General features: G+C 35.1%; 1 protein-coding gene, 1 long non-coding RNA gene and 1 other non-coding gene across 27 annotated transcripts; 1 reads left to right on the plus strand and 2 right to left on the minus strand.

Annotated features, from left to right (window-relative positions):
• Window positions 1–5,542: 5,542 nt before the first annotated feature.
• On the minus strand, window positions 5,543–46,211 carry RNPC3 (RNA binding region (RNP1, RRM) containing 3). 10 transcript variants are annotated; one of them, XR_013159249.1, is made up of 21 exons: window positions 45,901–46,208; window positions 44,167–44,214; window positions 41,561–41,679; window positions 40,592–40,675; window positions 39,415–39,526; window positions 38,605–38,673; window positions 37,354–37,496; window positions 35,331–35,456; window positions 27,814–27,965; window positions 25,160–25,321; window positions 24,069–24,163; window positions 23,920–23,978; window positions 21,836–21,968; window positions 21,059–21,128; window positions 19,914–19,957; window positions 19,268–19,353; window positions 18,438–18,514; window positions 16,874–17,002; window positions 15,983–16,116; window positions 10,350–10,591; window positions 5,547–5,824 (listed from the first exon to the last, which is right to left on the minus strand). XR_013159249.1 is itself a non-coding variant. In XM_077120082.1 (15 exons), the coding sequence occupies exons 1-14, from the start codon at window positions 46,090–46,092 to the stop codon at window positions 21,069–21,071; spliced, it is 1,554 nt and encodes a 517-aa protein (XP_076976197.1). In that variant the 5' UTR covers window positions 46,093–46,208; the 3' UTR covers window positions 17,009–18,514; window positions 21,059–21,068. The 10 variants fall into 10 exon arrangements, 3 of the variants coding, with proteins under 3 accessions (XP_076976197.1, XP_076976198.1, XP_076976195.1); XR_013159244.1 differs by having other exon boundaries at window positions 5,543–5,824; window positions 19,268–19,957; XR_013159245.1 differs by lacking the exon at window positions 16,874–17,002 and having other exon boundaries at window positions 5,545–5,824; window positions 19,268–19,957.
• LOC143649946 (uncharacterized) lies at window positions 45,626–96,615 on the plus strand. 16 transcript variants are annotated; one of them, XR_013159262.1, is made up of 10 exons: window positions 45,626–46,346; window positions 52,305–52,361; window positions 53,446–53,521; window positions 54,578–54,712; window positions 60,093–60,289; window positions 61,877–61,936; window positions 62,656–62,729; window positions 77,942–78,205; window positions 79,623–79,678; window positions 96,309–96,615. It is a non-coding gene; the product is annotated as an uncharacterized LOC143649946 (long non-coding RNA). The 16 variants fall into 16 exon arrangements; XR_013159255.1 differs by lacking the exon at window positions 54,578–54,712 and adding an exon at window positions 47,166–47,386 and having other exon boundaries at window positions 45,630–46,346; window positions 52,305–52,399; XR_013159258.1 differs by lacking the exon at window positions 54,578–54,712 and adding an exon at window positions 47,166–47,386 and having other exon boundaries at window positions 45,631–46,346.
• On the minus strand, window positions 79,025–79,159 carry LOC143651097 (small nucleolar RNA SNORA70). Its single transcript, XR_013159835.1, has one exon. It is a non-coding gene; the product is annotated as a small nucleolar RNA SNORA70 (small nucleolar RNA).
• Window positions 96,616–132,939: the final 36,324 nt, after the last annotated feature.

The raw sequence follows: 132,939 nt of genomic DNA on the forward strand, positions 1-132,939 counted from the left end.
AATCAGAAAAATCTAATATTGAATCCAAGCTTTGCTAAATTTAGAGAAAACATTAAATTTTATGGATTTTATTTAAATCCTCATTTAGAAAAATGGGATAAATTATTGTTGATAAAGATGATAAAAATTACAATAGTGATTGTTGCTATGTGACTTAACCATGCATGCATGAGCATGCATTATCATTCTAACTCCACTCTCACACACACAAATCCTGCAAGGCAAGATAGAATTATGATTATGCTCATTTTTAAAATGAGGAAACGAGGCATAACAAATTAAGTAATGTAATATGTACATGGTCACAATGTTAGAAAATGTGGGGACTGAAATTCAAAATCAAACATTCTGGGTGGGCAATGGTGGCTCAGTGGCAAAGTTCTTGCCTGCCATGCCGGAGACCCTGGATTGGTTCCTAGTGCCTGTCCATATAAAAAAAAAAGTTCTAAATTCACAGTGAGTTCTTAGCCACTACTCAATCCTATCTGTCTATTTCACTTAATTGTTACAAAAATCAAATGAAATATTATATTTGAAAATATTTTGGAATGTTGGAAGTTCAATTTAGTTACTATAAATAAGTTTAAAAGATTGCAGAAGATGTAAGGTTTATTGTCATATTTCTTGCTTTCAAATTTGCTCTCTAAATGAAATTAATTTTCTTTTGTGGGAAGTTTTTATTCCTGATCCCATATTCACACTTAAAAATTATTGTTATTCAAAATATCTGATGGGCTTTCCTGCATACACCCCTGTCCTGTTGAATTCAGGAGTGCTCATATGATTTGCTCTGGAAATCACTTTGGGGAAATGACACATTGTTAAAACATGTGTCAAAATGAAGTCTGTGTTACAGATTGTGAAGTGACTGATGTGAAGAGTCCCTTGTTGACCTGAAATGAACATGAAAAATGAACTTGGTTATTATAAGGCATTGAGATATTTTCAGCTTTTGTTACAGCAGCAAAACTTATTCTGTTCTCATTGATACAACCACTAAATTCCTGTGCCAGTCTAAAAATATTATGTAACTCCCAAAAGCCTTATTTTAATCCTGATCCAATCTGGTTGGGGCAGTTATTTCTTTTAATCCTGATTCAACATTGTAGGGCAGAAGCTTTTTATTGGATTATCTTCACAGAGATGTGGCAAGCACAATTGTGGATGTGACCTTTTGATTAGGTGGAGATGTAACTTCACCTATCCAAGATGGGTCTTGATTAGTCTACTGGAGTCCTTTAAAGGGGGAAATATTTTGAGGAAACTTCAGAACAGATGCAGGTGCTTGGAGAACAGTTGCTTCAGAGCTGACAGAGACACGGATATTTGGAGATACTTGGAGTGCTGACAGAGAGAACAGATACCTAGACACAAGTAATGCCCAGCAGATGTCACCATGTGCCTTCCCATGAGATGTTAAGCAAGCCAGAGCCCAGAGTTGTGTCCTGAAGGAGCTAAGTGAATGCCCAAAGATGCTTAGAGAGGAAATCATTGGCATCAGAAGCTGGAAGCAGTGGAACCGGGAACAAAGACCAGCAGACGCCAGCCATGTGCCTTCCCAGCTGACAGAGGTGTTCTAGACAGCATCAGACTTTCTTGAATGAAAGTACCCTCTTGTTGGTGCCTTAATTTGAACATTTTCACAGCCTTAAAACTGTAATCTTATAATGTAGTAAATTTCCATTCCATTTCTGGTATATTGCATTCTGGCAGCATTTGGCAAATAATTCAGTTCTTTTAATTGTTTTAATTCATAAGACATTCTATATAACATTTCCTTTCCCCTGGAATGTAGAAAATTCAAAGGAAGAATAAACAATAGGATCAGAGAACATGAGCATCAAAGAAATTTCTGGAATAAATTAATCCAGTGGTTTTCAGAATGAGTTCTAAGTAAACAGTAAAATTTCCAAAAATTTTATAAAAGGACATTTAATATGAACAAGTAATTAAATTTAACTTTATAAAAACTCTCCCATTAATACATTGTACTTATAATTTTTTGGCATTTGAGGCTACTTATCTAAGTAAAATCTTCTTATTTTATTGATGTGGGAAACAAGAACCAGGAATGAGATAAATAGCATTTATATTGAACAAAGAACCCCTTAATAAACAAAACCTTTTTGCATGGAAAATAACTGAAAAATAATAGCTCTGGTTTTTCTCTATACTAATTCCTACCAACATTTAGGATGAGATGTTAAACAAGACAGACTATTTAAAATAACATGTTTTTTAACTTCTTTAACTCCAACGACTTTCACTTCTGCTAGACTTCTATGACAATTCACAAGACCCCATTTCTGGAATCTTAAGTTCATATTTCTCCAATCTGATCATAATTTCCTATTTTTTAAATTATTCCTTAATCACTACCATTATAATTCCCAACCCCTTATCCCCTCTGTTTTTCTGGGTTCATCTTCTTTCTGCTTTTTTCACTTTCCTCTCTCATAAACTATTGAGCAGGACTGTATAATAGAAATTTAATGTAAATCACATAAGAATCTTAAATTTTCTAGTAGATAGATTTAATTAACTAAAAAAAAGAGATGAAATTAATTTAATAATATATTTTATTTAACCCAACATATCTAAAATTCACTTCAACATGTAATTAATTATACATTAATATTTTTTCATAGTAAGTATTTTAAATTAGTGTATCTTTCACTGGACTAGCCACATTTTAAGTGTTCAATAGCGCATCTCGATAGTGGCTACCATATTGGATAGCTCTTCTCCAGAGTTGAGGACTTCAACTATTTACTGACATCTTCAATTTCCTTTCTGCCAGTTGTTTATTGGTTGTATTGTTCTGATAAAAAACAAGTGTTAAACTCATATCTTGTTTTCGTTTTTGTTTTCTTCCCATTCCTACACCAAATTGCTGAATGGTACTAGATGATTTATGTTCACTCAAAAGTGAGACCTTGTCCAGTGCACACAACATCAATCAGCAGATATCAGGATTTTGAGAAGAGAAAACATTTAGCAAAGGCTAGCTTTGCAGAGACAGGAGGATAAATATTTCCTCAGATCAGTCCCTCCAAGCTGGAAAAGTAAGGAATATTTATTGGGTTAAACAAAGGGAGGTAGGATTAGGGATATTAGGGCTATTGGTACATTGGGATTGGCAAGTAAACCTTCAAATTTAGGATTGCAAAATGGCAATTATTATTATCAATTATTATCATTGGCTGGTGGGTTCTGTTTTCTTGAGGAGTCAGCTTATGATGTTGCCAGAATTTATAATGGTCTAACACCCTACTTTCTCTCAGGCCTGGTATTATTTTTTCCTGTTGTCTCTGATCATTTTGATTTTGCCTGCAGGGTATTTTATGCCCTGATGTCACTTTAAGTTCAGGTCTTGGTCTAAGTTAATTAAGGCTGGTTTGGCTTAGAGCTATTAAAAGAAGAACTTATCTATGGAGTGTGTAGGTAGGAATTTCAGAGAAATGAGAAATGGAAACTTTTGCAACCTCCTTAGGGAGGAAGCTGCTTCTGCAGTGGGGGGTGGAAGGGGTTAAGAAAAACAGGTTAGGGTCCCCTATAGAGAGAAACACAAATTCCAACCAGACCTTTGATGCCAACTGGATCTGATCAGTCATCCCTCTGAAGTCTTTTGTGATTATAGAGTTTAAGTAAAATCGTCTCTACTCTCTTCTAACCTCATGCCCATCTCTATTTTATGTCCACACTTGAACAGATGACCTCTTCTTCTGATTACGGGAGTAAACGCGTCTTCAGCGATCCTGCTACTTTGCCCAGAAGCTTATCTAAAAACAACTATCTTGTTTTGTTTTAAAAGTTAAAATAATTCTCTTCTTCTTGAAGACATTTTTTTTCTTAATCAATTCCTGACATTCCATTCCCAAAGTTATATACAGGGTAATTAAAGACCCCCTAAATTAAAAGTCCCATCATTTTTCTTAAAGCCTACAGCACTGTCTCCATGATTGGTCTCTGTCATTATGTTCCACACCAATTAATGCTCCATTCACTGCACTGAAAGTTAAGTGAAACTTTTAAAGTATGTATCTAATTATGTGACTTTCCTGCTTTTTTCAATATATTTGGAAAATTAAGAAGGAAGAATGTCATGTTTACTGTTTTAGTTTGCTAAAGCTGCCAGAATGCAACACACCAGAGATGGATCAGCTTTTAACGAGGGGATTTATTTAGCTAAAAATTCAAAGTTCTTCAGAGGAAAGGCTGCTAAGTTTTCATCTGAGGTTCTCTGTTACATGGTGTGCCAATTTGAAGGAATTTATTTACCCTAGAAAAGTCATGTTTTAATCCTAATCAATCTTGTGGGAGCAAGTTTCTACTAGTCCCTATTCAGTACTATAGGCTGGAAACTTGATTAGGTTATCTCTACAGAAATGTGGCTCAATTGTGGGTATTCAACTCGATTACATAGAGACGTGTCTCCACCCATTCTATGCGTGTCTTGATTAAGTTTACTCGGATCCTATAGAAGAGGAGACATTTTTTGGAGAGAATGACTTTTGAGAATGACAGGAAAGCCACAGCAGAGCTGAGCAGGGCCACCAGGCCGAGAGAACACAGGGTCCACCAGCCAGTGACCTTTGGAGAGGAAGAATGCCATCAGGGGAGCTTCATGAACCAAGAGGCCTGGAAAGGAAGCTAGCAGATGACGCTGTGTTCGCCATGCGCCTTTGCACTTGAGAGAGAAACCCCGAATTTCATTGGCCTTCTTCGTATCTTTCCCTGGATGCCTTATATTGGACATTCCCATAGGCTTGCTCTAATTTTCATGGCCTTAAAACTGTTAATTTGTAACTTATTAAATTTCCCTTTTTAAAAAAAGTCATTCCATTTCTGGTGTGTTGTATTCCAGCAGCTAGCAAACTAGAACACATAGAAAGTTTCATGGTGATGTCTGCTGGACTTCTCTCCTGGCTTCTGGGTTCCAACAGCTTTTCCTAGAATGATTCCTTTCTGCACCCCTAAACAGCTGGACTTAGCTGAGAGTGCTGAGATGAGATATGCTGTGCTGCTTGGGCTGCGCTGTGCTGAGTTCCTGAGCTCTCTCCTTCATGCCTCCAGCAAACTAAATGAATCCCCACTCATTGTGGAAAGCACTGCCCTTAGCCAACCACAAATGTAATCAGCCACAGATGAATTTCATATACTGATGATTTAAGTCCACAGCAACAGAACAATGGGGCATCATCACCTGACCAAGTTGACATCTGAAACTAACTACCACATTTACTATAAAGTATCTTTTTCCAAAGATTTAATTTTTATTGCAGCAGAAATTTCAGGGCACTACTAGTCTGGGACCACTTATTACAAGCTTAAAAGGTGAGGTTCCCTGGACCATCCAAGTGCCACAAACCTGGTCTGCAAGCACAGATAAGAATTTATCTTAAATAGTTCCTCAGGTACCCAATTTATAAAGTATATTTTTTAGGGGAAGTGGGGGGGGGGGGTAGGGTTGGGAGTATAGCATTATTACTGGGGCTTAGCCAGCACTGGTAAGGACAGGTCCGAGCTCTGGTCCAGTCTCTCATCATTTGAAAGAATTCAAAGACAGCAAAGCAGATAGCAGCAAACATTCAAGAAAGTTTATTGAAATCAAAGTACACAGTGAAAGGGCACACCACGGGTGTCCTCTAGATTGAGGAATGTCCTGATGAGACAACCGTTGGGTTTATATATGTAACTTGCCATATGCTGATGAGCTAGGTGTTGAAAGCCGACATTTCACAGTGGAAATTTCCAATCTCCCTCGTTCTCATGATGAGACCCCTCCTTTCTTCCTCCTTTTTTTCTCTGCTGTTTCTGAAAACTGGGGCAAAAAAATTCTCACTTGCCTTGGGGTTAAGCAGTTTTCTACAGAGTTAGTTTTTATAGCAGTCTGCAGCTTAGAATTTGATTTAACCCTTCAGCTCCCTTGCAGGGCCGACAGATGCCTCTGGCCTAGATGGACCTCTTTTAGCCTACCTCAGTATAACATTCCATACCTTAGGCAGCCTTGGATTTTGACAGTATTTCACTTATGAGGTACCAAATATACAGCTCAGTGTTGGTGCTCTTTCTTTTAAACTGGCAACCTCCCTAAAGGCAAACATAACTGATTGCTGGGTTTAGGTCTCTGTTGGGTTATTGCCTTCTAGATTTTGGCTAAGAAATTTCTCATTATCATGTAAATGTTTTGTTGCTTTTAAAAAGATTAATTTTTTTAGACACTCTTTTGTCAATTTACTTATTTTTTCATTTGTGTTGGAGGGTTAGTGTTAAGTATCTAGTTCATCATTATTGGAACTGCAAATCTAAGTGCTGAATTTGTATTGCAAACCACTTCCACACCATTTAGACAATGGAACAAATAAATATAAATAATTCTTTTCTTCAGAGAGGAAAACCTTTCAAGTCTTCTTAAACCTTATGCTGATATACTATATTTGTATCATGCAGGAAAAAAAAAGGAGATCATTATATGGTGTTTGCATAGTGTAAAATTTTAAAACAAATTTTGTAAAGACATCTCTGATATGGTAACTTCAAAATCCCCAAACAAATAGTTTTAAGAGCATATCAGTTGAATGATGTTAGAATTACCCGTTCACATTTTTATACAAATCTTTGAAATATACAATTTTTGGTATATGCAGATAATATTATCAAGTATCTTTCTGCAAGAAAAATATTTCCATTTCTGTTTTTGGAGGATGGGATCTTCTTACTAGGGATAGTAAGATACCTGAAATGAATTACAATTACAAACATTTATTGAGTTCTACGTGCTGCACACTATATTAAAATGCATTATTTTGTGTGTTACTCACAATAGATCTATTAAAATATTATTGTTATAATTGTTATCAATATTCTCATTGTTCAAGTGAAAAAACCGAGGCTAGAAAAATTAATTTGTTTACACAGATAATAAATGATTTAGCTGGGACATGAACTCAATTCAGCCTGTGCTCATAACAACTACCCTGCTATTTTGAAAAATAAAATTTAGGTAAAGCACACTTTTAATATTTTACTATTATGGAAAATCGCCTTTACAAAGGTACTGATTTGTTCTATTTTATTAATATAATAGTATACTATTAATCATATTTTCAGTATACTTTAATAATATTTTCATCAAAAATTGATATTATCAGGCCTTTGATTTTTGCCTTTTTAATAGCTGAAAAATTATTTCTCATTTTAATTTGCATTTTGCAGATTACTAGCAAGGCTGAGAATCTTTTCACGTGCTTTTAGGTCATTTGGATTTCTTCTTTTGAGAAGGCTCATTATTTCATTTATTCATATTTTACCAATAACAATTTAAAGTAGCTTGCAACAAAAACCATCTATTGCCATAATAATTTTAATAAGTTGATAAAAAAAATAGAAAACTAAAAGTAGAAAAATATATATATAAAGGAAAACACAAATGTCCAGACAACAACACATACCTCTCAATAGCTCTCTCTCTCTCCCTCTAACACATAGAAAACAAAACAGGAAAGCATCTGTTTTATGCATTTATTATTAGGACATAGAACAGCAGTTTTTATTGAAGGTAAAGCTTTTTCTAGATCTAAGTCCTAAAAGAAATAGATTAGATATAGAATATATCTAAAATATGGAAAGAAATAGATAAATTAGATGGAATTTTATCTGAGGGATTAATAACAGGAATACTATTAAATAAAAATAAAAAAATAAGAAAGTATTAGAACAAACTATAGAATGTTTATTACATTGGAGTAGAGAAGACAATGGCAGTAGAGCGTAATAATGAAGTTTAGCTTCTGAAGCTAATCACCTGAATTTACATCTTGTCATCTCTGCTTACTGGAAGTATGACCTTGCATAAGTTAATTAATTTTTACATGTATTTTCACCATTAGTGAATAAAAAACAAAATATTTCTTACCATAGAGTACCTGAGAGGATTAAAAGAATTATATTCTGCTCTATGGTTTTGCTTTGTTAACACATATAAAGCCCTAAGAATATTGCCTGCTTCTTGGTAAATGCTAAATAAATTTTAGTTATCATATTCTTACACTAGACCTGGAGCTATAGACTATGTAATTACAGCAAACAAAGGAAATTTTTGGATACATCAAAAATGAAAACTTCTGAACAACAAAAAATACCTACTCTGAGAGACAATGCAACAGTCTTTTTAAAAAGGGGCACGTTTATGTCAATAACAGGAAAAAGTTATTTGGTGCAAAAAAAATCATAGCATGACTCCATTTATATAAATAAAAAAAAAAATCACCCCCGAAATTGTAGTACATTTCATGTGGATACCGAATTTGTAGCTCACACAAGAAACTAGTAACAGATCTAGTTTGAGGAAGAAGGGATGGAATCAGGATTAAGTGTTGTGGTGTTTTGAAATTTAAACCTAATTTATACTGTCTAACCTTAACAAGGAATCAGGCACTGGGTGAAAAAAACTATGCCTTAGAATGTAGAATTACATACATATTATGTATATAATAATACTTTTTACTGGGAGAAATACTTCCCCAGAATATGTAGAAATTAATTTTAAGGGCATTTGATAAGCTTATAGTCCAATTAACACTTCTGTATTATTATCCTTTCGTTTTTTAAAGACTTAAGTCCCAAATAAGTAGACAATTTTTGTAAAGCTATTGTGCTTTTTATATATACATCTTAGTTAAAACTTTTGTTAAAAAACTGCTTGTTCTAAAAATTAGTGAGGTTATGTTAAAAATCTCATTAAAACAATTTCTTTGCCTTTTCTTACTATTCTGAATTTTTTTGGTTTTAGCTATTTTGAGGCTAAGTTGTAAAATGCATAAAATTTACAATTGCTCAATTTCTAGTAAGATAGTGAAACATTTTTCTTTGACACTGAATTGGCCTCAAATCTATGATACTAATAAAACTGCACTAACTTCCTTTGATTAGAATTTGCATGGTACGTCTTATTTTAGTCTTTACTTCTATCTTTTCTCTGATGGAATTTTTTTAACCCCTTCTTAATCCTCTTTTAACAGACATTTATCCATTTATATTTAATGTAATTATTCATATATTTTGGTTTGAATCCACCATCTTAACTCAGATTGTTTCTGTATTTTCATCTTTCCTCCCATCAAATTATTCTCTATGAATTTATGATTTAACCACTACCACAGTAGAAATTATGCATTGTTTCTGTTCTATTAGTGGTTAACAGAAATACTACCATGCAGATTTTCAAAGTTCAAAGTTAATATCTATTTCCATTACCAAAGATAGTAATATCATCTTAGAACACTTCTACTCTATATGTTATACCCGGTAATAATTATTGTTTTCATTTTTAAAATGTTTCATATTTTTTATCCAGCAAGACACTGATTTTCAAATAGACACAGTATTCAGATTTACTGAGATAGTTAACACTTACTTTGCTATTGACTCTTCTTACCTGTAAGAATTTCCATCTAGGATTACTCTGCATATCTAAAATATTCCCTTTATAATTTCCTTTTCTGAGAACACATTTTCTTAGTGATTTGTCTAGAGATGTCTTACTTCGTCTTTATTCTTTAAAATTTATTTTGTCTGGGTGGAATCATGAGACAAATTATTTTCTTTCAGCACTTTGAGGATATTCAGAAGACATTTGGCTTCCATTTTTGTTGTTGAGAAGTCAGTGTAATTGCCATTTCATTTAAATGTTTTTCTCCCTTTCTCTACTACTTTTAAAATATTCTTGCCTTTGTTAGGTAATTTCCTGTGCTGTGTCTAAATATGGATTTCCTTTTATTCTACTTTCATGGGAATTTGGGGTTTGATTTTTTTTATTAAATATAGAAAATTCTAAGGCATATTTTTTCACCCGTTGTCTGATTTGCTTTTTACTGTTTCTCTGGAGCTACAATTGAGCATATAAATTATCATTCTATCTACTAGGTCTCTTAATCTTGCTTTCATATTTTCCATCTTTTATTTTCTTCTCTGAGCTGCGTTCTGTATAATTTCTTTGGCTGTATCTCAATTTACTCTCTCTTAAATTGGCTCTAATCTGCTGTTAAGTGTCTTTTGCTTTAAATCAACTATAGTGAGATACAATTTACTTGAAATAAGTTTCACACACTTTCAATGTACAGGTCAATGACTTTAACAAATGTGTTAACCTGGCATTTTAGTTTGTAAGCTGCTGGAATGCAATAACCAGAAATGGAATGGCTTTGAAAAGGGAATTTATTACGTTGCAAGTTTACAGTTGTCAGGCCACGAAAAAGTCCAAATTAAGGCTCCAATGTTACTTTTACTCAAGAAAAGCTGATGCCATCCAGAATAGCTCTGTCAGCTGGAAGTCACGTGGCTGGTACCTTTGGGTTCTGGACACCTCTCTCAGCTGGAAAGGCACATAGCAATGTCTGTTCGCTTTGTCTTCCCATTTGAAAAGTCTTCCCCAGGGGCATCTTCCTTCCACATCTCCAAAAGTCTCTGGCTGTGTGGGCTCTGTTGGTTCTGTTAGCTCTAAAGCTTTTTCCAAAATGGTTCCCTCTTAAAGGACTCCAGTAAGCAACCCCACCTTGAATGTGTGGAGACAGATCTCCTTGGAAATCACCTAATCAAAAGGTAACACCCACAAGTGGTTAGGTCACATCTTCATTGAAACAATAAAAAAAAAAAAAAAAATCCCACCCAAATGTATTGAATAAGGATTAAAGAACATGGTTTTCTGGAGTATACACAATAGCTTCAACCCGGCACATCTGGGTATACAGCATGTAGTTGAGTCTTCCTCTTGTTTATCCAGTCCATTAACATTCAGTGTAATTATTGTATGGTTTATTTCCCATTTATCCTTTTTTTGTTGTTCTTTTGCTGTTTTATCGCATCTTCTTTTGCATTCACCAAATAATTTTTAAGAGTTTCTTTTTTTCCTCAAGTGGCTTCTTAGCCTTACATCTTTTCAGTGTTTTTATTGGTTATTCTAGGGCTAACAACATGCGTTCTTAAATTATCAGAATCTATTTAGAACCAGATTCTAACAGGTCCAACATCCCATTCCCTTCTTTACACTTCTCTCTTTACAAATGTAATAACCTGAGAGAAGTTTAATTCCATTTAATCACTCCCTGCCCTTCTGTGATTGTTGTCATATCTTTTGCTTTCACAATTGTTAATAAATTCCACCTCTCAATGTTAATGATTTTGCTTTGAATGGTTATCTTTTAATAATGAGAAGAAAGTAAATATATTCTCTATTGGCCCATGCCCTTCTTGCCTTCTTGTAGATCTAATCAATTTTCATCAAATTTGGAAGCTTAGGGACATTATTTCTTCACATTTTTTCTGCCGCCTTACCACTTTTGTTCCTTTGGGAAATCCATTACACATATGTTGATATGCTTCATAGTGTCTCAGTAAAATTTATGTTTTGATGTATAGATCTGTGTACATCAAAATGCATACACTATATAACTACCCCCACAATCAAAATATAGAATGTTTTCACGACTCCCCCAAACTCCTGTGCCCATCCACCCACCCCTGACCCATGGCAACTGCTCATCTGCTCCATGTCACTAGTTTTCCCTTTTACATAAACTCATCAAGATTGAAGCATATAGTATGCAACTTTCTGAGTCTGGCTTTTTTTATGTAACATGGTTGCATTTGAGGTAAATGCATTTGTGATAAATCCATGTTGCATGCATCAATCATCAATAGTGTGTATAGATACTATAGTTGAAGGACATTCAGGTTGTTTCAATTTTGGAGTATGATGAATATAGCCACTATAAATTTTTATTTGCAGGTTTTTTTTGTGAATATAGTTTTTTGTTTCTCTCAGGTAAATACTTAGAAGGGTGATGGCTGGGTCACACATAAGCATATGCATAAGAAACTGTCACAAACTGTTTTTACAAAGCAGCTGTACCATTCTGCACCAACAGCAGTATTTAAGAGCTCTAGTTGCTCTACATCCTGGACGACCCTTGCTACTACCAGAATTTTTGGCAAGCCATTTAAAAGGTGTGTGGTGATATATTGTGCCTCTATTCTGCATTTTTATCTTATGACTAAGGATTTTGAGTATCTTTTCATGTGTTTATTTGCAACTTCTAAATCTTCAGTGAAATATATGTTCAAATTTGTTAAGTTTTGATTATTTTTTATTACTGATTTTGAGAGTTCCTTATATTCTGTATACAAGACCTTTGTCAAACATGTGCTTGCAAAGATTTTGTTCCATTCTGTAGTTGGTTTTTCATCTTCCAATACTGTCTTTTGAAAAGCAGGCATTTATTTGATGAAGTGAAATTTATCTATTTTTACTATCTTATGGATCACATATTTGTTGCTGTACAAAGAGCTCCCTGCCTAGGCAAGGTCACAGATTTTAGTCAATGTTTTCTTCCTGAAGTTTTTTAATAGTTTTATATTCTACATTTAGGTTTATGGCCAATTTTTAATAAAACTTATATAAGGTGAGGAGATGTGTCAAGTTTCTTTCTTTGGAGGGTGGGGTGGGGGTCAGTTGTTTCAGTATCATTTGTTGAAAATATCATCTTTCTCCACTTAATAGCTGATTTCCACCTTTGTCAAAATTTAACTGATCATACATTTGTGGTTCTAATTTTGGACTTTTCTATTCCAAAGATTTATGTCTCTATTTTTGCTAGTACAATACTATCTCAATTTCTCTGGCTTTAAGTCTTGGAATCGGATAGTGTGTCATCCAACCTTAATATTGAGTCTTCTGACCCATGCACACAATTTATCTCTCCAGTTACTTAAGTCTTCTTTGATTTCTTTTATTAAAAAATTGGTACAGGGTTTTCAGAGTACAGGTTCAGCACATACTTTATCCATACAGGCATAAATGGAAAACCACCACATGACCGTAGTTTCATATATTGTAGTAAAACACTGGTATTGGCTTCCTAGTTTGCCTTCTTCATATAACAATATTATGTTTTCTTTTTGAGGACAAGTACCTCACCCACTCTCATTCCACATGGTTTAGATGAAACTTCACTGCTCAACCCAGAATTGGGTAGTTCAGAGTGCCAAATTCCTCCAGCTGTGGTGGCTAGTGTGAAATTGAACAAGTCTTTAAAAAAACATCAACACAGAGTTGAAGAAGTCCTAATAATATAATTTTAGCCTATAACAAAAGCCCTGTATAACAGCTAATCTGCAAGTGAATTTTTCAGTTAACCTATAATTTTTCCCCATTTAAAAAAATAAGTTTTTATCAAGGTTTTCTGTCACATGCAACTCCAAAGAGTACTGAGAATTAAATATACATTATTTCTCAAAACTCCTGAGATAGGTGTAATTATTCCCATTTTACATATAAAGAAAATAGGCTTAGAAAGGTCAACTATATTAAGGTTTACAGTTTATATTATATAATAAGAGATAAATAATCCAGTATGGTTAAGAGAATAGAATGAAAAGGGATAAAGCTACTAATTAAAAAAAAATCATGCCCTTTGCTTAATACCAGTGTCACCATGGGGAATACTGATCAGATTCTAGTGGATTTTTTAATTCAATGATGATTTCGGAAATAATGTTTTGTATCTGATATGGGAAGGGGGGGTTGGGAGGAATGTAGACATTCTGAATCGTCTATGTGACTACCTTTCAAGATTTCAATATTTATATTCAAGCTTGAACAGTCTGAACAGCTTGAGTGTTTTAACTTTTAATGTAAAATTTCTCAAATTTCGATGCATAAATTCCCCGGGGTCTGCAGACATTTACAGATTTCAAATATGAGACTGTACTTTAGGCCAAAATGAGAAAGGAGAGACAAAAGACACAGCAAAAGTATTGCTTCTGAAATCAATGTAGGACTGCTTTGGTATTTAAAACTTCTGGTCTTGTTTCACAAAGCAGTGGAAGACATGTCCAAAATTATTCTGAATTAAATAATTATATTTAATTCAGATTGCTATTCACTGAATATTTATCTTCAAGGCAATATGAGAAGATATAAAGATGAATACTACCAAATTCCTTTATTAAAAATATTTACTGTCTAGTTTAAAGATATGTATAATAATTACCCAAAGACAAAAGTGGAAATGGAAGTTACTAGAGAAGTTACAAAGTGCTATAGCAAAAAGAGACATACATTAACTGCAATTAGGAAACCTGAGAGGGGCAGACCAAGGAATGTTTGTAAGTAGATTTCAAGGCAGAACAGAAGCCTCAATAGAGCTGAAAGAAAAGTATATTCCAGCTAGAAGAATCAGCCTCATTAAAATATAGATGAAAGACTATATTGTGAGGGCTAAAGAATCATGAATAATCCAGTATAGTTAGAATAAGTGGCACTTACGGCTGAAATTGAGGCTATTGGATATTAACATTCTTAAAAAACACACACAAAGGAACTGAGAAATTTGAATGTTGTGATGTTTCTCTGAAGATTTCTGATTAACAAACTTACTTAAATTCTAAAAATTAAAATAAAAAAAAACAGCATAGAAAACAATTATTTCATGTGTGGCTTCATAATAACTAAAATATATTTCAAAATATATTACAGATTTAGGTATATTTAAAATCTAATTCTGTTTTTGCAAGCAGGAAACTGAAATTTACATTCTTCATTGGGGATTACAATTGGTTGTATAATCAAATGTAAACTGAAAAGAAAAGCTTAAAACTCCAAACTGAAAGATGTTTTTATTAATGCAGATAAATTCTTGTTAACTATGGAAGAACTATTTTTTGAAAATATATTAACAATTTGCATTTGGTTTCTTGTTTATCCCACATTTCTCCTAGTCAGAGAAAAAGTTCTTCATATGAAAAGATAACCCATGATAGTTATGATATCCAAGAAAGAGGGAAATAAATACCTTTGAAGACTCAGAGACAGATTTTCAGATTGGAAAGGGTAACAGTCAATACATTTCACAAAATATAACCACCACTTTGAAATAGTAAACAGCAAGAAAGCATCAAGACACGAGGGAATAATAATATAAATAATAATTAAATCCAGGCACTATTCTAAGTGTTTTGAATGTGTACATTCACTTAATACAATTTTATTAAGCAATCATGAGGTTGGGATGGTTGTGGATTAGCCATAGGGAGGTTAAATTCTAGATACCTAAAGTCTTAAACTTACCAAATATTCTCAAGCTTCAATTGAGATAAGGAAGGAACAGTAGGCTGGAAGTGAAGAATCATGAGGGCTAGAATAAAGGGCATCTCAGGGATAATCAAAGTGGAAGTATAAGCTGAAGCCTTGTCTAAAATCTCAGAATGTTTATATAATCCTAGGGATTGGGACAAGTTGAGAACTACTTCACAAAAGGGCTTATCTTTACTGAGAATTTATACACCAGGCACATTTTCAGTATTTTATATTCATCAAATCATCTTGACAACAACCCAAAGGCAGATACTATTACTATGCCCATAGAAACTGAGACACAAATAGTGTAAAGAATTTGCCCACAGCCATAAAGCAATTAAGCCATAGATATAAGATTTGAATCTAGAACCTATACCTGTAAACCCACAGTAGTTTCTCAGCAATTTAGACTGAATTTCCTGTCACCATGACATGATGGGGAACCTGTTTTATCTACACTGATATTAAAAAATAATGTTTTTTATATAACTGACAGATTTACACCTTCTAAGGAACAATTTTATTTAGATCTTGACTCATTACTCCTGTCATAATTATATGATTCTTTTGATACCTTTGCTTCTCAGTTTTGTGAATTCACCTCTTTCTTTGACCCTGTTTCTACCCTACTCCTATGTTCATATTCTAGACTTTATGGCACTAATTACTATATTCCCTTCACTATTCTCAATTTTAGGGATCCTACTCTCTTTTTCAACATTCCAAATTTCTAATTCCTACCTCTGGTAAACAATTTCAACACATCTTCAATTCCACTACAATTTATAAATGATACTATGTTTCCACTGTCCTTAACCTCCATCATTTTCTCATTTTTCTCCTTACCCAGATTACTTTCTCTGTCCCCTCTTTACAATCATCAACATCTTTGCCATTCTCCCCTTCTGGTTATAGTCACCTGGGAAAATTCCAACCTTGGTTAAATCCAATCTTGGGTTTATTCAGTGATAGTATCAATGCTGAGAATAATTAGAGAAAAAAACAAAACAACGTTCATTAGTCTCATTTTAAGTTGACAACCACAAACCTCAACAGGGCAATTAGGTACTGCCTGGCAATCCCTCTAAGAATCTGTTCATTTTCCCAATTTCTTAGATGTCTATTTTACACCTTCTTTTCTTGCTACAACCTCCAGCACTTCTTCCCTCTTCTTCTGTTTCCTAGTTCACTGAGAAAATAGAAGAAAACTTCCAAATGCACATATTATATCTACCAAACTACATCTAGACTGATGTAATCTGCCCTTCCTCCTTTTACTATTAATGAGGTATCTGCATGCATACCTATCTTTAAGGCTAACCCTTCTATGTAAACCAGATTTAGAGTTCTAGCAATTTCCCTTTCCTACTGGATGTGTTCCTTTCACATACAAATACGCTATTATTTCCATTCTTAAACTTTTTTTTTTTTTTTACATGGGCAGGCACCGGGAATCGAACCCAGGTCCTCAGGCATGGCAGGCAAGCATTATTCTTACCTGCTGAGCCACTGTGGCCCGCCCAAAAATTTATTTTAAATCCTCTTGATTCCACAAAACCCTCCATTTACAACCCATATCTCCATTTCCCATTTAGAACTAGACTCCTTGAAATAGCTGTCTTCAATTCTCACTTTATTCAATTCCTCTATACCATTCCTTTGACCATTTCCATTCATTCATTCCACTAATCAAATCACAAATGTTGTGAAACCCAGTGTTCAATCCTCAGAACTCACTTAACTTGGATCACTGAGATTTGTCACAACATTTGATCACTCCTCCTATTAGCTTGGCTTCCAGCTGTTCTTCCTCAGTCTTCTTTAATGATTCCTGACTTCACATCTAAACATTAGAATGTGTCAGGGCTGTAAAGAAAGATGTATTTGCAGAGTCTGTTCTGTTCACCTGATGTTGCCCTCGCATGATCTTGGTAAGAAACGGTTGAAATGTGCACTCCAGCTGGGAGGACTGGCTATCCTCCCAGAAGGAGGTGTACTTTGATAATGGTATCTAGGTCCCAGGACGCTCCTGTTGGTCCCTAGCCAGTTCCCAGAGGACCAACTGGGCCTGGTCACATAAGCGAACTGGAATTCAGCCACTATTGAGTAAAGATATCATAAAAACTGCATGTAAGCAGTTAGAGGAATAGAAGGAGACAGGAGAATCTTATGACAAGAGAGAGCATCTCATTAGAATCTTATCTGAGAAAAGAATGCTTTGCTGTGGATTTTTACTAAGACACTGAATGCTGTCTCCAAGACTGCTGTGGTTTTCACTAATAAGACTTTGAATGCTGCTTCCAAGTCTTCCCAGCACTTCTCTTCAGGTGTTGGTGCCATCTTATCTAGTGATCTAACTATACCTTATTTTTGAAAGTTCTTTTTATTACTTTCTTTTAATTATTTTCATTAATTACTTCCCTAATAAAATCTGTTTTTATATCACTTAAGTCTGCATCGTCTGAGAATCTGAACCTATAAATTAAGTGGCCACAAATACCATGTTGCCTTTGGTACAACAAGGGTTCACTTCTCCATACTTCTAATTCCTATTTTTAATGTTCTTACTCTCTTCACTTTGCAAAGGTATGAGTAAAAAGGAAAAAGCTATGACTCAGAACATTACTCCACCAGGAGACCTGAGCCCCAGATTCTAAGATGAAGAAGCTATTATTACATATTCACCAGACAGTATAATAAAAATAAGTCAAATAAAAAATATCAAACTTTTCTTACTTATAGTTGAAAATACGTAGTTGAAACTTATTTCACTAAGAGAATAATTTTATATGGGAAATATCTTCACCTCTAAGTGATAAATCTGATTCTATTTTGGGATACAAAAATGGAAAATTAAATTAGGGCAAAGATATAAATTGCTTAAACTCTGAGAAACTCCTCAACTCCAAAAAACAAAACAAAACAAAACAAAAAAACACAAACTCAAACAAAACCACTCCTAAAAGAATTATAACCCAGAATTAAGAGTACCACACACACACACACACACACACAAAGGTGAATGCGTTGTATCCAAGGACGAAAAATGGCAGTATTTATAATCATAAAAGAAAGTTAATGTTTAGCATTGTAAAAGTACCTTAAAAATATATGTAATTACCAAGTTACACTTTCAGAGATGTATAAAACAATATACATAAAGAAAAAGTAAGAACACTTTTATTGGAAAGAAAATAATTTATTATAGATGAGGAATTAAAACCTGTAATATATCTCCAATAAACTGTTTTAAATGCATATAGATTTAATTTTTAAATACATTTTAAAAGCTATTACGCACTGTTCCATAGTCCAGGTGGCCAATTTCTTCTCCTCAAAATTGGAAAACACTTGAAAGATATGGAATTCAAAAAGAACCTAAAACACAATAAAAGGCCATTAATAATCATGATCATAAAACAGTTCATATTTTCAAAATAACTAAAAGCTTAAATTTATACTTAGAAAATTAGTGAATCATGTCAGGATGACAAAATGTTTAAATATCTAAAAATCAGCATATGCAGAAACTGTAATCTAAAACAAAAAAAAACACTTAAATCTATAACAAGTGCAATTTCAATAACTATTGCTTTTATGAACTCTTACAGTGATACTGATCATTAACAGAATTGTGAATTATTTTTACAGTACTAATAAAAGCAGAATTTGCAAGAAAGAAATACAGATGCTCTAACCCTCTATTCTACTTATAAAAGGTTGGATGGTTAGGTAGATGGTCATCCCTGATTAGGCACCTGACCATTTTAGTCAAAGTAATATACAAACTGGTCCTTTGTCAGAATTACTAGAGGAATCTTTCTTTTTTTTCTGATTTATTAGTATGGTCCCTCCTTCGTGGTTCCCAAACCTTGGATGCACACTAGAATCACTTTGAGGGGTTTTAGAAATTCCAATGTGTAGGCTAGCCTCCAGATCAACTAAATCTAATACTTTAGGGGAGGGACCCAGGGGTTAGTATATTTTTAAAGGTTTTTTGTTTTCTTAAAATCAGTAATTTTTTTTTTAAGTTCCCTACATCATTCCATTGTATAGTCAAGATTGAGAAACACTGGTCTAGGTCATTCTGGTCATCAACCAGTTCAGAAACCATTGTTCTTACACACGCACCAGAACTGCTTCTTTTCACTTAATATGCTATCCTGAGTAAACACAATGTCTTCTCACTTCATTGCTTTTTTAAATTACATTTTTTGCTTTGTTTTGTTTAGAAAAAGAAAGAAAAGAGAAAAAAGATAGTTCCACTTGCTATCTATATCTCAAAGGAGATTTCAATAGTAAGACCTCAGACGTGAGGAATTTAGGGAATTTACATAGAAATCCATTTAATTTTCAAAATGTGTACTTTTTAAAAGAAAAATAATTCTTTCCCCAATCAAGTTTCACAATGTTACATAGATCTAAGCAAATACATCATAAAACAGAAAACATATTACTGAATTATGGTAAGAAATACACAATTAGAGTAAACAAGACTACATTCAGTGTTAAAGCAAATTGACCTGATTCACTAACTTTCCCTGGAAAAATTACGTAACAAAGGATACTAGGAAATCCAACAACAAATCTAAAAACTGCCTAAGAGAGATTTGTTCAATCTACACATACATTTTTGGAAATATTTCATTTGAACAAAATGTAAAAAATTACTGCTCAATTTGGATCAAAAGAATGGGGGAAGAAATGAAACATTTCTAGGAGAAAAACAAAACAAAACAAAACACTGCCCCAAAAAGGATACAACAAGAAAGGATACACTTTGCATGACAGTATTACAGCAGTATTTACGCAGGAATGCTTCTAAAGAAGAACAGCAGAATGCAGTTTAATTTTTTTCTTATCTTTCAGCATTAGATTTACAAATAAATGATTTTTTTAATCACACACCGAAAACTGTTATTTTTCACTTTGCCTCTAAGGTATTTGCAAGACTGCTGACTACATTGTTATTTTACACAAAATTCAAATATTCGGACCTCTCACAGAGGATATAAACATTAAGCAAAATTTTCTCTTATTTATGATTTTTTTCCAGCTAAATGAGCAATCTTGACCCGTTTACTTCATGTTCTTCCAGTTTCCAAAGGCAGAAAAATTAAAATAAAAAATAAAAATTATTTTCAATTAACATCTTAAATCAAAGCCTAAGCTTTTATAATACCAAATGCTTAAGTTTCATTTTTTTAAATCCTTAAACTACTTAAGAATACACTAACTTTTACTTCTTTAAAGGACAAATATGTCATTCCATATACAATTTTTGTGGAGTCTAAGTTTTTTTATACTCAGAATTGTAAATCATTAAGTGTAGAAAATTTAGCTTTAAATGTTTACTTTAGAAATTCTCAGTGTAGTTCCTGGAATATCTGACTCATCATTCCTTGGTAACTCAATAAGGCAAATTCTCTAAGTCTATCCAGGGTAACCTACATTGTCCCGGCTTGCTAAACACTATGCTGATTTTAATGCTGACAGTCTGGTGTCCTGGGAAATTCCTCCATCACAGGCAAACTGGGAGGCTGGTCACCTTAGGCTCCCACCCCTGACCTACTAACTCAGAAATTCTGAGGTTGGGGGCCAACAATCTGTATTATGAAACCCACCAGGTAATTCTAATACTTAGTTTAAGAACCACTACTTTACCCTAGGTAGAGACAGTAAAGACAAATAAAGATACATTCTCCTTATAAAATTCAATCTCCACACAATTTTTATATACAAACGGGGCTTTATTCTTTAGTTATAGCTGTGAAGTTTAATGGTACTATAAAACATTGTTCAATCAACTCATCCTGGAAAAACTGTAGGAGAAATCTGAATTACTTCTCTAAGAGGCTTTTATCCTTCCTTAATTTTATCTCAAGAAATAGTCTAGAACTTTTGTGTTATATCCACACTTACCTTTACTAGCTTAACATTTTCTTTTTCCTTCTTTAGAATCTTGTTTTGGTCTAGCTGATCGAGCAAATTGCTAATATTCTTATATTAAGGTTTCCTTCACAAACATGAAAGTAGTACTTTCTAAATAATCATCAAGAATTCTCAAATGTAGGGTAGAAGCAAAGTTTAATTATCTCTTATATACTTGTCTTCATACTTTCAGTCAATCACCTAATATATTATTAGTGCCTCCTACCTGCTGTTCAGGACTATTCTAGGCATTTGGGAAGTAACAGATTAAACTTTCACTTTACAGTCATTAATTTTTACAAATAGACCTTCACTCCTTCATCTATCCTACTGATTTCTCGTTTGCCAAATGCATTAAATAAAAATTCAGTGTGATATTGGTTAATAAAATTATCAAATAAAAATGTTAATTACACCACAATAAACTATAAAATAGAAGTACAACAAATTGTATTCTCTTTAATGACTTCAAATGCTATTTCCTGATACTGTAGTCTCTTAGACTGCGCATGAGTTATGCATTTCTTGAGCTGTATAAATAAAATTCAGACTTGGCTGAAAATTTACTAACTTCATGCTACTGAAATGCCTTAATTTTCTAATAAAAATCTAAATAACATTGTCATCTGACTCAGCTTAGATACAAAATGTTTAACTGCAATTGAATGATCTCTAGCTAGAATGCTAGTTGTTGATGCTTTTAAATAACATGTGAAATAGTTTCTCTTAAAAACTACATAGTTTGCAATAGACTGATTTAAAGGATACAACCACCATGGGTTTTCCAAAAAGAACATATCCATTAGCTTCCTTTAAGGCTTTTGCTGCTGCTTTTTCATTTGGAAGTCCAATGAAAGCTTGTCCTTTCATGCGACCTTCTTTCATCAAGCGTATATCAAACCTAGGAAAATCAAGGAAGAGTAGTTTTGACTCAAAATGTCAAAATAATTTTGATGAAGTGAATGGGAATGTGTTGAACAATTTAAAATTGTGCTATTTCATAAAATAAAAGACTACTCTGATTATCACACATTCTTCTAAAGTTACATTTTTTGTTCTAAAATGGATTCTACAAGAAGGCCATATAAGTTTAATGATGTGCTTTAACTTTTTTTTAGGTATTATGAATGTTTATGTTATTTAAAATTATGTTACTAGCCACGATAAAAGCACACATTTTTGGTTCCATATCTCTCTTTTTAAAAATTCCTGAACTTCTTACAGCCAGTTCAATATTATCTGCTCCAAGTGACAAAAGACAACTATATAACCAAGAACAGAGGGCTAACAAGAATCATAGAAAACCGACCACTGAATTTCAGAACAGGAAGAGAACCAGCTGATCATTTACTCAAAACCACCATTTTACAGTTGATGCCTACCTTAGACTGAGTGACTTCTTCAAGATCACACAGATAATTAACTTCAAAGACAGAAATAAAAACCAGAATTTTTCATTTCCACTATATAGTTTTCTATTATTCCATAATATATTCATTTTTCAACATTTTTGAGATAAAACTTTTCAAAGGCTATTTAAGAAAACCAGACAGTAATCATAATAAAGTACTGGCTAGTAATCATAATAAAGTAGTGGCTACTATTTGTGTTGTTTATGGGACTAGTAAAAGCATATAAAACATGTTTTAAACAAATGCTGTGAAATGTTTAAAAAATGACTAGTCCCACAGAAAACATTATTAATTTATTATTTTAATGTCTAAAGTTTTCTCAATATAGATTATATTCCCCTCAAATTCTAATAACAAGCAATCCTGGAAATAGAAAGAATGTATAAATTTTCCTTTTGATCAACAAAGGCGGCAACAAAGAAAAAAGGACCAACATTTTGTATGGCCAGCAAAAGAAACTTTTGGTAACCTCATAAGAAGAGGTTTCTACCACTACCAAGCACAAATGGAGAATTTTAAGATATGGTATTACCTGTACATACCAAATCTAAAAAAGATTCTTCAGGCAAATTAGACTTTTAAAATTACTGATTTCACTTGAAGATCAAAGAAAATTAGCTAGTTGTGTCACCTCTCTATTTTACCTCCACTCAAAATCCTCTTACCTCATCTTGTCTCTGTCTTCCTACTTATAATTTATATGACCAGGGGTCTTTTTTACCTTAGAACAAACTAAATAGACAATATTTAAGAATAAAATTCTAATTCCAAACATTAGCTTTTGTATCATTTACAAGTTACATTGTTCTCTTGAAATTTATGCAGCCCCATTAAAACATGAGAAGCTGCTGCTAGAGCAAGGATCTAAAAATTTTGTCTAAATGCTGTATATTTCAGGATGAGTCATAAAAGTAGTGGTTTCCAAAATACAGTGTTTGGACCAGCAGCTTTGTCATCATCCATAAGCTTGCTAGAAACACAAGTTCATGGGCCCTATCGCAAACTGGAGCACCAGAATCTCTGGGGATGGGTTGAAGATACTATGTTTTAACAAGCTTTCTAGCTGATGTTTATGTAGGCTTGAGAATCACTCTTCTAGAATTGAGATGGGGGAAATTAAGATGTTTCTGCAAATTATATTTTACTGGAACACAGCCACGACTATTTGTGACGTATAGTTTATGGCTGCTTTCATGCTACAATGATAGAACTGAGTAAATGCAACAAACACCATATGGCTATAATAAAAAGTATTAAATTTTTACTATATGGCCATATGCAGAAAATGTCTGCTGACCTCTGATCTAGAAATAGTAAAGATGATTTAAACAGATGAGACCAACTTCTTCAATTTCCTTTTCTCTAAAGCAAAAATGTTAAGAAAAGCAAAAGGTAGCAGGTACAAACAAAACATAATCAATGATTATGACTGCAACTTACATAATCCGTTGTGTTTCAGATGAAAAGTCAACATATCTTCCAAAAATAAACTTAAGGTCCTGGAACATAAACAAGAATAAGAAAAATAAAGGAAGTCCAGGAAACAAAGAAATGTAAAATAATAAATCAATTTATAAATTTCAACTTGCCTTTTCTTGAACGTGTTTAGCTAAATTCTTTACATAAATTCTACAGTTTGGTTCACCAGGTTCATAACTTCTGAAAACTGAAAGTGTTTCCATTTCTTAGTTAAAAACAAAACAAAACATAAAGTGTATGAAATTAAGATATTTTCATCAATTTTTCAAAGAAAACTAAACTCTAAAAACATCCAATATAGACAAAAGTATCATGAAAATGTTAAAACCATAGAAGCTAGCAGTAACAAGTCTCCTACAAAAAGTATTCATTAAAAATCTGAACTTTGTATATAAAAAGCAAATTTAATTTTCAAAGTTTTCAGGAATGTAGAACAATAAAATTTGTTTAATAAGGTATTAACATTTAAAGTCTTTTAGATCAATTACTTTATTAAAGAGATGAGTAAATGATAACATAACAAATGTTATGATTAAGTGCTCAACCTAAAGTGAGTTTTCCAAATCACCAGCCAACTCCATATTCAAAGATAATAATGAAGTACTCAAAGATAATAATCAGGTATTTCAGACAAACTGGCCTCTGGAGAACACAAGCTCCTCTCATTTAATGGCAATAATTAATTCCCAACAAATGGAAAAAAAACATGATGATGTCTAACATGTTAATCTAAAATCCCTAAAAATTTTCCTAAAATTTACTTAAAAAAAGTCCCATAGAAATAAAAAATATCATGTGAGGATATGAAATTCTTAAACATACATTTCTAATTGCTGAATAATTAAAAATTTTCTATTAACAAGTGCTTTGTATGCACATAGTATTGTGATGTTCTATCAACTGTATTTGGAATATAAAATTTCAGACTTGTGAGATACACTAATTTGTTTAAAATGTCATATAAAAGTTTAAGGAATGAAAACAATTCTCCCCTCATACAAATACAGACTGAAACACTGTATTGACAGGTACCTTCCTTCTATTAAAATGAAAAGAGGTGATTTAAAACATTAACTGCAGATACATTCTGCAGTATATGCCTTAAATTAAGGTAAATAACATGAAGTAGGAACGTGTTTTGTTTCCATAGAATCAAAGAAAATGTAAATTGACATAAATGTAGCTTATTTCATGAAGTTACCTTCTCTAGAAATTCTTCCCTTTTCCAAATCCCTTCTAGAAATACATTCTGATGGCATTTCATCAGCATCCTCTTTAATCTCTTCTGTGATGTTCAAATTAGGTGTAGGGAAGATTTTTCCAAATCCTACATTAGACGTGTCAACTTCAGTAGCAGGTAAATCTAAGAGTTCAACATTAACATTAGCCATTAAATATTCCTCCCTTCAAACAGATTTGGTTTTTTTGTTTTTGTTTTTAAGATACCTTTTGGCCCTAAAATTCACTGGTTTTCTCAATGCCTTAGACAAGTGTAGGCAAACTTTTTTTTTTTAATATATATTTTTTATTTTTATTTTTTTCTCTCTATTATCATTTTATTTCTTTTTCTGTTGTCTTGCTATTTCTTTCTCTAAATCGATGCAAATGTACTAAGAAATGATGATCATACATCTATGTGATGATATTAAGAATTACTGATTGTATAGGCAAACTTTTTCGTAAAAACTCAAAGAATTTAGTCTTTGCAAGCCATATAGTTTCTGCCACAACTATTCAACTCTGACACTGTACACAAAAGTTATCATATACAGTGTCTAAACGGCCAGTGGTTGCTTAGTGGTACCATTTAGAGTGTCTACAAAGTGGAAAGAAAATTAAATTCAGCTTTTACATATTTAGTTTGAGGTACTAAGGGCATCTTATGAAGATATTGAGTAGGCAGATAGATACAGAGGTGTGTGTTTTAGAGACAATAATCAATATTTTGCTGTGAACTATTAATAAGTATGTGACCAAAAAGAAATTTGTAATTAATCAAAGAAATAAATGACCTAGGTATCAAAGGCATTCTGCTAATGGGACATGGTCACTCAAGATTACACATTATGTATAAAGATTTCATAATGCCACATTAGAATACTCTAAAACAAATTCCACAGAGATAATTAAAATATTAAAACCAGAAAACAATGTTAGAAGGGAGAAACATAAAATAAGACATTTCAATGTAGGGATTAAAAAATAAAAAAGTAAAAAAAATAAATAAAAGACCACCTTAATCCTGATCCGACAAGAAGTAATTAAAAACAAGTATTTGGACATTAAAGAAATTACTTATTCAAGTAGAAAAGTACAAACATATTGAAAATGTTTAATTTTAGACAGCAATATATAGTATGAATTAAAGTAGTTTACTGAGAGGCTTGGGAAGGATAGAGTTAAATATGCACTCAAAATATTCTAGCTATACTACCTACAAAACAAAGATACTATGAGGGCAAAAGAGCTGTGAAAATGATGCAACTGATAGGCTGTACTTAGGGTTCTAATAGTCTTTTCATAATGCAGAAAAACTATGTACAAACACAGAACTCTTACGGCCTGAAAGCATCAGTAACAGGAAAAACTTAAGACTGCTTCCACTGTTATTTCAACATTCTATTATGACACAGATGCAGAATAAGATGACTGTCCACCCCTCCACCCCCACCATACAGGTAAAGCCTTTAAGTAAATTAAGTCCAAAAAATAAAAATGTGTGTCAAAGAATAACTAGACATAAGAAAAACTTACAAAAAAGTAAGCTTATATGTAAAAATAGTGAAGCAAACACAAAGGAACTATCTGAAAAGGTAACACATTCTCACTATAAAGACAGGAATTAAAACCAGTTACAGTTTTTCACACACTGTATTTGCAACACTTACTAGAACTCTATCCTATATTCACACAAGTGTTCAAAGATAAATGTTCAAGGTGTACACTCCAATGTTTTCATAACAGTAAAAAAGTGGAAAAATCCTCAACTTCTATCAATAGGGTATGAATACAAATTGATATAACTATACTGTCCAACCATAAAAAGGTAAGCTGACATTGAGTAAATTATGAACACTATATGTAAAACATGCTGTCATTTAAAAGAATAAATAATAAAAAATGTGTTCACATATATGGTGTAAGGTATGGAAAAATATATACACACCAATATTTAGTTACCTCTAGGTAGTGGGATGGGGGGGACAGTGGGGCTTTGAATATTAACTTTAAAAAACTTTTACTTTATAAGCTTCTGTTTTTATTAATTTTCTATAAGCTTGCATTATTTCTGAAATTGAGAAAAGATTTAAAGAACAAAGGAATGGCATTGTAATATAATGTCAAAAATAAGCATAAAATATATTTTTAATTTCAATACATTCTCTTTAAATTTAAGAATAGTGTTTTTGGTAAATATCTTCCATGTTTTTTGGATAAAAAAATACATGAAATTTACAACTTACAGGATAACCACACTGTTTATTTCCTAACCAATTATATAATTCAAAACCATAATACATTACATTAAATAAGCAATGAAGAATTAAATCAATAAGAAACTCTTCCATTATATTTTTAAGTACAAACACTGACAGAAAACAAACTAAATTTCATCCTAGAGTTCATTACTAGTGAAAGGCAAGAGTGGCAATTTTGCCATTTAACGTTCATTTTATATTAAGAAGTTAAAAACAGATATTATTCAATATATTGATGAAGAACCTGATTAGATAATTTAAATACAGTTCATGTATACTAAATAAAGAACCATTATTTAAAAACCTAATTCTCACACAAAAAAGCTAGTTGAAAAATTTTTTTACATAACATACGAAACAACTAGAATATTCTTACCACAATTTTGTTCTTCACAATTTTCTTCCTTCTCTAAATCTTTCTTAAATGCAGCTGGCATGTCAGTACATATATGGAATTCAATTTTTTTATTACCTACAGGTTGTGGTTGGTCAAATACATCTGAAGGTAACAGCACCGGATGCACATTACTGTTTAAATACAGTCACAGCATTAGTCACAAGAGCAAACAAAATCCTGAGTTAAACATTATTTTAAATTTAAATTTTAAAAGCTAGCACTGATAGCTCTCACTAGCACTGCACGACGTAATTTACATTTAATTCTTCAGTGCTATATTTCTCAACTGGCTGTTACCTCTCTTTTCTCAAAACCCTACAATTCTTAGTTTTCATCTTTTTCTTATGTCATGTACCATAATTGTGAATAAGTGCAATAATCATTTGTGAATGATTACTTACTGCCTTTAGGACTTACTCATTAACTGACAAGATGGCAGTAAACTTTGCAAGCATGTTCCAAACCACACACAGTATTCAGCAGAGCACCTTACCATCCATTTAATAAATAGTGAAGGGAACTCTGGTGGATCCTGTGTACCATGCTAAGATGTATGAACTTTTATTTGGTGGGTACTTAGAAGCAAAAAAATGTTTGACGGGAGGACCGAGAGCAAGGAGAAATTAATACAATTTCATACAAACTCACTGGTGATGGCCATTATCAAAACTGTGAATACAGGAAGAGAAACAGATAATGAGAGGATGATGAATGAGTTTTGTTTTGAATAATACTTTAAACATCTTTGAGATATTTTGAATATGCAAATAGGAGATTGAAAATGATGATTTTAGGTCTCAGGAGAGAGATTAAATCTAGAGACAGAGATTTGGTACCAACCTGCAAAAGCTGAAACCATGAAAATGAATGAGATTAAGAAGGAAAATAATATAAATAAATAAAGAGAAAAAGCTTTTGATCAGAAGAATATGAAACCAATATTTAAATAGCAGAGATGAAGAGGTCTTAAAATTGAAAGGAAAGGGGGACTTTTGGGAAGATGGAGGAACAGGGAGTTGCAGGGCTCACTCCTCTTCCAAAAGCACTTAGTGGGCAAACAGAAACTGTCTAAAACAGCTGTTCTGTTCCCAAAACAGCAGGGAAGTACTGCCTAACATCCAGGGAAGAGTGAGACAAAGAGACTGAAAAACAGTAAAAACCTGTTACTGGCTTGCCCGGCCTCCTGGTGCCCATCCACCACCTGGAGGCAAGCAGCTTCGGGTCAGCCCAGCCCATGCCCAGTGGTCTGCTGCAGACTGGAAGAGCAGCAGAAGCCCCAGGAACAGTGGGAGACAATGTACAGTACTGATCCAGCTACCGGCTGGTGAACTTAGCCTGCTGCAGGCAGGCACCAGCTGCCACAGTTTTGACTGATGTCAGAGGTGGGGCTGCTAGAGGGTTAAAATACTCTGCCTTCTTAGGGCTTCAGGGAATAGGTGCCAAAGAGTGCCATCTGCTGGGCAAGCCAGGAAAGCAAACCCTTGGGGAAAGTGAAATAGAGGCTTTCTGGCATCAATCCTGACCCTCTCTTCATGGCTCTTTGGAACTGGCCTGTGCCGCCAGCATGGGACCATGGCCTTGGATTGGATGGGAAATACTGATGAACCAAGGATCAAAGAAGAGTCTTAACACAAACCCAATCAATGACAAAATCCTAGCCAAGAGGGAGAAGCTGACCTTCAGAATAATCTCATCAAGACAATTAGATGTCCAGATATCAGCAAAAATTGCACAGGCCATGATAAGAGAAAGGAATATAGGGCCCAGTCAAAGGAATAAATTAAAAAAAAGAAAAGATGCAGAATTTGAAAAATAGTTAATCAAAGATGTCCAAACAAACCTAAACCAACTCAAAAAGATGAAGGAAAATATACATAAAGAGAACAAGGGTATTAAGAAGACACTGGGTGAGCACAAAGAATAATTTGAAAGTATGCAAAGAAAAGTAACAGAAATTATGGGAATTAAAGGCACAATAGATGAGATTAAAAATACACCAGAGGGTGGTGCAGTGGTGGCTCAGTGGCAGAATTCTAACATTCTAACCTGCTGTGCCAGAGACGCGGGTCTGATTCCTGGAGCCCGCCCATGCTAAAAAAAAAAAAAAAAAAAAAAATACACCAGATGCATACAACATCAGCTCTGAACAGGCAGAAGAAAGGAATAGTGAGCTAGAGCTAGAAGACAGAAGAAAGCCAAACTGAAAAAAGAACAGAGAAAAGAGAGTAGGAAAAAAAAAGGAAAAAACTGAGCAGAATCTCTGGGAACTGAATGACAGCATGAAGAAAATCACAAACATAGGTCTTATGGGTGTCCCAGAAAGAGAAGGGAAGGGAAGGGAAAAGGGGCAGAAAGAATATTTGAGGAAATAATGGCTGAAGACTTCCCAGCTCTTATGAAAAACATACAGACACACATCCAAGAAATGCAAAATGCTCCAAACAGAATAAATCCAAATATACCTTTGCCAAGACACATACTAATCAGACAGTCAAGAGTCAAACAAAGAGAAAACTCTGAAAGCATCAAGAGGAAAGTAATGGATCACACACAAGGCTGTTCTATAAAACTAAGTACTACCTTTGCAGCAATTACATTGAATGTTCATGGATTAAATTCTCCAATTAAAAGACACAGATCAGCAGAATGGATAAAAAAATATGATTCACCTATACATTATCTACCAGAGACTCACCTTAGTTCCAAGAAAGCAACAGGTTGAAAGTGAAAGGCTGGACAAAGATATTCCAAGCAAATAAAGATAGTCCAGCAAAAAAAAAGAGCTGAGGTAGCTATATTAATACTGGACAAAACAGACTTTAAATGCAAAAATATTATAAGAAACAAAGAAAGACATTATATATTAATAAAAGGGAAAACCCACCAAGAAGAAATAAAATCATAAATATTTATGCACTTAACCAAAGGACACAACACATATGGAAAAACTGAAAGGAGTAATAGATGTCTCAACAATAACAGTTGGACACTTCTATACATCACTCTCATCAATAAACAGAAAATCTACAGATAGGATCAATAAGGAAACAAAAATTTGAACATGATAAATAAATCTAACAGATGTATATACAGAACATTACCCCACAAAATGGCAGAATATACATTCTTCTCAAGTACTCATGGATCATTATCAAGGACAAATCACATATTGGTCACGTTACATCACAAAACAGGTCTCAATAAATTTAAAAAGACTGAAATATAGCACTTCCTCTTTTCTCTGATCATAATGGAATGAAGTCAGAAAGAAATAACAGGTGGAGAACTGGAAATTTCACAAATATATGGAGGTTAAAAACATGCTACTAAACAATCAGTGGGTCAAAGAAGAAACTGCAAGAGAAATTAGTAAAAACCTTGAGATGAAATAAAAATGAGAACAAAATATACCAAAACTTAGGGGTGGCAGCAAAGGAAGTGCTGAGAGAAAATTATGGCCATAAGTGCCGACATTAAGAAGGAAGAAAGAGTTAAAATCAAAGACCTAACTGCATACCTGGAGGAGCTAGGAAAAGAACAACAAACTAATCCCAAAGCAAGGAGAAGGAAAGAAATAGCAAAGATTAGGACAGAAATAAATGAAATTGATCACAAAAAAATAGAATCAACAAAACTAAAAGTTCATTTTTTGAGCAGATCGATAAAATTGACAAACGCTTAGCTAGACTGACAAAAAAAGAGAAGATGCAAATAAATAACATCAGAAATGAGAGGGAGGCATTACTACTGACCAAAGAGAAATAAAAAAGGTAAGGGGATACTTACAACATCAATATGTTAACAAATTAGACAATTTGGATGAAAAAGACAATTTCCTAGGATCACACAAACAAACTACACTGACTCAGGAAGAAATAGAAGACTCCACAAACCAATAACAAGCAAAGAGATTGAGTCAGGCATTAAACACCTACCAGCAAAGAAAAGTCCAGGACCAGATGGCTTCACAGGTGAATTCTACCAAGCAATCCCAGAAGTAGGAAGAGAGAGACAAAATGAGGTAAGAGGATTTTGAGTGGAGGTAAAACAGAGAGGTGACACAACTGGTTAATTTTCTTTGATCTTCAAATGAAATCAGTAATTTTAAAAGTCTAATATACCCTAAGTATCTTTATTAGATATGGCATGTACAGGTAATACCATATCTTAAAATTTATCAGTCCTGCTCAAAGTTGTCCAAAACACCGAAGAAGAGGGTGTTAGTCAGAATTCTCTAGAGAAACAGAACCAACAGAAGAGATTTGCTAATATGAGATTTATAAAGGTGTCTCACACAACCATGGGAATGAAAGAGTCCAAAATCCGCTGGGTAGGCTGTGAAGCCGGTAGCTCCAATGAAGGTTCTGGACAAACTTCAAAGGATATGCCCATTGGATGAAGAAGGAGTAAAAGAGACTCTCTTCTTTCTTAAAAGCTTTCAACTGACAGGATTATCTTGCTGTGGGAAACAAGCCTTAGTTGATCCCAGATGTAATCAGCCACAGAACTGATTGATGATTTAATACAACAGCCTTCTGGTTTATTAACCAGCCAAATACCCTTGCAGGAAAGGTCAGGCCAGTGCTTGCCTGACCCAACAACTGTGCATAACCTCTTGGTCAAGTTGACCCCAGAACCTAACCATCACAAGGAAGGAGCACTACCTAATTTATTCCATGAAGCCAATATCACCCTAACACCAAAGCCAGATAAAGACACAACGAGAAAAGAAAATTATAGTACAAACTCTCTAATAAGTATAGATATAAAAATCCTCAACAAAATACTTGCGAATGAAATCCAACAGCACATTAAAAGAAGTATACACCATGATCAGTGGGTTTTATTCTATGTATACAAGTGTGGTTCAATACAAGAAAGCAAATTAATTAATACACCACTAAATTATACTAAAAAGGGAAAACCACATAATCACAGCGACTGACTCAGAAAAAGTCTTTTTCTTGTTAAAACACCAACATCCTTCCTTGATAAAAAACACTCCGAAAGATAGGAGTAGAAGGAAAGTTTCATAACATGATAAAGCGCATATATGAAAAACCCACAGCTAACATCAGACTCAATGGTGAAAGACCGAAAGCCTTCTCTCTAAGACCTGGAATAAGAAAAGGAAGCACACTTTCACCACTATTACTCAATCTTATACCGAAGTTTTAACCAGACAATTAGGCAAGAAAAAGAAATAAAAGCACTCAGGTTGAAAAGGAAGAAATAAAACTTTCACTATCTGCCGATGACAGGATCCTATATTTAGAAATCCCCAAACTATCTACAACACAGCTACTAGAGCTAATAAGTTCTTCAAAGTGGTAAGATTCAAGATCAACATGCAAAAATCAGTACTGTTTCTACATATTAGTAATGAACAATGTGAGGAAAAAAATCAAGAAAAAAATTCCATTTACAATAGCATCTAAAAGAATCAAATACATAGGATTGAATTGAATAAGGACGTAAAGGACCTGTATTCAGAAAATAACAAAACACTGCTAAGGAAATTAAGGGAGATCTAAATAAACAGAAGGACATTCTGTGTTCATGAATTGGAAGACTAAATATCGTTAAGATGTCAATTTCACCAAATTGATTTACAGAATCATGCAATCCCAATTAAAATTCCAACAGCCAACTGTGAAGAAATGGAAAAGCCAATTATCAAATTTATTTGGAAGGGTAAGGGGCCCCGAATAGCCAAAAACATCTTGAAAAAAGAGTTGGAGGGCTCATACTTCTTGACTTTATAGCATATTACAAAGCTACAATGGTCAAAATAGCATGGTATTGGCATAAAGATGGATATATTGATCAATGAAATCTAATTAAGTATTGAAATAGATCCAAACATTTATGGTCAATTGATTTTAGACAAGGCTACCAAATCAATTAACTGGGACAGAACAATCTCTTCAACAAATAGTGCTGGGAGAATTGAATATCCATATGTAAAAGAATGAAAGAAGACCCTTATTTCACACCATAAACAAAAATTAACTCAAAAGAAAACATAGGGAAACATCTTTAAGATCTTATAGTAAGTGGCAGTGTCTTAGGCCTTACACCCAAAGTACAAGCAATGAAAGAAAAAATAGAGAACTGGAACCCCCTCAAGACTGAAGACTTCTTACGTCAAAGGATTATGTCATGAAAAGAGAGCCTACTCAATGGGAGAAAAGATTTGGAAACCACAAATCTGATTATGGTTTAATCAGACTACATAAACAAGTACTACAACTCAGCAATAAAAAGATAAACACAACTAAAAAATGGGCAAGAGATTTGAACATTTTTCTAAAGAGGAAATATAAATAGCTAAAAGCACATGAAAGACACTCAACATCCCTAGCTATTAGGGAAATGAAAATCAAAACCACAATGAGATATCATTTCACACCTACTAGCATGGTCACTATTAAACTTACAGAAAACTACAAGTGTTGGAGAGGATGTGGAGAAACAAAACACTTATTTACTGCTGGTGGGAACGTAAAATGGAGCAGCTGCTGTGGAAGACACAAAGCTAAGTATAGAACTGCCAAGTGATCCAGCAAGTTCAGTAACTAGGTATGTTCTCAGAAGAACTGAAAGCAGGCACGCAAATGGACATTTGCAACTGATGCTTAATTTGTGCAAAATTTTGAATAAGGTTGATTGCAAATCTTTGGACATGGATAGAGGTGTGGTAGCACATTACTGCAAGTGTAATTAATAGTGCTGAATTTGTGTGTAATTGTGGCTGAAACGGGAAGTTTAAGGTCATGTATGTCCCTAGAAGGAAAACTAGAGAACGAAACATGGGACTGTATAACACAGTGAATGCTGTTGTGGACACTGAAGGTGGTTAATAGTACAAATGCAAGAATGTTTTTCCATGAACTAGATTAAATGTATGTCACTATTACAAGGAGTTATTAACAGAATGGTTATTAAAAGAATGGAAAGAACAAACCTAACGAGTTATGGACCATAGCTGACAGCAATATTATAAAATGCTTCCATCAATTGTAACTAAGGTACCAGACCAGTTTTAAGTTTCAATAATGAGGGTATAGTGCTAATGGGGTTTTTCCTTTTTTGCAGCAAAGAAAATGTCTAAAACTGATTGTGGTGTACAACTCTGTGGTTACACTGAGAGCCACTGGTGGTATATGTGGAATAGACTAATGGTGTGTGAATTAAACTACTTAAAAAAATTTAAAAGAAAAAAGGAATAAAGAAAGTCAGATAATAAGGTGGGAGATAAAAAGACAATGGTAACAAAAAATTAAGAGTGGATAATTTGGAGACTTGGGATAGTCAACAGTATAAAATGTTGTTCAACTATGAGAGAATTGTAAATACTTGTGAATTTGTCAAATGGATGCCAACAGTGAACCAAGGAGACGATACGAAACTATGCCAAACTGAGAAAAGATGAGTTAAACATGTAGATAAAGCACATACGAAGAACCCTTATTTCATAACCCCAAACAAATTACCTGTTCAAAGCAGAAGAAGGTGTATTCAACATATCCCTTATTTTTCGTTTTTTTCTCACATGGTGCTGCTTTATTGTTTTTGGTCTTTTGGGCTGAAGATTTGCTAGTTCCATTAGTTTGGTCATTCTACATTAGGAAGAAGTAAGGTAAAAAAAGATTTCCTTATCTAATGTAATGTTATTTCTGTGATTTGGGCCTAATAATAATTTATAATGATTTGTGTGGTATGAATATAACTTCAAAGTCATCAATTAAGATGTAATCAATTTGACAAAAACTCATATTCTAAATCTCCTTGCTGAAATTTCACCTTAACTTTAAGGAATTAGCAATTTCCTTCATTGCAATTTAACAAATTTTAAAGATAAGTTTCATTATAAACATTATTGGCTGCCTAAATAAAATACCTGCTCTTCCTGCCAAACATTTGAACAGGATAAACATAATAATATAATCTACATAACTTTATTACTCTATTTGATTGATATTCAAAAGACATTACAAATAGCAAAAATCCTTTGATTTAAATTCTAATTAAATAAAAACAGAAGTATTTTTTTTTCTTTAAAAGTATTTTTGGCATAATTGTTATAAATTAAGAATTATGCAAACAAGATAAACTACTTGAGAATAAAGTTTTCAAATACTATATTGAAGTAGTTTATAAATAACACTTAAGGAGTGATAGCTGATATGAACCACATAGCTTATCTCTGACAAAATTAAAGGAGTAATTAATATTTACAGTTCTAGGCATATTTGTATCTCCCACGGGATCAGACATAATGTTTCCACAGAACAAGAGGTCAAAACCACTCATTCCAGCTCTATCTCCTCAGGGTTACATTTGTGAAATTTGAAAGCAAAACAAACGCATATATGATTAACTCCAGGGGAGGGGATGAGAAGGGAGGAAAGATTGGGCAAAATAAGTTTTAAACCCTTTTTCCCCTAAATGGGGAAAAATGAAAACTTCTGCTATAAATTTTAAAGCTTCTTAACTATGGTACACCAAAATTTTTATGAACAAATCTAATTATAAAAAGCATGTCTATTTTCATAAATTGCATACCCAATAAATATTGGCTGATTAAAACAACATGTGCCATTTCTTATCTTACATTTCCAGAAGAAAACAGAGCACGCAAAGCTTGTAAGAAACATAAAACCAGACGCTGGTTCATGCAAATGCTTTGCTATCATGACTTAAGATAAATTACTTAAGGAATTCCATACTATATATATATATTATATATATCCTAAATTGAAATCTAATAATCTAATAATAACAATAATAATAAAAGTTTTTGGTCAGTGTACATATAGCATTTCTAATTACTATGAACATGTTTCTATAAAGTTCATAGAGAAAATAATTAACCCTATGCAATACTTTACATTATATGTGATTTATCAACAAGAGTCGCTTGTTATCAGAATTGTCAGATTGTTAATTATTTATATTCAAGACAGATATTTTCATTTACCCCTACTTTGAAATTTCAGCTCCACCTAAACAATTTATTGCTCTTTATCAAAATACACATAGACAGTCAAGGACAACCAAAATAACAGTAGTTTTGTACAAAATCCTACAGAACTAGGAGTGTGAGGGTAGTTCAGTAGTAGAATTTTGCCATGTGGGAGACCCGGGTTCAATTCCTGGGCCATGCTCATGCACTTCCTGACAAAAAAAAAAAAATCCTACAGAATTGCTCTAGAAATTATTTTGATGGATTACAATTCAGGGGAATGAGCTATGAAAACATGTATAACACCATAATCATCTAAAAACTTACGCAAAACTGAAAAAATTTTCCTTAGGTCTTGACAGCTAATTACAGATCTTAAACTACAGCTACTACATATACTTGAGGTGTCGGGGGCTGGGCACGGACAAATTCTCATGACTCCAAATTATGAAGGATTACATGCATTATATGCAAAGTTTATGAACAAAAGTTCCTTTCCCTCAATTTGTAGGTTTCTTGTCATCTAAATACTATTATTTGATAATACAAACCTCTGTCGGTCCTCATCATCACTACTTTCATATTCTGATTCTTTACTAGATAACTCCTCATCCTCGTCTGGCAAAGGGGGTTCCTCAGGTGGCTGAGGAGATACAGGTGGCAGAGGTGCATGCACTGGAATATAGTCTTCATACTAATTAAAAGAACAAAACAAAAATATCATGGCAATCTATGATGTTTATAAAAAGACAAAACATTTCCATTCAGATACTTGATTCTCATCTCTCTACACACCATGACATTAATTCATATATTCAAAACATATTCAGGGTATATCTGCTGTGTCACAAAACTTGTTTCTTCTTTCTTGGCATCCAGCTGGACTGACTTTTCAAGCCTCCCTCTGCAGTTAGATTTAGCCATGTAACAGATCTAGCCAATGGAATATAAGCATAAAAAACTCCCACACACATAATCTTCCCTTCCTTCCTGGTCTCCAGGCTGCACGCTGATGCCTAAACTTGAGAAGGTGTATGTTGAAGACAGCCCAGATCTTTTGAATGACCAGAACATTCCTCTGCCCTAATTTTGAATGGATGTGACCTAAGAAATAACATATTACATTAAGCTACTAAGAATTTGAAGTTTACTTGTTAGCAGCTAGCATAAATGTAAATAATATCCCTGCAAAGTATCAGGCACTGGATAGGTGCTGGGATTACAAAGAAGATTTATGAAGCTAATAGGATCTACATTAGAAAAGCAGCCAATCCCTTAAAGCAAATTATTTTTATTTATATTTTAGCACTCGAAATAATTTCTCATGGCTATTATCTATGAAAGTATGAAAAACACCAAAACAAATAACTAACTGTATTCATGAGCAGTCATAGCCTTACTATCTAAATTACTGACAGATTTGCACAGTAAATTCTAATAAAAATATTAGCAACCTTTCTTGTCTCCTATAAATGAAGCTCTATTTACGACAAAAATCAGGATAATGATTTCAGATAATTTAGTTAAATACAATTACATTCTAAGATAGCACAATATTTTATGCCACAGGGCTAAACAATAACACTGGCAGAAATGATGGCCTCTATTATCAAAAGCTTCTCTTTCATATCCTGGTTCTCCCTAACTTTCAGATCTCTACTATTATTATCACATTAATTCACACTTTTTCCTTATTTTCAGTGAACATCAGAGGTCAATGAGAAGCACTTGCATAATTTAGCTTCAACAGAGCCACTGAGGAAGAGAAATGTTGATCTTGGAAATGCTGGGAGCTTTCTTACCATGGGTGGCCGTGCAGTAATTGGTCCAAAAGGTGTGGGTAAATTCATTTTATTCATAAGATGAAGCACCTTAAAGAGATTTAGAACATTTAGAATCATACAGTATAAAATAATGGTTCAACTCACATCTTAAATCTTATACACTAAAACTTTACAATAGTATTCTTGATTAATTTAGCACAAAGGAAGGCCTACCTCTTGCCTTTATAATTCCAGGATGATACAAAAATAAGTTACAGGTATAACTCAGAAGGTTCGCCTTCCTAAATGTTTCTCAGCTCTACAAAGACAACTATTCCCACTATTCAGAACAGACCCTTGCAATGTAAAAACTAATGAAATGTTTTCATATCTTTTTCTCTGATGCTTATGAAATTATGAAACCCAGAACTACACAACAAAAAATAATCATCATCTGCATTTTTTACTTCAAAGACATATATCATCTTTCATCAGCTGATATTTTCATACATTTGCTATGGAGTCCACTATGTCATTTCATAGACATAGACATTACTAGAACACAAGTTCTAGTTAAACGTGTAGTCTAAATTTTCAAAGAATTACCAGAAGTTGAATTTTTCCATTAGCTTATCTTCTTTAGCATTCACTTACACCAGTTTATTAAATCCTTTACTTGAAATCCTTTACAGGAATATTTCATTTCCCTGAAAATACTGTAAAATCATTTCTTCCTTTATAGAATTAGCTTAATATTATTATGTATAACTATGACACTTAACATGGAAAATAACTGTATTAATTTATACAAGCATTTGCTTTTAGGAGAATAAATCATATTCTTCTTACCTGTACATAGAATTTAGGCACACTTGCTAAGGCATTTACTATGTTTGCTAGAATTGTGCTCGAAGGTGGTGGATACATATACTTGAGGCATGAATTCAGAGGAAAAGTCAGCCTAAAAGAAAACATTTAAAATGCTTATTACTAAACTTTAATAACTGTTTCATATTGTGCTGATTTGAAATGATGTATGTACCCTAGAAAAGCCATGTTTTAATCCTAATCCCATTTTGTAAAGGCAGCTGTTTCTTCTAATCCCTATTCAGTATTGTATGTTCGAAACTGTAATTAGATCATCTCCCTGGAGATGTGATTTAATCAAGAATGGCTGTTAAACTGGATTAGGTAGAGGTGTGTCCCTACCCATTTGGGTGGGTCTTGATTAGTCTCTGAAGTCCTATAAAAGAGCAAACATTTTGGAGAATGAAAGAGATTCGGAGGGAGCAAGAATGCTGCAGCACCACGAAGCAGAGAGTCCACAGCCAGCAACCTTTGGAGATGAAGAAGAAAATCGCCTCCCGGGGAGTTTCTTGAAAAAGGAAGCCAGTAAAGAAAGCTAGCAGATGAATCTGTGCTCACCATGTGCCCTTCCAGCCAAAAGAGAAACTGTGACTGTGTTCACCATGTGCCTTCTCATTTGAGAGAGAAACCCTGAACTTCTTCAGCCTTCTTGAACCAAGATATCTTTCCCTGGATACCTTTGATTGGACATTTCTATTGATTTGGTCTAACTGGGACATTTTCTCGGCTTTAGATCTGTAAACTAGTAACTTATTAGATTCCGCTTTTTAAAAGCCATTCCATTTCTGGTATATTACATCCTGGCAGCTAGCAAACTAGAACATATATCAATAACTCATTTCAAGTGACCTGATAAAATACAAAATTACTCAAATGATACAATATGTACAAATACATTAAAAAGAAATTTCTGATGCATTAAAGAAAAATAAGATATTTCTTATCAGAACTTACATTACAGCTCTGAAAATTTTAGAAATGCATTCTGACTAGAAAGCAACAATTAAGCTTTTATAGCTCATGATATTTAAACAACACATTATAAAAGCACATATTAAAATATTCTTATTTTTAAAATTATCACAGTTGCATTATTTATATATACACAGAACAACAAAAACAATAAAACAACAAAATACAGTCAAACAAAAATGCTAACCCATGGTTTGGTGCAATTCCACTTTCTATTGTTAAACAACCAAAATCTTTCTTTTCTTTATCATCTTCTACAGGGTCATCAGACCTAGAAAACAAAGAATCAAAGCTGATCTCATCTTTAGAAATAAAGTGAAAAACTGCATAGAGAAAAAACAAACTATCTTTTTAAACATGGCATACAAAAATAGTTTCATAAAAAATAAAACTTCCAAGCATTTTTCAAGCAAACATCAATGAAAAGAAAGAGAAGCAGTAATTAACCTTCACTGAATACCTTCTATATTCCAGACACTATACAAGGTACTTCACATTTTCAATTACTCTTCACAACAACCCTACGGGGATGGCATGATTATTCTCAATGACCAACTTAAGAGTTGAATTACCTGGAGGGTTTGTTAAAACAAGACTGCAGGTGCCTTACCCACTTTCCACCCTAGCCCCAAGCTTCTGATTCATTAGGACTGGGTGATTTGTATAAATTGCTCAAGTCCCATAATTGGCATTTCAACAAGACACCAGGTAATGCCCAATGGTCCAGGAACCACACTTTGAGAACCACTAGTACAAAGCAAATCTGTGAAGGTTATATAACTACAAAAAGTCACAGCTGGAAAACAAACAGTTTTCATTTCAAGTCACATCTGTTCATGACACCTTGCAATCTCTAACACAAGGAATTTATACCAGTTATTTTTCCTCCACTTCAAGTCAAATGCTTTTCACCCTATTTCCTTCCCACTTTACAATGATTAATCTGAAATATGAAATTAATACTCAGGTTTCTCACTGAAATTAACTGATAGCTAGAAGCAAAGCTATATATATTTTTCAAATGTACTAGATTCAAGAGAGAAATGCATCATCTACTATGATTCAAATTATTTACTTGCTAGCCTGAAAACAATCCAATAACAATACAACTGATTAAAAACTTCAAAATATTCAGAAAATCTAAATAGCCACATACCTTTTCTTTTTTTCATTGCCTGAAGAGGGACTTGGGGAGTGAACATGATCTTGCTCTTTTGCAAATTCAACAACTAAAGTATGACCTAAAAGTTTCAGTTGATGGAGTCTTGTCAATGCCTTCAATTTTAAGAATAAAAGAGTAAAAAAACAAAAGATAATTGTACCAAAAATCACTGAGATATCACATTCAAAATAATCTATACATTTTCTTCTTCACTACTCTTAGCATTACACTGGCTATTTCTTACTCATTTCTACTTCTGAGATGTTAAGCCTTTATTACTTATTCTAGAAATCAAATCTGGTTTTAAATCCAACTCTCTGCCAATTCCATCTGTACCCAGTCAGTTGAAAATGGCTAGAAAAACACACATAATAAAACTGCCTGGTCTCACTTTAAATCACGACCACAAACACAAATCTGAAGGTGGCCCTTACTGATGTCACACAATCACATTACATACTTAGTTCACTTTCTCTACTAATCTCTTTGAGAATATTTTTTTAATAAATGGAACTGTAGGCCTTAACTGGAATTATAATTTTATTCTACAATCTTTATATATCCTTATATGACTACTTTATTATTCAAAACTTGTTGACATGATGCTTGTTTTAACACATTTCAATAATTTTCAAGTCCCTAAATCAACACTAGACTCTTATTATCAGTGAACCTTTAATTCACCAAGAGTTCATCTAAGCTGAACTGCTTCAACTTTGTTCCTCTCAAAACAAACATCATGCATTCTCTTATTTTTAAGGATTTATGGCTTCACCTTTTAGTGTTCCTCTCACAGGAACTTCTATTCTTGAACATTTCTCTTCATCTGCTTTCTTAATCTATCAGTTACCAATATGCTCAAATGCACTATAGCTTAAAAACTATGTCACTAGTAATACCCTCTCATCTCTTCCCTTCACTACATTTCCAAACACACTTCCTCTCCTCCAAGTTAATCCTAAATCTACGGCAATGTGGTTTTCATTACCATATAATTTGTCACTTCTTGTGCTGTATTAAAAGAGTATGTACATTGAAAAAGAACTTCCCTATACATTACAAAAATATATATAATGTAAAAGTCTTTCGAAATTCTACCTTTAGAGATAGACACTTTTCACATTTTGTTGTATAATTCTGCAAAATTTTTTCTAAGCACAAAATAACACATATACTATTAGTTTTCAAAATATCCAAAGTTTGGCAAATTCATTTACATACTCTGGGTCATTTTTCTCTATAAATACACACTCATTTACCTCACTCTCCAATAATAATTCAGTGTAGGGATATACTACTACTTATTTTATCCCTTTCCTGTACTGATGTGTATTTGGGTCATTTCTACTGTTTCACAATAAAAAGTTCTTAATTAATAGACCGTGTTCACTCCTTATTTTGTGTCATCACAGGATCTCATATTCTTAAAATTATCTTCTCTTTGCATCCATGAGGTTTTTGCTTCTGGTTCTCTTACTTTCTTTTAACTGCTGCTTCCCAGTTGTCCCCTTGTTCTTTTTCCTTTGGGAAATCTCATCCACTCCCCTAGTTGAAGAAACTTTACATTCTTGACCCTGTCTCAGCTCTAGGCCCATATTTTTAACAACCAACGATAAAAAAACAACTAAATATTTCTACAAAAATAGTCCACTGCAACTCAAAGTTAATAGATGACATTTGTCTTCATTATCTACCTTTGTAAATATCCTCTTAATACTCCACCTGCACCTCATGGCAGCTAAATGAAACAACCCAATAGCTCTATACAAAATTCTTGAATATTTCCCTCTCTCTCAACCCCCTACATCTCTAGGAGTCACGAAACTTACAAACTGAATCTCCACCAAGTGTCTCATGTCTACCTCTTCCCATGTTTTCTTAACCGCCTTCTTCAGATCCTTCCTCTTAACCGCTGTCAGTACAAAAGCTTTCCATTTTGTTTGCTTACTTCTAATCTTTCCCCTCATTTAATCCATGACATAAACATCACCAGACATGACCACTAGTCAGCTCAAAAGTATCAAATTCCATTAGCAAACCTACTAAACAAAATTCAATCCCTCCTTCCAGCCCAATTTTAGACCAATTTATTTTTCAAGCCCTGTTTCCATATCAATCTTAGCTCCTATTCCACTTATAATACTCCATACCTGATGGCTTTACTTGGTGTTCCCCAAACCCAAAAGGTTCACCTACCCTTCCTTTAGCTGGATTAGAAAATCCAACTAATCATTAAAGGCCTAGCTCAAAGGTCACCTTTGTGAATCATTCCCAAAAATGTATATTTCCCTTTTAATATTTAAAACATGTCTTGTAAGTTACAGAAACTTTGAACTTATATTTTTAATTACATATGTAGATTATAAGTCAATTTTAATTAGCTTTATAATTAGTCTACTATTCTTCTGTCCAAATATTTAAGTATTATAGACACGCCAACTTTTCCAATCTGACACACCAAATGTAGCCTATTAGGCAAACTCTTGAAATACAAATCCTTTTCCTTTTAAATACTGCAGTTTAACATGGCCTTCTAGTTTTGAAGTAAGTATTGAATAAGAGAAAATTGTTCATAACTTCAATAGTAAAGAAAGTCATACCTTTATAGCTGCTTTTTCATTAGGGAAAGTAGCAAATGCTGTATGTTTCTGAAACATAATTAAGGAACAAATTACATAATTTCACTTTCTCATAAATTAGTCTGATATTTTACCAGTAGAGAGTGATTTGATGTAATAAAATCATGGGAAAGGATGGAAAAGTGGGGTCATTTTGCTTATTACTAACTTCAGTACAGTGGTTTTGAACATGTCTTGGGTCACAGATTCATTTGTGATGTACAAGATTAGGGACTGAGTCAACTGTCCCATAAAAGGCATGTTCAGGTCCCAACCCCTGCCTGGCCCTGTGGGTGTGTACCCAGCTATAAGCAGAACCTTTTAAGATGTGCCCAAGTGAATAAAGGCAGACCTTAACCCAATATGGCTGATGTCTTTATAAGCAAAGCAAAGGGAATTGGATATGGAAAGAAAAGCCATGGGGAGCAGCCAGAAGCTGAAGTCAGTGGAGCCAGGCCAGAGTATTACCATGTGACAGAAAACCCAAAGGCCAAAGAACTCTGACTGTCAATCCCAGAATGTCACTGTTCACGGAGGGAAAGCATCACCTTGCTTGACACCTTGCTTGACTCTCAAAACTCTGAGCCAATACATTTCCATTGCTTAAGCCAACCCATCGAATGGTATTTGTTTTAAATGCTAGGAAACTAATATAAACACTACACAGCCTTTTTCATTAAAGTTGTGTACATTCACAACCCAGCACATTTTATATATACCTTCAAACAGTTCAAGCATAAGAACCATTACTGCACACAAAGGACTACCCTTAAATCATCCAAAAATACAAATACCTCCCATTTACAACAGCTCTAATGGTCTTAAACTTTCTTCTACACAGCCCATGACACAGATTAATGAGAAATCACCCCTCGATGTGCATGTTTCCTTTGTTTTATCTTTGTAATAAAGTTCAATGGAAACCATCTACTTTGAAACATTTAAAATATGAATGTTAAATATTTTTAAAACCAGGAAAGGACCATAAATCAAAAGTAAAAGAATCATTATGCTAAAATAGTTCAACAGCTTAAATCTTGTCAATGTTTAATGGATGATTGAGTAATTACATCACACAATCTCAATTTTATCCAATTTGAAGTGTACTTAAACTGAACTACATAGAATATTTTTATTTGTATTTGCTGGTATACATGGCACTTTTCATTTATCAAAATTGGCTTTTCCTCTAACTGATTCTCACCCCTGGCTGCATATTAGGATCGCCTAGTAGAAATTTACAAATTTACAAAACAGTAGAAATCCTTTACCTAGTTTACCCAAGTTAGTATAGTAGTTTCTCCTCAATTTTGATGTCTTAACTTCGGCTTATTAATGCTTGAGGATTTGTTACTTAAAACCCTTTGTTTCATAATTCTAACTGAACTCTGGGAACAGTAACACCCCAAATTCGGAAGAGCTGTGAGATTCCCAAGGTGGTTCCCAAAAGGGATATAACCAAGCTATTTTCCATTCTTCTGTATCGTCTTTCTCACCGCCCTTTTCCGCAGCGCTGCGACTAATCTAAGCTTGACTCAATTAGCACTTCACTTGGAAGGCAAGATATTACGCTAAAAAGGAGGAAAAATGGGGAAGCTAGTACCACTCAAACGTCTTCCCCACTCTTTTCTGTACTGGTCCTTCTGTCAGCGCTCCCGCTTCCACGGTTATTACTCAATGGCCTTGCGGGACAGCTTGGAAAGGGCGCACCCTTACCAGTCGCCCCTTATCTGACAGGACGCGAACCGACTGCGCCCCGAAGTATTTCAGCAAGTCTTCTTTCTCCTCTGCGGTCAGCTCAGCCGGCAGATGCCGCACGAGAAGGGTTCGGTCTCCCCGCAGCGGAGAAGGAGAAGCGGAGCTCTGGCAACCTCTCGACATCTGCAGCTGCTGCTCAGGGGCCGCCATTTTCCAAGTAGAAAGTCACAGAGTCACCGCCCAAAGAAGCCGGAGGGGAAACTGCGGCAGTAACACAAGCCCTATAAGTGAATATTTTTCCGCCTCGCGCTAAGGATTCTGGGAACAAGGAAGTACCGCGAGAAATACTCTCTTTCTCGCGAGAACTGCTTCACGGACAGCTGATGCTTTTCCAGAGACCGGCAGCTCAGAGTGCTGGACTTGGTGGTAACAGTGATGGTAAATTAGAGTGATCTACATTGCAGGTAGCTGCTGTTGGCATTAAATATAATAAAATTCTCCCAAGAGAGGCGTGAGGATTTTAAGAATTAATAAAGAAGGAATGAGAGGGTCAATGGAGTGAAGGAAAGTCTGTAAGCCCAGGCAGGACTCACTACTGCGCATGTGCGAGCAGGGAGGTGGCGAGCCGGGACGTCTCCGTGGGCTGGACCGAAGTGCTGGCCTTTTGCGCATGAACCCGACTCCCTGGCTGGAGGAGAGGAGCGGTTTGGAAATAAATCGTGTGTTCTCACAGTCTTAACGATTGTAAAGCCTAAAAGACAGCAAGTTCTTTTTTGTTCAGTTCAGCAGGGCGTCTTAAGGCCGGAAAACTCAATTTAAGGTACAAAACAGAAGTGTTTTCTTTCCTTGAATCAGCAAGTATATGGCAACTTGATAGGCCCTCGTCACGGTTCATTATTAACAGATTTGGCAGTCCCTAGAGAGAGAGAGAGTGCCTAATAAAAATAAATATATGTTTATCCCTAGTTAATCCTCATAACAATGCTAAAAGGTAGGCATTTTTATCCCCATTTAACAGTTGAGGACACTGGTGGCAAAGAGGTATAGTTTTTTGTCATATTGCTATTAAGTGAAATGCTGGGGTTCACCAGTGTGTCATCCTGGGTTCACCAGTGTATTATCCTGGTATAAGCCACCATGATCTGTTGTCTGGAATATTGTGATAGCTTCGTAACTACTTGCCTTTGCCCGCCCCCACCCCAAGCCCACCACCCCTTGGCAGACGCAGTAAGGTTCGGCAATTGTTCTGTGTGTCCCTCTACATTTCTCAACTTCCTTGTTAGGTGGGGCCATGTAGTTCATTCTGGTCAGTGGTCTCGGTGAAAGTGCTGTGTCATTTCCAGACTATAGCACAGAGAGTCTCTATGAAAGCAGTAATCATAGAAGCCATCTGTTCAGAGGGTAGATGGTAAAGCTGAAAGCTGGACACAGCCTAGAGCACTGTGTAACCACATCAAGGTCAACTACCTGGACAAATTTTTGACTCCCACCAAACTTTGCATAGGTAAGAAACTTTTGTCATGTTAAAGGAACTGATAGTTTAGGGTTAATCTGTTTCCGCAGCAAAGCCCATTCTATCATGATTAAAAAATACACCCCTCCATCAATATATTTTTATCTCAATAGTGAGACTTCTTAAAATGTGAATCAGACCATGTTACTCCTCAAAACTCCGGTGGCCTTTCTCCTTCCTCTGAGTAAAACCCAACGTTCTTCCTTTGATCACTGGGGACTTTCATGATCTGGCTTCCGGAGTATATTACCTTTTTGACTTCACCTATTCTTCTGTCCCTCATTCACTCTGCTATGAACACACTAATTTTCTAGCTATTCCTGAACTCTTCAGTCTTATTCTTGACTCAGGCCTTTGTACTTAGGAATGCTCCCTTTCAGGAATGCTTAACTCCCTTTTTTGATGTGCCCAACTATTCCCTTCTTACTAAATTGTCCATAATCAGTCAACACTATCCCTGCCTCTTCTACTGTCCCCCCTGCAATGCTGGGTGAAAGATTGGGGATTAGATTTTCCAGTATTTTGGTTGTCTACTGCTGTGTAATAAGCCACCACCAAACTTTGTAGCTTAAAACAACAGCTATCAGTCTTTTTCTTTTTCCCAAGGTAGGAATTGCTTGTCCTATTTATTTTTACCTCATTTATTGAAATGATACAGGTTTCACTGTAATTAATTGTATGCATATATTTTCTTTATTACTGATAAGCTCTTTGGAGAAAGGACTTGCTATATTCATCCCTATATCCTCCAAAGATTATCACAGTGAATTACCAGGTTAAATGTTTTTACACAAAATTATCTATTATTGTTCAAAGATAAAATGCCAATATTATTCTGACTTACTTACTGTGAAACAATTATGCATGGATCTCACACATAGTAATTTGTAGATTTATTCCTGCTTTTAAATAACAACTGAGTGAAGGTAGGATTTATGTGAACTTTTGACTATTGCAGGAGTAATCAATCTTCTAGAACTGGAAGTGATTTCTTTATGTCTGCTGTTCTGGCATGGAGTCAGAGAAGATAATGACTTAGCACCAGAAAAAGATCCCTGTTCTAAAATATTTCCTTGATTCCATTAATATATAGGTATCCATTTGGTTAGTATATACATTTTTTAAATGTATATGTAATCTGGAAGATTATTTTCTGATATATAAGCTTAGAAGTATTTATTAGTCAAACCAAAAGAATTAAAATGTATTGAATATTTCAAAGGATGCCTAGAGAAAATGCTTCTATAGTGTAAGGAACTATTTTGCCTTGTAACATATAAAAATCAGTTCCAAACAAATGCCAGACTGTCAGAAAATAGGCCTTTCTAAAAAAAAATTGATGAAAGAAAGACAAATCAATGGGAAAAAACGTGCAGAGGGTGTAAGCAGTACTTTTCCAAAATGGAAATCTATATGGGCCGTTAACATATCAGTTGTTTAACCTTACTGATAGTAAGGGAAATGCCAACTAAATCCCACGAGAAGAAACTTATTCTCAGCTATCAGACTTGCAATCATTTTACATAGCCATAAAGTCTTATGTTGGGATGCATGAGAGGGCAATTTTTTAAACAAGTTTTTGGAAAAGTAAACCTTAAAATGAATTCCAAAGAAATGTACACATGCCTTTTGACACCGAAATCCTGCTTTTCGGAATCTGTCATATAGAAATAAAAGCATCTGTATGTAACCAGTTTTCTGAATGATTGAACTAACTGGATCTAATGGAATTACAAAAAAATATTTTTTAATCCAGTTAGCAGCTTCATATATGCTTTTATTTAATCTCTCTTCTCTGCCATATCCCTTGGCTTTCCTATTAATTTTGAGTTTAAAAACCATCCATTGTTGATAATTAAGATTCACTCTCAGTCCAGTTTAAAATGCTAATCTCTTGTCGAAGCTTGTACTCTCTGTAAACTGAGATAGGGAACTTGTAGTGAATATGGTAGCATAGTCATTTCTTAGCTGTTCCTTCACTTCCTTTTCTTCCTGTTTCATGCTCTTCTGGAAAAATTGGTAGTTCTTTCTTATGGATGTTCATGACCTCTCTCATGGCAGGCATTCAAATACACAGGGCACTTGGGTGGTCCTTAAGAGGCCTCTTCAGGACTCTGCCATACGGTTTCATGATGTTGGTGATATACTCTCTGACTGACCACTTGTGATTCGCCTTCAGTTTCAACCTCTGGAAATAGTTTCAACCTCTGGAAATAGTTTCAAATGGGTTACAAGGAGGTAACCCTCTCGGCTAGGGCACTGTTCACATAGAGAATGCCCAGCTACCTCCATACAGTAATTTGTTGGTCTGACTGTCCAGTACTTTCCAGGAAGGCTCAGAGTCCTTTGATAAGCTTACAAGTTGCCTGAGCAAAAAACATTTTGTCTTTCACTAACCTCTCTAAACAACTGTCCTCTCCCCGAATTCCAAGAAGGCATGTTGCTGTTTCCGAGCCTTAAGTTGAACTTAAAAGTTTAAGGCAAAACAATGGTTATAAAATTAGATTTTAATAAATCAAATATTAATGTTAAGAGCTTTTGCCGTTTAAGCAATAGTGTAACCCTCCCAAAACTTCTTTTGTTAATGAACTGCAATTATATAGTAATGAAAAACCTTGCTTTGTAAAACACAGACTATGAGAAATTTTGCTTCTGGAAATAGTGAGATGGGAATCCCACTATTGCCTGGACATCTGAGTTATGTGGGTACTTCAACAATGAAGCAGCCTCAATTTCCAACTCAGTTTCAGAGCTTTGGATAATGAGTCATCAGAAACAAGATTCCACATTCATGTTAATTTTATAGCTTACAATGGAAGAGAACCCTAAGCCCACTTCTCCGCCTAAGCCTGATGCTAATTCAGCCGTTCTTTGCGTTGAACCTATCAAAGAACTTCTACATGTAAATTTTGTCTACACCCATGTTTTCCAGAAAAGTAATGGCACTAGGTCTTCCTCCTTTTGGTGAAATGCCTCATGGTTCCTCTGGGGTGCAATCTCTTGCTGCAGTAAATTAGGATGTGTCTTTGGTGGTCTTATCAGTAGGTTCTGAATAATTCTGTGCCCAACTCTCACTTTTAAGAATGGTAAAAAGACCCACACTACATTGACAGATGGAAGCCAGCAAGGAACTGAGTTGTTATAGGACTTTCCTGAAAGCTGGATAAGAAAGCAGAGTGGAGGGGAAAAAAAAATTAAGAAAATAAATTAATTTTTCTCTTCTTTATCCTTTGAGTTCCTCTGTTATTTGATTCTATGTTTTGCCCTTATATTCACTTATGTTACAGCAAAGTATAACTTTCTACTTTTCCTTGACAATACCCATGTATTCTTTTCTCTATATCCTTAGATATACTGTATATGCCATCTCCCTTAAGGATGGTTTTCATGATCCTCATCCGAATATGACCTTCCTTCTATTTCCTTTGTACTTTGCACCTTCTCTTAGGACACTTTCCCTCGTATGCCTTGCGTAATTCAATTTAGTTGATTATGAGACTGTAAGCTCTTTGGGAGTTTGTATATGTGTCATTTTAATTTAATTTTTGGATTCTCCCAGTGACCAGCAGGTTATTCATTAAATAACTGTGGACTGAAAGATAGATGCTTCTCTTTTCTCATGCCACATATCTAATTGATCAGTAAATTCACAGTGGGCACTGGGAAATCCGATCACTTCCTATCATCTACACTGCTACTCCTCAACTTCAGTCCACTTTATCATGATCTCTTACCTGGAATGTTACAGTATCTGACTAATTAGTTTGCTTGATTTAATTAAAGCACTCTACAGTCTACTATGTTTTTAAAAGCATAAATTAGATTGTGTTACTTGAAACCTTCAACTGGTTTCCACTCTTCAAAGAAAAATCTAGTCCTTATCCTGTAAAGACTCTCTGACTACCTCTGTAACCACGCATCCTACTGTTCTGCTCCTTGCTCATTCCCTTTAGTCATTCTGGCCCTGGGGGTGAGGGATGGGGACGGGGCTGGTGGTTGTAGGAATAGAATGAAAAAGATCTCTTCTAATGGCCTTTCTGCTTGCTCACCTTCTCTGTAGCATTCCTCTCCCACGTGTTCACATACCCCACATTTATTCCATCTTTAATTAGATGCCCTTTCCTCAGAAAGAACTCCCATGTCTGCCCTGAAAATAGTGTCCATGCTCACACACCTTTCACTCTAATCATTTTCTCTGTTTATTAATTTATTGGTTTAATAGCTGAGAAATTATGTACTAATGTTTGTATGTGTTTATAATATATATATTAAATATATATATTATGACTCTAAGCTCCATGAGTTTAGAGTCATTGTGTTGTTTGTTAATTTATCCACAGGCCAAAAATTGTACCTGGCATATTGTAGGTACTCAGTAAATACTTATTGAAATAATGAATGAACAGATAAATGAAAGAATGAATGAATGAATGCTTATCATCATATATTTATCTTGCTTGCAGTTATCAGTTTAAATTTTACATCCAGAGACATGGGTTAAAAGCTGAGACTATGGAGCTAAACTGTCTAGGTTTATGTTCCTACTTTGCTCAGTGACCTAGGGAAAGTTACCTACCCTCGTTTTGTCAGTTTTCTGATCTGTAAAATGGAGATAATAATAACATCTACCTCCAGGGTTGCTGTGAGTATTAAATTAATTAATGCAGCAGAGTCAATACTATGCAAGTGTTAGATTTTAATATTATTTTTACATTTAATTGGTGATTATTTGTGGTGTATGTGTTCCCCACTAAACTTTGGGGAATTGTTGCCCACCTTATATTCCAAAGCTCAGCTCATAATAAGAACTCTATAAATAGTTTTTAATTAAAAGGAAAAAAGTATGGATTAAGTTTTGAGTTAATACATTTATGTTTATGAGTTCTGAGTTCATCTCTATATTTTCTAGTTACCAGATATTGTCACTAGATGGCAAGCTCGTCTTAGACAAGGCAAAAGGTTGCAGGTAATAAGCCCTCGTAAACTGAAGAATGAGGACTCAAGGTAGAAAGAAATGTCATTTACATGCTTTTTAGGCTGGTAGAGTGATAAGATGGTAGTCTAGTCACAAAATAAGGATTGTCTATTTCTTTCCTCTTCATTCTGTTATACATTTCATTTTCCTGATGACCTCATCTTTTACATAATGATACATTTTGACATTTTTCTTATTACACTGAACCCTGGCTACTATATTCATAATTTACTATTTAAAACAACATCTAGAAAGATCTCTTAGAACTAATATTCATTTTTAACAAGAGTTTCCCAATTCTTTCAAACTCAAATCCTTACCTCTCGCTCCAAAATATATTTTAATTTTGTCTGTGATGTAAGTTACCCTTTATCTAATACGTTCTGTTCTCCATTCTTGAGCAAGAACTTTCTTCTTACTCTGCTTATAGATCAATCTATTTAAAATGAATTGAAGTAGACATTCTTTTTTGTTTTCTTCCAACTCTCAATGTAATATCTGCAGAAAAGGAACTATTAGGTTCACTGTTATTGTGCCTGCCTAATTTCACCTTTGTTTAGTAAAATTATTAAAAGATACTTGATTTAAAAAAAAAAAAGAGAGAAAAGAGTATTGAGAAACCTTCAAATTAGATAATAAAAATTGATTCTGGAAATTAATCTCATAAATTATAATTGTTTAAATCTATCAAATAATTATAAATATTTAAAAACCAGAATATGAGCAGTAAAATGAATAATAGTACTTTGACAGTGATAATAGTTTTCATTGCAATACCATTTAGATAGCATATTTACTTTTTGAAAAATTAACGACTGAATAAAGTAGACTTAGAAAAATAAGAAAATATTTTTAATATCAGTTTCTTCTTTTGTGCTTGAATAACATATTATTGACTAAAAGAAAGGAACTTAGTTCTTTCTTTCAATTGTTAAAGAAAATTTTTTTTCCTTCTTTCTGCTTAATAAGAAAGATGATGATTGCTTCATCTTCTACTTGATATAATTAGAATGGTCTCAAATGAAAGGAATATACATTATTTAATTGCTGACATTGATTTTTTTTTTTTCCTAAGTTAACTGAGATCCAGCTAAGATGCTGCCATTAGCAGTGTTGGCAAGGATTCAGACAGCACTGATGGTCTTTCTCAGGTAATGTGACTCAAAGTGGAATGACAATGATTTCTTTAATCTTGGGAAGACTTGTAGTATGATTTGAAACCTGCATTTTCTTTACCTCCTCTCCATTCCTCCCACTCTGTTCCCAACTTCTTTTTCAAACCTGACACATAAAATTTATTTTATGTCCAACTGGAGAGAATATCCAGAATATGAGCTATTATAGTAAGAAGGAATTTTCTGAGTAATTTTTTCAAGTATATTACTGTTCCACAAATATTTCAGACTTGATCACCCAAAGAACTCACATTCAAAAAAATCATAATTACAACTTAGTAGAAATTATGCATTACTTTTTTACTAAAAGTAATAAATGTTTTCTGTTGAAATTCTATACTGATTAGCAAATGGAAGAAGAGAAATTCCACTATCAATAAGCTCAATTAATTTAGTAAAATTCCTTCTACTCCTTTCTCTACCTGTATTATACATATGTATTTATAAAAGTTGAGTATTTCCATTCATCTTACTCTGTAATTTTTTAGCAATGTTAATTGCAAACGTCTTTTTTTGTATGATACACATTGTTCTTCAAATCATGTTTCATTCATAAATGCATGAATTTAACCAATATCTTTATTCTTTTTTAATTACGTTTTAAAGTATAGTATTTAATATATTGTAAATCTTGACAAACAAACATACAAACATAAAGTGTAGTATTTAATATGCATAAGAGTATATGTAACACAATATTATGCAGTCTAACAATATCCTAATAAACACTGGTGAACCTTCCTCCTTACTTCCAAACTAGAACATTGCCTTCAAATGTAAATGTCTCATTGCCTGTAACATTGTATCACTGTATGTACCTGTGAGTTCATACTGACTTCTTTAGACAATAATCTGAATTCCTAATCAAGAAAGCTTGATTTGCAAAATGGTCTTCATTCCAAATGCTGCCGAGTACCCCCATCCCCACCACCAGAATGCCTATATGTTCTACCAATTTGCCTTGGTTGCTAATTAACAAATCTTAGCTCCTTACTCTTCTTGTTTAATGTTGCCTTCTCTTCCCATTTATAGATGTGGCAACAGTGCTCTAAATATAGATGCAGGCACATTCCATAATTTCTCCCCTTCCACTGCCTCAGTATTTAATAAGCCTTTATTGAAGATTTTGGAAATATTAGAAGAGAGTTTCAATACTACTTTTAAAAAGTTGGTTAAATCCCAAACAAACTTTAGCCTCTCCGTCTGGGTCATTGGGTATCCTACTGTCCACTTTTCTGCTTAGCATCTGATGTCAGAAGTCATCTCTTATTATTAAAAGAGGAATACCCTTGAGGAGATCTCTTCTCCTTAAAATTGAAGCTTCAATTCCAAATCTTTGCTTTCCTGGATCTTTGTCCTTCCAAGATGAGTGACTTTTGGAGTTCCAGGTGCCTTTAGAAAACGTGCTTCTACTAAGATGAGTGGATTTTGTTCTAGAAAACAGCCACCTGGAAAAATTCATCAACACATACGCACCAGAATACAATGATCATTCTACATTGGTATATTTCCAAATGTAGGAGAACACTATGTGAGAAAGTTACAACGGAAAAGTCCAAGTTGGATTTCAACAATTTTGATCCTTTCCCTTTAGAGTCCCTCCATCTGCTTGAGGTCAATTTTTGCTTTTGTGCCTTCATCTAGCCTCTTTTTCTAATCTATTCCTTTCAAATAATTGTTTGAAAAAGAGCAGGCGAACTTGTAGACAGATACCACATCTCCCAAAAATAAAAAACAAATTTCAGAAATATTGTCTTAATCCAAATGTAGCAAAGATCTATTTTCATAAAGGAAAACATATCAACATCAATGCAACCCCCCTCACAGTGAAGAAAATCATTAACAATATTATGCAAAATAGCTAACCCTTCACCTTTTTAAATGTTTTCTTCCAGAAAAAAATCTTTGCTTTATTTTTTCATAACCAAATGGCCTATTGAAGTGGTTTTTCTTTACTTTTAGAAAAAGGGAAATAGCAGCTTAACAATTTACAGTGGCAGTTTTTCTTCTGCTCTACTGTTCAAGTTTTTAAAAGGCTTAACTGGTTTTAAATAGCTAGTTTTAGGTAGATTGTTTTGTTCTAGTTTACCAGCTGCCAGAATGCAATATACCAGAAACAGAATGGCTTTTAAAAAGGAGAATTTAATAAGTTGCTGTTTTACAGTTCTAAGGCCAAGAAAATGTCCCAATTAAAACAAGTCTATAGGAATATCCAATCTAAGGCATCCAGGAAATGATACCTTGGTTCAAGAAGGCTGATGAAGTTCAGGGTTTCTGTCTCTAGTGAGAAAGCACATGGTGAACACAGTCAGAGTTTCTCTCTCATCTGGAAAGGCACATGGTAAACACAGTCAGGGTTCCTCTCTCATCTGGAAGGGCACGTGGCAAACACAGCAGCATCTGCTAGCTTCTTCTCCTGGCCTTCTGTTTCATGAAGCTTCCCGGGAGGCATTTTCCTTCTTCTCCAGTGGTCACTGGTTGGTGGACTCTGGTTCTCATGGCTATGTCATTCTGCTCTGCTCTCTCTGAATTTTCCATTCTCCAAAATATTTCCTCTTTTATAGGACTCCGGTAAGCCAATCAAGACCCACCTAAATGGGTGGAGACACATCTCCCCTAATCCAGTTTAATAACCATTCTTGATTGGGTTACATCTCCAGGGAGATGACCTAATTACAGATTCAAACATACAGTATTGAATAGGGATTGTTCTGCCTTTACGAAATTGGATTTAGATTAAAACATGGCTTTTCTAGGGGACATACATTCTTTCAAACCAGTGCATGTTTATTACACTACTCTCAGAGAAAATAGCTATTTCTTAATATTGAGAACAATTCTTATTCTCTTTTGGTTGATTCTTAAAATATACCTAACATAGAAGAGTGGCATTCAGTTATTATTGACTAAATGAATGACTTTTCAGTAGAGTTGTTCAGTAACATTTCAGTTATCAAGAATTACATAAACTGACAGCCTATTCTATTTAAAATAAAGCCTAGCAAAGAAGAAATAATTTTCAAGTATCTCTGATAACTCAAAATAAATGTCAAAAAGATAATGCAATAAAGCTTATCCCATGTATTGGGATTTCTTAGCCATGATATTTGGATTTGATTACCTTATCATACTTCGAGGGAACCCATGTTGGCTTAAAGCAATGATAATCTGGCCCCAGAAGTTGTTTCATGGGAGAGCAGGTGAGCTATTCCAATCAAAGTATACTTGAGGACTTTTGCTGTGGTTTCTATATCACATTATCTCACTAGGCTTGATGGTATGAGGATAAGTGATTGAAACTATCAGGCCATTTTGTTAATCAGAGATGGCAAAAGGGAATAAAGCCTGGAAATGGATCCTAGAGAAGTTTCTATTTCTATCTGCATAGGTTCTCTAGAGAAACAGAACCAACAGGAAATATCTGTAAATATGAGATTTATAAAGATGTCTCATGCAACCGCGGAAATGGAGGAGTCCAAAATCCCTATGGCAGGCAATGAAGCTGACAACTCTGATGACGGGTCTCGATGAACTCCACAGGAGAGGCCCATTGTCTGAAGGAGAAGCAGTGAAAATGATCTCTTCTCCCTTTAAAGCCTTCAACTATTGAATTGAATCTAATTGGATTATCTTGTTTGTTGGAGACATACCTTTAGTTGATTGTAGATATAATCAGCCACAGCTGCAATCAGCTGACTGAAGATTTAATATACCAGCCTTCTGGTTTAGCAACCAGCCACAAAACATCCTTGCAGTAAAGGTTAATCCAGTGCTTGCAGACTGACCATACAACTAGCCATCATCATCTGGCCAAGTTAACACCAGAACTTAACCATCACAGGGTCCTAAGAGGTGGAGCTACCCCTATATTGATCATTTATATAAGCCAGTCACTCTCCTTTTTGCAGCATCCAACTTGGTTGGGCTTTCTGTCACATGCAAGCAAAAGAATCCTAACTGGTTGATTCAGCTTATTTATAGGTTATTTCTTTAGTCTTTTATTCAGATATGCATTTTTTAAATTTATAGACACTGCTAACAAACTTTGCTTTGTGGTTTTCAAGCAAACATTAGAGAAACAAAATTGAAACAGGGTGATAGGTAGGCTTACTGCCATCAGCCATTCAATCAGTCAGTACATGTTTATTAAACTTATCAGATAAACATTCATCAGGGTATGAACCATATCTTCATTGTGAATGTCATTGTCCACAATTCCTAGGGTGGTTTCCAGAATGTTGTAACTGCTCAATTAATATCTATTGAATGATGTATAAAATAATTTTAGACATTAAAATTAAGTAGGGAAAACTGGATTTTTGTTGCCTGAAATATTTGATAATTGAAGAGAGCAATTTATGGTTAAGATAGTAAGTTACAGATAGGCCATAAATGGTAAGGACAAAGTTCTATTAACCTCTGTGCCCATGACAAATCACTTCTCTTAACCTCATCTATAAGATGTAAGTAATCCTGGCATTAAACTCAAGAACTGCTGTGAGGATTTAATGAAATAATTTATGTAAAGTACTTGTAAGAGCTCAATGAATGTTAGCTGCTATTGTTGTAATGAATACCATATTATCAATTTCAATGTAATTTAATAATATTGAATTACTTCTATGTTGTTATGATTTTAAAAGTTTTGTTGAAAACTAAATCTTATAGTTAAATTTGACGCTATCCTACCTAGTCAACGTTAGATTTACATATTTTATAAGTAGTCACTTATAAGATTTTCACAGCAAATTATTTAAGAATATTGCTGGCACTCATTGTTACAGGATGCCTGAGAGCAGAGCTGCTAAAAATATTCACTGACTTATTCAACTATACTAGTTTATTTGTAACATGTTAGATATATTAGGACAGAGCTAGAATTAAAGCTATCGGTTTTCAGCATCAATAACATTTTAATAATAGAAGAGTAAGAAATCAAATTATTGAAAGTCTTAACTTCTGCTGAGTAAAAATCAAGGAGAATTTGAAAAACATCTAATTATGACTTTTCCAGTCAGAAAATTCTACAGTGTATCAATGCAATCAGTACAAAATATAATAAAATAAATTATAACCTGTTTTAATTTACCCAGTTCTTGTACTTTAACATATTCATTTAGTGCATTTTTTAATTTTATGCTTGAAGTACATATCAGAAAAATAGATAACCAAGAAATGAGTACTACTTTTGTCCCGTTACTTGCTATCTTTATTTTTTCTCTTGAGTTCCTATGACTAAAATATAGTTGTTATACCTACTACAAGTAATTTCAGAACTATCTGTATCACCTTAACTATTTTTAAAGTATAGAATGAATGATTCTAACTATTTCTGTTAGGTATTTTCAAGCCCATATCTGAATCTATACTACTGTATTTCCTTGGAGGGTGACCTGAGAATTTACCATTTTAGAAAACTCCCCTTATGATGCATAAGCATGTTCAAAGTCTTAATTTTCCATGGAGCTTAAAACAAACAAAACAAAACAACTCTGTTAGTTGGTGTTAATGGTTACTGCATTTAACTTTAATAAAGCCAATCTGCAAAACTATTTTCTTTATTACTAGGTTCAACAAAATACAAAGTAATCTACCAAAATTGGTACTGAGAATTTAATAAAGGCTTTAATTGATGTATCTATACATTGCCACAAATTAATTGTATGTATCCACAAATTAATTCTGTGAAAATATACAAAATGGCATAGAAAGAATAACTAAATACTAAGTAAATTTTAGGCAGGGTTGTTACTATCTTTTGGTCCATGGAATCACCAAGAGTTCTCAAGGCCGTAAGGAATTAGTGCAGTGTATATTAATAATACATATTAATTAGTGTGTCCCCTCCAAAACGTATCATACTACCTGCCACATGAAAGGGATCAAATACATATTTATTGATATATTGTAATACTTACAGGAAAGTAGGTTTTGTAGATTTTTTTTTACTTATAGAATGAATTATTTACTTCAATTCTTTCCCTCCTCTCTGTAATCATTTGCCATGTAACCTTTCAGTTTCTCTCACAAGGAGTATACTTCTCAACCCCTTGATGTTGATCTTAATCATGTGACTTGTCTTGGTCAATGGGATTTTAGAAGATAAGACATGCTGTGCTTGCTTTATCAGATTTGCCCTCTAACTTTTTACCAGCATTATTAGAAGACTATGTCCTGTTAGGTATTAGCTCTGGGAAGAAAATAAGAAATATGTGGTACAGAACCACCCCAGCAAATCCAAAAACTGTGAGTAAAGTAAAGAGTTTTATATTCCTCTGAGAGCTCTTGGCAGTTTAATGCATCAAAAGCTGACTGATAAAATTTAATTCCTCTTCTTTTACAGGGGTTTTCAAGACATTTCTTCCAGAAAAAATTCCCAGTACCCTTCTGTACTGGCTTGAAACTGTTATGTACCCCAGAAAAACCACGTTCTTTTAATCCGGTCTTGTGGGGGCAGACTTAATCTTGGGTGGGACCTTTTGATTAGAGTATTTCCATGGAGATGTGACCCCACCATTCAAGGAGGGTCTTAATCTTTGTACTGCAGCCCTCTCTGAGGAGAAAGAGAAAACAGAGAGAGAGCTCACAGCCGACACAGAGAGCAGAGAGATGCAACCAAGTGCAGAAGATGCTGAGAGAGCTGTTTGAACCCAGAAGCCCAGAGAGAATGACAGCTGACATCACTGTGTGCCTTTCCATGCAACAGAGAAATGCTGGGTTGTGGTCAGCCTTTCTTGAGAGAAGGTATCTTCTTGTTTACTTAATTTGGACATTTTCATGGCATTAAAATTTTAACTTGTATCTTAATAAGTACCCTTTGTAAAAGTCAATCTATTTCTGGTATATTACATTTTGGCAGTTTTAGCAAACTGCAACACCTTCCCTTTTCTCTCAGCTGAAATAGGTGCCTCACCTCATATCTCTGTATTGCCCTCTCCATATCTTTATCACTGAACTATTCATATTATAATTGCTTTTTGCTTTGCTGTTTTTACCAACCTACATTTCTGTAAAACAGGAAGTATATCTTAAACATTTTTGAAAAAAGTTGTACCTAGCACATAGTAGGAGCCTGTGCTGGTTTGAAAATATTGTATACCCCAGAAAAGCCAAGTTTTAATCCTGATTCAATCTTGTGGAGGCAGCCACTTCTTTAAGTCCTAATTCAATACTGTAGGGCAAAAACTTTTGATTGGATTATCTCCACAGAGATGTGACATGCCCAATTGTGGGCGTGACCTTTTGATTAGATGAAGATGTGATGCTACCCATTCTAGGTGGGTCTTAATTAGTGTACCAGAATGTTTAAAAAAGGAAACATATTGGAGAAACCTCAGAAATGGCAAAGCTGACATCTGACACAGATGTTGACACTTGGAGATGCTTAGAACCCAGCAGATGTTGCCATGAGATGTTAAGCAAGCCCAGACCTGGAGAGAGCCAAGGGAAGCCAAGAGATGAAGGCCAGCCCCAGAGAAGTGAACTGAGGAACCCCCACAGGAACAGAGGCTGTAAGGAATGGACCTCAGGAGCAAAGGACCATCAGATAACAGCACGTAAATTCCCAGCTGACGGATGTTCTCTACCCATAAACCTTCTTTGAATTAAGGTATCTTTCACTGTATGCCTTAGTTTGAACATTTTTATAGGCTTAGAACCATAAATTTGTGAATTTATTAAATTCCCATTTTTAAAAGCCATTCCAGTTCTGGTATATCACATTCCAGCAGCTTATAAGGTAATACAGAGCCAAATAAGTATAGAACAGATAAATTAATTTATAGAAATAAGTCTAATGTGCAAAGTGAAGTTGCATTCACTTTGGGATAGTATTATAAGATATTTTAGCAGATTACCTTAGTGATCCCAATTTTCACTTCCCTAAACAGTTTTATATATCTACACCCTTGTCATTTCTCATTGGTGGGCAGAGAATACTTTTCCAGCCCTTGAGCTGGGCTTGGACATACAGCTAACGCTGGCCTGTGGACTGTTAGCGGACGTGACAGGAGTGAAGGCCTGAGAACACTGCAGCAGGCAACCTGGCCCTTTTGTTCCTCTGATGCTGCTGTGAAGAACGTCCCAAGGAGCCCGTGGTCCTCCTGGCCCAGGAAAGACACATAGAGCAGACCCGGACTCACCTCTGTCAAGCTTCTCAGCCAGTCCGCGGTCAGGATACAGACGTGTGGGAAAGGATAAGTGGTGGTGGTTTTATCCTCTAAGGATTGGGGAAGTTTGTTAAAGCATAACCATGGCAATAGCTCACTGACATTCATCTATGCAAGATTTTTCCTATGTTAATAAACCACGGAGTTAATTTTGTTTCTTCAGAGAAATTTGCCAGCCCTTGTGAATTGTCATGATCGCACTGAATCTGGTCTGCTTTATGACGTAAGTTCTTATTAACAAAATTCAATTATACCACCATAATTGCAGATGGATGCTACAATTTTATTTAATGTCAAGCTTTGAACTACACTGTGTCTTTTCCCTCTAACTATGTGTGAATATGTACACATGTAATTATTGAACTAAAGTTTAGATATGTGATCAACACTGCTGGTTATTTATCCCCCATCATCCTTTTCCACATTGTCTCCTAGCACAGGCACAAGGCCATACTGAATGAAGAGAGTCCACAAATTCCCTTCAAGCTAGGTGTGTTCGTGTTCTGGACAGTGAGATGGGAGCAGACATAATTTTTGCCACCTGTAGTTAATACCCTAAAAGGAAGAGGGAATACCATTCCTTTACTCTCCCCTTTCCCCTTACCTCCTAGTTAGAATTTGTACAAGTGGTCAGACATTCAGAGTCCCAGAGATGGGCAAACCACAAGAAAGAAAGAGACTGGCCCTCTGATTATTTCCTATAGCGCAGCTGTCATGTCAGCCTGGGCCTGTAACTTGTGTGATATCAGAAACTTCTGCTTTTTTAAGCCACTGGTAATACTATACTTGAAGTTCATGAGAATGCATGGTTTCTATCATATTCATCTGAATTCCTCTAGATAATTTAATTTTTTTTAAGTTGCAAAATTAACGCATGTGTGTTAGTGCACTTATGTATTAAGTACAAAACATGTAATTTTACCTTCCGTTTTCCTTGTCCAGGGATGGCCATTGTTAAGAATTTGGTATTGTTACTGTCCACCTGGGCCAATTGTGTGGTCTGTGTTCCCTCCCAGGTAAGCTTTGGGATGTCAAAACACACCAAACTGGAGCCAGTGATCATATGTAATTCAAAGGTTTATTACTCAGACATAGGCAAGGCTAGGGAAGTCCCTGAACTTGGAGCCCACCAGCAATGGGTCTTTCTGATATCCTACCAAAGAGGGAGGGGATAAAAGGAGAGGAGAGTGGGGATACATAGGACAGGATACCACCAGCTGGATATTTTATTAAAGTCCAGATATATTGAGTAGATTTGCCTCAGTCAGGGACTGGGTGGGGGTGAGGGGAAGGGGTGGTTGGAGAAAAGAAGATTGAGAAATGGGGAAAGGCGGTTTGCCTCACATAAGACTTATCCATCATAGAAAAAGTCAGTGCAGCTTAGGTGAGTTTCTGACAGTTTACTCCCTGGCAAGTTTTAGTGATGTGGCCAAATGTCACTCTGCTGTGGGTGACTTATTATGTCCCACTCTCTTCTTCACAGGTATGCATCCTTCCAGTCCTTTTTTTTAAATTGCGGTAACATTTATTACAAATTAAAGAGTGATATAACCAAAATAGTTACCAAATATGAAGTATTATCATATTCATTTTCTAAGATAATCTTCTAATCCATGTGAAAGTAAAATGATGATTGTTTCAGTTTACTAATGCTCCAGAATCCAATATACAAGAAATGGGTTGTCTTTTACAAAGGGGATTTACTAGGTTACAAATTTACAGTTCTAAGGCCATGAAAATGTACAAATTAAGGGATCAACAACAGGATACCTTCACTCAAGAAAGGTGAATCACATCCATATCTGTTGGCCCTTCTTTCCTAGGCTGGTTTTAAAAATGGCTGCCTTGGCTCCTGTGGGTCCTTCATTAGCATCTCCCAGGGCATTTTATCTCTGAGCATCTGTTCTCTGTCAGCTGTCCAAGACATTTCTCTGAAATGTCTCCCTCTTAACAGACTCCAATAAGCAGATTAAGATCTACCTTGAATGAGCAGAGTCACATCTATGAAAACAACCTAATCAAAAGTCCCACCCAGCAGTAAGTTTGGCCCCCAAAGATTGGATTAAAAGAACATGGCTTTTCTGGTGTACATAACTGCTTCAAACCAGCAGAATGATAATGATGATGATTGCAATATACCTATATAACATTTAAATCCTCTTCAAGACCTCACAGTATTACATATTGCCCTTAACCTATTCTCAATCATCTATCTTAACTCCCATATGTTAGTTATTTATTTTTTATCCAAAGCTATTGTGAAACTGAGCTAATTCAGCCTCAAATCAAATAGTTCATCATGACAAGTAAACAGGAAGATTTTCCCCTGTAAATTTTTCCTTTAATTTGGTCTGCAACTAGTGGAAAATGCTCCCTTTTACTCATGAATAGACTCAATGAAGCTAGCCAAAGCACCTGCCAAAAATATCTTAAAATATTCCTTTTATGGAACCTCCAAAATTAAAAGTGTTCAAAATGTTAATTCAAAGTACTAAGGGAACAAGTACCTACCTTATTTAACTACTGTTTATATGAAGTGGGAATTCAAATTACTGAGGTTTAATTTTATAGATATCTGGGACTCACAAATAATTTTGAAGTTACATGTTTGGATAAGGCACTACTCAGGTAAATAACTGTCTTTCATTTATTTTAATCAATGAAATACCTTCCTAATTTTCCTTTTTTTATAGGGGTGGGGGTACTTTTGTAACACACCACGGAAAACAAGAAATGGTTATGATAAATAATGTTTACAAATTTGTGTGTCAAAAAAGGTAGGACATATCCAAGAAAAAACATGTTCTTAAAGATTTGTGTTCTTACCACTGTCTTAGAGGAAATATGACAAGTTAAATGCCACTCCTATGCTTTAGAATACATCCACTACCATTTCTCCAAAACTGTTTTTTCATAAATCACTTATCATTTATTTCTTCATAGCTTCAATTCCTCACCCTTTACTAATTCCTTCTCTTAAGACAATAAATATATATACTCAATATCTCCAAAATACCTTCCACTAGTTCTGCATAGTCCTTCAACAGTCACTCCTTCATTTCATGGCCAAGCTTGTTATAAAGGCTATATAGGCTTGCTCTCTCCACCCCTGAATTCATTAACTCAGAAATATTTCCAAACCTAGGCTTAGGGCTTGAGCTTTGCAAACATTATTAAATTTATTTCTCAACTATCTAACAAAATGCAAGCAAATATCTCCTACTTACAATTTATGGATAATGAAATTGAAGTAGAGAAAGTTTTAAGGGCTTACTGAAGGTCAACAAAATCCAAAGCTTACCCTCTTAACTAATATGTATAATGTTATCCTTCCCTTAAAAGAAGCATTCATTCAGAACAAAAAAAATAAAAACAAAAACAAACAAAAAAAGAAGCATTCATTGAGTGCTTACTCTGTTACTATGTGTCAGATACTGGTCAGGCTCTTGACCCAAATTTTCTTAGCTAATCCTCATGACATTCCTATGAAGTGTATGAAGTGGCTGCTCCCATTCATTCCTCAACTCCATGGAACACTCAAATTTAAGTGAAACAAATTTTCTTAAGTTGTCAATCTATTGAATACCAAATCTTTTTCCTTTGCTTTTTATTCATTTCTCTGTGACATTTAGTATTTCTTTGTTAAAGTTAAAAGACTTGGCTGATACTTATTTGTAACAGAAAATTAGAAAATACTATTAAGCAAAGAGGAGAAAAATAAAAATCAATAGTAGTTAAGAGGAGGTTTAGATTTCCTGTTTGACAAGGGTGTGGTTATTGGTTTTCTGTCTCTTGGCAAGAGTGAAATTATCTAAAACAGAGAATGTTGATGGACTGTGAACTTTGGGCCCTTTACATGATGCCGGATGAATGCAGGTGGCTGAAGGATGCACTGATGGATAAGTAGAATGGTGAACGATGGCGTATATTTATGAATGAAGGTTGTGCTGCTACAAATAAGAACACTGTTGTGAGGCATGCAACGATGTGAATGAACATGTGGGACATTTGGTGAGACAAAATAAGCCAGAAACAAAAAAGAACAATGGTACGGTCACCTTTAGAAAATGCTTATAAGAAAGCAGGGACCTAGGTTGAAAGCTTTTAGAGCAGACACATTAAGTCCGGAGTGGCGATTTTTATTTCTGGATTTTGAGATGCTGTTTTATATATAGAACCTGATACTAAGAGATAAGAGCAAAGCCGAGCAGGTTGGGGTTAAAGTAATTTAGAACATAGGGGTAAGGAAGACAGTGTCTATATTTTAGAATCACACATACTCTTTGAGACCAGTGGAAGTAAGGTTTATTTGATCTGGAACTGAAATTTTCTCTAGTGCATAATGTGATTCAACCTATCTGTAAAGCTCATTTGAACAATTGAAACACAGGAAGCACAGAATTAGAAAGAGGTCCTTTAATGCTGTATAGATTATTGTAATGCCTGGAAACATCCTAGAGTATATTAAGCAGATAATCAAAAGGTATTGGCAAAATCCCCTGAAGGAGGGAAGAAAGAATACGGAACTGTTAAACCTCCCATCAGGAAATCCCCTGATACTCTGTCAACCTTTAGGGATACCCAAATCAATAGGCCATGCTCTCGATCATGAGGCTTACTCTTGTGAAGCTTATGTATGTAGCGGAGAAGCTTAGACTACCTGTAGACATGCTGATGAGTTACTTCTGGAGGACCTCTCTTTTTGCTTAGATGTGGCCTCATTCTCTCTAAGCCCAGCTCTGCAAGTGAAATCATTGCCCTCCCCCATACATGGGACATGACATCCAAGGGTGAAAGTCTCCCTGGCAATGTGGGAGATGACTCCCAGAGATGAATCCAGACCTGGCACCATTGGATCAACAATTACATCCTGACCAAAAGGGGGAAAAGAAGTGCTAATTAATAAAATATCAGTGGCAGAGAGAGTTCATATAGAGAGGCTACTCTGGAGGTTGCTCTTATGCAACCTTCAGGTAGACCTTGCTACTTATCATAACCTGCCAACCCCAACAAGGACCATTCCAGGCAATCCTAAAGAACACCTAGGGCAATATATAAGATCCCACAAGGGTTCCAGGCACTAGAGTAACTTTCCAGAAACTTACAACCTCCAGATGGGTCCCTGGTCCAGATAAGTCCTGAAACCTAGCCCAGCCTCTCCAGAATGTCAGACAGTTCCATCTTCCTACCCCATATTAGTGAGAGACACTTCCAATATCAAAAATTTAGAATTATTAAAGCCTTAACAACCCCAAATAGAGGTATGGAAAGATCAAAGGTGATAGTGGAATTATACATAGAAGATAGGACTTAACAAATGAATATGAAAGTTGAATCATTAAATTGATATCTTCTTTAGCTTCCAGTATTTTAGGTTTTTACTCCTAGCTAGAAGTAAAAACCTAAAATTGTGAGACTATAATCCACGTCAAAGTCTGAAATATGTTCTACAACTAATTGTGGTGCTATGCTTGGAAATTTATAGCTTTTTTGTATGTATGTTATTGCTCAGAAAAAAAAGAAGGAAAAAAGTTGATTATGATGATAAAAAAGTATTTAAGCCCTCTAGCCTCCTATATTCTGGAGGAGCTAGAAGGAAAAATATGAGAGAATCGTATGGTAGCCCATGACAAACTTTGGGATCTGTCCTGTAACCACTTGTTGAAGAGTGCTTTGAAAACTATTGCTTTTTTATTTCTTTGCTTTGTATATGTTATACTATACAATAAAAAAAAGTTAAAAAAAAAAACAAAACCAATAGTAATCCCGCAATTCAGAGATGATTACCCATTAACATTTCACTATATATATTTTCAGAGTTTTTTCTTATACACACACATACGCACCCTTCTTATATATTTAAGTACAAAGTCTGGGAAATTTTGTAACCTGTGTTTCTCCACTAGTCAATATAATGTTATTATCTTTACATGTTAATTAATATATCCTTGTATAAAATAAGTTTGATGGTGGCATAGTATGGCTGTACATTATGTGTTTAATACTGTATTGTTGGGTGTTTTGGTTATTTTTGAAATTTTCTTTGGCATTAAAAAATGTTTTTATTTTCCTTAGGATAATTTAACAAGAGCATAATGTAAGTCAAAATTTACATATGTTTGTAAGGCCATAATATATGCCAAGTTTCTCAAAAAGATCTTTCTGGTCCCTCCTTGAATATTGATTTGCTTAAATCACTCTTTCCTATTTCTCTGTCTATTTTCCTATTTCTCTGTCTAGTGTCTTCAGACACTACATACCAGGCTCCTATTTGATAACATTTTTCCCTGTGTACCCTTTAAATGTTGCTACCCAGGGGCCTGACCCTTCTCTATATACATACTCTCACTGGGATATGTCATCTGGTCACATGGTTTCTGCTACTAACTTCTTATAGCAGTTCCTTACCCTTTCTTCAGTCTTTGCTAAATTTCTTCTCTACTCTTCACCCAATCTTAAAGTCCATGCCACATGTTTTAGGTTTTTAACACTGTAGACCAAATAACTGGTCTATAACAATAATTATTGTATAAAGATCCACCCCAAAAATGTAATGGCTTAAAACACCAATCAATTCTGTGGGTCAGCAAATAGGCTAAGCTTTGCTGGAATCTCCATGGATTATAGTCTTCCATGTGGTTTAACTGGGGTAGATGGTCTATTCGTTTTCTGTTACTGCTAGAAAAAATTACCACCGATTTATTAGCTTAATACAAATTTATCTCATGGTTGTGAAAATCAGAAGTCTGGGCTGTCTTGGCTGTTTTCTCTGCTCTGGATTTCACAAACCAAAAATGGGTCAACTGGCTGGGTTCTTAGGGGGAGTCTCTGGGAAAAATCTGCTTACAAGTGCTTTCCGTTTGCTGGCAGAGATCCTGCACCTTGTACTTGTGGGGTGAGGTCTTCGTTCCTTCCTGCCAGTCAGTTGAGAATTTCTCTTAGCTCTTAGAAGACTCTTTCCTGTCTGGTCAATACGTGTTAATCCATACATCTCAGAGTCTAAAAGCACAGCTCAGTATATTGAATACTTCTCATGGTTGCAATCTCTGACTTCCCTTGTTTCACATCTCTCTAACTCATTCTGTATTTAAGGGCTCATAGGATTTCATTCAGCCTACTTTGATAATCCAAGATAATCTCTGTATTTTAAGGTCAGTTGATTTTCTTAATCACACCTGCAGACCTAGGTTAGTATTTGATTGAACAGTCAAGGAACAGGAATCTTGCAGGTACATGCTGCCTACAACAAATGGCTTCACTTGCATATCTGGCAATTTGCGCTGGCTATCGGCTGAGCTCTGTGTCTTCAGCAGGTGTCCAAACTTCTCTGCATGATGGCTAAAGTTATTCCAAGAGGGATAAGAGTTGAAGCTGCTGCAAGATCTGTTATAGCTTAAGCTTGGAAGTCACATAATGTTATTTCTGCTGCATTCTGTTGACCAGAGCAAGTCAAGAAGTCAGCCCTGTGTGAAGGATAGAGAAAAATACAGCTGGAGCTTCCGAGTTGCATTTCAAAGGGGCATGCTTTAAAAGAATGAATAATCATGGCCAGTTTCTGCAGTTTACTACACTGCATCTGCTTCCCATCTTCATGTACTTCCATTGAAATCCTTCTCCCCCTGCAATAGCTTTTTAAAGGTCTCAGCATTTTATTTTAGTTAATTCATTATCATTGATTCAACATTTCTTGAAAGGCCTGTCTCAGCTTCCATAATATTTTTCCAGGTCAGATTTCCACATATCCACAATGGTTATTTATGAGACATGATTTTGAAAATTTCTTACTGTCTTGATTGATCTTCTGTCAATTACTTCTAGTTCATTAATATCAGCATATTAGTAAACACCGATGACCCAGATAGGTATTTCTGCCTGAAGACTTTATAACTTTAATTCAAGAAACAATGCAGAAAAGTAATTTGATGAATTGGTAGGTTGAATTAGGTTCTCCTGAAAATACATGTTCTTAATTTCCCTTTTGGCATGAATCTATAATGCAGGATTTCTTGAAGATGTTTTAATTAAGGTGTGGCCCAACTAAATGAGATTAGGCCTTAATCTGATCATGGGAATCCTTTAAAAGCAGAAGAAATTCAGACATAGAAAGCTACAGGGAGAAGCAAGAAGCCAATAATCAATGGAACCCAGAAGGGATAGGAGAGGATATTGCCATGTAAAGAAAAAGCCAAGGAATCCAAGGATTGCCAGCCAGCCGGAACACTGCTGATCCAGAAGGAAACAAGACTTCAGCTTCCAAAACCAAGAGATAATAAATTTCTGTGGTTTAAGACAACCCACTTTGTGGTATATGTCTTAGCATACTGAAAAACTAAGGCAATGTGATAGAAACATTCTGAAATAGAATTCAGAAAACCTGGGTTCTTGTCTAGACTAAGCTACTTTTTAGGCATGTGACACTGGGTATACTGATCTCTAAGGTCCATGGCTTATTTATCAACAATATGAGAATAAAATATGTACTGTGAAATTGAACAGATATTATCCCTCTCGGTTTACAGAGCTCAAAGTTACATATGCGAGCATTGACATACCCACTTCTTCCGTAATTTAACCATTGTATCTTACATATAGCAGTACTAAATACCATACATTTGTAACAATTATCTTTTCTAAGAAGTTTTCTATGGCCCACATGTTCCTTAAGCAATCCCTCTCTTCTCTGGGCAGTCTAGTCATTTATAGATACTAATATTGCATTTAAGGAATCACATTGCAATTATTAGATTAAGAACTTTTTAAGAGTAGCAATCATATATTCATTTCTTTATGAAAGATTTTGTTAGCTCTGTTTACTTAATAAATATATATATAAATATATAAATAATGTTAAATATAGAAAATAAAATAAATTTATCCAGAGAGTAAAGTGATTGAATAACATTTCATGTTGCTTTTAGGGTGACCAGTTAATTCAGTAAATTTTGAGGAAAAAATTCTTTTGTAATAAATATAACTATTGGACATGTTTTTATAATTTCAGTTACAAACTAACAAAGCATCATTCATTTAATGGGCTCCAAACAAGAAGAATATAATAGGATTTTAAAGTTCTAACATGCAATATTTGTATACTCTAGAACAGTCATTTCAATTTGAGGTATAAACTGAAATTTCAACTAGTCATAGAAAAGAAAACACATTAACTTCAGAAACCAAAAAAAAAAAAAATTGACAGCAACACAGTTGAAACTTTTACTTTGGTTGGTATTTCATTTTCCACAGTGGGACATGAGGAGGAGGGCAAGAGGATCATAAAAGTCTACTTTTCTAGGGTCTGTTACAGAAGACTATAGAAAATGTGTATCTGGGAGAAGAAATGATAGACATGTCTAGTACACGTTAAAAATTTGGAAAGTAAAGAAAAGATATAAGGAGAAATTTGAATAAACTATAATCCCTATCCTTAATAAATTCATGATTAGCATTGCATTGTATTTCCTGTCAGTCTTTGTATATATATTTTTACAATTATGATCATGTGCATGTGTATATACACACATGCAGATTTATATATATTTTTTGATCTAGCATAAATATTTTCATATCGTTAAAAACTATAGGCTTAAAAAAAGGCTAAAAGAATCTATAAGCTTTTCTAAATATAGAATTGTCATATGATCCAGCAATCCTACTAGGTTATATACTCACAAAAACTGAAAGCAGGGACACGAAAGACATTTGCACACTGATGCTCATAGTGGCACTATTCACAACTGCCAAAAGATGGTAACAACCCAAGTGCCTAACTGTGAATGGACAAACAAAACTGATGAATGGACAAACATATACCATTTGTATATAGTATATATTATATTCCATAATAATGGAATATTATTCAGTTGTAAGAAGGAATAAAGTCCTAATGTGCGTGACAACATGGACGAAACTTGGGGACACTATGTTGAGTGAAATAAGCCAGACACAAAAGGGCAAATACTTTATATGGTCTCACTAATATGAACTAATTATAATGGAGCAACTTTTGTAGCTAAAATCTAGAGTATCAGGAGCTAGAAAATGGATAGAAAATAGGAAGCTGATGCTTAATTTGTCCAGAATTTCTAATAAGATTGATTATAATGTTCTGAAGTGGATAGAGGTAATGGTAGCACATTAGTATAGGAATACCTTAGAACACTGAATTATGGGTATAATTATGGTTGGAAGGGAAAGTTGAGGTTTGTGTATGTCACTAGAAGGAAAGCTAGAGTACAAAACATGAGACCATATAGCATAATGAACCTTGTTGTAGATGATGACTGCAGTTAGTTGCACAGATATAAGAATGTTCTTACATGAACTAGAAAAAACTTATGTTGCTATTTCAAGGTGCTAATGATAGGGTGGTATATAGAGAAAAAGCAACGTGGTAGCCAAGGAGGCCCCCTCCTAACAGGAATGAAATTCCAGGCAGATAACAGTCTGCTTGATCAGGACAAAGGTCAAGAAAGAAAATGGCCTCCCCCAAGGGAAAAGAATGTAATCACAGATGTAAAATGGCCCTGATGATATCTTATTTTTAAACATTAATCTTAGTAAAACATCAGCTCTTAAGCTCCTTTAATGATTATAGTAGAGGTCAGATGTCCTCATACTACATGGAATGTCTTTGTTCTAAAATCATATACACATTTCCCCTTGCAATCCTGTCCCTTTGCAGAGCAATATCCCTCCAGACCACCACCGCCAGAGACTTCCACCTATTTGTAAGTCCTAATAAATCTATGTCTACTTCTATGCCTGGCATGTTTTTCAGTCTCGCAGCAGCACCAGCTCATGGTCTTCACAACCATGATCTGGGCCTGAACTTAAAAACAATTAATGCAAACTACAGACTATAGTTAACAGTAACATAATATTCTTGCATCAGTTGTAACAAAGACTATACCAAACCTAAGTCTCAATAATAGGGGGTGGTACAAGGAGTATAGGGTTTTTGTTTTTGAGCAATGAGAATGTTCTCAAATTGACTGTGGTCATGAATGCACAACTCTGTGCTTATACCAAGAGCCTCTGACTTTCACTTTGAATGGGTTATATGGCATGTGAATGAAACTGTTTATAAAAACAAAAACCAACCAAATAAACTATAGGCTTCTGATTGACTGATTGATGAAGATAGCAGCATAAGATGCTCCCGAGTGCTGTTCCCCCAAAGAATCTTTGAAAAACTAGCAAAAACTGACAAAGCCACGTACTTCAGAACTCTGGAAAACAGTTATTCTGGAAAACAGTTGAGCAAGTGCTGAATTAAGAAAATGCAGCTTCAAAAACTTGATAGGACAAGCTTGTGGAAACCTTGCTGGGCCATCTCCCAACCCATCCCCAATGAGGTTTGAAGCCAGTCTGTACTCCCACCATGTGTATTTGGCTCTTTAACAAAGGGAGCAGAGTAATCCCTATGTTCATACTGGTGTTTTTATGTTGATGCCAGTCTATCAAGTAGCACCCTCAAAGATGGTACTGGGAAACAACTCTGCACTACCCTCCAAGAACTGTACTCCAGCAGAAGCAGTTTGCTGCCAACTAAAGCAACATAAGAAACAAATCAAGCAACAAGTCAAGTCGCCTGAGAGAAGTGATTACCTGCTTTAAGTCATACAATAGCACACCTATGTGGGGGAATTGCCGATCTCATAATGTGTGGAATGGGCATTTGGCTTCCTGTAAATGGAGGAATGTCTACAACTGCAAGACCAGGAAACATGCAGGCTGAGAAATGATGAATAGGACACCCACTTTGCCTCAGGCTGATATTCTAGATAGGAGGGCTAACCTTTGAAGAAAAGTACCAGAAAATGCAGAGCCAATTTTCGAAGACTATTAAAGGTGGTTTCTTTTTTTGCTTGTGGTTCATTTGCTTTTGTTAGCTCCTGACCCTCAAGAAAATCCCTTTCATATCATCAACTGGATACAAATTTAAGGAATAGTTGAGGGAATAAATCCCAGTGCCAACACTTTAAAATATTAAAGTGTACCATGTTCAACAAAGTTTACAAGACAAAGAAAAAGGAAATGATGGACAATTCAAAGGAAAAGGATAAAAATCCAGAAACCACCAACAAAGTATCTTTGTTAACATATCAGGCAAAGATATAAAAAACTGACACTCAATATGCTCAAGGATGTAAAGAAAAATACAAAGAACTAAAGGATATCAGGGAAACACTGAATGAACAATATGAGAATCATAATAATTACCTAGAAAGTTTAAAAGTAAGCAAACAACTATGTGAATTGAAGACTGAAATAACTGAAATGAAATATTCCCTAGAGGCTTTCAACAGAAAACTGGCATTTCAGAAGAAAGACAATTGAAATGTTGCAGGTTGAGGAGCGTAGAGAAAAATAAATGAAAGAAGTGAACCGAGATGAGGAACCTCTGGGACACCATCAAGCATACCAATATATGCATTATGGGAGTCACAGAAGGTGAAGAAAGAGAGAAGAGGAAAAAAGGCACATTCAAAGAAATAATGGCAGAAACTTATCAAAATCAAGAAAAGACATGAATGTGCACATTCAAGAAGCCCAGCGAACCCCTTAGAGCAAAGACCTGACAAGAACATAACCAGACACATCGTTGTCAAACTGTTGAATGCCAAGGACAAGGGCAGAGTTGTCACAAAGCTACCACACTAATGCAAAGCATTAATAATGGGAGAAACTGTTGTGAGTGATGGTGTCATGGTTAGGGACAGGTGTCAACTTGGCCAAGTTGTGGTACCTGTTCATCTGATTGGGCAAGCGCTGGCCTGTCTGTTGCAATGAGGACATTTCATAGGATTAGATCATGATCACGTCAGCTACATCCACAGCTGATTCCATTTGTAATCAGCCAAAGGGGAGTGTCTTCTGCAATTAGTGATGCTAAATCCAATCATGGGAAGCCTTTTAAGGAGGACTCAGAGGAGACAGGTTGCATTCCTGCTTTGGCTGGTGAGCCTCTCCTGTGGAGTTCATCCAGGCCATCCATCGGAGGCATCGGCTTCGCAGCCTGCCCTGTGGATTTTGGACTCTGCGTTTCTACGGTCACGTGAGACACTTTCATAAATTTTATATTTGCAAGTGTTCCCTGTTGATTCTGTTTCTCTAGAGAACCCTAACTAATACAGATGGTATATAGGAACTCTATTTTCTGCATGATAGTTCTATAAGTGTACAACTTCTTTAATGAAAATTTTTTAAGTTTAAAACCAAATTATACATGACCACATCATATTAAATTGTATGAGTATGTAATTAACCAATCCTCTAACATTGCAAACATAGTTTGTGTCTATATTACATATGTATTGTTTATGAATATCTTTGTTCCTAAAGTTTTATTTGCATTTTATATTTTAATCTCTTATTTTGTGGATTCCTAGAAATATGTAGTAACTAGGTCATGAAAACTTCTCTGGAAAGATCATTTTACAATCCTGCCTGTTTTATTCCATTTTATTCATGATCTAATGATGAGTTAAGGAAAAATAACAGCTCTTAAAATACGAGACTTGGTGAAATTTAAATCCGACTCCAAGGAGAGAAATCTGGATTTCTTCTTTCATCCTTACTAGACTTTTCTTCTATGAAATACAGGAGATTATGAAGAAGTATTAGTCCCTTGCTTGTGACAGATCTATTCATGGAGACAATAATCATTTGCAACAATAATTTTCACTCAATCTTCTCAACATAGCCTATACATAACCTGATGAATCCTTTCAGTATTAGTGGTGCTGTAGATAACAACCTATGCTTTTACAGCAGAAAGCTATTTATGACCTTTCTCATGCTTTATACTAAGATTGAACTATGCAACTTAGTCTAAATTAATTTCTCATCAATGATTGACACTATACTCTGTGTCCTAATTCTGTATATTCATGTCTAGTAATTATAAGCTTTATAATTGATGATTTGCCCAGAAGAACCTCCTTAGAAGGAGAACCATTAGAATAAAGATTGAAGGCTTGGCTTGGGAGCTTCAAAATGGAAACATTTCTCCCTCATTGCTTCTTTATCAATTATAGCATTAGCCCCACTATAGTCTGCCTTCCCTATAGATAAGATTTATTGAGATAAACAGTTATAAAAAAAGTCCCTGCTTTCTGATGGAACTCAATCTAGAGCATTCTAACTTTCTTAGACTTTCCCCCAAATCATTCAGCCAAAGTCCAAATACTACTGAAAAGCCCCATGTTCTCTGTAGTATGCATTCTCCCTCACTGTAAATGCATAATAAACCTGACTCATTCAACTATAAGTGTGTTCCTGGTGGGTTTTGACTGGAGGGCATTGACAGTACATAAAAGTTGTCAACCTACTCATATTTTCTTTACTTTTGTCCAATAACAGTTTTTTATCCATTTTGTCGAAAAGTGAGGTCACTTTAAAAATGCCATAGTTGGTCCTCTAACATTAAAGTTTCAAAAAAATTTGCATAATTTTTATAGTTTCAGAAAATTCAGTTCTGCCTTTTCATTTAGTGATTGTACCACATATTCCTTTTATTTGCTAATATCCCTCAAATGCTGTGTACCAAACAAATACTCTTGGTTAGCATTAAATTTATTTGAGGTAAGTTCATTTAAAAAGATAATTAGAGGCACGTTCGGAATGGGAAGGCACCATTTAATACCATGCTGAGACAATTAATGGTTTGCAATTTTAGAATACAATGTGAAAAGTTTATAATGCTGTAATTTTTAACAGGATAAAACTAGATATAGTTAGTTACACTAATTTCCATATTGAACTGCTGCCTAGAAGAATTGTTTAATCACCAGTTCCAAGGACAGTAATATTTAACAGAATAAACATTTAAGTAAATGGAGCTTTTTAGTGCTCTATCAATTGAAAATTCATTTATTAGGGAAAACTTTCTCGAGAATTCCTTTCTCACTATCTCATCTAACCCAATTAACTGGTTTTGGCATTGTTTTTTCCCTAAATTGCTATTTCAAAATGTCAAGGAGAGGAAAAACAAATAATATTACCATTATCTTTGTTGCAAATACAATGTTTCATCTATCAAAAATCGATTTATGCTTATCTCCTACTCTGTCATAAAATTTACCTATAACAGCAATTTGAGAAAATTATGGTAATCAATAATTTACGTAGACAGTGTTATGTTCAATGGAGGTGTCAAAATTTCATACGAGGTTAAATTTATTTTTAAGTCAACTAGAACTTTTAAATTAACTGTTATGTATCAGAGCCCTTATTCAAAGCATAAGGAAATAGGAGAAATACACTTGTTCTTCAAAGTGCTTTCAACAAGACTTGTTACTCTTAGTTAAAAATGGTTTAGAATTTGCCTTACAGGCAAGTTATTGAAAATTACTACAGTATATTTATTGAGCACTTACCAAAAATCAAGCATTGCTTAAGTGCTTCATATGGATTAATAATTTAATTATCGCAAAAACCCTATAAGGCAAAGTGACAGAGCTGCTAACTGCTCACCCAAACCATGGCCTTTTCTTTCTTTGCTGATAGTTTGATATCCCCCAGTTTCCCTTAGAAATAGTCACATGACAGTTCTAGCTCTGGAATGATCAGTGTCCCTTCTAGGTCTCGTCCATAAAACACTCCCACATGTGATTCTCCATACTCTTGTTCTTTTTCCTCTTGTTGACAGGAACAAAAATGATTCCTAGGACAACCTTGGTAGCCATTTGTTAAAAATGGAGCACATCTTATGTCACTGAAATCGGATTTCTGCTATATGTCAAACCTAATCATAACTGATGCAGTTATAATATTATATGTGTGATAAGGTCTTTTAATTATTAGAGCAATAGTCTCCTTAAAATGGCTCCTAATCATATTCTGCATCATATTATTTATTATTTAACTTTTCCTCTTGTCGTTTTTCACTGCAGATTTTTAGAATTATATCATTTTTAAATCTTCACAGCAGAATTCTGTGTACATAAATATTTGGATGTATCAATAAATAAATGAAATAGTATTTGCTGCATATACTCCCTCTAAATTCTAAAATAGTTGGAAGAGTAGTAAACCAGAGATTAAAAGAAGCACCAGTAAATGAAAGTGTATGTAAAAAATTAGAAGGGCAATTTTGGTGGTTTGATGCTATTATGCAACTCAGAAAAAGAGATCATGCTCTTTTAACCCATTCCTGTGGGTGCCTATTGTGGGTTGGACCTTTTGGTTAGGTTATTTCAATTGAGATATGACCTTTCTATTTCAGGAGAGATCTTGATTCTCTTGTGGAGTCCCTTATAAGAGGATAAAACAGTACAGTAATTAAGAGGTGAAATAGAGAGAAGCTCACAGAAAAGGTTCCAGAGAAGCTGAGAGACAGGCACATACACAGGAGCTGAGAGAGGAAGCCACTGAAGCCAAAGGCTGAAAGTCGTGAAACCTGGGAGAGAAGGAACAGCAGATGCCAACCATGTACCTTCTCACGTGAGACAGGTGTCCCAGATGCCAGCAGCCTGTCTTTGGAGTCCAGGTATCATCCTGTTGATGTCTTTTTTTTTTTTATTAATTAAAAAAAATTAACTAACACAACATTTAGAAGTCATTCCATTCTACATATACAATCAGTAATTCTTAATATCATCACATAGATGCATATTCATCATTTCTTAGTACATTTGCATCGATGTCTTAATTTGAACATTTTCATAGCCTAAGAACTGTAAATTGCAAGTTATTAAATCTCCATTATAAAATCCAACCCATTTCTTTTATATTGTATTTTATCAGTTTTACCAAATCAAAACAGGTAATTATAGACCAAATCCTTGCAGTATTGCTTTCCCTTTTAGTTTATTAAGCACAGAGAATGACTTAGTTTGTTAAGAATGATGGTTAAAGATTTCAACTTGAGATTTCAGTTTTTTTGTTTTGTTTTATTTTATTTTTTTACCAGAAAGTAGTTTTTTTGGTGGGCACAAGTCAGCCTTCATGAGTACAGGGCCTGCCGCTTGTCCAAGGGTCACAATTGGGTGTTTGTGTGTGTGTGTGTGTGTGTGTGTATACCCCACAGCCATCTAGGATGAGGCACTTCTCAGCCACCATGTCTTTGAATTTTTCAGCCTTAAACTTGGCAAAGCCCCACTTCTTGGAGATAAGGATTTTTTGCTGCCAGGAAATTGGAACTTGGCCCTGTGCAGTGCCTGCTCTTTGTTTTGAGATTGGTTCAGAGGAACTTGGTAGAGGCAGACCTTGCCCATAACACTCCAGGGTTTTCCAAAGGCACCTTGCATACTTGTCTGGAGCCTAGACTGGGTACGGCACAGGTGAGACAGGACCATCAACAGGAAAGGGCTCTCTTCAAGGTCCCTAAGGACAAACCATACAAGGAACAGACTTGTAACACTACCAAGGAGGCTGCTCTCTGCAATCATTGCATAATGGGCTCTCCCGGAGGGAGCGGGATGGTTGGCTTAATTGGCTGTGGAGAGATTTCATCTCTAAAGAGAATATTATTGTTGTTATTTAAGGTGCTATCTCTCTTATCTATAAATTGTTTAGATGCTCTAAAAATTGTATTGCCTTTTGATAATTTCTTCATGGCTTTATTAGACAAATTGTATTAAGGTAAAACTATAAAAATTGGAGCAAATGACATACAGGTAAGGATTTTTAAAAGGATAAAGGTCAAGATAAAATGGTCACCCTTCAAAAGTCAGTTAATTCCTTTTATGCTGGAGATACAAGGGTCCACTTGAATTCTAATTCTAAACATTATCTAAGCCTTTTTTAGCATCTTTGACAGGGAATAGCAAAGAATCGATGACTAAATGATCATAGCTCTTGAAATTGGCACAAAATCTTAAACTTCTGTTATGAAGCTAACTTGCTTTAGAGATACAAAGAGGGCCAAAATATGTGGCAGTATATTATACTCTTTTAAATCACAGGATACCTAACTTCTGTGGGAGCTGTAGGATGTTGGGAAGAGATATGAACATAAAGGGTAAGTAGAGCAAGTTGGCTTTTAATCACATATACACTTTTATCTTAATTTTTCAAAACTATTTAGTAGACAGTATATATCTTCATACCATTGCATCAGGAGGTTAGTCATCTCATTCCAAACTTTGATGTTGGGGTGGGGGACAGTTAAAAATGTTCTTGGCAATTATGCAAAGAAATGGAGGATGATGGACCTTTTACTAGTGAAATTAACAGTGAGGGTGAAGGACTCTGGTAAACCAAGTGGCTTCAAAACTTACCTTGAGAAATAGCCGTAGAAAAGAAATGTCCATGCTAGAGAAAAATACAGTGACCTTAAGAAAATCTTTAGAACCAGAAGAGTTCAAGGGACTCCAAAGCAGTGAACTCATTAGTAGCAGTTGCAGAAGAGAAATGGATTAATAGTGGTATGCAACTACAGCATGACAAATGGCAGAAAAGAATGCAATGCCTACAGAATAAAGGGTCAGCAAATCTTTAAGGATTTGAATTTAGTGTCAGCAAAACTATAGGCATACAACAACAGTTGTATCTGCCTGTTACAGATGATATACACACTGTTTAACTGAAACTACATTTGCATTTAGATGTGTTTATGACAAAAACGATGAATAATCAGATGTTTGTCCAATGTGGCAAATTGTTACCTCATATCATCGGATTGAAAATATCCACATTTTTCATATATTAACATATCTGAAATTAGGCTCTATCTTAAAATTATTGTCAACTACGTGTCAGTTGGGACATACTAGCCATTACCTATACCTGTGCATACTTGGCATAGTTATTTATATTTTATTCATAAATATATTTGTGTGTTTTCTTTTTGGAACTATCTGTATTGCTACTGCATACAAAGCATTGCAACTGAAGAAGGAAGAATTTCCAAATCTTTTGAAAGAGATAAAGCATTTCAAAGGAAGAGAAACTGGAATGGCCAAATTTATGCATCACACAAGATTATTGTTAGGGTCTTGAAACATCAATTTGTTAAAAACATCAGTATTTTAAAGCAGCCATATACTGGTTGATCCTATTGAGGTCATAAAAGAAAGACACTATCCCCTGTTGAATTAACTTATTTAATAGGCAGGAGAAAGAAGACCTACCTCATTATCATAATAATGACTTGTAATTATTAAATGCTTTCAGTTATTGAGCAGTGTGGTGAATGCTCTACTGAGGCTACCTCCTTTAATCCTGACACGGATCTATATAAATTATCTTTTCATTAAGCAAATGACAGTAAAAATGAGGGCACGTACTTTGTGTGTAGTGGAGCTCAGATTTTAACTCGGGCAATCTGGCTCCAAAACCTGTGCTCTTCACTGCTATACCATACAATGAGACTGTATCCTATAGTGATTAAAGTGTATATACTGAAGTCTGATTGCTTGGTCTTAACTCCAACTGTGCCACTAACCAGTTGTATGCCCTTATGGAAGTTACTTCACTTCTTTCTGTCTTAACTGTCTTCTCTGTAAAATGATGATATAAATAGTACTGATAATATTTCCCTCTTCAAAATATTGTAGGGATTAAATAAGTTAATTTATAAAATATTTAGGACACTGTTGCCTATTTGTTTAGCATTGTCTAAATGCTTGCTATTGTTATAGTACCTTCTTTATATAATGATTGGGAATATCTGTTATGAGTTAATCTAGCTTTTTTTTTTTTAAGTTCTCTGCTGCCTATGCTCATTTTCATTAGAACACCAAATAAGATGGCTCATTTCCAATTGTCCTGTTTAACGGAAGAATTATTATTAAAGAACAACATTTTATTTAATGAATTTAACCACATTAATCCTAATTTTAAATTGGTATCCAATGGATTGTTTTTCTTTTTGATGGCAGGAAATTCAAGTTTAAAATCATTAACTTGTATTCCCTTCTTGTGAAACTAGATTTGGATACTCTAAAATTTTCTTCACATTGTTAAAAAAGGATTTTAATGGAAGAATATGTAGAAAGTTTTAAAAGGACACTTGAAATATCACAAGGACAGATTACTGTTGAAATATTTTTAATGATGTACTCATGTTCCAAGAATTATCATATTGAAATAAACTCTTCTTAATAGAGCTAAGTTATTTGTTTTGGCCCTAAAAATTGCCCACACTGTTGTGAGTATTAGAAGATCACCTAATATATAATAGAGGACTACAGTGTCACAGACCTGGATTTTAATCCTACTTCTGTGAATTACTTGTTGCATGGCTTTGAGAAAACTGCTATCCTTTCTGGTCTTCTATTTCTTAATAGGCACTGAATAAATTTCTATTTTATAGGCCTGTTATGAGAATTAAATGAGTAACATAAAACATCTAGAACAGGGACTAAAAAATGTTTAACTTTACTGTTCTACTCCCACCCATCCTCTACAACTGTGTTTATGCAAAGACTAGGGCCACTGTTAGGGTATGGAAAACCAGGAAACTATTTTGGCGGGACCCATTACCAAAATAAAAATTTGATTAAAATATACTACAGAGAGGTGGAGGTGGCAGTTAGTGAGGTGTAGAATTTAGTTCATCCTCCAGAGAAGCTAATAAATAGCCAGGAACAGTACAGAAAAACTGCTGGGGAACAGCAGTGACCAGACACATAGCGTACAACCAGTCTTGACCGGGTGTAACAGCTGAGATTCCACACAGAACTGTAAGTTCCCCAAGCCACAGAGCCACAGAGGCCACTGCTCCTCATACAAGGGCACAGCAGGCTGGTTCCCTGAGGGGCAAGGAAATAGACCTTTCTAGCAGCAAGAGTTTAGCACAACCAAGCTCCAATTGCAGAATTAATTAACAAATTATGACTACTGAAAATAGGCCCCCAGCCCAAATAAACCTGGAATAAGCACTAAAGGTACTAGAAGTTTTGCCAGGCAGAGAGGGGGTGGAGTTGATGAAAAAAAAAAAAACAGGCTTTTTGAGTTGGACAGCACAAAATACTGGGAAAGGGCTGGACCCCAAGGAAAGGGGGCACATAGAGCCTGGAAATACATAGAGCCACGAACCAACTTGAGCTCTTCATTGACAAACCCAAGGAGCTGGGATCTGGCTCTGAAAAGCCTTTTTTTTTTGCTCATTTTCTTCTCCTTAACAGCTCATTAGATAGAACTGGAAACCCTCTTAGGCTCCAGCTCTGCCCCAGCAAGGGTGGAATTAAGCTTCTCTGGGAGACAAAGTAACTAGCTCGTCTGCTGAAAGGAGTTAATTCCCTAAAAGCTATACCTTCCCCAAGAAAAAGGTGGGGTCCAGCTCCAGTGGAATCACTTCTTCAAGGAATTCAGGCCCCAGGGACTAGAAAACTGAAACAATTAAAGCCATCATATTACTTTACCTCTGTCTCAACCATGCCCCTCACAGGGAGAGTCTGCTGAAGTTAATGGCACCACATCACTTTATGCTGCTGGAAAGGTGCAGGCAGATGAGTGCCACATGCTGGGCAGGATGGGAAAAGCACAGGCTTCATAGGAAAGTCTGTCAACCTGCTGGGTCTCACCCTCAGGGAAAACTGATGCTGGCTACAATTTCCTTCTGAGAAATGGACCTGCTTAGTCAGGGAAAATCTGTCTGGTGTCTATAATATCTGAGGAGACCCTGCTCAAAAAAAGAAAAAAAAAAAGGCTCTGTATAGGCAGGGCAAGAAACAAAAAAATAAGAACTGAAAAATCCTGAAGAGTTAAAGAGAACCTATGCTAGAGGTCTAGAATAAATTGAACTGAATGTCAAAGAACACATAGAAAACAAAGCCATTCAACAAGAAAATCCTAGGTAAAAGAATGAAAACAACCTCCAGAATAAACTAATTAAAGAAATCAAATGCCTAGATACCAAAAAAATAATGCTATACTAGGAAAGTAGAAGATATGGCCCAGTCAAAGGAACAAACCAACACTCTGGATGAGATATAGAAGTTGAAACAACTAATTCAGGATGTTTGAACAGACATGGAAAAATCTCATCAAAAATCAAATCAGTGAATTGAGGAAGGATATAAAGAAGACATTGGATGAACAAAAAAATGAACTCAAATGTTTGAGAAAACAAATCACAGACCGTATGGGAATGAAAGACAAAACAGAAGAGATTAAAAAAAACAATGGAAACCTATGGCAGTAGATTTGAAGCAGAAGAAAGGATTAGTGAACTAGAGGATCCGTGCATCTGAAATCTGGACACAAAAGAAGATATAGGGAAAAGAATTGGAAAGTATGAGCAGCGTCTCAGATAATTGAATGACAGTATGAAGCGCTGGAATATATTCATGGTTGTGGGTATCCCAGAAGAAGAAGAGAAGGGAAAAGGAGGAGAAAGACTAATAGAGGAAAAAAATCACTGAAAATTTCCCATCTCATATGACAGACATAAAATTACAGATCCAAGAAGTGCAGCATACCCCAAAGAGAATATATCCAAATAGACATACTCCAAGATACTTACTAATCAGATTGGCAAATGTCAAAGGCACAAAGAGAATTTTAAAAGCATCGAGAGAAAAGCAATCCGTCACATACAAGGGAAGCCCAATAAGACAATGTGTAGATTTTTCAGCAGAAACCATGGAGGCAAGAAGGCAGTGGTATGATATATTTAAGATACTAAAAGAGAAAAACTGCCAACCAATAATTCTATATCTAGCAAAATTGTCCTTGAAAAATGAGGGGGAGGTTAAAATATTTTCAGATAAACAATCACCAAGAGAATTTGTGACCAAGAGACTGGCTCTGCAAGCACTACAGGAAGATAGGGAAAGGCAGGAGAGAGAGGTCTAGAGAAGAGTGTAGAAATGAAGACTATCAGTAAAGGAAAAAAGAGAAAAAAATTTGTTATGACACATAAAATCCAAAAGACAGGGTGGGCCATGGTGGCTCAGCAGGCAGAGTTCTTGCCTACCATGCCACAGACATGGTTGTGTTTCCCCGTGCCTGCCCATGCAAAAAAAAAAAAAAAAAGGAATGTAGACTGGCAGAATGTATTAAAAAACAGGACCCATTGATATGTTGTCTATAGGAGACTCATTGTAGACCCAAAGACAAAAATCAAAAATAAGTTGAAAGTGAAAGGTTGGGAAAAGATATTTCACACAAACAACAATTAGAAAAGAGTGGAAGTCACTATACTAATATTAGACAAATAGGCTTCAAATGTAAAACAATGAAAGAGAAAGAAGGACACTATATATTAATAAAAGGAACAATTCCACAAGACATAACAATCATAAATATTTGTGCACCGTACCAGAGTACTGCAAACTATGTGAGGCAAACACTGACATACTGAAAGGAGAAATAGATACCTCTACCATAATAGTTGGAGACTTAAATTTCCCTCTCTTATCAATGGAAAAGTACAAGAAATTGCTAAAAGAAATCTTGGAAGACCTAAATACATGGAAGGGCATACCATGTTCATAGATTGAAAGACTAAATACAGTTAAGATGTCATTTCTACCCAAATTGATTTATAGATTCAATGCAATATGAATTAAAATCCCAACAACTTACTCTGCAGAAACAGAAAAACCAGTAACCAAATTTATTTGGAAGGGAAGGGTGCCCTGAAGAGCTAAAAATATCTTGAGAAAGAAAATGAAGTGGGAGATTTCATGCTATCTGACTTTAGAGCGTATTGCAAAGCTACAGTGGTCAGCATGGTACTGGCATAGAGATAGATATATTGACCAATGGAATCAAATAGAGTGTTCAGAAATAGGCCCTCTCATCTATGGACAATTGATTTTGATAAAGTGGTCAAGCAAATCCACTTGGGACAGAGCAGCCTCTTCAATAAATAAAAGGTGCTTGGAGAACTGGATGTCCATATGCAAAAGAATGAAATAGGGTCCATATCTCACACATATAGAAAAATTAACTCAAAATGGACCATAAAACGTTTAAAAGAAAATGTAGGAAAATATCTCATAAAACTTGTGATAGGAGGTGGCTTCCTAAACCTTACACCCAAATCACAAGTATTGAAATCAGAAATAGATAAAGGGGAATTCCTCAAAATTAAACACTTTTGTGCATCAAAGAAACTTTGTCAAGAAAGTAAAATGACAGCCTACACAATGGGAGACAATATTAGGAAACCATATATTGGATAAGAGTTTAGTATCCAGAATATATAAAGAGATTTTCAACTCAACAACCAAAAGTCAAACAATCCAATTAAAAATGGGCAAAAGACATGAATAGACACTTCTCAGAAGAGGAAATACAAATGGCTTAAAGGCACATGAAAGATGTTCAACCTCACTGGCTATTAGGGGAATGCAAATAAAAACCACAATAAGATATCATCTGAAACCCACTAGAATGACCATAACAACAACAAAAATAAATAGAAAACTACAAGTGCTGGAGAGGATGTGGAGAAAGAGGCCCCCTTATCCACTGTTATTGGGAATATAAAATGGTACAACTGCTCTGGAAGGCAGTTTGGGGATTCCTCAGGAATCTAAGTATAGAATTGCCATATGATCCAGCAATACCATTATTAGGTATATATTCAGACGACCTGAGGGCAAAGACACAAATGGACATTTGCACACCAGTTTTTATAGCAGCATTATTTATGATTGCCCAGCGATGGAAACAGCCCAAATGTCCATCAATGGATGAGTGGCTAAACAAGCTGTGGTTTATACATAAGATGGAATATTACACAGCTGTAAGATAGAATGAAGTCATGAAGCACATAACGTGGATGAACCTTCAGGATATTATGCTGAATAAAATTATCCAGAAACAAAAGGACAAATTCTGTATGGTCTCACTAATAACAACTAACACTAATGAGTGAAGTTTGAGAACTTAAGTTAACACAGGTTATCAGGAGATAGAAATAGAAATATCAGGATATAGGGTGGAGATTGGGCAACTGGTGCTGTAGAAATATAGATTGTGCAACAGGACTGATTGTAAAAACTCAGAAATGGATAGCACAATATCACCTGATTGTACCACGATTAATGTAAATACACTGAGTGAAATTGATTGTGAATCTGATTGAGGGAGAAGGGCTGGGGGCACATATGAAACCAGAAGGAAAGGTAGAGGATAAAGGCAGAGACAGTATAATTTAGGAATGCCTAGAATGGACAATGACAGTGATTAAATGTACTAATAAAAAAACATTTTTGCGAGAGGGAGAACAAATGTATTTCAACATTGCAGGGTGCTGAAAATAGATGATGTATGGGGAAAAATACAATCAATACAAACTAGGATCTATAGTCAATTGTAACATTGTAATGTACTCCCACTGAATGTAACAAAAGCATTATGGGAAAACTAAATGTTGACAGGCAGGGGGCATGGGGGAGGGGCATTGATTCTTTGTGGAAGAAAAGGAAATGTCTTCATATAGATTATGGTGGAAAATACATGTCCATACACTTAGGTTGGATTGCGTGATGTGTGAATAAAACTTTAAAAATGAGCACAGAGAAACAAGTCCTAGAGAAAATGTGGAGAAAGAGATGTATCTATTCACTATCAGCAGGGAAACTGAGAGTTACACTCCTTGGAGGGCAGTGTGGTGGTTCCACAGGAGGCTAGGTGTGGGGTTGCCATATGATCCTGAAACCCCATTACTCAGTATATACCTGGAGGAACTGGGTGTGGGAACACGAGTGTGCATTTGCACACTGGTGTTTCTGACATTTGCAAGCCACAGTGGTTGGAGGTGGCCTAAGTGTACAATGACGGAGGGATAGAATAGGGAAATATGCTGTGTACATACAATGGACTACTGAGCGGCAGCAAGAAGAATTGAAGTTGTGAGGCGTGCAACTAGGTGTATGAAACTTAAGGACTGTATGGTGAATGAAATGACAGGGACAAAAAGACAAATATTATCATGCCTCAGTTATATGGACTAACTATAATATAAAAATTCGGTACTTAAGGACTGTATGGTGAATGAAATGACAGGGACAAAAAGACAAATATTATCATGCCTCAGTTATATGGACTAACTATAATATAAAAACTCGGTAAACTGAAGTCTAGAACATGGGTTATCAGGTTGGAGATTATTGTAAAGGGTTCTAGATTGTAAGCTCTTAACCATAGTCACATATTTAGGAGTTGTGATTGTTATTTCTGAACTCTGAGATACTGAGCTGTTTGTTTATAGCAGAGTCATTCCCAGAAACTCTGGGTATTTATGTGACATCTGAGATTTAGACTTAGAGCTCTGAAGCTATGAAAGTCAGCAGTACCCTATGCAGTAACTGTTTAAAAGTTGTAAAATGGATCAGACTTCAAGGAGAGAGGTGAATGAAGCTGATCTGGTTAGGACTAAGGTGAATCAGAATCCAGAGTAAAGGATGATATGGTCCATATTTTAAAACTTCACCTTCTTTGTGAAACCAATGAGAAGATATTTATTTGATGCAAAATTTATATTTTGGGTATTGTATTTCCTAATTTAGCTTGTATGGTTAATTTAGTTGAACACCATAAGTACATGAAATCTTGAATAGAATGTGAGATCTTATTGGTTTGTCCAGGTTAGTGTGATGCCCCACTAAATCCCAGAGTAATTTGAGCAGTGAATAAAGATATATTTGCAAGGTCCCCTTGGGAGACTGGGAAGAAAGGAGAAAATATTCAACTCCCCCATTTGGAGAATTTCTGATTTTCTCACAAGCAGTGGGGACAACCGAATCAGTAGGTTAAGCCTTCAATCTTGGGATTTGCCCCTGTGAAACTTATTCCTGAAAAGGATAGCTAAGCCTACTTAAAATTAGGCTAAGAGTCACCCCCAGAGAACCTCTTTTGCTGCTCAGATGTGGCCCTCCCTCCAAGTCAGCTCATCAGATGAGCTTACTGCCCTCCCCCAATGTGGAACATGACTCACAGGGGTGTAAATCTCCCTGGCAATGTGGGATAGATCAGCTGGGATCCAACATCAAGGGATTAATAAAGCCATCTTGACCAAAGGGGGAAAGAGAAAAGTGAGACAAAATAAAGCTTCAGTGGCTGAGAGATTTAAAACAGAGTTGAGAGGTTATCCTGTAGGTTGTTCTTATGCATTATATACATATCCCCTTTTAGTTTATGGTGTATTACAGTGGCTGGAAGTACCTGAAACTGTTGAGCTGCGTTCCAGTAGCTTAGATTCTTGAAGATGATTGTATAAAGATATAACTTGTACAATGTGAATATGGGATTGTGAAAACCTTGTGTCTGTTGCTCCTTTTATCCATGGTATGACAGATGACTAAAAAATAAATAAATAAACAACAAGGGAGACAAAGGGTAAAATAAATTGGGGAGTTGGAAATACTAGTGGTCAGTTACAGGGAGGTGCAAGGGATAGGTACATATGAGTTTTTTCTTTTTCTTTTTCTGGAGTGATGTAAATGTTCTAAAAAATGATCATGGTGATGAATATACAGCTATGTGATGATAATGTGATCCATTGATTGTACACCATGTATGGAATCTATGTGTATGAAAATTTACCACTATCTTTCTATCTATCTATCTATCTATCTATCTATCTATCTATCTATCTATCTATCCATCCATCCTACAAAATTCATGAACCCATATGAAGGATAGTGATGTATTGGTGAATTAGCATAGTGGATAGAGAAGAAGCATTTATATATATTATTTATTGCCAATCAGTGCACATACGAATAGTCTTCACAGTGTAGGGCCCCATTCCTTCTTGTTCAGGTGGAAGAATCATTTCATTATATTCCTTTATTGTCAAATGTATAATTCATGGCTAATTTTGTGTTTCTCACTACAAGAAAAATATAATAAGGCTGTTGTTATTCACAATGCCATGGCTCTTTGGAATATTTTATTTGAAACAATGCAGATATTTAGCCTCTGCACTCTCCTAATGCTATTTATTTATCCTGGATATATCTTTACTTATAACTCTGAATCATCCATCATGCTGCTGTGAATTCTGGCTTACAGTACCTCTCTCCAAGTATTTCACTGTGCTTTGTTGATGATGACACTCATGAAAGTCTTACCCAGCACATGCAGGAAATGCAATGATAATTTATTTTTCTGACCTTGTAGAGTTTGCCATTTGGAATTTTACAGCATTGACATACAGCAACCAGTTTTCAATCATGTGATCTCTGGAGCTCTTTAGGCTGCAATGACTGCATTGCTAAAATATGGTCTCTTTCAATGGGGACCAGACCCCTGCCTACCTACACTATTCAGGAAATCACAGACACCTGTTAAGCAGCCATGGCCCAGACCTCACCTTTCCCCACCTCCACCTCTGGGGAAGTCATGAACACAAACTAAGCAGCTATCCTCCAGAGTAGCCTTTTGACTCTATTTGAGCTCTCTCAGACACTGATACCTTATTTGTTATGCTGCTTTTTCCTCTTTTGTTCAGGATGGCATTGTTGATCTTATGGAACCAAGGCCAGGTTCATTCCTGGAGTCATCTCCCATGCCACCAGGAAGAATTTCATTCCTGAATGTCATGCCTCACATAGGGAGTAAGGCAATGATTTTACTTACAGAATTGGGCTTAGAGAGAGAGAGAGAAAGGCCACATCTCAGCAACAAAAGAGGTCCTCTGGAAGTAGCTCTTAGGCATACCCATAGGTAGGCTAAGCTTCTCTGCTGCATACATAAGCTGCACAAGAGCAGGCATTAAGATCAAGGGCTTGGCCTATTAATTCTGGGTGTCCCTCATGTTTGACACAGTATCAGGGGTTTCCCCAGTGGTAAAATTTAATAGCTCTAGATTTTTCTCCCTTCCCTCAAATGATGTTGCCAGTACTTTTCTTTTTTTTGGGGGGGGGGAGGAGTGCATGGTCCAGGAATCAAACCAAAGTCTCCTGCATGGAAGGTGAGCATTCTACCACTGAACCACCCATGCACCCTGCCAATATTTTTGATTATCTGTTTGATATAATCTGGGATGTATCCAGGCATTACATTAAGTTATAAAGGACTAAAGGCCCTAATCCTTATTCTGGGATTCCTGTGTTTGGGTTGTTTAAATGATCTACCATACAGGTTGAGTTAGATTAAATGCTACATAAAATTTAGGTTCTGGACAAAATAAGCCTTTCTTCCTTAAGTGTCAAAGAGTAGATGAGATTCTAAAATATAGGCAATGCTTCCTTACCAAAGCCTAACCTGATGAACTTCATTTTTATCTCTAACTACCAGGTTATATACATACATATATATATAAAACAGCCTCTCAGAATTCATAAATAACAATTGCTATTTCAGACTAAATGTGATTGCTGTAAGAGTTTACAATCTAGGCCCCTGTTTTCTTGTAAGTATTTTCTAAGTGAGACTATACAATATTTGCTCTTTGGTTTCTGGCTTATTTTGCTTTACCAAATGTCCCACAGGTTCATTCACAATGTTTCATGTCTCACAGTTTCATTCATTTTGTAGCAGCACAATATTAGATTATATGTATACATCATTGCTCACCAATCTACTTCTCAGTCAATGCATCCTTCAGCCACCTCCATTCATTGGGAATCATGTATAATGTTCAAAGTCATTGGTTGATCAACACTCTCAATTTTAGATAATTTCATTGTTCCCAAGAGAAAGATAACCAATAAGCACCCTCACCAAGTAGAAAATTCAAACCTTCCCTTAATTCTTGCATCTCCCCCATTATATATATATTTGTGAATATGTATATATATTCACAAATATATGAAAATTAAACAACACACTCTTAAACAACCTGTGGGTCAAAGAGGAAATTGCTACAGAAATCAGTGGCTATCTGGAGATGAATGAAAAAAAAAAATACAACATATCAGAACTTATGGGATGGAGCAAAGGCAAGCTGAGAGGTAAATGTATTGCCCTAAATTCCTATATTAAAAAAGAAGAAAGACCAAAAATTGAGAACTTAACTGCTCACCTGGAGAAATTTGAGAAAGTACAGCAAACTAACTCCAGAGCAAATAGAATAAGAGAAATAACAAAGATTAAAGCAGAGTTAAATGAATGGGAGAACAAAGAACAATAGAAGGAATCAATAAATTCAAAAGTTGGTTCTTTGAGAAAATCGGTAGAACTGATAGATGCCTAGCTAGGCTGGCAAAGAAAAAAAGAGAGGGTCCAAATAAACAAAATCAGAAATGAGAAGGGGTCATTACCACAGACCCTGAAGAAATTTAAGAAATCATAAATGCATTCTAAGAAAACCTACATGCCAACAAACTAGACAACTTAGACGAAATGGACAAATTCCTAGAAAACCATAAACAATCTACACTGACTCGAGAAGAAATAGAAGGTCTTAACAAACTAATCACAAGTAAAGAGATTCAATCAGTCATCAAAAAATTTCCTACAAATAAAAACCCAGGACCAGATGGCATCATGGGAGAATTTTATCAAACATTCCAAAAAGAGCTAACACCAATCCAGCTCAAGCTTTTCCAAAAAATTGAGGAGAAAGAAACACTACGTAACTCATCTTCTGATGCTTATATCACTTTAATACCCAAACCAGGTAAAGATGTTATAAGAAAGGAGAACTACAGGCCAATGTCCTTAATGAACATTGATGCAAATATTCTTAACAAAACACTAGCAAATTGAATCCCACACACATTAAAGAATTATGCATAGCAACGAAGTGGGGATTATACCAAGAATTCAAGGATGGTTCAACACAAGAAAATCAATTAATATAATATCACACATTAATATAACAAAAGGGAAAAATCACATGATCATTTTCATTGATGCTGAAAAAGCATTTGACAAAATTCAACATCCTTTTCTCATAAAGACAATTGAAAAGTAGACATCAAAGGTAACTTTCTCAATATGATAAAGGGCAATATGAATAACCCACAGCCAGCATCATACTCAGTGGAGAGAGACTGAAAGCTTTCTCCCTGAGATCAGGAATGAGACAAGGATGCCCTCTGTCACCATTATTATTCAGTGTTGTACTAGAAGTTCTAGATAGAGGAATCAGGCAAGAAAAAGAAATACAAGGCATCCAAATTGGAAAGGAAAAAGGAAAATTTTCATTATTTGCAGATGACATGATACTATACATGGAAAATCCAGAGAAATTTACAACAAAGTTACTTGAGCTAATAAATTCACCAAGGTGGTGGAATATAAAATTAATATGCAAAAATCAGTAATGTTTCTGTATATAAGTAATGACCTGAGGAGTCAATTAAGGAAAAAATTCCATTCAAAATAGCAAATAAAAGAACCAAGTATCTAGGAATGAACTTAACTAGGGACATATAGGACTTGTACTCAGAAAATTACATAGCGTTGCTAAGAGTAATCAAAGAAGATCTAAATAGGTGGAAAGCCATTCCCTGCTCATGGATAGGAAGGTTAAATGTAGTTAAGATGTCAATTCTACCCAAATTGATCTGCAGATTCAATGTAGTACCAATAAAAATTCCAGCAACCTACTTTGAAGATTTGGAAAAGCTAGTTACCAAATTCACCTGGGAGAGAAACAAACCTTTAATAAAAGTATTTTTACCTAAAATAGAAGAGCAAAGTGGGATAATTAACACTTCCTGATTTTAAAACTTATTAGAAAGCCACTGTGGTCAAAACATTGTGGTACTGGCACAAAGATAGAAGTACTGACCAATGGAATCGAATTGAGAGTGCAGAAATAAACTACCATATTTATGTTCAACTTATCTTCAACAAGCCTCCTCAAATCCACTGAACTGAGACAAAATAATATTTTCAATAAATGAGCATAGGAGAACTGGATATCAATAGCCAAAAGAATGAAAGAAGACCGTTACCTTACACCCCCTAAAAAATTAACTCAGAGTAGATCAAACACCTAAATATAAGAACCAGTATTATAAAGCCCCTTAGAAGAAAAAGTAGGGAAACTTATCCAAGATAAATAAATAAGAGGTAACTTCCTAAACTTTATACCCAAAGTACAAATAACAACAACAACAGCAACAACAAAAGGATAAATGGGAACTCCTCAAAATCAATTGCTTTTGTGCCTCATAACACTTTGTCAAAATTAAAGAGGCAGCCAACACAATGGTAGAAAATATTTGGATATCACACATCAAATAAAGATTTTATATCCTGTATACATAAAGAAATCATACAACTCAACAACAACAGAACAAACAATCTAATTATAAAATGGGCTATAGATATGAATAGGCATTCTTCTGAAGAGCAAATACAGCTGGCTGAAAAGTACATGAAGAGATGCTCATTTTTATTAGCTACAAGGGAAATGCAGATCAAGACTACAATGAGGTACCACCTCACACCTATAAGGATGGCTGCTATTAAATAAGCAGGAAATTATAAATATTGGAGGGGGTATGGAGAAATTGAGACACTTATGCATTGCTGGTGGGAATGTATGGTGGTATTGCTGCTATGGAAAACAGTTTGGCGGTTCCTTACGAAATATAGAGTTTCCTTATGACCCGGCAATACCACTACTCATTTTATACCCAGAAGAGCTGAAACAGTGACACAAACAGACATTTGCACACCAATCTTCATAGCAACATTATTTACAATTACCAAAAGATGGAAACAGTCCAAGTGCCCATCTGCGCTTGTGGATTAACAAAATGTGGTATATACATACAATAGAATATTATGCAGCAGTAAGACAAAATGACATCCTGAAGCACATGACAAGATGGATGAGACTTGAGGAATAATGCTGAGTGAAATAAGCCAGGCACAAAAGGATAGACACTGTGTGGTTCCAATTTTCTGGCCGTGGTAAAGGTAAAACCAGTGGCTAATAATACAGAACATAAAGGAACCAGAGATACACAGAAGCTAGAGATGGGTGAGTGCTTAGGTAATGAAGTTGAACTTGTATGTAAGGGAACAGATAGAAGTGAAAGCAGTTTACTAGTGGATTTATGAGTAATATTACGATATTGGAGGTGAAATTATTGAAAAGGATTATAGAGACCCATGTGTCCCACCGATCAACATTACAAATATAAATAATGTCTTGCATGAACTACTGCAAAAGTATGAATCTTGTACAAAGAGAAAGATTGGGGTATAGGGGGGAAACTGCTATTGCATGCTGTGGGCTATGTTTAAGAGGGAAACAACAGTACTACAGTAGGAGTCAAAAGGTCAGGGTACAAGTGCTGGCAGAGAGGATGTGGTTGTCTGAATACATGCAGGTCTGTGGGGCAGGGCCCATGTGCAGAACTCAGGGGTAGCTGGCAGGGGCTGAGGGTGGGTGTGGCCCAGAAATAGAGGGTGGCACTTGCCCAGAGCTGGGGAGGGGCATGGCAGGGGTGTACACATGTGTGCACAGATCTGGGGGTCCCAGGTGTTGATGTACATGTGCACAGAACTCAAGGGGTATGTGGGGTTGCATGACTGTAGGTGGTGGAGGTGGGGGTGGCCTGAGCATGATGGTGAGCACCCACCTAGATGTGCAGGCAACCACCTTCTTGGGACAGGGAGGCAGAGGTGGGGGTGAGGGACTGAGCAGGGGTGCCCGGGTCTTGGGAGGGGCTGGGTGTGACTGTGCTTGCGTGGGAGAGGTGGGTTGGGCTGGGGAAGGTATGCATGGGCTGGGGTGAGGGGTGGGATGTGTTGGGTGGGGTAGGGGGAGGCAGAGCAGTAAGGCTGCAGATGGGGCAAGGGCACTTGGAGCACAGTGGGGGTGGGAGGGGTGAGGGGTTCAGGTGTGTGCTGTGTGTGGCGTGTGTGTGGGGAGTCTCTGAGCAGTAGTGCATTCGAGGAACCCAACTTGGCTTACTTCCTTGTCCGCTGTCTCTCTGTCCATACATTCCTTACCATTTTAAAATATTTCACTGTAAACACTTCCAAAAGAAAAAAGAACTAAAATAATTAAGTGTTTAACAAATAAACCAATATTACAATATATTGAATGGTGAAAATGTTTTATCCAGGGTAATGCATGAAAGGGAAAAACAAATTCAAAGCTTTTGTTGATTATTCAACTCTACTGTTTCAACTGGATTTATACTATAGTTCTTCCAATTCTGTTTCTCAGAATTCCCACTTTTAAGTACAACTCAAACATCCTACTTTTTGACATTCCATTTAAATTCTTCTTTCAGTGTTTTAGCTGTACCTTTTCATACATTATTTGTTCCTTTTTAGTGATCACTTAGGAACAACAATATACATTCTTAATTTATCATAGCCTAGTTCTATTGTACTACCTCATGTAAAATGTAATAAACCTTACAATAGTAAAATTCCATTTGCATTCCATCTTTTCTGTTATTGTTATATATTTTGTATATATATATATATATATATTAAACCTCACAATACAATGTTATTATTTTGTTTTAAATGGTTCTCTTAGAAAGAAATTTAAAAATATATTTTTACTTCTAACGTTTATCCATTCATTTACCATTTCTGGTGCTCTTCCTTCTTTTCTGTATACGTGAATTTCCATCTAGTTTCATTTCCTATCAGCCTGAAGAATTTCCTTTATCACTTCTATTAGGGTAGGTCTGCTAGTGGGTGACTACTTTTCTCAGCTTTTGTTTGAAAATGTCTGTATTTCACCACCACTAACAAAGGACTGTTTCCAGTAAAAGATAGTTACTGAATATAGAATTATTTGTTTTTTTATTTTTCAGCACTTTAAGATGTTGTTCCATTGTCTTCTGGGGCTTCTACTTTTCTTCTTTTAAAAAGTCAACAATCTCAGTGGTGGGATTCTCGCCTGCCATGCTGGAGACCTGAGTTCGATTCCTGGTGCCTGCCCATGAAAAATTAAAAAAAAGGTCAGCAATCATTTTCTTATTGTTCCTGGGTATAAAATGTGTGCTTCCTCCACCTATCTTGGTGCTTTTAAAATACTTGATTTTTCTTTGTATTTTAGAGGTTTGACTATGATAGCCTAGCGGTGGTTCTCATTTTATCATGCTTGTGGTTCATATGTTTTTGGATACCAAAACTGAAATTTTTTCTTTCTTTTTTTTTTTTTTTTGCGTGGGCAGACATCAGGAATTGAACCCAGGTCTCCGGCATGGCAGGTGAGAACTCTGCCTGCTGAGCTGCTGTGGTCTGCCCAATAGGGAAATTGAATTTTTATGTAATCTTGAAAACTTTTTGATAATTATTTTCTAAAATATGTTTTCTCCATTATCTCCTCTATAATTACTTGTAAAACCTGTTGATACTTGTACACAGTTCACCAAGGTTCTGTTTAGTATATTTTTAGTCTTTATTCTCTCTGTTTTTTCAGATTGAATTTCTATTGATCTGCATTGACCTTCATTGATTCTTTCTTGTGCAGTCTCTAATCTGTTATTAAACCAAAACAGGGAATTTTCATTTCAGATACAGTGTTTTCCAGATCTAGAATATTCATTTGCTTCTTTGTTTTAAGCCCTTGTCCAATTAATTCCAATATCTGCGTTGTCTTGGGATCTGTTTCTATTGGCTGCTTTCTTTCACCTTTGTTATGGGTTACCTTTTCTTATTGCTCCCAAGTCTGGTGAGTTTTGATTTTGTGCTAGATGTTGTAGGTAGAACAAGATAGGGAATGTAGATTAAGTAGTCTTTCTTTAAAGGGAATTGAATTGTAGTCTGGTGAGCTATTAAATCACTGGTGGAACTTTATGCTTCTGTCAGGCTTGGTTTTATTTGTTGTTAGGTTGGATTTATATTGATTTTGAACTTATTCCTAAAGCATGACCTTTACTCTCATGAGAGGTCATTATTTACAAGGTGTGACTTTTCAGTTGTCAAGGGATTAACCAAGGTCCTCCGTCTCATAGAGGTCTTTCCACTTTAGCTTAATCAAAACTCCAATTTATTCCGTTACCCTGGTTATCTACATTCAGCTTTCAGCCCTGCAGGAGGCAATCTCTACTAGGCCTTGCAGTCTCACTCTGTGTTTGTGAAATTTGGCTCTTGAACAAAGACCTACAGTGAATCCCTGCGAAGACTTATGGGTCCTCCCTCTGTGAGATGACCTACTTTTTTACTAACCTGGCCCACAAAATTCTAGCTGCTTCAGCAGCCCAGAATTCCAATCTCTGCCTCTTTAGCTCTTCAAGTTGATTCCACTGTACTGTCCTGTGTCAGGAAAGGGTATTTATCAATCCACACAATAAAAGTAAATCAAGGGAGAATCTTCAGGAGTCTGAGGATAGTCACTGCAACAAAAGTCACTGTCTCTTGTCCAGTTCCTAGTTCTGAGGAAGTGTTTAGACATAGAACGTACTGAATGAAAACACTCCAGCAATTATGTTCAGTGATGATTTTCTAAACCCCACCCAAAAGACCTACAACCATTTATTTGGGTAAACTTTCACTGGAGAAATAAGAATGTCCAAACATTTGAAAGATGGTTTAATACAGTGTTTGAATTCACACTGCCACTCTGGGACCCAAAGTGTATAGGACATATAGGGGCCAGGTAATAAATGAACCTTTGACCGAGATGCATCTTAGAGTAGGTCCATTGGGTTGATGGACCCCCTTAATGATTATTTTTCTAGTCTTAAATCATTAAATTAAAAAATGATTATTTTTCTAGTCTAGTCTTCTAAATTCTATAAATTTAGAATGGAAATACTTAGTAGTTCAAGACCCATATATTGGTTCTTTGGCATTTGGTTTAACAGCTAACATGTGGGGAAGGTAAAGTACAAGCTATTTAAACTGCTTCTCCCCACAAAGACGAACATCAGTACCATGTCTAAAATCCTAAAGGATTCAGGAGTGTTTATTTCTATCATATATCAATTTAATTCAGTGTAGCCCTTGCAAAAATTGGATGGATTCTGGATGATGAGAATAGTCTACCACAAACTCAGTTAAGTATTAACCCCAATCACAGCTGTTGTGCAAGACAAAATATCTTTGCTAGATGAAGTAGATTAAAACAGCCTCAGGTACATGATATGCTGTCATTAATCTGGTAAATAAATTCTTTGCCTTATTTATCAAGTAGGAGAATAATTTAAAATTTGCATTCACTTGGGATGGATATTGGCACGCACTTAGATCTTAACCCATGGCTATGATAATTTTCCTGCCCTCTTTCAATATACAGTCCAAAGAAGATTGGACGATCTTGATTTTCCACAAAATATTATATTGGTTGCTATGCAGATGATGTAGTATAAATGAATTGTATATGTAAGAAGAGGCTAGTACATTGGATATCTTATTAAGATACATTTTCTCCACAATACAAAAGATAAAGTCTACGCCAATTCAGAGGTCTACTACATCAGGGGAATTTTGAGGGACCTAGTCATTTGGGTCATGTTTGCATGTCTTCTACAAATTAATAGTACATTTTGTATTTTCCCTCTCCAACCTCAGGGAAGCACAAGGTTTGACTGGCCTCTTGAGCCCTGGAATCAGTATTCCGTAGTTTGCAATATCCCTCTTACCAACTTTCTAGGTGACACCAAACACTGTAAGCTTCTAGAGGAAGCCAGAGCAGGAAAGGGCTTTGCATTAGATCGAGGCCATCGTGTAAGTGGCCTGATTCTTGAGCCATAAAACTTAGCAGACCTCGGAGTTAGATGTATCAGGAGTAGAAAAATTTGAGTTTATTGAAAGCCCAAATAAGAGAATCACAATGTAGTCCCCTAATACTTTGGATCAAGACCTTGCCATTTTTAGGGGAGTATTTACACCTCTCAAAAAATAGTTCCTGATATGATAATGGGCTCTCAATCAGATTGAGACCATACAAAAGGAATTCAAATGACCATGCAAATAGAACTGACGCTCAAGCACTAGACTCTCTCAGACCAAAAAGTAATAAGTTTAGGTGGACCCTGAAGCTCTCCATTGTAAAATAGAAATCATTTATCTGGGTTAAGGCCTGAACAAGTCTAGAGTGAACAAATAAGTTGTCAAGCAAATGATCCAAAATTCCATGCCATCAAATATTATTCTAGTACATTTCCATCAGCTTAGATCTAGGGTACCATAAGGGTTGTCCCTTATAGCCAGCTTGTGGATGAGGTTGGTTTATGGAAGAGTTCACTCACTATGTGGGGGCAACCCATAAATGGATGATTACTGAACTATAGCCCCGCTCAGGGGTGATCTTCCATGATGGTCATGGGAAAGTCCTCCTAATGGTCATTAACTTTGTATAGAAATATAAAGTAGCTCCAGGTAGAAATATATTTGAATTTGTGGTCTGTGGCAAAGCACTCAACTTTAAGGCTTGACTCATGTATGCTTTCTCATGTTCCATGAATGGCTCCTCTAGTGAACAGTGAGACCAGCCCCTCTTCCAGTAGGTGCCTTACAGGATAGTTAGGCCACATTAAACTTTACAAAAAGTTCTGAAATCCCCACGGATACAGAAAGGCCCCTTACAGGTTTACAGGTTGGGACAACATAACAAAAGTGAGTAGAGGTGGGTGGTTATGCTTCATTACATTGTTTTAGCCTTCCTCCAATCCACTTCACCTGAGTGTGTTGGATCATACTGATGCCAGAGAAATCACTGTACTGTTAATATCTCTGCTTCTGGAAACTTTTGTCACTGTGCAAGACTAAATGTGTCTCCCCAAAGAACTACTATTATCAGTTATCTGTACTTTGATAAATGTTCCTTCAAGTTTCTGTTTCTGCATCTCCAAAATAATTTTGGAAAAACTATATATAACCATGACACACATATTGTTAACCTGGCTTCTAAATTATTTGTTGTAAGTTTAAATAATGACAAAAAATTTTGATTGTATTATATTCTAAATATTTCATTTAGACAAAGTGTTAGATCATTCATATATAATGAAATTGATGTGACTTTGCAATTTGATACCTTCTATCATATATTAAACATGAGATAGTTGGAAATTTTGCATTATAACTTTTCTCTTTGAACATGTTTGCATTTCATTTGCTACTGAATTTATTCTAATAAATTTTAACATATGTTTGCATTCCATTTCCTACTGAGAATGTAAAATACTTTTATTCTTAAAAGTCTTATATATTGAGTACTTTATCCTTACATTTCTGAAACAAAAAATATGTATGTAAACCAAAAGTCTATTTGAAAAGCTTTATGAGCATGGGCCTTTAGGTTAAAATTAATATTGAATTATAAGTATTATCAATATGTACTAATCAAAAAACATAAATTTGTGATAGAAAACTAAAAATGTACAAGAAGTAAAATTTTATTGGAAATGCAATTCTTAATGAGTTGAATAGGCTGCCTATTTCATAAATTCTAGCTCTTTTCAAAGCAAACGTTGAGACCTTGTTTACATAAATAAATAGGAAGGGATAGAATGAGTTTTATCACTCATTCTTTTAAACTCATTTTCATTATGCAATGAAATTGGCATAATGATTTTTCAAAAACTATTCTTAATTATTTATCAGCTGATGACTTGTTTAGATCTCCTTTGATTTTGTTGGAAGCAAAGAATGAAAAAATGTCTAACTTACAAAGGGACTTTATCAAGTCATTAGAACCATATAATTTCTTGATTTGGGGGAATTATAAAAAACAAGAAAAGAGGATTTTCCAAGATTTGTCAAATGCTATGCTGAAACAAATATTTTTGAAAGGATTGGGTACATGAAAATATTATTAACTTCAGTAATTATTGAATTCAATATGTTGTTCCTTATATAATGGTTTTACTTTATCAAACCTTTATTTAAAAAAATATTTTTCAATATATATAAGAAGGCCTGTGTAACCTAATTGACACAGACTATCTTCTCTTTCAAACAAATCAGCCAAATGATTCCTCCTCTCTATCAATGTCTTATTTTCTTTTTTAAATTCAACTAAATGTGTTTAAAAATACAGTAAGGCTTATTCAAGTAAGGCTGTTACATTTCAGTTCAGAATTGGTAAGATTAGTAAATATATAAGTAGGTAAGTCATGGATCTTGCCATGAGTTTTTGCTTGGATGAATTGAGGTCACAGCAGCTATCTCCAACATCTCCTAGAGATGCTCTTTTTGCATTCTTTTCATCGGATTTAATGCTAAGTAATGCATTCTTAGGCAGGAGGCAGGTAGATGGAATATATATGAATTCAGTCTACAATATTTATATGAAATTAACTTTACAATAAATCTAAATTCAGAGGATACCTTTATAGGATAGAATATCCCATTCTGACTGCCACATTCATCCTTAGAAGTATGCACACACAGAGAATATAATATGGGTGCACACACACGTGTTTGTTTCTGTTAAAATATATACATGTAAGACTAAGTAGCATGAAAGCCTAGCACAGATTTATGGTGCCTTGACAAAGGGAGACATTAATACAGCATTTTAAGTTGACCTTATATTTGGGGCACAAAAGATTTTTACACCTCAGAACAATGTACCACAGTAAGATTTATATAGTTGGAAGAAATGTCTTTCTTTTCTGATGTGATTGTAGGGTGACTGTAGAACATAGGTAATGGAAAAGGAAACCACTATATGACACCCCAAATACAAGTATGATTTCAGGCAGATCAATTTTAGGTAAAATTATTTAGAACGAGTTAAAGATGTGGAAATTGATTTTCTTGAAACTAATAATTTCTGTGGAAGGGGTACATGAACCCCAGTTTGAAGACTGCTATGTTCAGAACCCTATAGGCTTCTCTATCTTTAATTCCCGGGGTCACTTCTTAGGTCTTGGGACTCCTGTGGCTTTCCTGTCACCTTCAAAGCTACAATCATTCTCGGTACTTTTGATGATCTTTTCACCCTTTCCAAAACATGCTCTCCACATCATTCCCCAGCTACTTTTTCCTTCTTTCTTTCTCTTCTTTTAGATTTCTAAATGTAGTATGCAATCTTTTAACACTTATTTATTAGAATTTTTTTACAGCTGTATCCCCAGCACCTAGAACAGCCTGATACAGTGTTCTAGTTTGCTAGCTGCCGGAATGCAATATACCAGAAACAGAATGGCTTTTAACAAGGGGAATTTAATAAGTTGCTAGTTTTTAATTCTAAGGCTGAGAAAATGTTCCAGTTAAAGCAAACCTATAGAAATGTCCAATCAAAGGCATCCAGGGAGAGATACCTTGGTTCAAGTAGGCTGATGAAGTTCAGGGTTTCTCTTTCAAGTGAGGAGGCACATGGCAAACAGGGTCAGGGTTTCTCTCTCATCTGGAAAGGCATGTGGCAAACACAGTGTCATCGCCAGCTTTCTCTCCTTGCTTCCTGTTTCATGAAGTTCCCCAGGAGGTGTTTTCTTTCTTCATCTCCAAAAGTCACTGTCTGGTGGACTCTCTGCTTCTCGTGGCTATGCCATTCTGCTGTCTCAAAATCTCTCTGAATCACTCACATTCTCCAAAATGTTTCCTCTTTTATAGGATTCCAGTAAACTAATCAAGATCCACCTGATTGGGTGGAGATACATCTCCACCTAATCCATTTTAACAACCACTCTTGATTAAATCACATCTCCAGGGGGATGATCTAATTACAGTTTCAAAACATACAATTCTGAATAGGGATTAGAATAAATGGCTGCCTTTAAAAAATGGGATTGGGATTAAAATATGGCTTTTCTAGGGTACATACACCATTTAAACCAGCACATACAGGATGGATGATCAATATTTATTTATTTAATGAATAATTCACTGTGAAATAAACAAGAGAGGATGTAAACAGGACAAATGTATGCAAATAAAAATATTCTTAAATCTTGGAAATATTTTGTAATCCTGATCCTGGTTTATGGAGAAGTTTCTTAATTCCTTGCTAAGATTATTTAAATTTTTTAGAGAGGAGCTGTATGAAAACCTCCCTCTCTAAACCCTGTATTATTATTAGGTTCATCTTTACAGAATTGCAATTACTCTGTGCAGGTTACTATTCTAAGTGTTTTTCAAATATTAACCATTTTATCATATTAACTACAGTATGAGATTAATAATATGACACTCATTTTACAGAAATAGAAACTGAAGTTTAGAGAAGGTAATTAACCAGTAAATATCAAAGTAAAGATTAAATTACTGCTGATTAAAGTTAACTTCTAAAAGCCAAGGGTATTCATATATCCCTATATATTTTTAAATAATCCCTTCTATAGCAATGAAACATATATCTAAATTGTTCTGAAATTATAATTTTATGGGTTTTTAATCCCAGATTCCAGAAGCTAAATATTCATTGTAAAAAGCAATCATTCTTTGTCAATAGGCCATATCTGGCTATTTACAAGAGTTACCACCTACTTTTATTAGAGACTATTTAAATTCCTTAAACATATTTGTAAATTTCTAAGACCCCTGCCTGAGAGTTGGCCTAAAGAAGGCAGACAGAAAAGTACGATTGCGGATAAAGGTCTGTTAGCCGAGTGACATGAAAGGGAATAGGTTTCTGCAAACAGAAAATCCTTGTGTGGGTACAGTTTAGAGTACATTATCACTTAAGAACCAATGCATTAATAACAGATTAATAAAATAAAATGGTCTAATACAGTCATAAAAATAAGAAAATTCTATAACAACTCATTTGCAGTATTACTTTCAAAATAAGATCGTTGCAAATGGGGAAAAGCATATTATCAACGTTCTAATTTAAGATGTTCACACAACTTAAAAAGGAAGAGTTCTCCTTAATTTACGTAACAAAGAGATTAACTTTAGCACAGTTTGGTCTTTCCTCTTTCTAAAGTGGCAAGGCCATTAATTCTATTTGAATAAATCAGCTAAGACCTTGTCAGGCATTATTTTCTTTTAAAATTAGAGTCCACAAATATTTATGAGACCACTTGATTTTTGTTGGGTCTAAATATTTAAAATATAAATTGGCCATTCATGGTCTAATATATTTTAAACTTAGTATTATAATTATATGATTGTTCTTCAATGAATAAATGTTTTACTTGAGAGCATTTACCTAATGATGTTATGGTGTGGCGCGGTTGGCCTGTAGAGGTCACTATAAACAGACAAATTAAAAGGCTTCTGGAATTAAAGGTTAATACGTGTAGCAAAATTTTGAATTCTGCCTTGCTCCAAATCACAAAAAAAAGAATATAGCATTACTTATATTAATGAGTAAGGCAGTCATAAAATGTAAAATAAGTTTAAATTAGAATATTTAAGTTGAAATATTTAAGTTTAAATCAGATAATTAAATACAAAAGTAAATGTTACTGCTTGATATGAATTACCCAAATTGAATGATTTCAGAGATCCCCACGTATACAATTTGTTAAACAAATTGATACTGAAGAGAAATTGCTACATTGAGTCAAGTAATCGCCTACCATTTAATTATTTTGTGTGATGTTTAATGTAAGAATGTAAGGCACATAATCAAATAGAAACCAGACCTTGTCTTGATTCTCTAAACATGTGCCATATCTTAAAAAGTGTAAACTTCAACCCATTAAAAAAAAAATGAAGAGATACTTCTAATGAAAAGGAATACAAAGTAGTCCATTTAATGTTTATTCAATTAGATGGGGACCAGGTGGGTGTAGGTGAGGCATCAGAGTGGGTCTGGTCAGTAGAGAACCACCGTGTCCATGAATGCCAATAAAACTCCCTTATAATGAAGGGAATTTGTCCTTTTGTGTAAATTCTCTTCTGCTTCCATAAACACAGCCGTAATCAATTAAAGACTTGTGAAGGAGCCATTGTTCAAAGTTCCATACAGACATTGCTGAGTTGTGTTTTAGACTGCCTCTGCGGAAGCCGTGGTAAAGTGATGAGAAAGTTCAAAGCACATAATTTCAGTATGGATATTGTTACTGAGAATTATCTTTGTCATTTTACTCATTTCAAAACTGGACTTTAGTATCCATGTTTAATTTAGTATCCATGTTTGGTTCTAAGAAAAGGAGGGGGTTTAAGAATGTAACACGTTTGAAAATGATCTAATGACATAATTCTGTGTGGCTTTCAGATTGTAAACTTTGTATATTAATTCAAGAGGAATTAGCATCGAGATGTTTGCTAAGAAAATGAAAAAATGTATACTCTATCATAGTTTCTACCAAAAAGTGAAGAAGTAAGAGTGCTTTCTCCAAAACTAATAAATCATTCATTACTTTTTGTCATGATTGCTATTTTTTATTTTTGTTCTCAATTTTGCTCCTACTCCCATAAATTGAGCTAGACAGATTTATTGGCACTAAAATGGTGAAGGTTCAGTCTTGGCTCCTGGGTTTGGGAGACTGGTGGAGATTCACTAAAGAGGCTGAAGCAAAAAAAAAAAAAATTCATATGGAATCTGGTATAAATGATTTAAAGAATTAACAAGATGAAAGCAGATCACATTAAAAATCTAATGATTTGATATGTACTGAACTAGAGAGAGTAAATAAATTCTCCTTCTCAGATGTAAGGTGTAAAGATTACTTAATAAATGAAAATAAATCATTGCACAGCAAGACCTAGGCACCAGGAAAGAAATGTGGTAAGGTTAATGCCAGCACCTCACATTGTCAGAGTGGGAATCTGCCTTCTGGGTCACTCTTGATCCTTTGCTTTCTAGGCAGCAAAGGACAAAATATCTTCTCTGAAGGCATAAGAAATAATCTGGAGTAGGCCTGGGGGTAAGTCACATTCAACCATAGTTAGGTGAATATTCAAGACAGATATAAAATATTTTGGAATGGAAATTAAGGAAGGAAGTAATCCTACAACAGCATGTTTTCTTTTGTAAGACTCCTTTGCGAAAGGATATGGATGGATAGAAGAGAACAACTTTCCCTGGGACTGCAATTTAATAAAACTGCCATGCCTTGTCGTGAGCACATGGATCTCTCTCTCTTTTCCTTGAGTGACATGTCTGGAAAGATTATAAGAAAGAACCTCAGTGCCCAGACCAGCCACTCTACAGATGACTCAGGACACCTTCACTAAATCCATTCATTACTCCGGCCCTATAACTTAGTGGGAGTTACATGCTAAGCCTGCCAATTAGATGTTGGTAATGTGGACTCTGCTTTAGGGAATTGGGAAAGACTGCCAGAATTCATTCCTGAACTTTAGTAGCCACAAAAGAGTATTTTTCCTGTCGTCTGTAACTTATTCAAAATCTGGTCTCAAAAGGACAAGCTTCCTTTTGTGTCCCAGCTACCCTAAGGTCTGCAGAGGAATAATGTTATAACTTTAGATTTTTCATAAAATCACAGGAAACCTCTGAAGGAGAAGAGAAGTAAAAAAAAAAAAAGTCATCTTTTGACTAGATTAGTCTATGTTTCACTCTATTTTCTAATTTTGGAATGTCACTTTGGAAAATAAGTATGTGACATTTCACCACCGATTGGTGATGCTTTATTGTTAGTTGAGAGATTAAATGTGATATGTCAACAAAAATGAAAAAAGATAACTTTCCAAAGTCTTTTGGTTATAGCAATCAATGTCAGTTCCTATTCAAGACTGCCTTGCCCAGGCCTTAAAAAAATATTTCCAAAATTCTCTGTAGAAGCTGAACTGGCATCACTCCCTCTTTCTCTATTAAAACAAATAAACAAAAACAAACAAAAGACACAGAAGAATGTATACTTTACTTTCAAGTTCATTGACATTATTACTGTTCTTTAATTTTATTTTTTAGGACATTTTTATCACTTTGAATGCTTGGTTGATGTTTTGAAATATTTGAAGCACACAGGTAGATTTTCTTGAGAAGCATTCTGTAAACTCAGATATGTTATTAGTAGAATGAGCAAATCTTGGAAAATTTCCAAGTCATTTTGTAGAAAATGTCAGAGAACTCTAAATAGTAAGAATTTTAGTTCTATGGTAAAACTGTTAGTTACTCTAGAATCCAACAAGAAAGATTTGACTCTGTCCTCTGTAATCAAGATTTTTTTGTTTTGCTTTGTTTTTCTTTTAAAGCAGGGTACTCTTTTGGCTGATAGTCCTAATTTTTACTCTAGAAATTATTTTAATTTGCTTCAGACAGGGGCCTTCAGTCCTGAATATCAGAATGTGTCTTTGTTTTGTATTCTTGTATTAATATATTTTATTGGGAACCTATTGCAAAATACTTGCTAGCATATGAACTTATTCATGCGAATGTACTCAAGTACTGTAAATGTTCAGGCAGAAGTTGGAACAGAAGATTCTATGTCTCACGTGGCTGCAGCTCACTGAGGAGAGAGGTTTCCTTCTTTCCTTCATCAGCTCACTGCCTGTACACACACACACACACACTGAACTACCTACATATTTACTTCTTTCTGCTGTGCTGTGCATGCACAGATGCATATACACACATCCCAATGATTTAAGAAAAAAATAAAGACATATTGGTTATAAACTCCAGGGGGTAAAACTGTAGGAGTAAGGCCCAAATAGGAGCTGTTCAGAACTTGAATGAATTGCTACAGTTTTCACCAAGTAACTGGCTGGCCTTCTCAGGCAGGCTCCAAATTCCTGTTGAAATGAAGACTTTCTTTCCTGGACTAGGCCTGGCATTCCTGGGAAACAATGGCCCTTTTCAAATACTCTCTGAAATTTCACAGGTGAAGGGAGAGGGGCAGTCATTTGATCCCACCCACAAGAAGCCTGTTGGTATTTTAAAAAGTGAAGACAGAGCCTATCATGGAAATGCAGGCAATGCTAGCTAGTGGCTAAAAGCTGCAATCTAGATCCACAGTTTTGCAGATCTCTGTGAAATATGAATAAATTCCAATGTTCTGTCTTTGACTCACATTGCAACACTTTTTTCAAGATTTTCTCAAGCACAAACTACCGAACCATGAAAACACTTTGGATCACATGTTTTGGAAGATCAGTGTTCAAGTTTCTTCTTAATTAGGAGTTGACATTGGAACCCAGAAGTTATGGGAAGCAATTGCTGAATTTTATGTAATATATGTGTGTGTGTTTATGTGTGTATGTTTGTGTTCAGGTATACACGCACTGATGTGACCATTTTTGAAGGGATGTAAGGTAAAAATATTACATAGATTTATAAATACATTTACATATGCAATATATGCACATATGCATTTATTATATTTTTACCTTAACTCTCTTCCAAAATGATTTAAGTTGGGCCTAATTATAACTCAATAATAAAAATTCCAAAAATGCTCAGATAATTTTAGGAATCTTTTTTGAAAGTGTCAGCTACATGCAATTTGATGGCATTTTAGACATACCAATATTCAAACATTTATTCAATTAATAACAAATATATTTCATAGATTTTATGGAACCTTTTTGAAAGGAACTCAGACTGTTGTTTAAAACTAATTCGCCAGATCTCTCAATGACTGAGCTAGATAGCTATGGCGTTTGTTACTGTTTCATGAATGAGGAAACCAATGAAAGTTCCCATTGTGAAATTTACCCCTCATAAAATTGATGAACTTTACTAGGCACACATTTCCATAAGAAGTGGAATCATTTTTTCATATTTTTCAACAATCCTGATAACTTTGCTGATATTAATGAAGCACCCACTACGTAACTTAGGTCTAACTAGAAGATTTGTTTTAGGTATGGATTACTGAATATTCAGAAAATGCAGTTCTTTTTTTCCCACTAGAGTAGATAATATATGTATTATGAAACTATCACCATAAATTAAACAGCTCTTCTCTACGAAACATAATTGCATGATCACTATGCGGCTATATACATACATATATATATATATATATATATATATATTAATATTTTTATTGACAAACCTTTACACACATACAGTCCACACATGGTATACAATCAGTGGCTCACATTATCAGCAAATAATTGTATACTCACCACCATGATTATTTTTAGAACATTTGCATCACTCCAGAAAAAGAAACAAAAAGACAAAAGAAAAAACTCAAACATATCATACTTCTTATCCATCCCTCTCATGGACCATTAGTATTTCCATCTACCCAATTTATTTTAATCCTTATCCCCCCATTATCTATCCATATTTTTCACTCATCTGTCCATATTCTGGAAAAAAGGAGCATCAGACACAAGGTTTTCACAATCACACAATCACGTTGTAAATGTTAAAGTTTTATACAGTTGTCTTCAAGAATCAAGGCCACTGGAACACAGCTCAACAGTTCCAGGTATTTCCCTCCAGCCACTGCAATACACCATAAACTAAAAAGGAATGTCTATATAATGCATAAGAATAGCCCCCAGGATAACCTCTCAATTTTGTTTGAAATCTTTCAACCACTGACACTTTATTTTGTCTCATTTCTCTCTTCTCCCTTTTAGTCAAGAAGGCTTTCTCAATCCTTGATGCCAGATCCTGGCTCATCCCAGTAGTTCTGTCCCATGTTGCCAGGGAGATTTACACCCCTGGGAGTCATGTCCCATGTAGGAGGGGAGGGCAGTGAGTTCACCTACTGAGTTGTCTTAGAGAGAGAGGCCACATCTGCACAACAAAAGAGGTTCACTGGGGGTGACTCTTAGGCCTAATATTAAGTAAGCTTAGACTACTCTTTGGAGAAATAAATATCAGAGTGGCGAACCCCCAGATTGAGGGTTCGGCCTATCGGTTTTCTTGTCCTCACTGCTTGCAAGAATATCATTAATTCTCCAAATGGGGAAATTGAATATTTTTTCCTTTCTTCCCAACCCCCAAGGGTACTTTGCAAATATTTCTTTATTCACTGCCCAAATTACTCTGGGATATATTAGGGCATCATACTAACCTTCACAAACCAACAAAATATCACTCCCTATTCAAGATTCCATGTACTGATGGTGTTCAACTAAACTGACCATACAAGTTAAATTAGGTAATGCAGAACCCAGAATATAATTTGCACCAAATAAACATCTCTCCCTTTGGTTTCACACAGAAGTTGAAGTTTTAAAATATGGATAGTATCATCCTTTACCCTTTATTCTGCTCTACCTTAGTCCTATCCAGATCAGCTTCATTCATATCTCTAGTTGAAGTCTGGTCATTTTAACAGTCCCTGTATGGGGTAGTGCTGACTTTCACAGCTTCAGAGCTCTAATTCTGAGTCTCACATGTCAAATAAATACCCAAAGTTTCTGGGAACAACCAGATTATATACAAACAGCTCAGCATCTCAGAATTTAGAAACAACAGTTACAACTCCTGAATATATGTGACTGCTGTAAGAACTTACAATCTAGGACCCTTTACAAAAGGCCCCAATCTGATAACCCATATTCTCGACTTTAATTTACCAAGTTTTTATGTTATAGCTAGTCCATATGATTGAGGCATGAAAATATTTGTCTTTTTGTTTCTGTCATTTCATTCAGCATACAGTCCTTAAAGTTCATATACTTAGTTGCATGCTCACAACTTCATTCCTTCTTGTGGCCTCTCAGTAGTCTGTCGTATGTATGCACCATAGTTCCTCCTTCCATTCCTCAGTCATTGTACCCTTAGGCCACATTCACCCATTGTGAATCTCGAACACTGTCAGCATAACACTAGTGTGCAAATGTCCACTCCTGTCCCTACACTCAATTCCTCCAGGTATATACTGAGCAATGGGGTTGCAAGATCATATGGCAACCCCACCCCTAGCCTCCTGTGGAACCACCACACTGCCCTCCAAGGAGCTGCACCTCTCAGTTTCTCAACCAACAGTGAATAGGTACATCTCTTTCTTCACTTTTTCTCTAGCACTTATTTCTCTTTGTTCATTTTTAAATGGTTTTATTCACACATTATACAACCGAACCTAAATGTATAGACATGCCTTCATCACTATAATTTATATGAAGACATTTCCTTTTCTTCCACAAAGAATCCATACCCCTCTCCCATGGGCCCCACCTGTTGGTACTTGGTTTTGGCATAATGCCTTTGTTAAATTCAGTGGAAGCATTTTACAGTGTTACTGTTGATTATAGACCCTAGCTTGTATTGATTGGACTTTTCTGCATATATCATCCATTTTCAACACCCTGCAATGTTGACATTCAATTGTTCTCCCTCATGCATAATTCTTTTTGTATATTTAATCACCATCATTGTCTACTCTAGGCATTCCTAAATTATACCATCGCAGTCTTTATCCTCTCTTTCCTTCTGGTTTCATACGTGTGGCAGTATATTCTGAAGTGTTTCTTCTCATAATGTCAGTCACTACCTTATGTTCTTCTCCATATTGCCCCGTACCACCAGCCCTGACCCTAATTCTACAAGTAACCAGGGTGTTCTGAGCTTGTATCTCAGAAAAGGGATGAAATAACAGAACAACAGCAACACAAATCAAATAATCATTTCTTTTTGTTTCAAAAATAAAGATGCAAGAAAGAAAAAAAAATAAAACAGAATCAGTAAAAGTAAATAATAGTGAATGAAAGCCAAAGTGCAATAAAATGCTACTATATTTTCAACCAAAGCCCGTTTTTCCAACCCAGGAAAATAAGAAATTTCTTGGATAGGATAAAGAAGAAGCAGAGGAAGTAGAGCATGTGGATGTTGGTACATCACTTGAGAAGGGATCTCGTGTGCCTTCTTTCCCCAACTCCTAGGCTATTAAAGGCATGAATAATAGAAAAAAAAAACAAAAACCATGTCAGATTGGGATTCTAGAATTAAGAGATCTGGTATTTCCCAAGTGGAGTTTAGAAAGATATTAAGCTTCATATTTGTCCTCCTCTATGTCTACCCCCACTATGACCCCTCTTCTTGCGTGGAGAGGAACAAGAACAAAAGATTAGACATGGATGAGGTGTTTGAGATAGAGGCCTGAGAGTCTCTTGACCCATTAATATAGCTTCCTACTGAGCTGAGAGCACAACAGACATTGCAGAGAGTCCAGAGACAGGAGGAGACTTATGTGGGGAGGAGGTTGATGCAGCTAACATCTACATGGGTCAGTAGCAGAGATCAGGAGGAAATAAGGACATCTGAATGGCAGTGAGAGTGAAGTGACCTCTGAGAGCCACACTGTTTTGGTTTGCTAAAGCTGATGAAATGCAATATACCAGAAATGGACTAGTTTTAACCATGGGGACTTATTAGTTTACAAGTTACAATTCTAAGGCTGTGAAAATGTCCAAATTAAGGTATCAACAGGGCGATGCTTTCTTCCTGATGAAAGGCTGCTGGCAATATGGACTTTGTCACATGGCCAGGAACATGATGACATCTGCTGGTCCTTCTTTCCTGGGTTTTGTTGCTTCCAGCTTCTGGCTTCAGTGGCTTCTCCCTCATCATCTGTGGGTGTATCCTTGTCTCTCAGCTTCTCTGGAACTTTTCCCTGGAGCTTCTCTTAATTTAATCTCTTAGCTTCCATATGTGTTTTATCCTCTTATAAAGGGATTCAGCAAGAGGTTTAACACTTACTCACCCTGAATGAGGTGGGTCACATCTCAATTGAAGTAACCTGATCAAAAGGTCTCACCCACAATAAGTCTACATCCACACGAATAGATTTAAAGAACAGAACCTCTTCTAGGGTACATAACAGTTTCAAACTGCCACACACCCAACCAGATAATTGGTGGTAATTTGTGAATTCCTCAGACCTTAGATACAATTTCAGTGAAGGGACAACTATGGAGAAATAGGGTGAGATGGAGATGACTCCAAAACAACCAAGATTACTTCTACTGCCCAGAAAAATGTGGGCACAGAATGAAAATTGTTTATTTATAGAAAAATGAATTTATTAATTTTGCACACCTGAATTCTAGGGACTGGAAGTTAGGCCTTCTGTATTTATTAGTAAGAATAAGTTTTAAAGAAAAAGATTTAAGCTCCTAGCCAGTTAACCTAAGATAGTTTTATTACTTCAGTTAGCCCTGTTTTCTGAAACTTCACTTGAATTCACATTGAAACTTCCAGTTGACAAATGGTACCCCAGGCCTCTGTAGGTTGATGGTTTGCTGCCAGCTGTTGTCTTGATTCTACTTGTTCAGGTTGTTTAAGCCAAAACATGTTAGAGTTAGTTGTGAATTAGGTGATTTTAGACACTTAAGCTTATAAACCTTCTACCATAATTAGGGCTTTATCTCCCTATGCCTAAATGCCAGCTATGCTCACCACCAGTGATGTTGTTTGGGAAAATATCTTTCAGTTTTCATCCCAACAAGAGTAAATGGAAAAAGAAAGAAAGAAAAAATGAACGAGAAAAGGGTATTCTAAATACTTTGTAGAAACCTATAATAGTACAACCATCTCTTAGAATAGACCCATTGTGCTTTTACTTATCCTCATCCCTTTGACCACTCCAATACAATGAATATCGAATTAATTTCTTTTCTTATCTTCCTCTACTGACCAGTGGCCATTTATATATAAGGAGTACCACCCATTTCAAATATCAGTTTTAAAGTTGTTCCTTGAATAGGATTCCCTTTAAAGAAACAGAAATATTTCAGATTTTTAAAAATTTTGTTTAGTTTTGCAACTTCTGTTGTATTTCGATGTTTCCTGGCATAAACTGACCTAACCTGGATTGGTAATGCACAGCTATTAGCTTATTTCTGGTAATTATATATGACTTGTATTTGTCAAAGTTTGGTAAGGAATATAGTTAACTTCCTACAATTTCACTGCCAGGTCACCAAGAAAACCTTCAGCCACACGTAGGCATTGTGCCATAAACAGGCACAAAACATCCCAACACTGTTTTCCAGGACATGAGGTCCAAATTCTCTGTCCCAGTTGCTCTAACAATATCTTGCATGAAAGTCTTACCAAGGGCAAATGAGACAATATTTTAGGCATCAAGTCAAAATCTGATAACTAGTTATAAAATGGTAGGATTTTTCAAGTAAAAAGCATTTGTCTGATTGTGAGGTAGAGACCATTATTGCTGTAGTGGGTCTTTCTTTTTTTTCCCTCTGCTTGATTTGTGGATGACAGCACATATTCCATCCTGCGCTGTGAGTAGTCAGAGGCTTCTCTCATTTTTGCTTAGTAATTTAGGGTTCACCACTTTGGCACAGCTGCCACCTTTTATCCTCCATCTTTCAGAATATATCCTTTAAAAAAAAAGGAATGGGAAAATAAAAGGATGGGGATGAGATCAGATAACTAAGGCACATTTGACTTCTGAACATGCCTATTTTATATTTTCAGGGATATTCACTTGAAATAATAATGAGGTTGGAATTTGGACTTATACACTCATAAATAAGTTTGATCAGAGACTTGCAGCTCTTAGAGCACATTTTCCATTTCTTTATTTACCCCATGGTGAGGGGGGACAGGTATAGGTGTGCAAAGCTAAGACTAGAATATCTGAGATTACATTTAGCTTTAGCACCAGCATAGACTTTGTTCTCTAGGAAATGCTACAGAAACAAGGGCTCTTATGTTTGCTTTTGTTTGCAGTTTGTAGGGGGGTATTTCATAAGTTTGTCTTCAAAATTATGGTTTTTACAAAGAAAGTGTTAAGGCTCTTGACATTGGACTCCTATCTTCTCAGGTTTAAAAATTACTGAATACCTCTTCTAATTTAAGAAGTCTTATCCTTATTGTCAACAGGAGTTAGATTCAGCAGTTACTCCTTGTAACTCATTAGAGAATCCCTGAATAAACTGGTGTTCTGAATTTGCAATAAACTGATTATCTGTCAATTCTCATTTTTAAAAATGCAGTTATAAGAGCATTCTGCTCCTCTCCCCACAAGCCTAGATGCCCAAGTGACTTCCATGAAATAAATACCAAATTTACGCATTTTTAAATATGCTGCCGAAGTCTGGGTCATAATAAACTACAAAACTTTACCTTCTTTCCCCTGCTTCCAGATAGTTTACTTGTATTTTCAACATAGATAAACATAACAAAACCATTAAAAAATATATTGATGCTTAATGTTCTTCATAGTCATCCTTCCTTCCTTCTTTCCTTTCTTTTTCTTTTCACATGTATATAAGAAAGCGGATTAAAGTTAACTGGCGTCATACTTCAGGTAATAAAAGTAAATTGCTTTTTAATGATAAAACTCAGATAATTGCTGAGTTATTTGTTTTATTTAATCATAAATGGATATATAAAACAAATACTAATGTATTCCTTTTAGGGGTCAGATCTATGAATAATGGGTAATAATAAATACCTTACTAGTAAATGTAATAATGACAAACTAACCAAAATAGCTAAAATTTGTACAGAATTTTTCGCTTATTACTCTGCTACCCTATAAGGGACACATTGTTATCTATACTTTTAGGAAATCTAAGTCTTCAAGAGCATAAACCATAGCTCCAATGAACACGGCTAGCTAGCAAACGGTGGACCTAGGATTTAAAACCATATCTGCTTGATTCTAAATTGCTTAACTGTTACATTCTGCCATATGCTATCAGCCTCCAACCCTTAGCCTTTGCCCAGATTTTCTTGTTGATCTGTATGAAAATTAAATTCAATAATTTATTATCGGACATTTTGTGTCATGTAAGATATATAAATAAATAAATCACAGCATCTGCTTATGTGGTGTGCTGGTTTGAAACTGTTGTTAACCCCAGGTTCTTTAACCCTGACTCAGTATTGCTGGGTGGCATCTTTTATTAAGTTGTTAATAAAGACATGAAGACGTGTCCCACCCAATTGTGGGTAGGACGCGTTGATTCGGTAGTTTCCATGGAGATGTGTCTCTACCCATTCAAGTGGTAGCTCTGGAGTCCTTTAAGAGGGAATGATTTTTGGGAAAAGCTTCAGAGGCCCCACAGTCAGGGCCCTTTGGAGATGAGGAAAGAAAATGCCCCCAAAGAAGCCTTTTGAAATGAGAGGCCTGGAGAGAAAGCTGGCGGATGTCACCATGTGCCTTCCTAGTTGTCAAAGGTTTTCCAGACCCATTGGCCTCTCTTGAACCAAGGTATTCTCTGGATGCCTTAGTCTGGGCATTTTTCTAAAAAATATTATTATTGACAAATCTTCACACACATATAGTCCATATGCATGGTGTACAAACAATGGCTTGCAATATCATCACATAGTTGTGGATGCATCATCATAATAATTTTTAGAATGTTTATATCACTCTGGAAAAAGAAATCAAAAGAAAAAAGAAAAACTCATACATCTGATGCTCCTTACCCCTCCCTCTCATTGACCACAAGTATTTCAATCTACCCAATTTATTTTATCCCTTACCCCCTCCCCCATTACTTATTTATTTTTGTCTATTTTTTTTACTCATCTGTCCACACCCTGGATAAATAGAACATCAGTCCAGGCATTTTTATACCCTTAGAACTGTAAACTTACAGCATAATAAGTTCCCTTTTAAAAAGCTATTCCATTTCTGGTATACTGCATTATGGCAGCTTTAGCAAACTAAAAGCTATGTAGGTTACAATTTAGTAAGGGACATAAGACACGTATAACTTGCACAATATACATAATAAAAAGCAGAAAATAATACATAAATAAGTAGACTAGGTTTTTAAGATGGGAATCTCATCTAATTTTTGGTGTGATAATCTAATAGCTATCAAATGAACATGCTCCCCTTGCTCCTTTCCTGAATGTATAAAAGAAAATTCAGAAAACCTCAAATAAATCAAGGACATGCAAGGACATAAAATATGGTTAGGATATGAAGAAGGCTAATTTCTTTGAGAACTTCTCTGAAGATGGTACTGTAAAACTTCATCTCCTTCTCTTCTGAGAAGTGTAAGGTGGTCTTGGGAAGAGTGAGCTCCAAGGAGACGACTGTGAGAGCTTTGTATATGTTTCCTGAAGTTGGGGGTTTTTGTGACCTAGGGTGACAGACTTACCTGGGGAATCCAGAGGGTGAGACAAAAGGTGACTAGCTGCTTGTTGTAGCCAGGAGCTTTTTGCTGCTACTCTGAGATTTGTCTGATCTCATAGAGCTTGTTATTGTGAAGAATGTTGTGAGTGGACATTTTAGGTACCACTCAGAAGGATCAGCAGGAATTGTTGAGAGCGCTCCAGTAGTGTAAGACTGTGTGTGGGAAATCTCCAAGAAAGCCAGGTGCTGAGCAGGGAGCTTCTATCCTGGAGAATGAAACACCAGAGCAATGGAAACCTCCAAAGTAGCTAATCCATAAAAGCATCACATCAGAGAAAAATTTGGCTATATGACAGTCACAGAGAAAAAGGCAAAACAAGCCAAGGAAATCCTGTTTTATTTATTCTCTTACTACTCCTGCTCACTTTGTGAAGATGCCAGAGATAGCAGCTAGCCAGTAAGGAAGGAGGCATGTGGGGAGAAGGAGAGAAAGTCAGCCATTCTTAAGTCAAGTATTTACTAGCCTTGACCTAAGGAAAGAAAAGATGACTTAATTTGAATACATATTGTAGCATTGATTAAAAACTTGGAGTATACATTACAGTTACTGAACTGAACAGTGTTTTATGACTTAAAGATCATAGGACTGCTACAACCTGATAATACACTGGAAAGTAACGGCATCTACCTAAGTTCCCTTCCAGGGCTAGGGAAGATGACAGAAATTGAATAAAAATTTTAAAGGTATATTGTTGAATACAAGTGATGTATTCAACATACTAATTACATATGTTATAAAAATGCTCAAAATGCTGTGGAATCACAACTAAAGGATAGCTTGATTACTTCTGTACCTGACATAAGAAGCAGTGTAAGGTGAGGATAAATATCACTAGATAAGGGATCACTGAAGTAATGTTTATTTTTAGGTCCAACTCTTTATATTAGATCACTTCAAGTTTGTTTTTTTTTTTGCATGGGCAGGCACTGGGAAGTGAACCTGGGTCTCTGGCACAATTTAAGTTTTAAAATGATTTTCAATTTTATTGTCTTTATCTATAAAAGTGAGACTAATGCTATGTGAAATGCCTTCTGCTTTAAATGAGGAAATATAAATCAAATAAAATAATGTGAACAAATATATTTTAAACACAAATACAGTACCTATGTGGTATTAAAAGTGTTAATTAGTAATTAAGAGATAAAATAAAGTTTGGAGACTACCAGGCTCCTTTTCATTTGTATGTGTGCAATTACTTGTTCTTTTGCTAGGGCTCAGCTTTATGGAACTCTTGCTTTACTTGGCTCTGTTACATTAAAAAAAATTAGATGCAGATATTTAAGACACACAAAATAGAAGGTTCTATTCTATACAATTCTATATAATTGTATAGAACCATATTCTATACAATTCTATATAATTGTATAGAACCATATTCTATACAATTCTATATAATTGTATAGAACCATATTCTATACAATTCAAGGGAGGGAGGAGAAAACTTAAATATCTAGCCATATCTCTCCCAAATATTAGCTAAAAACTAAATGGCTCTTTTTAGCCAAGGCAATGAACTAATTTGACAAATGTGACAAATTGATCTCTTGAGATTTTATATATCTGTTTCTAGAAAGTGCACACAAATAGAAATGACAAGATGTTAAAGCAATAGCTTCATATGTCTCTTCTGTACACCAGAAAGTATGTAAAAATACTGAACAGTTATAAAGTTTTTGAAGAAATACGAATATGATAAACATGAATTGTTGCTTAAAAGAAGACAACTGCATACTTAGTTTAGTTCTTAATCTTAAAAAAGAAATGAATCGGCTATTGGACTTCATAAAAATTATGTGCAACTGTGCCACAATTAACATAATAGACAATACTAATATTTGACATAAAATATTAGGTATAGACTCATCAAAGAAGAAATTACTCGTTTTTAGTACATATATATGTTAGTTTATTTTCATTCCAAATGTTGTGATGATATTTTTTTCTCTTTCTGGGAAATGATGATAGATGGGCTAGAGTGGCCATAAATGTTAACTACAACATAATTACATGCAAGTTAACTTCCATAAAATATTATTTAAAATGTAATCATATAAATATATATTTGAATAATCCTTTTATTTTACAACAATTTTATACTTATAGAATTATTAAAAAGATAGTAGCTAGTTCCCATATATTACACCCTGTTTCCTCTATTATTATCACTATTATCAATTAATATCAATTAAAGTTCATACGTCATTCAGATTTCTTCAGGTTTTCTCTATTTTTTTTTGCATGTAGTTCTGGGATCCCGTCTAGACCACATTACATTTAGTTACCTCCTTAGACTCTTCTTGGTTGTGACACTTTCTCAGGCTTTTTTTTATGGCCTTGACAGCCCTGAGGAATATCAGTCAGACACTTTGTAGAATTCCCCTCAATTAGAATTTTCTGTTTTTCTCTCATGAGTAGACTGGGATAATGTGTTTTGGGAAAGAATACCATAGAGGTGGAGTTCACCTTGACTGCCTACTGTGAACAGTTTTGTCAGGTTTTCGCCCTGTGGAGCTACTCCTCTATTACTTCCATTCCACACACTATCTGAAAGAAGATAACATGTGCACCCCACACTGCGAGGGTTGATTACCCTCAAAGAATTATTTGGAATTCTTTTTTTATGGAATATTTGCTCTTTTTCCTCATTATTTACTTATTTAATGATTTATTTATACCAGGGTGAATGCTCGGATATTTCTTTATCCTTTGTGTTTATTTCCAAACCTACTTTCATTTGTTGCTCAAATGTTTTCAGTTTTATCCATTGGGAACTCTTTCAGTTGACGCCTACATCTCTTTTCATTGCCATATGACCATTATAGTGAGTTTTTGTTTGTTTGTTTGTTTTAGCACTTTCTTACTATTTGACACTACAAGATACTCTAGGTGCATCTTGTATTTTTCCTGTCCAAGTCCTAGGATCAGCCATTGTTCCAGTTTCCTTTTATTGGAGAATGATATTAAAAACCAAGATCTGGTTGCTAGGTGTTCTCATTGCTACTGTGATGTCATTGCCTCTAGCCCTTTCAGTTGACAAAGAAGAGGTCAATATGTGTGTATATCCACATATCTATAAATACATCTGTATGTAACTACGTGTATCTATATTGAGCTAAACGTAAATTCATAATGTCTCCAACCGTAAACCATTACCACACAGATCATTGTGGACCCTGCCCCTTGCTATCCATAAGCTCCCAACCAACATTGTGAAATCTGGCTCCCACCATCTGCCATCCAGTTACTTAATTGTTCAATTCCAATATGGATATATTGTAATTTCAGAATTGTTAATCTGTGTCCCCACAGAGAACAACTTTATAAACTATAGTATGTATATATAGTTCCTTTTGTTTTGTCTCATAAACTCACTCATTTCCAAAGTTTCTAAGGTCAGCACTTTTTTCTCCCACCCCATTCAGTAAGGTTGTTTTATACATTTGTGATGCATTTAGATTCTTTTGTCACCCTTATATTTTATTTGGTTCAGACTTTAAAAAAAATTTAATTCTATATTTTCATACTGGGATTCCCAGCCCTTCTAAATTACTTTTTTTTTTGTAGTTTGGATACATTAAGTTTTACTCTTTGTGTTATAAAATTCACCCATTTTAAGCATACAAGTCAATGACTTTCATATATTTACACAATCACCCAACCATCATGAATTTTACCACTCAATATGTGGCAGTAGGAAGAATGGCAAATTTCAAAGCTTCCCTGGAATTGGAACATGCGTTATGCCTTATCTTGTATATACTTAATTTCTGTTTAATGAGAAAAGGCTTTTATACATACTTAACTTTATGTTTTGGTGAATCATAGACCATCTGATTATAATATATATAGCTCAAATCACATGGACACTTATCCCATGGTCAGCCATTCCATTCCATTTTATTCGTGTTTATAAGTAAACTACTTATCACAGGAAGAGCAGTTACTTTATAAAGAAGTTTGCTCTAGGTAGGCACTGAGCTATGATTTTCCTAATTGTGAATTGTTGTGACCAACCAGAGATATTTTGGGCATCGTTGAATCAGCCTCATTACAAGGGCCAAGTGGTAAAGAATTTTCTCTGCATGCTTGACAGCTGGGGAGAGGCATCCAAGGTTGTATATAAAGCCTCCAAAATAACAACAAAATGCCCTGCATATGTTTGGCCCCTTTGATGATGTTAGGATAAACATAGTGCAGAAATATATCACTAAACAGAGTACTTGATTCTTGAGTCTCTTTTGGAGATGAGGATAGGTTGTGAAGAATGGAAAGAAGTGATTAATGCAGTTATATTATCAGTGAGGATAGCACAAATGTAGCTTTTGGGGCTGTCAAGAGGAAATGGAGGCAGTCCCCAAGAAGAGACTAATAGACATGCCTTTGAGTGGAAAATATCCTTACAATATAGATTACGTTAAGGTGATTCTTTTCAAGGAGTTTCGGAGATGAGTATTTGGGGGCAGGGCTCAAGGCTAAAGATGGATAGGATCCTTGCCCTTGATTTCCAGGGTTGAGTGGAATGTAAACAAGGAATTCACAACCATAAGAAATAATTTTAAAGATGTTTCTATTATATCAAATTAGTACTCTTAAAAAACTCTCCATTTTGGAATTTTAGTTGCAAATATTGTCATACACTAATTGGTTGATGATATCTTTCTAGTTGAAATTTGTATCATTTTACTTTTGAGGTTAAAATCTGGACTTCATGCTTTCTCTGACTGACAAAAACAAGGAGGCTTCAAATTCCACTGATCTTTCTTAAGTCCAAGAGTAAATCTGACAGAATCTTATTGTAGGTCCCATCATGAGGAATAAAATATGATTCTTTAGAAATATATAGAGAATGTCATAAGGAACCAGGTAATAAATCCATACAAGCCAATAGTACATGTCCTATCTGCTTTCAAGTAAAGAGGCAGACTGTTTTAGACAGATTGATTATCTGGTAAATAAAAGCATTTTTGTCAGAGCAAACAATGAAAGAATAACCACTTGTTATTTATATCTTAAAAGTATGTAAAACTGATTTTATTCATCTTCTTTTTCTTCCCCTGGAAATGTCTGGTTTGATGGCTGCAGTGCCCAAAATACTTCAATGAACATTTCAAAGTTGCATTGGCCTAACTGAATACAAGCCAATGAAAGGTCCAGGACCACATGGCTTTACAAGTTTATTCTAACAAATATTTAAGGAAGAAATAATGCTAAACTTTCTCAAACTCTTCTAAAAGATCAAGAGAAAGGGAACATTTCCTAATTGATTCTGTGAGGTCAGCATTACTTTGATACCAAAGCCTGGTAAAGAAGAAAACTACATACGAAATTTCCTTTATGAATATAGATACAAATTCCTCAACAAAATACTAACGTACTGAATCCAATGGAATATTAAAAAGGTTATGATCCATGACCAAATGGGATTCATCCCAGCATGTAAGTGTGGTTCAATACATGAAAATCAATCAATGTAATACACTACATAAAGAGAAGGAAGGGGAAGTGAGATGTGGTTATCTCACTAGATGCAGAGAAGACATTTGACAATTCCAGCACTCATTCTTAATAATAATACTAAGAGAAGTTGGAATAGAAGGAAACTTTCTCAACATGATAAAGAACATTTTTGAAAAACCCACAGCTAATATTATTCTCAGTTTTGAAAAACGTAAAGCTTTCCTCCTAAGATCACAAATGAGAGGTATGCCCACACTTAAAGCTTTCCTCCTAAGATCACAAATGAAAGGTATGCACACTTTCACTACTGCCATGAAACACCACTCTGAGGAATTAAAGAGAACTTAAATAAATAGCAAGACCCTATGTTCACGGTGTGGAAAATTCAATATTGTTAATATATCAATATTACCCAAAGTAACATACAAATTCAGTTCAGTCCCTATTAAAATTCCAGCAGCCTATTTTGCAAAATTCTTATGGAACTGCAAGTAGCCCTGAATAGACAAAAAAAAAAACTCATTGGTGGAGGGTTTTTGATTACTCATTCAACTCAATTTCTAAACCTGTTTTAGTTTGTTGATGTTTTCCATTTGTTCATGAAGTCAATTGGGTGATTCATGTATTTCTAGAAATTTTTCCATCTCTTCTAGATTACCTATTTATTGACATACAATTATTTAAAATATTCTCTTATAATCCTTTTTTATTTCTGTAGAGTCAGTAATGATATCAGCATTTTCCTTTCTGATTTTAGTTATTAGCATATGTCCTTGTGCCACTACCATACTGTTTACATTACATTATCTTTGTAATAAGTGTTAAGACTGATGAGTTAAGTCTTTCAGCTTTGTTCTTCTTTTCAAGAAAATTTCGATAATTTGAGGCCTCTTACACTTCCATATGAATTTGATGAATGGACTTTCAATTTCTGCAAAAAAAGGTGGAAGCTTGATAAATATTGCATTGAATCTGTATATTACTTTGGGTAAAAATGACATCTTAACAATATTTAGCCTTCCAATCCATGTACACAGAATATGCTTCCATTTATTTAGATATTCATTAACTTTTTTCAGAAGTTTTGTAGTTTTCAGAATACAAGTCATTTACATCCTTGTTTAAATTTATTCTTAGATATTTGATTATTTGTAATTATAAATGGAATTTTTTCTTGATTTCCTCTTCACATTGGTTATTAATAATGTGTAGAAAACACCACTGACTTTTGCATGTTAATCTTGTATCCCACTACTTTATTGAATTCATTTATTAGTTCCACTAGTTTTGTTGTGTATTTTTCAGAATTTTCTCTGTATAGAATCATGCCATCTGCAAATAAGAGAGTTTTAATTCTTCCTTTCCTATTTGGATGCCTTTTATTTATTTTTCTTTCCTAATCACTCTGGCTAGAACTTCCAGTACAATGTTGAATGACAGTAGTGTCAGGGAGCATCCTATTGTTCTCTGCAATCATGAGGTTGAGATTTCAGTCCTTCAGCATTGAGTATGATGTTAGCTGTGGATTTTTCATATATGCCCTTTAGCATGTGAAGGATATTTGCTTCTGTTCCTAATTTCCTTAGTATTTTTTATCAGGAAGGAGTGCTGAATTTTGTCAACTGCTTTTCTGCATCAATTGAAATTATCACATGCTTTTTTCTCTCTCTATTCTATTAATGTGCTAACTTATATTAATTGATTTTCTTTATATTGAACCACCCTTAAATATTTAACATAAATCCCACTTGATCATGATGTATGATTATTTTAATGTACTGTTGAATTTGATTCGCTTTTATTTTGTTGAGGAATTTTTAATCTATATTTGTGATATATATTGGTTTGCAGTTATTTATATATATATATTTTATCTGGCTTTGATGTTGGGGTGATTCTGGTCTCATAGAATGAGTTGGGAAGTGTTCCTTGTTATTCAACTTTTTGAACGAGTTTGAGAAGTATTGATGTTAATTCTTTGAATGTTTGATAAAGTTGACCATTGAAGTCATTGATCCTGGACTTTTCTTTTTTGGGAAGTTTTTTTTTTATTACTGATACAATCTCTTTACTTGTTATTGGTCTGTTGAGATCTCTTTTTACCTTGAGTCATTGTTGGTCATTTCTGCACTTCTAGAAATTTGTCCATTTCTTTTAGGTTGTCTAATTTGTTGGCACACAATTCTTCATAGTATCTTCTTATGATCCTCTTTGTGTCTGAAGATTTAATACTATCTTCAATTTTGTTTAGATGATCTTTTATAATGAATGAGCCATTTTGAATCACTTATCCTTTCTTTCTGTATGGGTTTTTGTGTGTGTGCTGTATGGTGGGGGTCACATTTCATTCTTTTTCCATGTAAGTGTCCCGTTACTACAGCACCATTTGTTGAATTTTTGTTTGGTTGTTTTTTTTCTTGTTTGTTTTTTGAAAATTGCATGGGCTAGAAATTGAACCTGGGTCTCCCACATGGCAAGGAAGAATTCTAACACAGAGCATTTGCAGTCAGCTAAGGGGAGTGTCTCCTGCAATGAGTGACACTTAATCCAATCAGCAGAAGGCTTTTAAGTAGAATTTAGATGAGATAATCACTCTTCCAGGCATGGTCTCCTGAGAGTTCATTGAGGACCTTCATTGGAGCTGCCAGCTTGTGGCCTGCCCTACAGATCTTGGACTCTTACATCTCCATTGTTGTGTGAGATGCTTTTATACATTTTATATTTACAGATATCTCCTGCTGATTCTGTTTTTCTAGAGAACCATAGCTAATACACCCTCTCTTCCTGTATAGATTTTTAAAATATTTCCTTATGGTTACTGTGTCAGTTTGAAGCTATTGTGTGCCCCAGAAAAGCCATGTCCTTTAATCCTCATTCAGTATTGCTGGGTGGAATCTTTTTTATTCTTTCCATGGAGATATGACCTACCCAATTGCGGGTGGTAACTTTTGGTTAGATGACTTCCATAGAGATGTGTCTGTACCTATTCAAGGTGGGATTGCTTACTGGAGCCCTTTAAGAGGGAATCATTTTGAGGTGCATAGGTAATTCAATGGTAGAATGCTCACCTTCCATGTGGGAACCTGGGTTTGATTTCTGGAACTTGCACCCCCCCACTCCCCCCAAAAATGAGGGAAGCATTTTGGAAAAAGCAGTACCAATAAAGCCTACATAGCCAGAGACCTTTGGAGCAGAAGGAAAACACCCCTGGGAAAGTCTTATGAAATGAGGAGAAAAAGCTAGCAGATGTTGCCATGTGCCCTCCCAGCTGAGAGAGAAAAACCCTGAATGTTTCTTTGGAGTTAAGGTATCGTTATCTGGATGCCTTAATTTGGACATTTTCATGGCCTTAGAACTGTAAACTTGCAACTTAATAAATTCCATTTTTAAAACCCATTCCAGTTCTGGTACATTGCATTCTGGCAGAGTTTGCAAACCAAAACAGTTACCAAGGGAAATATATTTTTCATACTAAATCTATTACAATTTAGTTTGATTCCAAGTTGACTTCAATTGTCTACACCAACACATCATCTATATTCCATCATATCTCCCATTTCTGTTGTTCATGTTGCAAATTGCATCTGTATGCATTGTGAGGCCACTGATAAAGATTTAAACTCGTTTCTTATGCCCTTGAATTTTCACCTTTATTAGAAGTAAAAGACTGCTCTATAAATGAAAAATGAAATAATACTGGCATATATACAGTATCATACTGTTACTTAACTTGGGGATATTTATTTGTTCATCTAGCATTGAGATACTGTCTGGTATTCTTTCCTTTCACATAGAAGACTTTTTTGAACATTTCCTATAAGGCAGATCTAGTGGTAGTGAACTGCCTCAAATTTGGTTTGTCTGGAAATTTATTAATTTCCCCCTAATTTTTGTAGGATAATTTTGCCACATATATTATTTCTGGTAACATACAGCTTTTCTTTCAGCACTTTAGATATGTCCTCCCACTGCCTTTGGCCTCCATGGTTTCTTTTGAGAAATTGGATGCTAATCTTATTAAGGATCCCTTATAAGTGACATAATCACTTCTGTCTTGCTGTTTTAAAAAGTCTTTGTCCTAGGCATTGGACATTATTATTTGATAACAGTGTGTCTCAGTATAGATCTGTTGAATTCATTCAGTTTGGCATCTGTTAAGAATCTTGGGCTTATTCATATCTTCCATCAAATTTGGGAGATTTTCTGTCCTTATTTCTTCAGTTATATCTTTTGGTTCTTTATCTTTCTCTTTTAGTTTTAGGATTTCTAGTATGTTGGTATGCTTGTTGGTGTCCCACAGATCCCTCAAGCTCTGTTCATATATTTTTTTTCATTATTTCTCCTGCTCCTCTACCTGGACAATTTTGATGGTTTTGACTGCATTCTCTGGTCTTTTCTTCTGACTCCAATTATCTACTCTTAAACTCCTTTACTGAATTTTGAGTTCCAGATTTTCCACTTAGCTCTTCTTTCTAATTTCTATTTCATTACTGAAATTCTCATTTTGTTCATGCATGGATTTCCTGATTGTCTGTAGTTCTTTGTCCATATTTTCCTTTAGTTCATTGATCCTATTTATGGGAGTTGTTATAAGATTTTTGATTAGTAATTCCAGAGACTGCACTTCCTCTGGAATGTTTTCCATTGAATACTTTTTTTCCTGTGACTGGGTCATACTCACCTATTTCCTTCTATGTTTTGTAATTATTTGTTGAGATCTGGAAATTCTGATTATTTTATTGTGGTCATTCTGGAAATTTGGTTCTACCATGCTTCAGACTGCCAGACTAAGAACAAGAAGGTAAAAAAAGGTGAGAAAGGAAAAAAAGAGAGAGAATGAGAGTAAAATGAAAAGAAAACATGCTAACAAATAGACAAAACACCCACACGAAGAGACAAGGAAAAAATAATGAAGTGCATAGCCTCTCCAAGTTTCTTTTTCATGTGCTGATGATAAGCCAGAACTACTGCTTTTGATGCCAAACCCTGGACAAACAATCACACTTATTCCTGAGGAATCCACCAGTTCCAAAAATATAAAAGAGAGAAAGAAAAAAAAGAGAGAGAAGAATCTGCTTCTTAGAGAATATATAGCTAGCATTGAGGCTGGACTCTCAGCAATCCACACACTAGAACAACACAAGATAGAGAAAAAAGAAACTGAACAAATCAAAAAGTGCACTTGTCTAAGTTCTGGTAAATGCTGGTATGTGACCAGAAGCAACTGCTGCAGAGATGACTGAAACCAAAGAGTCTATGCTGTACCTTCAGAGATTTGCCAGACCAGGAAATGCCCAACGCTTGCTGCTTAGAGGGCCAAAACTTAGACCAGCTTCTCACTTGGTTCCTCAAGTGATATACCAAGTCAATCTTGACCCTCAATCCTAACTTTTAGAAGTGGTGATTTCCTCCACCACCCTGGGTCCAGCCAGCCACTGAAATGCAGGCCACATTTCCCCAGCTGGTTTTGCAGCCGCTGCTGTGGGACTGAGCAATGGGAGCTGGTCTCCAGTTCATACTTTAATTTACAAAAGCTGAACTCTGAGCAGCACCTCCTGTGGTTGTTCTTAGTGTCCATTCTGGTTCCAGCATTACTGACTAATAAATTCCATTCTCTTTTTCCAGTTCTTTCATTTTTTTTTTTTTTTTTTTTTACTGAAGGGAACTATTTGTAAAACTTAGTACATTGCCATTTTTTAACCTGTGTGGCTCCCTTCATTTTCTATTCAAACTATTAAATGAAACTATGATATGCTAACACTTTTGTGCACATTAGAAAGGACTTTCTGTTTTATCTCTAATGGTGAGAATTCCAGGAATGTCCCTAAGGAAGATATATTTGGCAGGCAAAGCCTCATGATATTTCTCAGATCATACCACCTACTCATATGGCAAGTCTTGGGAGACATTAGACTCCAACTGAGGTGTTTTAATAGGTGCAACTCTGGAGTTAAGGAAAAAAGATTTGTAGTTGAAGGTTACTTTCTTAAATTGCCATTTCCCTGATGATTTGACATAGGCAATGTTTGATGTCCTTCAAATCGCAATACATGCCAAAATATTTTGGGCAGAGTTGAGGTGAAGATGAGGGCCAAGAAGTAACTTAAAACACAACTTAGTAATTCTACATTTTCTTATTGAACAACTACCTCCATGAATTCTCTGCAGTATGGTTTGTTAAAAAATGGTAATAACAATGCATTACACTAATATATGCCTTGATGATCTTCAAGACACATTCACAGGTTGTGTTGATTTGATACTATTGTGTACCTGAGCAAAACCATGTTCTTTTAATCCAAACCTGTGTGGCAGACCTATTGTTGGTTGGGACCTTCTGATTAGGTTGTTTCCATGGAGATGTGACCCCACCCATTCAAGGTGGGTCTTAATTCACTTATTGGAGTCCTTTAAGAGTGAAACATTTTGGAGAAAGTGCAGATGATTGGAGACAGAAAGCACTCTGGGAGATGCTAAGCTATGAGATGAAATCCAGAGTTTGTCCCAGAGAAGCTAAGAGAGAATCCATAGAAGCTTAGGGTAAGAAACATTCCAGAGACACTAAAAGAAGACCCACAAGACACAGAAAGAAAGCCACTGGAATCAGAAGTTGAAAACAATGAACCAGGAGCAAGGACCAGTAGATGCCAGCCACATGCCTTCCCAGCTGACAGAAGCATTCCAAATGCTGGCAGCCTTTCTTCGGAGTCTAAATATCATCTTTTTGATGCCTTATTTCATGCATTTTCATGGCCTTAGAACTGTAAATTTGTAACCTAATAAATCCCATTTATAAAAGCCAATCCATTTCTGGTATATTGCATTCCAGCAGCTTTAGCAAACTGAAACAAAGGTTTTATCTCATTTGAACATCACAATGCCACATGTAGCCTGCAATATATATATATATATATATATAACTTACATTTATGTATCACTTCATAATTTAAATTGATAATTTATAAAGGGCTTCTTGCACAGTGTCTCATTTAATCCTCACAAAATCCATATGAGAGAGGTAGAAAATGTATTATCAATATCCTTTTTTTACAGATAAAGAAAACAGGCTTGGATCATTCAACTGATTTTCTTAAACTCTACATTAGTAAGCAACAGTCCTGGATTTGAACTCAGGACTTCAGACTTCTAATATAGTATTAATCCTATTAGACTAGTTTTTTGGCTGTAGGACTTTTAATAATCTAAATGCCTAATTGCATTTCATACTCACTAAATAAGAATGCCTGGGATGGGAGTCAAGTATCAGGTTTTTTTTTTTTAATTTTTCAATTGATTCCAATATTCAGCAATGTTTGGAAACTGCTAAACTAGAACTCTTAATCATGATTTAGCATGATAATTAGTTATTCATTGTTCACGACATGTTTCTAAGGCATCGTTAACACATGTTCTCCCTGTTTCTTATAATAATTACTATTCACAGAAGCTGTAAGTGGTGTCCCTAAACATATAAATATAAAATTAAACTTAATAGGTAGGATTTCATCAGTGAAATCACATATGCTAGAGATATGTGAAAAATGAATTGGCATTTAGAAACCCTGTGAGAACAAGGATTAAGTTCTCACCTTGCTTATTTGGGTCTACTTGACTGTCAAGAAATAAAAATGAAAGCAAAAATGTAATGCCTAGAAAAGCTTTGATTTTCTAAGCCAAAAATCCTGTTTATTCCTTTTGGGACCTGCTTTTAAAGTTAGCCCACTTATCTTAGTCTCTTATAATCATCTCTGCTCCTTTTATATTTTTATTCAAAGGAAATTTTACTAATAAGATCAGAAGAAAACAAGCAACTTTTGCTATCAGAGGATAGAAAAGAAAGTCATGGATATCAAATATGCCACTCTGTATTTTTTGTAAATCAGGAGTCTAGGAATCTAGGTCTAATTTGGCAGACTTTTTTTGTGTCCAGTAGGTCAAGAGAATCCAATTCAGCATACTCCAGGATGTCTGCCCTCATTGGAACCAGAGACTAATACGATAATGCTTTTGAGGTAGTCGAAGTGGAAAATTCAGACAAATGACTGGGTTGCCCATCAGGTATCGGCTTGTTATCAACAACTAACTTCAAAGCTTCTGCCTCTAGTCAAAGGACTAAGTGTGTTTTAAAAACAATAACAAAAACAAAAAGTAACCTCCTTCTTAATGGCTCTGGGCAGGTAGAGCCTCTGCAAGAGCCAGAAATTTGTAGCAATGAACATAATATTCAGTGGGTGCAATTAGAGCAGGTTAGTATCTTGTAAATAGCCAACCAGAGCATGATCCCTTAAAGCAGGAATACAATCGATTCTTTACTCCTTTCTGTTGAGTTCCACAGAGTCATTCATTGGCTACTGAAGTGCTAAGAAGTAAGAAAATAACAGCGAGAACTTCCAAGTGATTTGTAGAAAAGTGTCCTTTTGTCACAACAGCTACTTTCATTGAAGTTTGGGGTGCGCATTTTTCTTCATTTTTTTGCTCTTAAGAAAACTTGGGCAGGTCAGTTTCATTCTTTTAAGTACAATCAGTACCACTTTAGCATTAAGGAAGTCAGACCTGTGTCTTAGCAGTCACCTAGCATATTTGATATATAAAGATTTACTATACTAGAAAACTTGCATTACATTGTTTTCAGGGTATATGTTAGGATGACCAATAAAGGTAAGTGTGCTTTATAGGACAGTACAAATAAATTCATTTGAAGTCATCCAAGATAAATTGGTCTCATATAATATTTTGTTCTAGGGTTACTAGGAATTCTAAAATTGTATTTTATTGAGTTAGAAGTAAACAGACAGAATAAGGAGGCTTTGGTAGTAGCAGTCTTTTAATGGAGTAAAACCAACTCTAGGTATTACCATTTGAATTACTCTGCAACACAATTTTAATCGAATTTACAAGTAATACAAGATTGACAAGGACTCTCTGATTAACTGCACTATTATTTCTAATTATTTTCTCCCACACATGAAGAGGGTACATGCATTATTGCCCATTGCCATATGACTTGCACCACCAGTCCCTGAGAGAGTATTACATTCCTGCCCCATATGCTATTTACAGAGAGGCACGTTGTGCGAAATATAGGTGGAAGGGATGTGTGCTGACTGGAAGCTTTAAAAGCATTGAGTGGTTATGGCATTGCTTTTTTTACATCTCCTATGAGAACAAGATATTCTTTCAGCTTAGGTCATGTAATGAAGACAATATGATGCAAAGCCATGGGTGAGCTGTGATGACAAGTAATGTGAGTGAGAAATAAACCTTTGCTAGAGAAAGTCATAAAGATCTGGGATGGTTTATTACTAAAAATAATGTAGCTTATGCTGAGTAGCATAAAGGAAAAAATAACCAGTATGCTAATATGAATAATTCCAACTCTAAGATAAGTTTTTACCCCTTCTTTTCTCCTCTCCTTTCCTTCTTTCTTCACACGTGCTCCTGTGTGCTTTTGTTCATACACATTCACATACAAAACAGTTTGGTCAATACATAGTAAAATCAAATATGTTTTTAATAACTTTAGAGCTGACCATTGAAAAACACTGTGCACTCTTATGCTGAAACAAACTTGGAAAAAACACTACAAATTTAACCTCAAAAAGTGAAAGAAATCAGATGAAAGAATGTGGATGGAGTCAATTACTACTGAAATTGCTTTTGCAAGCAAAAGAAAAATTTTAATTCCCTTGGTTTGCTAAGCGTTCAATTTTACTTCATTGCATTTTTCTCTTCCTCTACCTGGTAGCAAAATTGGAGAAACTAATTTCATTACATTTCATTCTCGGCACCATTATAAATGTTAGTAAGAATAGTAATGCAACTATTCAAAATAGGACACTTTTAATCTATATCTGTGTCATGCATGAGAAGGAAATCAATAATTATCCACAAAATTGATTGTGTAGTATCTTTTCTGTTATGTATGATATCATCAATGATATACTTGCCAAGTTAAGGAGGGGTTAAGCTCCTTTGCTCTTCTGATCCCATGTTCTTTTCTTAGTTCAGTTTGTTGCTTAGGAAGAATATAATTTCCTTGGGCTTTGTGAGAACACAGGACTGATTGCCATCTCATTTTTGATATGGTTGACCTAATTTAGACTTTTGAAGTTCCACAGATACATTAAGTGCTTATGTCCCAAT

Source organism: Tamandua tetradactyla, chromosome 11 (genome assembly GCF_023851605.1).
Source record: "Tamandua tetradactyla isolate mTamTet1 chromosome 11, mTamTet1.pri, whole genome shotgun sequence".
NCBI classification, from domain to species: Eukaryota; Metazoa; Chordata; class Mammalia; order Pilosa; family Myrmecophagidae; genus Tamandua; species Tamandua tetradactyla.

What these genes read in the sequence shown, in the direction of transcription:
- RNPC3 (XM_077120082.1), bottom strand. Translation starts at nt 46,092, where the DNA reads ATGGCGGCCCCTGAGCAGCAGCTGCAGATGTCGAGAGGTTGCCAGAGC. An exon ending in TGTCAGATAAGGGGCGACTG is followed by an intron (nt 44,215 to 45,900) that starts GTAAGGGTGCGC and finishes ATTATGTTTCAG; the next exon opens with AAACATACAGCATTTGCTAC. An exon ending in GGCAATGAAAAAAAGAAAAG is followed by an intron (nt 40,676 to 41,560) that starts GTATGTGGCTAT and finishes TTTGTTTTCTAG; the next exon opens with GTCTGATGACCCTGTAGAAG.